General features: G+C 43.0%; 1 long non-coding RNA gene across 2 annotated transcripts; it reads right to left on the minus strand.

Annotated features, from left to right (window-relative positions):
• Positions 1-4521: 4521 nt before the first annotated feature.
• LOC127487323 (uncharacterized) lies at positions 4522-84387 on the minus strand. Of its 2 annotated transcripts, XR_016222446.1 has the most exons (4): positions 84183-84387; positions 6267-6456; positions 5620-5696; positions 4522-5034 (listed from the first exon to the last, which is right to left on the minus strand). It is a non-coding gene; the product is annotated as an uncharacterized LOC127487323 (long non-coding RNA). The 2 variants fall into 2 exon arrangements; XR_016222447.1 differs by lacking the exons at positions 4522-5034; positions 5620-5696; positions 6267-6456 and adding exons at positions 23639-23991; positions 63968-64015.
• Between the last annotated feature and the right edge of the window lie 59792 nt (positions 84388-144179).

The raw sequence follows: 144179 nt of genomic DNA on the forward strand, positions 1-144179 counted from the left end.
ATTTTCAAAAATGGATGAAAGAAATGTCCTGAGATGTTTAGATTTTAGTCTCCTAAAAAGTTGCATTTTGCTAATGAACTAATAAATAACTAACCAATGAGGACATTTTTCTGTTGGTTATCACAACACTATACAGTGTTCTCCCAAACTGTGTCTTTTAAATGCATTAACTCCCAGATATGGCATTGGCTGAAGTAATAAATGTAAATGCTGCTTATTAAAAAATAACGTCAGTATGTTGATTTTTGTACCAACATATAATGCTTAGTCCATGTTTTCCAAAATGGGGGAATGATAGTGAAATTTATTGGAGAGTAATTCTACCTACAATGGAACAATGTCCCACCAGCATTTTCCCTCAAACATGACATGAATTAACAGAGTTCTAAGTTTCATAAACAAATCCAATATATTTTCATCACCCGTTCCCCCAAATGTTTTTATTGGCTAATTAATGTATGCAGCTAACAAAATACACAAGAATTTAAGTCAGGTTGTTGAGATTTTATAGTGAGATAAAGCTAATTCAATTGTGGTGTTCATGGGTATAATACAGTTACAATTAGATACTCAGATGGAGAGGAGGTAGCTGTGTCTGAAGAACCAGTCTCCAAATAATCTGGATTCTGTTACTTCAATTTTTTCATTGTATGTCTACATTACTTTTAACGCTGACAGATTTATTGATTGATGAGGCAAAGCAACAAAAGTAGGTGAGTAGGGAAGAGTCAGAGGGGAGAGTGAGAAAGGGAGACAGAAATCTCCTCCATCCACTGATTCACTCCCAAATAGGCATTCCTGGGGCTGGGCCAGGCCAAAGGCAGGAGCCTGGAACTCAGTCCAAGTCTCCCAGGTGGGTGGCAGATACCCAAGCACCTGGGCCATCGTCTGCTGCCTTGTAGGTGCGTTAGTACTTCTATCAGAGAGGCTGATGCGACTTCGCTCTGCTGCTCCTGAGTCCCCTTCAGACCCATGGGTTGACAGCCGAGTGGGGCCTGAATTGGAAGCTGGATTGGAAGCAGGAAGTAGCCAGGACTCAAACCAAGCCATCCGATATGGAGATTACCTTGCTGTGCCCACAATGCCCTCCCCTATCATTTCCATTTACAAATCACAGGTCTAGTCAGTGGCCACTGTGGTTTACAGGTACCTATACCCATTTATTACTTTTAATAGCATTTTTGTGTATTTGGTTGGATTTTATACATAATTGGTCATATTATTGACAAATAAAGACAATTTTACTGCTTTTCCAATTAAAGTGCTCTTAGTTCATTTTGTTTTATTGAAATTGGGTAAGACCTTGTATGAGTGAGCCCTTCCTTGCTGTAGCGAAATACCTAGACAGGCTAACTTTACATAGCAAGGAGATTTATTTGCCTCAGTTTTGGGGGCTGAAAGTTCAAACAGCACTGCCCAAGCTCTTGTAAGGGCCCTGAGGCAGCTGACAGGAGCATGCGGAAGACGACAATCAAATCTCTAAACAGGAAGCTGGAGAGGGGCTGGGTGGGGCCAAGCTCAGGCTCTTACAACAGCGCTGTCTCAAGAACTCACTTGGGTCCTGTGAGAAATACTGCCCTTCAGAGGATGCCCCCAAATGACCTCAGAACTAGATCCCACCTCCTAAAGATTCCATACTCCCTCCCAATGCTGCTACCCTGAAGGCCAACCTTCCAGCACGTGGACCTTTGGGGTAGGCAGAGGGCAGGCAAACAAAAACAAAGCACAGCAGAGCTCAGTACAGTGTTGACTAGTTATGGTGAGACTTTGCTTCTGCCTTTCTTACCATAGAAGAAAACTGATGTTGGTTATCAGTTCCATAGCCACACGTAAGATGATGCTATGTGTGGCATCATCAAGACGTTTCATTCAAAACGCCGTGAGCTGTACATGTTTCACAGATGCTTTATTGGAGAGGTGATGTCCCCATCAATCCCTAGTTTTTATTTTTTTAAAAAAGTGTTACATTTAACCATATGTTGTTCTCTACACATATTGAGATGATCTTCTGGGTTCTTTTTCTACCTTTAGAAATTTGTGAATTTGACTGATTTGCAGATGTGAAACCAATTTTCATTTCAAAAATAAATTCAACTTGGTCATGGTGTATCACCCTATGTAGATGTATCTGAGTTGTTTGCTAAGAAGGTCTGTGCCTATTTTCATAAAGAATGTTCTGTAGTTTTCTAATATGTATTTGGTTGTGGCAGAAGGAGAATTCTGGCTTTCCTTATTTATCCTTTTTTATGTATATAGGAACTATAATGATTCTTCTTTATTTCTAATATTAATAGGTTTTATGTAAATAAGAGCAAAAGTCTATACCCATATTTTCTTTATCTCCCTAGAGATCTTTAATTAATTTATACTGGTCTTTTCAAAGCATATGACTTTGTTTCATTGATTGCAAATTTATTTTCATTTTCACCCTTTTACTTGGAGTTTAATTCATTCTTTTTAGCATTTGAAAGAGGGAGCTTAGAGAATATTTTACACTCCCTTCTATTACACATTTAAAACTATAAATTTCAGTCACTGCTTTAGTTGCATCTCACCAATTTTGCTATACTTATTTGCAGCCATTTTATTTAAAATATTTCCTAGCTCTACTAGTGATTATTTCATAGAGCTTCTGTAGTGTTAATCCCAAGTGTTAATCACCAAGTATCCGAAGATACTGCAAATATCTTTTGGCTGTTTTGCAATTTCATTTTTGTGATCAGAGAACAAATTATATGATTTCAATTCTCTTATGTTACAATATTTTAGAACTCAGTACAGAGACTATGTTGGTAATGTGATGTGTGTACTTGAAAAGTATGTATTTATCAATAGAAAAAACATGTGACAAAATGCAACACATATTCATGGAAGGAAAATAAACTCTTAATAAAAGTAGCAGTACAAAGGAATTCCATCAACTTGTTAAAAAAATTATCTGAGGGCAGACATTTGAGTTAGTAGTTAAACTGCCATACCACATCAGTGTCTGAGTTTGAGTCCCGGCTCAGCTCCCAGTTCCAGCTTCTGGTTAATGTGCACCCTGGGAGGCAGAAATAATGCTTCAAGGGACCAGGTTCCTGCCACCCACATGGGAGACGTGGATTGAGTCCCCAGCTCCTGGCTTTGGCTCTGGCAAAACCCTAACCATTGCAAGCAACTGGGCAGAGAACCAGCAGTCAGTACCAAGGAAGAAGAAAATACTTCAGTATAAATCAAAATCAAAATCAAAATCCCAGCAACTAATTTTGTAAATATTGACAAACGAATTTCAAAGTTTGTTCAGAGAGGTAAAAATCTCAGAATAGGCAACATAATATGGAAAGCTAAGAACAAAGTTGAAAGACTGATACTACCTGACTTTAAAGCTTACTGTAAACCTACAGTAATCAACACAGTAGTGGTGAAGGATAGACAAATAGATCAGTGAAATAAAATAGTGAGTCCCACTACAGATTCACATAAATATAGTCTGCTTGGGGCCAGTGTTGTGGTGTCACAGGTTAAGCCATAGCCTGCAATGCCAGCATTCCATATGGGTGCCATTTTGAGTCCCAGATATTCCACTTTCAATCTAACTCGCTGCTAATGTGCATAGGAAATCAGCAGAAGATGGCACAAGTGCTTGGGCTCCTGTACCCACATGGGAGACCAGCAAGAAGCTCCTGGCTCCTGACTTCAGCCTGGCTCATTCCCGGCTGTTGCAGCCATCTGAGGAGTGAATCAATAGATGGAAGATCTCTATATCTCCCTCTCTAACTCTGTCTTTCAAGTAAATAAATCATATATATGTAATATATACTATATAGTATATATATCATATATACTATATAATATATGACTATATCTGATATATGTATGACTATATCTGATATATATATATATGTATATATATATATATAAAATCTGCTGACCTTTGGCAATGGAGTAAATCGAATACAATGGAGAAATGAATCTTTTTCAAAAGATGTATTTATTTATTTGAAAGGCAGAGAGAGAGAGAGGTCTTTCATCAGCTGGTTCAATCTCCAGTTGGGCACAATGACTGGGGCTGGGCCAGGCCAAAACCAGGAGTGAAGAGTTTCATCTGGGTCTCCCCCACGGGTGGCAGGGGCCCAAGCAAGTGGGCCATCTTCTCTGCTTTCCCAGGCACTTAGCAAGAAGCTGGATTTGAAGTAGCAGCCAGGACTCGACTTGGCACCCATTGGGATGCTGGCATCACAGGCAGTAGCTTTACCCACTATGCCCCAAAGTAGTCTTTTCAAAAAATGCTATTTAGCACAACTAGATATCCACAGGCAACAACAATAACAACAAAAAAATGAATCTAACACATACCTTGTACCCTTCACAGAAACTGACTTTTAAAATGGACCATAGGCCTGAATGTTAAACAGAAAACTGTAAACCCCCTGGAAGATAACAGGAGAAAATCTATGATGGCCTGAGTTTGCTGTCACTTGAATATAACACCAAGCTCAACCTCATTAAAATTCAAATTCTCTGCTCTGTGAAAGAGTACGAATAGATGAAGAGACAAACCACAGGGTACAAGAAAATATTTTCAAAAGACATAGATGATGAAGGATTGCTATACAAAATACACCAAGAACTCCTAAAGCACTAAGAAAATAAACAACCTAATTAAAAGATGGAGCAAAGGTCTTTAGAAACATCTCACCAACGAAGATATACAAATGGCAAAGCAATGCAAAGTTGCCCCACATTGTACGTCATCGGGGAAATGCAACTCGAAACAGTGAGACATTACTACACACGTATTAGAATGGCCAAAAATCAGGATACTGACAACACTGAACGATAACAAGGAAGTGAAGCAACAGAAAATTTCATCCATTGCTGGAGGGAATGGATACTGGTAACCGATTTGGAAGCATCTGACCATTTCTTATAAAACTAAACATAGTCTCACCACACAACCCCACAGTTGCTCTCCTTCATACTTATTGAAGGAGTTAGGAACGTAGGAGCATCACAGGTACTGGTGGAAGCTTTATGCATACTTGTGAAAACCTGTAACCAACCAAGACATCTCTCGGTGAGTGAGCAGAGAACCAAACCAGGAGACTTCCAGACAATAGAACGTTAGGCAGCACTATAAGTAAATGAGCTTTCAAGCCACAAAAAAGACACATGGGACTCTTTAATGCATATCACCAAGTGAAAGAAGCAACCAAAGGCGGGGGAAACCCTTACAAAATTATTTTAAGAGGCCAGCACTGCCTTAATCCCAAAATCAGAGGTGCAACAAAAAAAGAGAACTATACACCAATATCTCTCTTGTATACAGATGCAAAAATCCTCAGCAAAATACTAGCAAATCGAATCCAACAACACATCAAAAAGATCATCCACCTGGACTAAGATTTATCCCAGGGATGCAGGGACGGCACAACATAAGCAAATCAATAAATGTCAAACATGGCATCAACAAACTGAAGAACAAACAAAAAAAAAGTATGATTATCTCAACAGATGCAGAGAAAGCAGATGTTGATAAAATACAACACTGTTTCATGGCCAAAAACCCTTTAAAAATTGACTATGGAAGGAAAAATCATAATCACCAAACCCTTGAGAAACCCAATTTTTCCATACCTTGTTTCTAATAACTTATTTCTTCTGCTTTCTACTGGATGACATTGACCAAGACCAAGAGAATTAAATAGAGATACCTGTCCAAGAAAAGATTGAAAGGAAAATTAAGAAAAAAAAAAAGGTAGCAGACTTAATCCAGAAAATCCATTTTTAACCATAAAACAATGAGTAGCTTATTTTTTACAAAGCTTTTCTTTATTCATAGTGACTATTCTGTATATATCAGAATAAGCACACTGCATTGAATATGCACAGTAACACTGGACATTTTCTGGCCCACCAGTCCCTCAAGTTTTGTGTGTGAGGAGACTGACACACAGATGGCTTGCTAATTTAGACAGCTGATTATAATTATTCACCACCATTAAACTTCTGCTCCAATGCTTTCCCACTGAAGTTGATGAGGCAGGATGTTGCTTGAGCGAAGCTTTTTCCAAGAAAATTGTTTTCTAATTCCTAATTGCCCTCAAGAATATTTAAGAAAAAGACTGCTATGATGTATGCATGGATTTACAGTAAATCTGTCATATGTCTTCTTCAAATGGGAGATGAAGTCAAAACACAAACCAAAATATAAATGAAGGCAATAGATGTTTCTTCCTGTTTCCCAAATGTCAGTTACGCAACAGCCCATTAGTTTGACTTACCAGTTCACCTCCAGATAATTCCCTGGGTCTTGCAAATATAAAAACCTTTCATGTTCTCTACAGATTGATAAGGCATGCTGAGGAAAAGTGAAGATCTTCATTTTTGTGGCTTCTGGATTCAGAATTCTGCTTTCACTCTTGCTCTCTCTCTTCTGTTCCAACCCAAGCTTGAAATCATCTTCTCTGATTTCTACAAAACAAATAAGCAAACACAGTTAAGACTCATAACAGAATAGGCTTTGTGAAATGATTCCTGGAATGGAGAGGGGGGAAAAAAAGGTTCACGTTGAAGACCTAACATGAACTTGAAACTGAGCAGCAAGAGCCACCCACCTGAGGATTTCCTCTGTGGACTTCCCTAAGGGGGACCGCACTGGTTTTCTCCTTCATGCAATCTGGGTACTCTTCAATCTGTAGGTTCCTCTTTCCAGCTTCATCCCATGTTTCCTCTCACTTCTCCTCTCCTCTGCAGAACTAACAGATCCTTTTCTGGTCTTTCTCTAACATCATCATTGTCTGCCTTTTTCTTGTGCACCAATACCATGTAACACCCAAGTCCTTGGGTTTGTGGGATCTAACCTCCTGCTTGCAGAGCCCCTTATATCTCATTTCCAATTCTACTTCTACAAGGAATTCTGGTGAGAGTTGCTCAAAATGTTGATTTTCAGGGGCCAGCACTGTGGCATAGCTCTCTGCTATGGCCTGGGAAGGCAGTAGAAGATGCCCAAGTCCTTTGACCCCTGCACCCATGTGGGATACCTGGAAGGGGCTCCTGGCTCCTGACTTCGAATCAGTGCAGTTCCGGCTGTTACGGCCAATTGGGGAATGAACCAGTGGATGGAAGATCTCTCTCTGCCTCTCCTCTCTCTCTCTGTGTAACTCTGACTTTCAAAAAATAAATAAATCTTTAAAAAACTTTAGAGTCCATGTCATTTGACCATATTCTCAGTCTAGTTATGGAATAGCCAAGACAGTGCTATCCAGCCCTGTTAAGCACCTACTATGCACAGATCAGGCACAGAGCACCGACCTGGGTACAACCATGAAGGCAGCTGAGTATGTCTAACAGTTTGGAACGTAATAAAAACATAATAAAATTTAAAATTAAAATCCAATAAAAATAACATGAAGCCCCTAACATATTGTTAAGTATGTTGGGACATAGCATTTTCCAAAAAAAAATGCCTTTTATCATAGATTCTGCAATATAACATAGTCAATCACTATGACTGATGTGAAATTACCTTGTTCATTCAGGAGATATAATACTACTGCATGCCAATGAAAGGAAACATTATAGTTTGTAAACCTAAAAGGTAATAAAATCTAAGGTCTAGCTTCAGCAGTCATGTCCATTGCAAACATGACATTTTCAAAAATACAACATGAAAAAACATTTTAAAAATTATTTTTCCTATAATACCCTTCATGTTAAAGGATCAAATTTTCCAGGCTTAAATAAGAAAGTTACACAGTAATTTCTCCTTTTGATATGCATGCATTTTCATTCACTTCTGCTTTATTTAAAAAATGACTGAAAGTAAAATATTATTCTATTTTTTCAATAAGCATTTATCAACAGTACTCTCTGCTAGACAATAAGAATTAGGTTTTAGCAAAGGCAAAGTTAGAGAAGTAGAAATAAACTTTAACCTCATGAGAATATTCATGTAATAGTAAGAAAACCTTCAAAGATTCACAAGAGCCTATTAACAATTTACTATACAACATACTATCAAGTACACAGGAATTGGGAAGACAGTAGCAGGGAGTATTCACTGTGGGTTGCGGTTAGACCTCTAGCTTAAGACTTAGTTAGAAAATGGAACTTAAAGGTATTTGTGTAACTGCTGTACTGAATTAGCACAATCTGTAGCTTAATTGAAAAATATTATTTTTATTCCCAGAATTATTCTCTAAACCTTATTGATTAGGAGCAATTTCCACCAGCAAATGAAAAACTCCAGGCTCACTATTAGATAATAAACAGAATTACAATCACTTTAAGGCAAACACAACCTCAATTCATATTTACCACATATAGTCTGAGATGGGAATAATTTTTTGTAAAATAGATTTAACACCAACTCTTCTCCCTCCACCAGTGTGGGTCAGTTTCCCCAAGTTTGCTGGCAAGGAAGGAGGACAGGTGAGGCAATGCCCTGTGGCCACCAGCCTTCGCAGTCTGCACCCACCTACAGATTCTTAAAGCTGACTCTGTTCCAAAAAAAGTACTTTTCTGGGTCTTCCAAAGAATCTCTGATTAGCTGCTCTAATTGCTGTCAATTTGCTGTGAAGGTGTGTGCTTTTAATCCAAGTGCTTGCCTATGAATTTTCCATCTTACTGAAGTAAGGATCCCCCTGCCATCGTTGCTGTATTCTCTCTTCCCTCCCCTGCCTCCCTCTCTCTCCAGTGGTGTGCTGCAGCCAGCCCCATGAGAGTGACCTTTGTGTGCTTGTTCCCAACTCCATGTTCAATGACGTCAAGTTGATAGCTTCTAATAGATCCTAAGAGCCACGTAGACATATTTCCACCACGAAAGCTGACTATTGCTACAAAGTAGTGGTGGGAGAAGACCTGTTTTTGTCATTTTGTTGTTTCATTTTTCTTGGTAGGATCCATCTTTCAGCATAACACTGACTAGGTCCATGATAACCTATAGAAATATATTAGGTCTCCAAAAGGTGAAAGGAAAATATGCATTATGAAAAAACTATGCATGGATAGAAGTCTTTTGGTAAACCCCAATGTTGTCTCTTCTACTGGACCCAAAACCAAGGCAACAACTTGCATTTTTTTTTTTTTGTCTTCTAAATATACTTGGTAAGAGCTGGATCACACAAAACCTCCTGTGGGAGTCATTAATTAAGCTTCCTACACACCCCTGGAAGCCTCTTCATCCTTGAGCTTGATGAAGAGGAGCAGGTACCTGGCATTCCAGGCATGGCTCACAGCAAAACCTTCTCCCAAGACATCCTCTGTCCCAAATCCACTCTTTGGCTTACTTCTGTCTTTGTAAATTCATGTGTATTTGGTGTCTTGGAGTCTTGCGCAGAACTCCATTTTAGCATCCTGTTTCAACAAGCGAACATAACTAATGTAAAAGAGGAGGGAATCTCTATCATGTATTTTGTTGGCAAGGATTACTAGATAGGAGACCCACTGAGAAACATGCCAATCCCATATTTTGTGGTTGTAGTTATTGGTGGGTTCTTTATGTTTTTATGTGAAGGGAGGCAGATTTCTGAGTTAAAACTTACCTAATTTAAAGGGTACAGCAGTTAAGATGATGCTCGGAGTGCCCACGTCCCATATCAGAGTTTCTGGGTTCCAGTTCTAGCTGTGCTCTATTCTAACTTCCTGCAAACATGCACCCAGAGAGGCAGCAGGTGCTAGCTCAAGTGGCTGGGTCCCTGCTGCCTACATGAGAGAGTCAGATTAAGCTCTGTGCTGCTGGCTTTGGCTAGCTAGTCCCGGCTGTGGGGGGAATTTAGAGAGTACACTAGCCTATGAAGATCCCCCTCCCCCTCCCCCTCCCCCTCCCCCTCCCTCTCCCCTCCTCCCCTTTGCCCCCTCCCAGCCTTTGAATTTAAAGAATGAAAATAAATTCTTTAAAAAGTCATTTGAAAGAAAAAAGACTGAATTAACTGAACATGATTCTGAACAAATTACTGTGTTAGACTGGGAAGTACTTTATATGTAATGTGCAAAGGAATCTTCCAGGACTCTTGTTAAAATGCGGACTCTAAGAAGTCTCCATGAAGCTGAGATTCAAGGTCATGCTCATGCTACTGATCTGGAACTATTTGCATACCAAAGTACTAGATAATACACACATGTATAACTATTCATATACATGTATGTAGAGACTCATAATTCTGTGACATGATTATTATCTCTATTTCATTAATAAAAAAGCTGAAGCTGAATGAGATCAGCTTGTACAACCACACAGGCAAGCAGCACAAGAGATTCAAAGTGCTTTTGTATTCTTTCACTCTTTACCTGGGGTGAGACAGCATCACTTAAGTTATTATTGTTTTTATTTCAGACTGTAAACTTTACTTTTTTTAAAAAAAAGTGTTAAATCTACTTTCTTCATATAACTAAATTTCCTATTTTTAATTTTACCATTTTTGAAATTTGTATTTGAAAAGTCTAACAAGAGAGAGACAGATCTTCCATCTACTAGTTCATTCCCCAAATGCCCACAGTAGTCAGGGCTGCCTCAGGCTGAAACCAGGAGCCAGGAACTCTATCCATGTCTCACTCATGAGTGGTAGGAACTTACGTACTTGAGCCATCACCTGCTGCCTTCCAGGGTACACATTAGTATGAAGTTAGAATCCGAAGCAGGGGCTGGTGCTGTGGTGTAGTAGGTAAAGCTGCCACCTACAGTGCCAGCCAGCATCCCCTTATGGGTGCCAGTTCAAGTCCAAGTTGCTCCACTTCTGATCCAGCTCTCTGCTATGGCCTGGGAAAGCAGTAGAAGATGGCCCAAGTCCTTCGGCCCCTGCACCTGCGTGGGAGATCTGGAAGAAGCTCCTGGCTCCTGGCTTCAGATCAGCACACCTCTGGCTGTTGCAGACATCTGGAGAGTGAATCAGTGGATGGAAGACCTCTCTGCCTCTGCCTCTCTGTAACTCTGCCTTTCAACTAAACAAACTAATCTTAAAAAAAAAAAAAAAAAGAAAAAGAAAAAGAAGCAGAGCCAGAGCCACATCCAATGTGGATGCAAGTGTCCCAAGAGACATCTTGACTGCTGTGTCAAATGCCAGCCTAATATTCCTTTTTTTAAAAGTAAGCATTGAGATTCTCATATTTCATAGCCCAGAACTATAATGGATTAAATCAAAATTATGTTCAATGCTAGTTATTCCTTTATTCATGTCTAGGGTACCCAGTGATTGTCTACTACTTGTTGGAGCATGTCTAAATGGTACAAATGTCTATATTAAAGACAGGTATTTTATAATCTATAAAGGTATAGCTCTGGATCCTTAGGTAATTCCAGCTTTGCTATCTAATAAGCAGCTGTCCCTTTGTCAACTGGAATAAGCAGATTTTCTAAAATGCTTCATTTCTGCTCACCTCATTTGCTAACATTGAATCTGTACAAAATGCTAACCAAAAGACGCAAATGCCAAGCCCCAAGAAAAACTGTGATTCAAGGCAACTTCCCTTCAAAAGGTGGTATTTTTTTTTCAATTTTTATTTAATAAATATAAATTTCCAAAGTACAACTTTTGGATTATAGTGGCTTTTCCCCCCCATAACCTCTCTCCCACCCACAACCATCCCATCTCCTACTCCCTCTCCCTCTCCTATCCTTCATCAAGATTCATTTTCAATTATCTTTATATACAGAAGATCAACTCTATACTAAGTAAAGATTTCAACAGTTTGCACCCACACAGATACACAAAGTATAAAGTACTGTTTGAGCAGTAGTTTTATCAAAAGGTGGTATTAATCCCCTTTTCCTACAAATGTCAGTCTAACAAGGTAATAGGCATTAAGTCCCTGACAGCTCCCAAATGCCTTGCTCACCTACAGCTCACTAGTACAAATGACAGAATTATTGGTGAAATAGTGATTCCTTCAATATATCAGTGTTTATATACTTCCTACTTAACTGTGGTCATTGCTTCCAGTACTCAACCCTTGGGTCTTTTCTCCTTTAAGCATGTTTAAAACTAAAAGGAAGGAAGACAGAAGGACGTGAGTCACATGCTAACAAGAACAACAACACACTGTTGGCCACAGATAATTTCCTGAAACCAGTATGAGAAGAAATCAGCTATGTGAAAGAAAAACATTTGCAAGTCATTTTGTGAAACAATAAAATTTAACAAATATAATTGAAAAGAGAAAAAAATCTTTCCAAACTAAATATCCATTTCTGAGCCTAAGGCAACAAATAAATAAATAAAGCGAAGGGAATGTACAACCTTAGTAACTGCTTAAGCTTGCTTTCTAGATCTACAATCTGAATCAGAAATTCTTTAATAAAAGCAAAAAGGTGAAATTCCCTTTTAAAATATGTTCTATTATGCTCTCGGTACAAGAGATTTAATGGAGTGTTACACATTCTGGAGTTCATTGAGTGTTCATGTTGAAAATATCTCCTTGGAAAATGGAATTTAATAGCTGGGACTCTTTTCATGTGAAATATTACATCAAAAAAACCAAAACAAACACAAAACATTTGATCATCTCAACAGCTGCTAATAATCATTTTGATAAAAGTCAGTCCAGTTCTTGGTTTTAAATATTTTTTAAAAAAACTAAAAAGGCATTCTATTTTTATGCAAAAATATCAACTTGTCTCAAGTCAGTAGCCATGTCCTTACTTAGAGAAACTATGAGGCACTCCCATGCATAAAATCTAGAAGTCTAGAACAGACAAAGGATATTCACAATCTCAGAATTTATCTAGGATTTTCAGCAAATTACATAAAATCTAAAGCAAAACATGGAGTTATCTACAATGAAAAAGAGGGATAAAAATTCTATCTAGAAAATCTAAGATAATAGGAAGGTTGCTAGTCAGAAAGGGGAGGGTTGCGGGTGGGAGGGACGTTATGGGGGGGAAGCCATTGTAATCCATAAGCTGTACTTTGGAAATTTATATTCATTAAATAAAAGTTAAAAAAAAAGAAAGTTCTGTAAATCAGACACTCACAAAACAGAAAAAAAATCAGTATCTGTCATGTCAGCAGTAGAGATTTAAAATAAAACACAAAATGTGTAGAAATAACATTTTAAACAAATACCCAAGAACCATGACTCTCTCCTCAGTTATTAAACAACTTGAATATATGCTAAAAATATTTCATGTTCATGGAAGAGGAAATGGAATATTATTGAAACGTTAGTCCTGTTAACATTTATAAATATAAAGCTATTACGTGAAAATTCAAGAGGTGCTTCTTTTGAAAGTAGACAAAAAATACTTCCATACTTAACAGATGAAAAAGAAAAGTTTGAAAAAGAAGAGTAATGGGTGTAAAAAGTCTGTATGCTACCAAATATTGAAACATGCTATGCTAACCTTTGTATGACCACATAAAGAGTAGAAAGGCCACTATGGAATGGGAGAAAATATTTGCAAATCATATATACGACAAATATATATGATCAATATTCAGAATATATTAGCAGCTTCTACAATTCAACAACAAAATAACCGAGCAGCCGAATTTAAAAATAGACAAAAGGGGGATGGCAGGTAAAGCTGCCTGTGGCACTGAAATCCCATGGGGTTGCCGGTTTGTGTCTAGGCTGCTCTACTTCTGATCCAGCTTCCTGCTGATGGCCTGGAAAGCAGCAGAAGATGGCTAAAGTGTCTAGGGCCCTGCACCCAACGTGGGAGACCCAGATAAAACCCCTGGCTTCAGCCTGGCCCAGTCCTGGTGGTTGCAATCATTTGAGGGGTGAATCAGTGGATGGAGGATCTTTCCCTCTGTCTCTGTCTTTCTCCCACTCTTGCTATGACTCTGACTTTCAAATAAATAATCTTTTAAAACCAATGGAAAAAAAAAAGAAACATGCTATTAAGATCTGATTATGTGAAGAGCAAGGTACTCTCAAATGCCTAAGAATTAAGTATGTAATAAATAAGGTCTTCTAAGAGAATGAACAGGGGACAATATTTGTCTGATGCATAGTTTAGAAACAATTCCAGAATCTTAAATATCATACACACCCAAAACACACATACATACCCCCAAAAAACCCTAATAAATTACATAATTAAAAAATAAGCAATACTAAATAGGCAAAATTGCCAATTATAGGAGAAAAAAGAATCCTAAACTCAAAAGCAAAGGAACAAATCTAAATTTTTTTAATTTGGTCAATACAAAGAAACAAATTGACTAAAAACTTTCCTGAGCAAAAAACACACTCAATAAAATATTTCCAAGATAAATCAACAAAGAATGTTAACAGAACCTGAAATACACACAGCCAAACACTGAAAACTTAGACTCACCCTTAATAATCAAAGGGGAAAAAACTTAAAGTAATGTGCTTTTCTTTCTTCAAACCAGAAATGTTAAACAACAGGAATGGGCACTGCTGCACACTTTGTCATCTGTTTTCTGCAGTCAGTTTGGAAGTTAACCATTGAATAAGAACTGATCAAGTCATGAGTATTTTGTACAAAATCCATCCACATTTACCAATGATTAAGCAGTCACCAAGAAATAAGCAGAATATACGATCTGTATGTATTTTCACTGAAATGCAGTTCTGTCAAGTCATCAGACCCCCTTCATGACACCTGTTACAACAGACTTCCAGAAGCAGGGCATAGTACAAGGGTCAGCTCTGGACAAACTGAAATCTTCCCAAACCAATCACTGGCCAGAAGGACCATGTAGGGGCTAAGGCTTGGGAACTATGTGAAGGAAAAAGTGTTTCTTATTCTACTTGCATGTAAGTCTGTAGAGTATGTCTGGCACGTTTTCAATGAAATCATTTTTCTTGAAAACTAATTTCATGAAGCAGCTGTGACTTCCATGTGTGAGTTCAAGTCCCAACTCCACTTCTGATTCCAGCTTCCTACTAATGCATGCCCATGCCGGTACCAAGTGCTTGTTCCTGGGTCCCTGCTACTCACTTAGGAGACCTGGATTATGTTTCTGGCTTCAACCTGTCCCAGCCTGCCCTGGCTGTTGCCGGCCTTTGGAGAATGAACCAGTAGATGGAAAAATCTGTGTTCATGTGTCTCTCTCTGCTTTCTAAATAAATGAAAATTAATAGTAAATTAATTAGTAAAATCTGTGAGCATTTTTTTTAAATGCTAACTTTTGATCATTGACATTCTAATTCCACCCTTTTGGCTGTCAATCAGTATATAACAAACAGAAACACTTGTTTAGCCATCTATGGACTTCCTGATCCAATCTCCAGCTGGCTGTCTCTGGACTTTTGCACTGTTGATTAACATCTGGGTTATAGCTTAACCTAAAGCAAACTGCACACTGTATATAAAGGGAATTATAGACATTTAGCAGCATGTATGTTTTCTCTCCTCTCTCTTGCATCTCCTACTCGTTCTGTATTCCTGTGGAGACTGGAAGTTCTACACTGTCTTGTCTGCATCCACAGTTGAGGTTACATTCATATTGGGTGCAGAAACACTAATTCTGGTAAATCATAGTACATATAAAATTCTCCCAGCCCAAAGGAAACCCACAGACTATAGAGTGTCAATTACTTCTCCTTATAAAAAAGGCTTGCCTACTCTAAGATTATCATACTCCTAGGTATCAGATGGTAGTCTAATGTTTTGCAATCTTGAACTTATTTCAGTAGCCTTACCTCATCACACTTGGCACCAAAGTTAGTATTTCATCTTTGGTGAGGCACTCTGCATTGGTTGCAATGCCATAGCTATTTAGCAATGATGCCAGGCCATCAACACCCCCTGCCCAACCTCTGGCGGCCTACATCTCTGCCAGAGGCCATCAGTGGGGAGAAGAACCAGTACTTCAAAGTTCTCCGTGCGGTTCATGAAAGATCAGGGAGAGTGACCCAAGCCAAGATGAAGACTCTCTGTTTAGCAGTTATGTTTGTATATGATGATGAGATAATCCATAGAAACTCAGGATTAACTCAGAGGAAGTCTGGATTTAATTGCCCCATAGCAGGCTAAAAATAAATGTAAAAGAAAACTGAAAAAATCCCTGGGGAAGCACTCAGACTGTCCCATTCATCATAGAATGAGAAGAAACAAGAGGCAAACAGTACCATTCCAGATTCAAAGAGTTGACCACAGATGACTAAAATGTTAAGTATCCAGAGGGAAAAAAACAAGGGAAACCAAATATTCTAAAGAAATCATCAATAAGGTGGTGAATAACTGAAGATTGGACGAGTTGCTAAATGCAGCCAGGTGAACGCAAGAGGTTCTTGTGTTCCACAGAAGAGCAGGGTAACTATAGTTCATGCCTGATGATGGAAATGGAAGGACTAATTGCCTGGTGTGATTGGTTTCGGCTGTGTGTATCTATGGGAAAACCACACTGTATCCTATAAAAATGTACAGGTATTTCATGTTAGCCCAAAATTTAAAATAGTCTGGAGTCCAGAAATGTATGAAAGCAGATTATGAAGGAGTAAAAAAGAAACCAGAATTTCAACGAAACTACAAAACAGAAACCAGCTGGAAGCTGATCATAAGTTTCCAGTCATTTTAAGGAAGAATGCAAAATTGAATATATAGTCAAAGAACAATTAAACATATAAAGTCCACTACCAATGCAACCTGGAAGCCCTTTTATACCTATATGAGAGGCCTTTTTGCACTTCCTAAATATCAAAGCGATTAACCCCCACTAACCCCTACCTGGCTGCACAGATGGAAAGCTGTTATTGGATTTCCGGGTTCTACCCATTCTGCCTCAAACACAATAATAAAGTGCCTTGTTTAAAAAAAAAAGTGAAGTAGAAACAGTGCAAGATAATATTGTAATAAAGTTGAAGAATTCAGGCAGAAAGAAAACAAGATAGAGCTTATGAAACAAAGCCAAGAATGAATGACACAAATCTTTTCAATAAAATATGGTGATGGTTCCCAGCCTTTTATCATGAGGTTGCATTTTCTTAAATTAGAAGTTATAGACCATCTTAAACTACAGTCTTCTGCAAACCAGGACAGTTACACTTGCACATAACTTGATGAAACATACAATGAGCTAGAACGAATTCAGTTTTGTGAAACTGCACTTCACAAATCAGAAGTGCATTAATGGGGCTGGGGCTGTGCGCAGTGGGCTAAGCCTCTGCCTGTGTAATGGCATCCCATACAGGCACTGGTTCTAGTCCTGGCTGCTTTTCTTCCAATCCAGCTCTCTGCTAATGTTCCTGGGAAAACAGAGGAAGATGGTCCAAGTGCTTGGGCCCTTGCACCTGCATGGGAGACCCCGAAGCAGCTCCTGGTTTTGGATCGGCCCAGTTCCAGCTGAAACAGCCAATTGGGGAGCAAACCAGCAGATAGAAGACCTTTCTCTTTGTTTCTCCCTCTCCCTGTAAATCTACCTCTCAAATAAATGAATAAAATCTTTATAAAAATTTAAAAGTACATTAATGTGAATAGTACTATTCCAATGTGTAAGTATTTTATATACTAATATTATACATGCACATAAACTGATGAGCCCTTATAAAAATCTAATGTCCTTAGGATATCTTTTTCTGAAGATCTTCGCATTCCATCTTCCCAAATACAAAAGAATTTCAAAAAGTTCACAGAAAAATGGAATTTAACATGCTTTCATGCAAAAAATTAATTCATCTATAGTGTATTATACTATATATTTCCCAAGCTTTTCAAAGACTACACATACCATGGAAGTTCTAATAGAAAACACAATACATGATAAAAGATGGCCATGTAGGCCTGTAGGAATTACTACCAAAATGTCTTCTCTTTGGGGTCTATCAGCAAAGCTCCCTGTAGTCCCCAGTTCACTGTCCCATTTTTCTTCACAAATATTCCCCTCCCTAAATCTATCCTAGCGATCACAGTGGGCTGAGTTCCCTTAGGTGCAGACATGCCTTTCCTTCAATGAGAGGTACATAGAAATGGAGTGAGCAGGGCAGCTGTTCTGTCCAGTGATCAAGACACTGGTTAAGACACCCAGGTTTCAGGTTGGACTGCTTGGCTTTGATATCTGCCTCCACTTCTGGTTCTAGCTCCCTGCTAATATGCACCTTGGCAGGAAGCAGTGATGGTTCAAGTGGGGCCCTGCCACTCATGTGGGACACCCAGATTGAATTTTCAGCTCCCAGCTTCACTCTTTGGTCTAGGGCCATCAGAAGCATTTGGGGAGTGAGCCAGAGAATGGAAGTCCTCATGCTCTCTCTGCCTCTTAAATAAAAATTTTAACAAGATAAGGAAATGGTATGAGCAATGTCCTTGAGAGAATGGCTGTGTACTTTGCTTCAACTTTCTCCTTCCTGCTGGGTAGAATGAAAGAAGGGCCGTGCGGTGGGGATAGCAAAGAAAAAAGCTGGGTGGATCCAGCCTCAATGAATTATAAGAAATTCTAGGGAACTCTGAACATGCAACTTCATTTGTCGAAGAGAATAAAGCTTATGTTTTTAAATCATTGGTTTTATTTGCTGTCATGTGCTTTGAAGCTCAGATCTAATCAATACATTGTCTTAGCCACCAACAATTTCCAGCTCTATCTTGTCTAATAAAAATCACATGTGAACATGTGATCTGAATGAACTTCAGCTCATTTACTACAATTATGCTAACTCATTTCTCGCCCTTGCCCTTAGTTGTTCTATTCTTCTCCTTTAACCCCAAATATTAACTCTGATACAGCCTTGCTGACCTATATTATGATTGTCCCACATTGTAATTTGAGCTACTAGCTTCCCAGATCTCCTCATTTGGACACTGAGGTTTATTCTTCTGCATTTCCCTCTGTGTCATCTTCTTCCTTGGTTTTTAGCTTCATTAAGCTGGAGTAAACCCCAAGTAACTTCTGTAGATATGTGCATAGGACAAATACAGTGTTTTGCTAAACTTAAATCTTTGTTAAACTAATTGGTGGGAATTATATGCCACTGTAGTTGAATGACTTTCACTACTTTAAGATTTCTATTTGTTTATATAAATGGAACAGATTTTTTATATTTTATATACAACTCTAAGCAATGCTGATACTTCCCTCCCCTCCCTTTTTTCTTTTAATTTTTGTGATGACATACTTTCAAACTACTTTATAAACAGAGGCTTGACCCTCCACCGAATAAAGGATTCAACAAGTAGAAAGACAACTGTTCCACAGAAGTATAGACAAGGGCTATAAACAATAATCACCAATGCCATCTCACTAGTCCAAGTGATCAATTTCAGTTCACAATTGATCACACTGATAGGTCTAAGAGTCAAAGGGATCACACAAATAAGACTAGTGTCTGCTAATACTAGCTGATAGAATCAAAAAGGGAGAGAACGATCCATCATGGGAAGCGGGATACACAGTAGACTCATAGAATGGCAGATGTCCTAAATAGCACTCTGGCCTCAGAATCAGCCCTTAAGGCATTCGGATATGGCTGAAGAGCCCATGAGAGTATTTCAGGCATGGAAAGCCAAGGCACCCTGAAAAAAAAAAAAGACCTAAATGGAAGATCTCTGTGAGTGAGATCCCAGTGGAAAGAACAGGTCATCAAAGAAGGAGGTACCTTTCTCTGAAGGGAGGAGAGAACTTCCACTTTGACTATGACCCTGTCAGAATAAGATCGAAGTTGGCAAACTCAAAAGGCTTCCATAGCCTTGGCAACTCATGACTAGAGCCTAGGGAGATTACTGACACCATGAACAAGAGTGTCAAATTGTTAAGTCAACAACGGGAGTCACTGTGTACTTACTTCTCATTTGGGATCTGTCCTTGGTGTGTTGTCCAATGTGAAGTAATGCTATAACTGGTACTGAAACAGTATTTTACACTTTGTGTTTCTGTGTGGGTGCAAACTGATGAAATCTTTACTTAATAAATACTGAATTGATCTTCTGTGTGTAAAGATAGTTGAAAATGAATCTTGATGTGAATGGAATGGGAGAGGGAGTGGGAGATGGGAGGGGTGTGAGTGGGAGGGAAATTATGTGGGGGGAAGCCATTGTAATCCATTAACTGTACTTTTAAAATTTATATTTACTAAATAAAAAATTTTTAAAAAATAATCAAATTTTAAGATGTTAATTTCACTCATCTGCATGAATTGTGTTATACTTGTTTTATATATTGTTTATAAAATATGCATATATTGTTTTAAAAGCTACCATAAATCAGAGAAAACATCATATTTGTCTTTTTGAGTCTGGCCTGTTTCACTAACCATAATTGTCTGCAGTTGTGTCCATTTTGTTATAAAAGAATTTCATTCTTTATGGTTGAGTAGTATTCTATCATGTATATACATTTTCTTTGGTCATAAGTTGATGGACATCTGAGTTGATTTTTTTTGACAGGCAGAGTTAGAAAGTGAGAGAGAGAGAGAGAGAGAGACAGAGAGAAAGGTCTTCCTTCTGTTGGTCCACCCCACAAATGGCCACTACGGCCAGTGGGCTGCACCAATCCGAAGCCAGGAGCCAGGCGCTTCCTCCTGGTCTTCCATGCAGGTGCAGGGCCCAAGCACTTGGGCCATCCTCCGCTGCCTTCCCAGGACACAGCAGAGAGCTGGACTGGAAGAGGAGCAACCGGGACAGAACCTGGTGCCCCTACTGAGACTAGAACCCGGGTGCCAGTGCCACATGTGGAGGATTAACCTAGTAAGCTGCGGTGCTGGCCATGATACCACATCTTAACCATTGTTAATTGAGCTGCTATAAACATGGGATTACAAGTAACTCTTTCATGTGCTGATTTCATTTCATTTGGGGACATTTCCAGGAGTGAAATGGCTGGGTCATATGGTAGATATTTTCAGATTTCTGAGTAATCTCCAGGCTGTTTTCCTTAATGCTTGTACTAGCTGACATGCTCATCAATAGTGTGTCAGGGTACCTTTCCCCTCACATCCTCACCAGCATTTGTTGTTTTGGTTTTGAACACTAGCCATTCTAACTAGAATGCAGTTTGAAACCTCACTGTGGTATTTGCATTTTATTTGCATTTCCATGCTGGATAGTGATCATTAGCATTTTCTCATGTGTCTGTTGGCCATGTATATTTCACTTTTTGAAAAATTCCTACTCATGTCCTTTGCCCATTTCTTTAATACTGTTTATTTGAAAGTAAGAGTTAGAGAAGGAGAGCCAGAGGTGGGGGCAAAGGTGGGGTGGAGAGAGAAAGAGATCTTATATCCTCTGGTTCATTCCCAAATTGCCATAATATCTAGGACTGGGCCAGGTCGAAACCAGGAGCCAGTAGCTTCTTCTGGGTCTCCCACGTGGGTGCAGGAGCCCAAGTACTTGGTCATCTTCTACTGCTGTCCCAGGCACATTAGTAGGGAGCTGCATCAGAAGTGGAACAGCCAGGAATTGAAGTGGCCCATATGGGATACCAATACTGCAAGCAGAAGCTTAACCTTTTATGCCACAATGCCAGCCCTCCTCATTTCTTAACTGGATTGTTTTGTTATTGTTGAGTTTGAGATCCTTCTCTATTTTAAGTATTAATCCTTTATCAGATGTACAGTTTGCAAATATTTTCTCCCATTCTGTCAGTTGCCTCTTCATTTTATCGAATGTTTCCTTTGTTGTGCAGAAGCATCTTAGCTTGATTTAATCCCACTCGTCTATTTTTACTTTTATTGCTTGTGCTTCTGGAGTCCTATCCAAGAAGTCTTTACCTTGGTCAATGTCTTGCAGTGTTGCCCCTATGTTTTCCTCTACTAATTTGATGCTTTCAGGTCTTGGGTTTAGGTCCTTGATCCATTCAGAGTTGATTTTTTGTGTAGGGTTTTAGGTAGGAGTCTTGTTTTATGTTTCTGCATGTGGAGATCCAGTTTTCCCAACACTGATTGTTGAAGAGACTGTCCTTTCTCCAGGAATGATTTTAGCTCATTTGTCAAAGATTAGTTAGTTGATTGTAGATGTGTGGGTTAATTTCTGGAGTCTCTAATCTGTTCCATTGGTCCACATGCCTGTTTCTGGACCAGTCCCAGGATGGTTTAATTATAACAGTGCTGTAATAGGTCTTAATCTGGTATTGCAATATCTCCAGCTTTCTTTTTTGTTGTTTAAGACTGCTTTAGTTAGTCAGGGTCTCATGTTTTCTTATGAATTTTAGGGTCATTTTTTTCTAGATCTGAGAAGAATATACTTGAAATTTTAATTGGGATTGCATTGAATCTGTAAATTTCTTTGGTTACTATGGACATTTTGATATTAATTCTTCCAATCCATGAACATGGAAGGCTGTTCCATTTTTGGTCTTTTCTTGTTCATAATTTTCACTGTAGAGATCTTTCACATCCTTGGTTAAATTTATCCCAAGATATTTAAATTTTTTGTAGCTATTGTGATTGGGACTGAAACAAGTTCTTTCACAGCCATGGCATTGTTTGTATATGCAAATGTTATTGATTTTTTGTAATTTTTTATCTTTATATTTTTATCATTTTTACAAATGATTCTGGCTAAAACTTCCAGTATGACATTGAATAATAATGCTGAGAGTGGGCATTCTTGTGTGGTTCCAGCTCTGAGTGGAAATGCTTCCAGCTTTTCCCTATTCAGTATTATGTTGTGGGTTTGTCATAAATTTTGATTGTGTTGAAGTATTTCCTTCTTTATCCACTTTATCCTGTCATGAAAGGATATTTTATAAATACTTTCTCTGCATATATTGAGATAATCATATGGTTTTTATTCTTCTATTTGTTAGTGTCATGTATCATGCTGGCAATGTGGTGTAGCAGGTTAACCCCTGCCCTGCAGCACCGGCATCCCATACAGGAGCCAGTTGGAGTGCCATCTGCTCCACTTCTGATCCAACTCCCTGCTAATGTTCCGGGGCAAGCAGTGGAGAATGGCTCAAGTCCTTGGGCCCTGCTACCTGTGTAGGAGACCCAGAAGAAGCTACTGGCTTCTGACTTCAGCTTAGCCCAGGCCTGGTTGTTGCTGCTATTTGGGGAGTGAACCAGAGGATCGAAAGATCTGTCCCTCCCCCTCACTTTGTAACTCAGCCTTTCAAATAAATCTTTTTTTTTAATAAATGTGATGTGTCATATTTACTGATTTACATATGTTGAATTACACCTCCCTGCCAGGCATGAATCCCATGGCCACATAAAAGGACTCTATCCAGAGCTGGAGGTGCTACAGTGAAATAGAAAAAAAAAAAAAACTGTCCCAGGTTTGTGAGAAAAGGCTTCAGAACATCATTCTGCAGCTTGAATCTCACGTTAGAGTTGGGAGCGTATTTTGGGCTCTGCTAGTTACAAACCTGCATCCGGTTTTAATAAACACACTTTATACTCAAAGCCATTGGAGTAAACCATGTAATGAAAGAATTGTCTTGATCTAAATGCGATTCCCTCATTGTCTGGAAGAGAAATGTGAGTGCTGAATCATTAGTTAACTTGATTTCTGCTAAAAGGTTATTGTACTCAAAAGCATTATACTCATAGTTTTAGAATGGAAGACTTTTAGACTATAATTGTACTATATACAGAAAGAATACAAACAAAAGCGCAAGGGTATTTAAATTGCTTTCCTGTATAAATTCTATGTGTGTACACACAAAACTCTGAAAATGTGTTATTTTAATTTTTTTAACTTTTATTTAATGAATATAAATTTCCAAAGTACAGAATATTCATTACAATGGCTTCCCCCCCCATAACGTCCCTCCAACCCACAACCCTCCCCTTATTCATTCCCTCTCCCCTTCCATTCACATCAAGATTCATTTTTGATTCTCTTTATATACAGAAGATCAGTTTAGCATACATTAAGTAAAGATTTCAACAGTTTGCTCCCACACAGAAACATAAAGTGAAAAATACTGTTTGAGTACTAGTTATAGCATTAAATCTCAATGTATAGCACACTAAGGACAAAGTGTTATTTTTTAAATGTAAGCTCATGGTCTATTTCAGAATTCTGCCAGTCCCCAAATTAAATGTGACTCATGTGCCTTGGGTTGTAACTTGTTTTTACGTACTGATAGTATGCCATGTTGAAAATGATCCTGAGAGCCACCAATAAAAGACTATATCCTCCTTCCATTCCAGAATAGGGGTACCCTAAAAAGTTCAAGAAAAATGACATTAAAGTATTAATTAGATGCAAAAAATTTTAGACCCATGCTTTTCATAATGTCCATTTTTCCATGAACTTAAACTTATTCATTCTTTATCCATGAACATTTTTAAATACTTTCAGATATTGCATGTCTTCCATTTTTCTCTACACCTGAAGAAAAACAGAGAGAAATGGAATCCTATGAATTATTTTATTATTGAATTCATCAAAAATAAACTTCCCCTTCCTGTAAACATTATTAAAGGAAATTCGCACTGAGTTCACCATGCCCCAATGAACCATCCATCTCCCTCTTTTGAGATACAATTCATGACTCATAAAATTTACCCTTCTCAAATGTACAATTCAGTGGGTTTCAGTATATTCACAAAACTATGCAGTCATCACCACTATCGAATTCCAGAACATTTCCATCACTTCACATCCACTGGCAGTCACCCCCTCATCTTCCTGGAAACTCAAGGGGCCTTTATGGTCTAAAGAATTCTGGTAATTTAACATTGAAAATTACACTCCATTCCTAGCAACCACTAATCTACTTTTTGTCTCTACTGACTTGGCTTAGGTTGATTTAATACGGATGGATAAATGTTGCTTTGAACATTTGTGCACAAGTTGTTGTGTGGACATATGTTTCATTTTCAATGGAGTGCAATTTCTAGTCTTTATGCTAATTCTGTTTAACTTTTTAAGAAACGTCTCTTTTTAGAATTCATTTATTTCACCGTATCTACAAAATAGAATAATTTTCCCTTTTTGGTAACATTACCAAGGAGACAAAAAACTGTTCTGACCATGAATATGTCTGATTAAGACAGAACTATACAAAAACAATACTCTTTGCTTGATATCAGAATCAGTGTCTGTGCTGTACAGATAGGATCCATTCTCTTCAAATATCTGCAGGTTATGATATCAGAAAAAGTTCTTTAGTAAATGCCTTTATAACAAAAAATTAGAAAATGCTTAGATCCTCAGAATCTGAGAATTTCTTATATTGAAATACGTAAGATGACATTTCCCATTTGCACATGTTTGCTCACCATAAAGAATGCAATAGAGTGCTCTCATCAACTTCCAAATCTTCCTTACTTGGAACATAAACTGATACTTATTCTACAATGACTACAATAAAGCTATCTGCTTGTCTGGATTTTTTTTTCCTTTGAAGTTCTGCTAATTCTCAGTATTTTATGTTTTCTTATCTTGAGTCATTTTTCAGTGATATAATTTTTCAGTGGCTTTATCCTCCACATCTATCTGGATTTCAACTTAGAGGCCAGAAGCTTGTAGAGAGGATTCTTTTTCTTATTGGGCCTAAACATTCCTGCCAACATCAAGGCTGTTCTCGCCTTTGCATGGCACTGAAGCTCTGTCAATACTTTCTTCAGATTCTTAGTGGGTTCGGTCTTGGCCATCCTGTGATGGGACATTTTAGACTCTTTTTTAAATTTTTTTAAAGATTTATTTATTTATTTCAAAGTCTGAGTTACACAGCAAGAGAAGGAGAGGCAGAGAGAGAGAGAGAGAGAGAGAGAGGGAGGGAGGGAGGGAGGGAGGTCTTTCATCCACTGGTTCACTTCCCAATTGGCTGCAATGGCTGGAGCTGTATCAATCTGAAGCCAGGAGCCAGGAGCTTCTTCTGGGTCTCCCACAGGGGTCAGGGGCCCAAGGACTTGGGGCATCTTCTACTGCTTTCCCAGACCATAGCAGAGAGCTGGATCGGAAGTGGAGCAGCCAGGACTAGAACCGGTGCCCATATGGGATGCTGGCACTGCTGGCAGCAGCTTTACCTGCTACGCCACAGTGCTAGCCCCATTTTAGCTTCTTGATGACAAGTGTAACATATAGAATGTGACCCAGCTGACCCTCCTCAGGTGTCACAGCTTCTGGAGTAACATCACTGAATGCCCCCTTGGCTCTGACAGCTCAAAAATGAAGTTCCTAGTTGATTATTTTCCACTGAGTTTCCGTTCCCTCTAGGGAGAGGTGAAAAGTTTTCTAGCCGACCAACGTTTGCAGGTCTCTACAACCACAGCAGAGAATAGATAACAAATTTCAATGCTTCTACAAATTCAATGCTCTCTCTACACGTTTTTAAATGTTTCTCAGTCTTCTAGCTCTTTTAGCTACCAATATCTGCATGATATTTTTCCTTCCACAAAGCATCAATAATCGCATCATTAGGACACCATCTCCAACTAACGATTGAGGTGAGGTAAAGGTGGATAAATGTGCTTCTGGTCCTGAAGGAGACAGGACTGCAAGGAAAGAGAAAGGGTTTTGTCTGCTTGGCCAAGAACTGCTGTTCTCTATTTGCATTACTTAAGTCTGGGCTATAGAACACAAGGAAAATCTGTAAACTTCCTGTGAGCTGTGTTGTTGCTACTTTCTGCTGGTGCGAATGTAACATGGATGGACTTCACCCAATTTCCTTTTTCATTTTTGGTGGATAGTGGTATTTGCTTCATTTACCAAATCGGGGTAAAAGAGTCATTTACTTTGGTGACATCTACAGGAACTTTCAGAGAAAAACATCCCCAGCTCCCCACTGTAACTTGAGCACTCTCAAGACCATGTCGGGAGTCCACTCACAGAGAAATGGTAGTTAGTGGCCTTCATCTTGGATTCAAGGAGTCTGAAAACACAGCAGTTGGCCTCCAAAGTGAATCTCCACCCAATGTTTCATTACCTTAACTTTTCCCTCATCTCACTCCACCATCTGTTTTTTTCCCAATGAAAACTTTTTATTTATCATTTGGGCTTCATACTGAACTCAGAACAGTGCAAAAGCTTTTGGCTGGTTTGTCCATGCCTCCTTGCATTCAGAGAAACTGTCCCTTTCATGAGATGTCAGTGGGTAAAGGGAGATTGTGGAGGTTCCTCTCCTATTTACACACACACACACACACACACACACACACACACCCTTTGCTGCCTGCATATGTCCTGAGCTCTAAGCTGCAACCAGTTGGTAGGGAGATAAACATACTTTCAATAATTTTATTTATTTTCACTTTATTTGAAAGGCAGAGAGAGAAAGAGACCAACAGAGATCTTCCATCCACTAGTTCACTCCCCAATCCACTAGTTCACTCCCCCAAAAGCCCACAACAGGCAACACTAGGCCAGGCTGAAGCCAAGAGCCAGGAATTCACGGAGTCTCCCACTTGGGTGGCAGGGACCCAGCACTTGAGCCATCAACTGCTGCCCTCAGGCTACATGTTTGTAGGAAGCTGGCAGAAGAAGTAGAGCAGGGACTCAAACCCAGGCACCTGGATATGGGATGTGCAGTCCCAGGCAGTGTCTCAACTGCTGAGCAAAACACCCACCTCGTGGTGGTATACTTCTGGAAGGTGGCCTCGATTATTAGTCATAAGATCACCAGGTTGAATAGCCTTGAAGGAACTTCACTTGCTATTACTTACATCCCTGAGTGACCCCAACGTAAGCCAAACTGTGGAGTGGCAGGTACCACTGCAGCAATGGCTTAGCCAGCAAGGGCAAGGGCAGCAGGTGAGAACAGGACAGGGTCAGACAGGGGCAAGAGGAGGGGTACCAATGATCCAGAAACCCTCAACCATGCCCTGTTAGAGAAAGGGCCAATCAGGAGCTTTCCATAGTGCAAAACTTTGACAACAGGCAAAACCTGCAGACAGTTCCAGCTAGGTAAGCAAGCCTACAGGATGGCAAGTCCCAGAAGTCATTAGCGAGGAGCAGACCTGGGACAGGCGCAAGGCAAAGGGAAGAGCATCAAACTGAGAACCATGACTTCTATCAGGCTGCACTTCCAATTCACAAAAAGTTAAACCAAAAGTGACAAAGGCATTTGCAGAAACAATGTGGGGAAACAGAGCTGTTCTCTAATTTTTTGCCCCTGAGGACAGCCAATGGAGTTGGTCCAGTTGGGCTTTTACTTTGCATTCTTTTTTTTTTTTAATTTGACAGGTAGAATTATAGACAGAAAGAGAGACAAAGAGAAAGGTCTTCCTTCTGTTGGTTCACTCCCCAAATGGCCGTTTCAGCCAGCACACTGCACTGATCAGAAGCCAGGAGCCAGGTGCTTCCTTCTGGTCTCTGATGCGGGTGCAGGGACCAAGCACTTGGGCCATCCTCCACTGCCCTCCCGGGCCACAGCAGAGAGCTGGACTCAAAGAAGAGCAACCAGAACTAGAACTCAGCGCCCATATGGGATGCCAGTGCCACAGGCGAAGGATTAACCAAGTGAGCCACGGTGACGGCCCCTATTTTTTTTTCTTTTTTTACTGACTAAATCAGCATGAGGGAGGGCTTGAGTGGGAAAAAAAATTCAGAGATATTTTTGTCTGTGATCACAATTCAGAAAATTTCTCAAAAGGCATATTTACATCAGGATATTTATTTTGCAAATCTGGAGCTGTAAATTTCTATAACTTATTTATGTATTATTAGCATAAAGGAAACAGATTCTATGTAGCTCATAGACACAATTCTAAGAATATAATGATGCTTCCCTCCCGCCTTCCCTCCTTCATTTCCTTTTAAATTTTTATTGGAACGATTTTTCATTTACTTTATCATCAGAGGCTTAATGTTCCACTAAATGAAGAGTTCAACAAGTAAGAAGTAGAAAGACCCCCATTCAGCAAAAATACAGATAAGTGCTATACACAATAATCCAATGCCAAGATGTCAGTTTCATTTAGAGACATCAACATCGGTGTGTGTACTGTTTATGTTAGCTTCTGCAAATCAGAGAAAACGTGTGATATTTGTCTTTTGGGGTCTTAAAGATGTAATTTTCATATAGAATTCTCTTCTACAGAATGTAGTATGTTGCCTTGGTTCAAAAAGAAAAGGAGGGGGGAAAAACACACACACAAGGACTTCGCCCCTAGATTTTGTCCTTTCTGCCAGACTTTGATGGATCTCTTCTCTCTCCTCTCTCTCCTTTCTCAAAACTGAAGCTTTATGTCTGATATTCAGAAAGCTGAGCAGTGCGTTCCTGTTCTCATTCATGTCTGTCTGCTCTGCAGGCGGATTCACTCCCCGGAGTTCCATGAACCCACGCACAAGTTCCCCCGGGGCCAGGCTGCAGCTCCTGTGTCTCCAAGTGGCTTTCCTAGGAGACGGGCTCCCCGGGGCTGCCTCGCTCTTATCAGACTGGAGGGTTTTGAAACTTCACAAATATTTATCGAAGGGATTTACAGATGCTTAGTTTTTATAGCTGCCTGTGGATGCGACTGCCCCATCAGCGGCCTTCAGACTCCAACGGTGACTCATGAGTCAGGAACCGGGCATGAGGAGACAAAGGCAGGGTTCATCCCGGGCAGGACAGACCACGTGGTGGAACCGGGGTGGGAGATCTTTCAAGAACCAACTTAACCATCGGCGGCAAGGACCCTGAAGCGGGGCTGTGGGCGGCACAAACACCCACTTCCTCACTCCCGGCCACACAGGAGCCCCGGTTGCATTCTCACCTCCACCTGGCTGCCCAGCTTGGATGGGTGCACGGAAGGATCAGAGGAGACTTCCTGGGGATCCTTTTCCCTCCCACCCACTGGTCAAGGCAAAACGCTGCCCTTTCCTTCACCACCAGGAGGTAGGAGAGCCGATTGGGGCATAGCTCTAGGCTGGCTTGGGGGTGGGGAATGAACGGACATAGTGAAGCACTTCAGCTCATCCCCGCCCCCATCCTCCCACTTGGTCCTCGGTCTCCTCCCCAAGGCTCTCCTAGAAAGAGAGGGGCCAACCAGCAGTCTCGCACGAGTCACGTGAACAATCTGGGACCAGCAATATAAGCATGAAAATCATGCTTGGTGCTTGCTAGAGGATGCAGCATTCATAAAGCGCAAACGAATCTGATAGGAAGCTTACAAGATGTCCTCAAAGAGGAAGAGGATCAAACCAGGGAAGGGGAAGAGGAAGTGATTGGTTTTTTTAAAACTTATGTTACTAAGCAAATCAGAGTTTGAAAGTATAGCTCAATAGATTGATTTACTATCATGCTATCTAAATAGCCCAAGAACTGGCAGATGAAGCCCAACTCAAAGAGGCTGTACCATATTCCTCACAGTACCGCTTGATCTTGTCTAAATAACCCTCTTGTCTGTTGCAACCCAATACAATCTCTTAGACAACCGTTTATTCAGCTCAGGAAAGTCATAGTCAAAACAGCTTCACCGAGGCCAGCACTGTGGTGTAGTGGTAAAGCCGCTGCCTGCAGTGCCGGCATCCCAGATGGGTGCTGGTTAAAGTCCCACTGCTCCAATTCTGATCCAGGTCTCTGCTGTAGCCTGGGAAAGCAGAAGATGGCACAAGTCCTTAGGACCCTGCACCCACAGCCATTGTGGCTACCTGGGGAGTGAACCAGCGAACGGAAAACCTCTCTCTCTGCATCTGTCTCTCTGTAACTCTGCCTTTCAAATAAATGAAATCTAATTTTTTTAAAAAATAGAGTTTCACCTGTGTTTCACACCACTACACTAAAAATAACACACTAGGACCCAGCACCTGTGTTCATAGGATCTTGTGCTATTGGCAGCTGCCTGGCTACATGTGTGTAGATACACTGTCAATCCTGGAGATCATCTTCAACCCAGGATGGTTTGGCCTCTGAAATTAATGACATTTCCACTTCCAGGAATAGAAATTACTGGAGATCAACACCCTGTACCCTTCCAACACTCCCCAGGAAATGATAGGCACATTACTAAATGAATAAAAATATTAACTACCTTGTCCTTGGGAACATAATTTAGGTTATTTGGAAAAAAGATCTTAGAGGGAGAAATCACTTATTAGTTGTTTTAAAATTATAAATACATTTAATATAGCTTGCCCCTTGTTTCTACATGTGCAGATTCAACCAACTACACTCAGAATATTCAGAAAACATTACATTTGTACAGACTTTTCTAGCCATTGTTCCTTAAGTAGTAGTAACAGCTATTTACTAAACATTTATATTGTATTAGCTGTTAAAAGGAAGCGGGTGGCTGTGTATTGCTTGTATACAAATGCTACTTCATTTTCTGTAGGAAACATGAGCATCTGTGGGTGTCTGAGAGCCCATGACTACTGAAAGGCCACTGTATATGACAGCACTGGCTTTCACAGTCGCTGGGTGTAGTCCCCAGGTCATAGATAATAAGAGCACCTTATACATGAAAATATTTTCCCCAGTAGAGTCCCTGCAATGTATTGGAAAAGTGCTGAGATGCCTGTCTGTGGAAGCAATGCGAAATGTGAATCTGACTCAGGCTTAATGTCATCCTACTGGCTTTTACCGTAAAATACAATTCACAGTGCATGTATAAAATACAGCTTTCCTTATGTGGGCAAGTGGATAGAAGAAGCCACTGAATCTTGCGTTTTTACCAGTTAAGCCTTTAAGATATGTGTATTTATATGTACATTTGAATGATTCGCACATTGTGGGAAGAGAAGAAAAGAAAGAAAGAAGGATCTAATCAGTTTGTGAGTTGAGTAACATCCAGGGACTAGAACCTCCCCTTGAACAAAGATGATTTCTTGATGACTTTGTTCATTACAACACTTCAGATAGAACAAGAAGATTGTTTTGATGTGTACACAGCTGTAAAATTTGCTTAAATCACTCAATTGTACCTTTTAAAAAATAATTAAGTGAAAAAAAAATAATTGAGCCCTGAAAGTAAGAGAAAATATACTACGGAAATATGAACAACAACAACAAAAAGAAAGCAAATGTAAAACAGCTTTTAAAATAAGACATGGCCAGAATTAGATCTGGCAACTATGTAATGATAAAAGGTTTAAATCACCAGGTAAATTAAAGTTCAAAACTTGTATACAACAAAATATAATTGAAACACACAAAGCAAGAATTTACAGAACTATGAAATATTAATAAATTCAGTATTATAGTGGGATAGCTAAAGAAAATTCTCATTAAGTAAATTAAGCTATCGATAAGTCTATGAAGATTTGAACAATATAATTATTTGTAGTTTACTAGACATATAAAACTGATTATACTTCATACATCTTTAACACACTGGGGAAAAACAAAGATTCTATTAACCCAAAACTTAAAAATCTTTGAAGGATTACTGTTACACAGACCACATTACCTAAATTCAACAGGATAGTGCAGAGATCATCAGAAAACTATTATCTACCGGGAAGGTGAGAACTACCTCTGGGACTACCATCTGGTTTAACCGTTACAGTGCCATTTAGGTGCCCATTAAGATGGCCACAACTCACATGTGATGCCTGGGTTCAAGTCCCATCCCCAGTTCCCAATTCCAGTTGCCTGCTAATGAGGACCCTGGAAGGCAGCAGGTGATGGCTCAGGTAGCTGCTGCCTTGCCTCCTCTCTAGGAAACACGGATTAGGTTCCCAGCTCCCAGCTATAGCCTGGCCCAGCCCTTGCCATTGAGAGCATTTGGGGAGCAAACCAAATAGGAGCGCGCTCTCTCTCTCTACTCCACCTACTCCCTGCCTCTCAAAAAAAAAAAAAAAAAAAAACTCAAAATACACAAGAAACAAAATCAAAATGAAATCGAAAATATGTAAAAAATGTAGATATATAACAAAATATAGTAGTATATATCAAAACTTGTAGAAAATCGCTAAAGCAGTATTTAAAAGAGGCATTTATATATAGCCTTAACAATTATGAAAACATAAACAAATCAACTTCTCATAATAACCACCCCACCCAAAAAGCAGCAAGAATAAACTAATGAGAACTAGCAAGCATAAGGACAGAAATTAATCTAAATTAAATATTTTTAAAAGGGATAATGGAGATATGGAGATAATCTTTAAAAAGATACTAAATAGAAAAACTGACAAAGGATCAAGAAACGTACAACTAAACACTTGAAATTAAATGTGGATGGAAGAAAGGTTAACAGGATCTTCTGGACAACCTTACATCACCAAATTTGAAACCTTAGCTAAAATGTATAAACTCTTAGAAAAAATATTTTAACAAACTCAATTTCGAGAAATTTTAAAAAATACTGAAACATTAATCAATAGTCTACAATCATTCCAAAGACCACACAACACTAACTTACTTGCCAGACATTGTTGACCAATTGTTTAAAGTCTGTATAATGTTAACACTGCAAACTTTAATCCAAAAAATATATAAAACTTAAGACCACCCCCGAACTCATTTTCTGAAACCAGTGTAAAAATTTTACCCCAAAACCAGTGAAAGGAAAGTTGGAGCCCAAAGCACTGTTTATACAGAGGCACCTAAATGAAATACTAACTAATAACATCCATCAATGATTATAAAATGCTGAACATTGTGACTACACTGGATTTATTCCAGAAATGGAAGGTTGGTATAATCTAAGAGAATCCAGGATTTAACATATTAGCAGATTATAGGAGATAAATAATACAATTATTCCAACAGATATAGAAAAAGCCTTAGCTGAAATTTAATAGTATTTATTCATGATAAAAAAAATTCTTAGCAAACCAAGAATAGAAAGGAATCCGATAAAGGGTATCTGCAGAAGTTTAGGGCAAACATGTTGCAGGATGGTAAATGTGAAAGTACTCCATTCGTAAGGGCAAGAACAAAATTGGCACACATGCCATTGCCCACAGAGCTAATAGCTGCACAGGGCTTATGCTGTACCAAGTGGGGTTCCTCACATGTAGGCCTTGGCTAGAGATTTTGGAGGTGTCCTAGACCCCAAATCTAATCCACCTTCTCTGAAATGCAAACAGGAACAGCCATTTTCTTACGGCATGTGGGTTATGGCTAGCATTTCTACAAGAGCTGCTTCAAGGAATGCTATCACCCACTCCCGAGAAAAGCTACAGTGCAAACTGAACCTGTGTTTGTCCAAGATTAGGTAACACAGTATTTCTGATGACATCATAGTTTGAGCTCTTGGGAATCCGGCTGGCTGCATTTTCTGAAAACAGCGATAGCCATTGCCTTCACAGCAAGAACATGAAACAATTCTCTGTGTGTGGTCAGCACTTCCCAGCCCTTTAAAGAGAAGCAGTCTCACAACTCTGCTGGTGAACTTCCTATTTAAGAGTACTGTTAAAAGTATCTTGGGAGGGGTTGTATGCAACCACGACTCATAAAGTTTACGACAGACAGGGGGTTGGTTATTCTGATTTGCTTACTATATCCCACTGCCAGCCTAGCCCCAGAGACACCAGGAATCCCAATGGAAAAGAGCAGAGGGAAGGAAGGTGGATCTGGTGAGCTAATAAAGAGAAAGGCAACAATTATTTTTCTTCATTTTGATTCAACTCTTTATAAAGTTTGATAGTACAGACCCTGGAGCATGTGCCACATTCTATTTGGCTCAATGGAGCATATGCTGTGTTGGGAAGAGCGGTAGGCTCTGGGTACAAAGATCAATGAGGCAGGGGAAACTCTCTTAAGGGATTTGACATGTAGGGGAAATAGGTAGCATGGGTGCACCTGCCTCCCAGCAACTAAAGAGGTGTTTTACAGACATCTGAGCTCAGATCAAGAGACTTTGGTCAAATCTTTAGGACACCAACAAACTGAGTATCATGACAATATCAAGGTTATCAACTTATGCCTGGTTCCTGCTGAAGAGAATGGTAGGAAAAAGGATCAGACTATAATACAAATAAAAGAGGTATGACTAATTTGAAGTACAAAACGTTCATATTATTTCTTAAATTAAAAAATTAAATATAGCACGTTGTCACAGGAGAATGGCTTTTCTACAAAAGTTGTTTTGTTTTATTCAACGTAATGCAAGCTGAGCTGTGCATGTTGAATTGGCCACTGGACCCCTGAGCTTAGCAATGCAGCTTCTGACCATGGAGAGCTGGCGTGCCTCAAGGATGTGTTCGGTGGGCAAGGACTTGTGTCCAGTGGTCATGGACATCATGAAGGTGTATCCATGCTGGGCTCACCCCAGGTCATAACAGGGAGGGGATTTTGCAAAGTTAGAGGATTTCTTTGTTCAGGTCTAAGGAGAGAATGACTCATGCCAGGCTCTATGCTAAGCACCTGACACCCAGCATTCCTTTTTCATCTCCTAGTTTGAACTGAAGACTGACAGAAAGCCTGGATGTAAATTCTGGTCATGCCACCTTCATTTCTGCCCATCAGCCATAGAAAAGTCTAGACACTCAATCCCTTTGGTCAGAAGGCAGTACAGGAATTCGTTAGTGTCACAAGTTGCTGCTTACCCCTTTTTCTGTTCCCCAAACTTTCTGTGAGTGGTTGGAGGAAAGCGAGGGCCCAGGGACACTACCTCACTTTGCCTTCCCTCTCTGATGGATCTTGTGTGAATTTGCAAAAGCTAAAATGTCCTTTCAAGTAAGTCTTTAGACATGCTCTAAGGGGTGGATTTAATAACAGAAGAGGAATCTCATCGCCGTGTGAATAGCAAGCCACCCATCCATCTAGAGAACTTGAAACATTGGTTAAAGTCTCAAAAAGTCAATTTTCCTTTGACCCTGAAACATTCCTGCTTCTTTTCTAGTTGTCTAATCATAAATATGCCATAAAATGTGTGTGACCAAGACTTTTCAACAGCTTATTTATGAGAGTAAGAAATATGGAAGTAATCAAAATTTCCCATAATTGAACAGATGATTCTATTTGAGTATAGAGTAAAAGGTAGCCATTTAAAAATAATACTATTTGAACAGGCAGTTAGCCTAGGAGTTAGGATACTGGTTAAGACACCCATATCCTATATCAGCACCTGGGTGTGATACCCAGCTCTGGCTCCTGGCTCTGGCTTCCTCACAATGCAGACCCTAAGAGGCAGCAGTAATAGCTCAAGTAATCCAATCCCCACCACCTATATGAAAGACCTGGATTGAGTCCCAGCTCCTGGGACCAGCACCGCCAAACGCTGCTGTTGTGGGCATTTGGGGAGTGAATCAGTAGACGCAGTCTCCCCCTCAAATAAGTAAGTATTATAAAGGAGAGGTTTTCTACCTTAGAATTACTGGATTTTTAGACTACATAATTCTTTGTCATGGAGGCTGCCCTGTGTACTTCAGGCTAGCTGTAGCCCTAGCTTCTATCTAATAGATGTCAAGTGCAAAAAAAAAAAATACATATATGTTTGCAGCTGTTACTGAATTCCTTTGGGGTGTCCAATTTGTCCCTGGTTGAGAATAAGTTATAAAGTATTTATTGTCATAGGCAAGTGTCCATAATGAGCCAAAAGATGAATGGAAGAAGCTACAAAGCACTATGCACTATGGAAAATATTCCTCCTGCTCTCTCACTATCTCTCACACCTTTCCCATATGTCCCTCCCTCTCTCTCACCCCTCTACACCTTTTCTAAAAACAGGAAGGAGGACAGGCATCTGGCATAGCAGTTAAGGTGATTCTTAGGATGCCCACATCTCATACTGGAGTGCCTGGGTTCAAGTTCGGGCTCACCTCTGATTCTGGCATCTTGCTAACACAGATGGTGGAAGCATAGCTCTGGTAGTCCGGTTCCTCCCACTCATGAGGGAGATGCAGACTGAACTCCCAGCTCTGGCTTCCATTTGGCCCAGCCCCAGCTATTGTGAGCATTTGGGGAGAAAACCAGAATATAGGAGTTGTCTGTCTGTCAAATAAATAAAAATTAAAATTTTTCAAAGGGCAGGAAAGTTATTTACCAAAATAAGCTCACATGGTTAACAATTCTTCGATATTCACCAAGTTTTCTGAGTTGAACTTGTGTTCCTTTTAATATAAGGAACAGAATGAATTGCCTTCAAGCATCACTAGAAAGCTTCCACATCAACACACCTGTGTATCTGCCTGCAAAGCCAAGGCCAGTCACTAAGGATTGCAATGTAACCATGGATTTGGCATTGGGGAGCTGCCCTTCCCCCACAGTACTCTGAGCTCTCAACTGCAGGGACTGAGCAACACTGGCAGGCATGGGGACTGTGTCTCCCCTCTGTGTTGTCCTGCTCCCCACACCAAGCCATGGGCCTCACTGCCCTGCGTTATTTGTAAACTCAAGATTCCAGGTGGCATGAGCCTCTAGTCAAGCTGAAACAAGTAAACAGAAAGCCAACAAACCTGTAGTGCTGTGCTTAACAAAAGTTACTCAACAGCGTAAGTCTCTGTGTGAAGAATGGAAATAAAATAAGCAGTAGTCCCCTGGAAACATTTGGGTCCAGAGACAAAACACACCCTTCCTTACCCCACATTTAAGCCTCCACTTTCTCTTTGCACGCACATGTTTGCATGCATGCATGCCAACACACACACAAGCTTCCAGAGAAATCTTTAGTTGGCAGTAAGATCAGCTGAAGAAGCAGGTGCGAATGAAGAAGGGCCCAGTCCTGACTTGGAGGAGATCCCGGGCCCCACAGTTAGACCCAATAGGATCCTGCTGTCAGTCACTTCTGCTGTGGCACTTCAATGTGAAACTCCTGGATTATTCAGGGAAAGGAGGATGTGCTACTCAGGAAGGGAAGCCAAAGGGGTGCATCAAGGAACAACCAGGGAGAAGGAATCTAGCCTCACAGTTAAGATGCAGGCATCCCAGCTCTGGCTCCTGACTCCAGCTTCCCGCTAACGCAGGCACTGGGAGGCAATGGTGCCGGCTGAAATAACTGAGTTCCTGCCATCCTCGTAGGAGACGTGGGTCAAGGTCCTGACCCTAGTTTATGCCCCCATCTAGCCCAGTCATCACAGGCATCCATGGAGACAGAAGCATATGGGAGAGCTATCTTGTTTGCTCACTCACTCTTCTCTTCCCCTATCCCTCCCAAATAAATAAATAAAACTTTAAAAAGAACAAATACACAGCTATGGACAAGCTCAAACTTTGCCTACATTCTGTTCTGCCCTGTTGGCCTGAACACTTACAAGGAGCCAGCATAGCTCTCAGCCCTCCTCCAACAGGTTCACTGCAATGATCCCGTGTCCAGAGACTCCATATAAACATAAAGCTTCCAAAATACTTTCCACATATGAAGCATTTTTACTCCAGAATATCCAAGTTTCTTCAGAAGTCAGCTGTATAAGCTGTGAAGTTACTTTCATGAGAAATTCTTAGACAACACAATTAAACATTGTCTAGTGTTTCTTCTTGCCTTTTTAAGGCAAAATTCCTCTGGATTTCTGATCACAGAAAATTGATGGGTTGTTTTTATTTTTGTTTTTAGTTATTATCTATCTCTCTGCCTTTTTTGAGTTATAACTTATGTTTCTGCTATTCTGATATATATAATGTACATACATTTTAGTTATAATCTATGTCTCTGCTGTTCTGATTTCTTCCTTCTTGCCTGGACAATGTGACTTTTTCCCTTGCAATAGGAAATCCCTCGTGAATTTAATGTGAACTTTTTGATGGGTCCAGGTACTGAGAAGGGGTTTAAAGGGAAGTCTTTTTTTTTTTTTTTTGTCCACTCTAAAGTAGACAGATCAACTGTCTAGAAGACAAGTTGGGGGTGGCCGAGAGAAGCCAAAGTGATAGGAGGCAGGAACTGCTTTCCAGAGTTCTCTGCTTCCTCTTAACTGGTTCAGAGCCTTGTCATTCCTTTGGCATGCTGAGAGGAGAATCTACAGGTACAGAAGACCTTGCATGACGGCACTTAGGAAAAATTTTTTAAAAAACTACATACTGCACACAGAGATAATCACACTCTAAGCAAGCAACAAAGAAAGCCATATAAATATCTAGGCCATTCAAGTCGCAAGATGGCTGACCACATCAAAACCAGTTATGGTCAGAGTCCTAAACAGGTCACCACTTCCCTCTCTGGGACGGTGGCCTCATGTTCCCCCACCACACCCAGGGATGTCTGCCATGTAGAAAAGATCTGACAGTGTGTCAAGTTGTTGCATGAGGAAAAAAAATCATGAGATTCATTAACAATCTGAGTCTGCAGATATCTTTAGCAACGTGAAACTCTCACAAAATTCCCATTTCTAAATGGATGTGTACATCCACCCATTGCCTCACAAATTCAACACTCTATAAAGCCAGTGGCCCAGAAACCAGGCCATCAAGTCTTAGCCACTTCAGGGTCTCCATCTATGACGGGCATAAATCTTCATACTAGCACATTGGTAACCAGGAACTCCCAGCTCATTCCCCTCCTCTGTAGAATGCCACATCCTTAAATTTATTTTTTAATTACTATCTTCTTTCTTCTGCTACAAATTAGTATTGATCTTTCTCTATTGTTTCTTTAGAAAGAAAACTTTTTATTTTTATTTTATTTTTAAAAGAAAACTTTTAATTCTGTGATGTAGAGACCTAAAGTTTAGTTTTTGAAAGGTTCTCCAAAAGCTAGTATCAAACATCACTTCTGGATTCTTGCTCTCAGAACCACACTTCCCACTCTACAAAAGCCACAGCCAGCTCTGACCATCAGTGCTGTCTCCATGAGCCTCTGCCTCCATAGTCACACACCAACTATGAGTCTAATTTGGTAACAAGAACTGGTATCAAGCAGGAAATGTGGAAGTTGTTTTTTGACTCACACTTTCATTTTCAAACTTGGGGTACACACTGGCTCATCAGCTCATCACTTGCGACACCCATATCAGAGTGCCTGAGTTTGAGTCCTGGCTCCACTCCTGATTCCAGCTTCCTGCTAATGTGCACCCTGGGAGGCAGCAGGTGATGGCTCAAGTTGCTGGATCCCTGGCACCCATATAGTAGGCCTGGATGGAGCTCCAAGATCCTGGGCATTTGGAGAATGAACCCACCAAGAATGAGGACTCTCCCTGTCACCCTGCAAATTAAAAAAGAAAAATAACAACCTTTTGCCCAGGGACAGAGATACTAGAACTGAAGCAGAAAAGTGCAATCTTCCTGGCTTGCACAGTCAAGGGGCAGAATTTGGGGATGTAAGAGAGGAAAGACCTCCAGAAATGACACCACTACAAAAAAAACCAGGGAGTCACCCCTAGATATACATTAAAAGTCCAATGCGCTATCCATTGCGTGACGGAGCCACCTCCCCTAGATATTCATTAAACACAATTTTCCTGCCACAGTGTGAAGTTACAGCAGTTATCTTTACTTAGTCTTCTCTCAGTGCTAAGGATCCAGCAAGAGTCTACAACTGGCAGATGCTGGGCTTTCAGAGTCGAACAGTCGCTAACTAGATTGCTTTCATGTCATTGAGAGAACTTCATGAGATGTCCAGGATCTGTAAGCCAGGACTGTAACCCAGTGGGATCTCAACATTGGTCATTTGACATTCACTCAGTACTGTGGCTGTGTCTAACTCTAATTCCTTTCCTACCTTCTCTCCTTAGAGGTAACCGCAGATCCATTTACAGACCTTGACTGTTATCTGGGTGAGGTGTGGGCTGCTGCCTACCTCATCCTCCATGGGATGTATTTTCTGTTATGGAATATTTTTCATGTTAGGCGTTGCTAGGCAGTTTTTTTTTTCTTGCCAGATTAATTTAGTTCTGGTATAAACAAAAATATTTTTATATGGTTTGGTCTTCACTAACGTTGCTTTTCTTCCAGAATAAATATACGTTCTAGTCTGGTGTCAAATGACTTGTGATGTGGCTCCAGAAATTCACAGAGTATGGGTGATCATAGATTTAAGAGTTGAAGAATTTCACCATTCACCATTAGTGTCAATACATGGAGAATGAACAACAGTAAGTGGTGAAATACTATTTTTTTTTTAATTCCAACTTAATTGGAAGGAAACATGCACGTTTCAAATGATAAGCAGACTACAGAAAGATGCAACTGCTTTCTGGAATTCTTTCTGCAGCTGAATATAAATAGTAAATGGAAAATGGGTAAGCCATAATGTGGGCATAAAATATTAGGTGATTAAATGAATCAGTTTCATGAATAATCTGAGGTTTGATATATTCATATTGTTTTAGATTAAAAGTTAGCAAAGCATGAATGCCTTAAATAACAGCAAAGCAGAGGGATATTAAAACTAAAAATGCTGGCTTGAGAGTGCTGACTTCCAAAGATCTTTAAATATTTTATTTTCAAAATGTTTTCTGGTTTCCTGATCCCTGTTAGCTAATTTATTTATACAGGCTACATGATGGTGCCAAGATCATTGCTTTTGGTTAAGAGAAAGAAAGAAGGGAGCCCTATGTGAAGTCATGAGAGTCGGAACAGTTTTCTTTTATCCAAGGCTCGTTTCTTGTGTAGCTCTCTGTGAGATCCTACCCTATTTTAGAGCCACATTAACACGTCAGCGGACTTTACGGATTGTCCAACGCTGCCAGGGCTACTTTTTCAAAGATCCACTCAACCCTCCCCCACCCCTAGCTGGGGAGAGAAGGGCCACAGCACTGGAGACTGCACAGCTTTTGTTACACACAGGAGTACAGATGAAGGGAATTCAAGGACCGTGGCTGACATCCAAGGCCACAGTGAGCTCAGAGCCTGGGCTGAAACTGTGGATTTCTGATCAATGGCTTGGAAGCAGCGAGGTTGGTGACTCTCACAGAAGAGTGTTTCAGATGCTTTTATTACACAAAAAGCTTTTGAATGAGGAAATGGCCCTTTAAATAGAAGGCCCCTCTCAGATATTCCACTCATTTCCAGTAAGCAGTCCTCAAAAATGGACAATGCTTCTAAGTGAACAATCACAGTATTTCAACACACCCAAGGCAAAGTGGGGAGGAGGGCTGAGTGATGAGGAAAGCCTGTGCCGTTACGACCTTTCCCATGACCGTAACTGATGGATGTGCCCTCTCTGCATGGCTGCGGATATATTTAGAAATGTGCCTGGGATTCATTAGGCCTGTGATTTGGCAGTAAACAGGGGCAGCGGCTCTGGAGGCCCACTCCCCGCCCACCACGGGGTCCTTTCATGTAGGATCACCTTGTGCACAGGTCACAGCTGTCTCATCTTTGGGATCTTACAGGCTGAGCCCAGAGACTCGTTGCGCCAAGCTCTATTTTTCTCTGATATAAATATCAAAATGGTTAAGATCAAAATGTTTCCACATCCATTCTGATATGAACAAAAGTGGAAATGCTAACAATCATGTACTTATGCCGACTTCTGGCTTCTAGCTGGTTGCACAAAGATGGAAAGAATGTCACTTTTATCCTATCAACCCTTTTCTAGGCCAGATGCACTGGAAATCTTGATTCGTCTTAGATCTGGAGAACCAGGGTTGCAGGATAGCTCAAAAACCTAAAGCCTAAGAAAAGACAGGTCACAGGGCCAGCACTGAGGCTCAGCGGGTTAAAGCCCTGGCCTGAAGTGCTGGCATCCCATATGTGCACGGTTCTAGTCCTGGCTGCTCCTCTTCCGATCCAGCTCTCTGCTATAGCCTGGGAAAGCAGTGGAAGATGGCCCAAATCCTTGGAATCCTGCACCCACGTGGGAGACCTGGAGGAAGCTCCTGGCTTCACCCATACAAAAAAAACTCTTCTCCCTCCTAGGGTAACAAGAACTAAATATCAAGACAGCTGACTACCATTGTGGTAGCAGCAGGAATGGAGTCAGACTCTCTCTGGTTGTGCAGAGAAGGTCCGATGATGAGGGCAGAGCAGTGAAATCCACCGGCAAACCAGGCTCCACCCTGAATATGTTAGCACTAAAGGAGTCTAAAGCCACAGACACAGCAAATGAACCCAAGGCAACAGCAAAGCACAGATCAAAATCTGTTTTTTTTTTTGGTTTTTTTTTTTTTTTTTTTAACAGGCAGAGTTAGTGAGAGAGAGACAGACAGAAAGAAAGGTCTTCCTTTTTCCATTGGTTCACCCCCTAAGTGGCCGCCACGGCCAGCGCATGCAGCTGGCGTGTTACGCCGATCCGAAGGCAGGAGCCAGGTGCTTCCTCCTGGTCTCCCATGTGGGTGCAGGGCCCAAGGACCTGGCCATCTTCCACTGCACTTCTGGGCCACAGCAGAGAGCTGGACTGGAAGAGGAGCAACTGGGACAGAATCCGGCATCCCAACCAGGACTAGAACCCCAGGGTGCCAGCACCACAGGCAGAGGATTAGCCTAGTGAGTCGCAGCACCAGCCAAGATCCACTTCTGAGTAAGATGATCTAACATCCTTCAGCAACATGCTGCCATAAGAAAAGTGTACCCATGAGGACCAGTGCTGCCGCATAGTGAGTTAATGCCCTGGCCTGAAGTGCCGGCATCCTGGGTGCCAATTCGAGACCCAGATGCTCTAGTTCTGATCCAGCTCTCTGCTATGCTATGGGAAAGTAGAAGATAGCCCAAGTCCTTGGGCCCCTGCATCTACGTGGGTGACCCAGAAGAAGCTCCTGGCTCCTGCCTTCGGATCGGCACGCTCTGACCATTGCGGCCAACTGGGGAGTGAACCATTGGATGAAGACCTCCCTCTGCCTCTCCCTCCCTGTCTAATTCTGCCTTTCAAATAAATAAATCTTAAAAAAAATAAAAGAAAAGAAAGGTGTACCCATTTCTAGGCATAAATACTGGCTGCTTCTCCCCTATTACTCTCCAGTTGATACAAGCATTCAGTGAAAGATTATAAGGAATTCAAAAAACCAGACCAAGGACAAAGCAACCCACTTACAAGAGAAAAAACAGGATCAGATGTGTTGAGCCACAACAGAGAATTTAAATCACTACCATCAGCAAGTAAGAGGCTGCAGCCCACAAAGTGTTCAATGTGCATGAATCCATGGTCAGTTTCAGCACAGGGCTGAAAATCTTGGGTCCAATCCAGATGGTAGAAGCAAGTACACACACAGAAAGAGATGGAGGATGCCCAAAACGGCTACGCCAGGAGACACAGTGCTGCAGGAGGAACAAATAAGTCAGATGTTGAGTGAGGTCCACAGAGACCACTCCAACGGAAACGGAGAAGAGCAAAGAAAACCAAGCACAGCACCCAAGAGTGCTGTGGCTTAAGGGCGTCCCCTCCAAACCTCAAGTGTTGAGGGTGTGACAATGTCTTATTGGTGAGGTCATGAGGGCTCCTTCTTTGGCAATGGGATTCCGTGTCCCTGCAGAAGGGCCTGAGGGCAGGAGTCTTATCTTTTCCTTCCACCTTCCTCACGGGAGTACCCAGCACCCAGCACCCAGCACCCCTGCCCCACGATGGATGCAGAAGCCTTGACCTTGCTCTTTCAGCCAGAGAAATAAATTCCTGTTTGGTAAGCATTACTCTGTGGGATTCTGTCACTGCAGTGAAAGACGACTACTATAGTATCAAATTGTCCCGCATATACCAATTGGAATACCAGAAGGAGATAAGAGAATATTTTAAGACTGGGTGGTCAAGAATTTTTTTTCAAGTATTGATGAACATCAAACCACATATCAGAGATGTACAAACAGAATAAATAATTTTTTAAAAAACAGAAACATCAGGGTCAGTGTTGTGGTGTAGCAGATAAAGAAGCCACCTGCATCCCACATGAGTATCAGTTCATGTCCAGGCTGCTCTATGTCCAATCCAGTTCCCCCTACTAATGGCCTAGGAGAAGCAGAAGATGGTACAGGTGTTCGGGCCCCTGTCACCCACATGGGAGAATTGGAAGAAGTTTCCAGCTTCAGCCTGGCCCAACCCGAGCTGCTGCAACCATCTGAGGGGTAATCAAAGGATGGAAGACTTCTCTCTCTCCCTCTTTTCTCTCCCTCTCTAACTCAGATTTTCAAATAAATGAATGAATCTTAAAAAAATTTAGAAATATCATATACAAGGTGGTGAGAAACAATGAAAGGATAAAAAAGAAAATCTTAAACACACCCAGAGAGGGGAAAAATGATCCATTTTATAAAGGTAAGTTTACAAAAAATAAAACTGACAGACTTAGAGCAAGGTGGTATGACAAAAAAGGAACCACAAAAAAGCTTAGAATTGAAAATTTCACATGCAGTGCAAAAAATACAAGTTAAAGAATTTTTCCAAGACTAGGAGACTCACTACCAACAGATGTGCAGAATAAATGTTAAAAAAAAAAGTTCTTCAGGCATGAGGAATACAACACAAGTCAGAAACTGAAATTTATACAGAGAATTAAAATCATTAAGTTGGTTAAAATTAAGATGAATGCAAAAATTTCTTATTTTAGATAACTCAAAATATTGACTGTCTAAAGCAACCAGAGTATGACATTATCTTGTGTTTCTAGAATAAGATACACTTTAAAAAGCTCTTGGGAAATTGAATTAAAAGATGTCTATTTTGGTGCAAAATGTTTTAAAATCTAAGCATAGTTGTTTTATAACAAATTTCTATAAGCTTTTTGTATGCCCCATATATGCATGGATTTTTTTTTAAAAATTCTGGGTTCTAAAATAAATATCTTTTAATTCCATTTTCCATAAACTTTTAGAAGTACCTTAATATATAAAAGATCTATAATGACACTATCTCATAAGCCAGGATGGTAGAATCTGAAGTAGATTGTTCTAAAGTTCTTATATATTCAAGAAGCATAATATTATATGAAGACAGACCTCAATTATATATATATATATGTGTGTGTGTGTGTGTGTAGACAATGCTAGAAAAATGAGGTTAAAACATTTTTAAAAATAATTATCTGATAATGGGAATAAAATGAACACTAAAAACACTCAATGCAAAAACAGAAAAAAAGCAAATGAAACAGAAAAAAGCAAACAAGGTGACATATTTTGATCTCACTTCATTGCTAATTATATTAAAGACGGTCAACATATGCTAATTGAAAAACTGAAATAACACATTAGAAAAGAAAAACAGCAAGAAGCAAATGTAAGAAGCTTCTTCAAGAAGCTTGTGAACAATACAAGTAACAGGTTGAACTTCAAAACATTTAATCCATGAATAGTATTTCCATGAGACAGATTTCCCATGATCTTTTTTTTAAGGACCCCCCCCCCCCCTTTACTGGACATCTAGAGACTCAAAACAAGCAAAAAGCAGAAGTAGGGTAAAGATATGCCATGTGAACATCAATCAAAATAAAGTTGTAGTGACTACCTTAGTGGGTTTCAGATTAAGGAACTGTTTTAGGTAAAACAAGTGACCAGTGACGTTAATGCACAAAGATGGCCTAATAATCCTAAACATGTAGGCAAGCCCTAACAACAGAGATGTGCAATGCAAATGTAAAAAACCTGATGGATCTATAAGCAAAAATGGACAAATCTAACACAACAGCTGGATACCTACATATTCTCTCTCAGTTATTACTAAAACGAGTAGGAAGAAAATCAGCAGGAATACAAAAATTGAGCAAAATCAACGATCAAAAAACCACCAACAGCGAAATACCCATTCTTTTCAAGTACAAAAGCACTTTCAACACAACAGACCACATTCTAAGCTATAAAACAAGCTTCAACCACAACCAATTTATAATAACTAGAATAACACAAGTAATGTTTTATGATGCTAGAAGAATCAATCTAGAAATCAACAATAAAAAGATAATGAAAATTCTCACACATTTAGAAATTAAGCATCAGGCTTGTAAATAGCTCAGGGGTCAAAAAGAGTCAAAAGGGAAATTAGAAAACATTTTTATTTGAGTTAAAGTAGAAACACACAGCAATTTTTGGAAGTCAGTAGGTGAAGAATTTACAGCATTAAATATCTATGTTAGAAAACAAAAGGCTCAAATCAATGAGCTAAACTCCTTCCACAACTAACTTGAAAAGGGAGAAAAATAAACCCAAAGCAAGTAGAAGAAAGTAAAAACAGAGAAGGAAAAATAAGTAAAATTACTAAAAAGATAAATGATGAAGAGACCCAATGAATCCAAATGCTGGGTTTTGGAAAGACCAATGGAAGTGAGAAACGTATATGCATACTGACAGACAAAAATGGGGGGAAGAGGGAAGAGAGAGAGGATGTAACCTGAAGTATCAATAACTCAACAGCTCAGATGGAATAAATTCTTCAAAAAACACTTAACTGCCAACGCTCATTCTAGAAGAAATATATAACTCAAATAATGTATCTCCTGAAGAAAATTAATTTATTTTTAAAACTTCCCAACGAGGAAAATTCCAGGGCCCAGAGGGATTCAGAGGCAAATGCTACCAAAAACTAAGTGAAGAGATAATATGAATTATCCACAGAATCTTCTAGAACCTGCAGGCAATTGAACATTTTCGAATTAATTTTGTGATGATAGTGTTACCCTGACACCAAAACCAGATACAGAAATTTCCATTGATAAAAAACTATAGATTCCTTATCAGCACAGAGGCAAAAATCCTCAACGAAACTTTAATAAATTGGATATTAGCAAGTGATACAAAAGATAATGCATCACAACCAGGCATGCTTTAAACTGGGAACAGAAAACGGATTCAGTATTGAAAAATCAACCAATGTAATAGATTATATGAACAGACTTAAGAAAAACCACAGGCCTTGACCTTCGCCAAGAAGCACCTGCAGATCTCCCAGGAGGTGAGCCACGCCCACCCCAGACCTGCAAGGCCCCCACCCCAGGCCTGCAAGGCCCCCGTGCCCCTGGGCTGCCCTCCTGCCCTACGGCCTGCCTGTTGCTCCTCCGTTGCAGTGGTAGCAGGGGGAGGGGGCGGGCGAGGGGCGTGTCTCCACCCCTAGTGCTGGTGTCCCTTGTGGGGGACACAGGGGCCCTCTCGCTGGGGACATAATGAGGGCCAGGGGTCAGACAGCAGCCAGGCCGCCCGGTGTGTCCGGGACAGCGTGCTGGGGGCTCCTTGTCTTCTCAGCAGCCTCCGGGAGCTCTCACCCCCTGCCAACCCAGCTGCCCTGTCGCCGCAGATCGGGGACCGAAACGGCAAGCTCACCGCCCGCATGAACGTGGCGCAGCTGCAGCTGGCCCTGGACCGCCTGGGCAGCCCGGCGGCCGCAGAGAAGCCTGACCTGGCGGGCTACGAGGCCCAGGGTGAGTGCCCGGTGCTGGGCTGGGGGCCGTTCTCGGGGCAGTCACGGCAAACAGACAGGCAGGGCCCCGGGGGAACAGGTGCAAGAGCAGCCCCAAGACGAGACAGCGGCACTGCCCAGGGAGGTGCGGGCTGGGCTTGGCCATGTCAGCCTCTGTGTGCTGGGCCGCGGGTCAGAGGAAAATGTGGAGAAAAATTTGACAGAATATACACTCATACGAAAAATTCACAGCCAGCTAAGAAAAGAGAATTTCTTCAATGTTCTAGGTTCTAGGTATGATTCAGCAGTTTGTTTTTAGTGAGCACAGGACTGCCCAAACCATTTTTTTTTTTTTTTTTTTTTTGACAGGCAGAGTGGACAGTGAGAGAGAGAGAGAGAAAGGTCTTCCTTTGCCGTTGGTTCACCCTCCAATGGCCGCTGCAGCCGGCCCACTGCGGCTGGCGCACCGCGCTGATCTGATGGCAGGAGCCAGGTGTTTCTCCTGGTCTCCCATGGGGTGCAGGGCTCAAGCACTTGGGCCATCCTCCACTGCACTCCCTGACCACAGCAGAGAGCTGGCCTGGAAGAGGGGCAACCAGGACAGAATCCAGCGCCCCGACCTGGACTAGAACCCGGTGTGCTGGCGCCACAAGGCAGAGGATTAGCCTAGTGAGCCATGGCGCCGGCCTGCCCAACCCATTCTACCCCCAACCCCAGGTGGCACAACCCAGAGACCATAATTCTCCAAAGAGGAGAAGGAAAGGGAGGCAGGTGCCAGGTCACTTCATAGGAACCCAGATCTGCTAGCCCCACAGTGAGGCCCAGAATCAGGGTGAATTCCATGGTACCTGACCACAGACCAGGGACTACGAATGAGACCTCTGGCCCCAGACAGAGGCCTGCAAGGATGGATGACCACTTTAGATGCTTTCCCAGTTTATTCTCAAGGGCACTCTGACTGCAGATTTGGCACTGATGTGTGATAAGGGTGCCCTCTAGAGCTTCATCATTCATAATGCGCCAATGGCAGGTTCATGGCAAACTTTGCCTTAGGGTGACATCTTGTGCTGAAATAGCCGTAAATTTTCATTGGTTTAGAGAAAGTAAGAGGAATGTTTAGCACTACTGGAAGGGCAGAACCAACAAGGCCAGATCACAAAGACTGGAAACGCTTCCTAACCCTTCATACACAAAGGATGTCATGGCCAAGAGCATTCGGGAAACATAACCTTACCTAACCAACAATACAAGATGTCAAAGACCAACCAGATGCCAAGTGCCATGTGCAAACCCCTGGATGCTGATGTTAAGGAAACTCAACAAGCAACAAGAAAACAGAGAATTGACTCAATGCATGAACAAAGAAACTTAACAAGCAGAAGGAAATTATGTTAGAAAGTCTGTGAACTGAAAAGTACAATAAGCAAAATTAAAAACAGGACAGAAGTCATCAATAGCAAAACAGATCCATCAGAAGAAACAAAGAAGGGGCAAAAATATAGGCTGTTTGAAAATATACAGGAGGGGGAAAAAGAGGAATGAAGAAAGCTGACATGAATTGTAAGACAGTTGTAAACAGCTGAGTTATTGGAGTTCAAGAGGGACTTCAAAAGGCCAAAGGAAGAGAAAGAATATTCTCAGAGATAACAACATACAACTTCCCAAACCTAAAGATACAACTATCCAGGTGCAGGAGGTCAGAGGACACCAGTCAGATTCAACCAACCAAACATACCTCAAGGCACATAATAAAGCTCTTCAAGCTTAAAGACCAAGAGGATTCCTGCTGACAGCAGATTTCACGATCCAAACCTTATAGGCCAAGGAAGAGTGGGATGAGACTTTCACGACACTGAAGGGAAAAGGAAAAACTGCCAAAGGGGGCTACAGTACCCAGCAGTGCTATCTAGAGATGTGGGGAGAGATAAAGACATTCCCAGACACACAAAAGTCAAGAGAATTTATCACCATCAGACTTGCCCTACAAGAAATGGGAAAGGACATCTTTCAAACTGAAACAGTGAAACACTAAAAGGACAAGAATGTCAGAGAGTAGAAAACTCACTGGTAAGGGTAACTACACCAATTCAGAACTTGTAATGATGTAATCGTGGCATAAGCCATTCCTATCTTAGTATGAAGATTGAAAGTGAGACAATTAAGATCAATAGCTACATTAATCTTTGAGAGGTAAGCAATACTGAAACATGTAAAAATTCAAAATGTGAGGGTGGCCAAGAAACTGCATCAACATCAGAAGACCCAGGCTTTGATTCCTGGCTCTGGCTGCTGAGTCCAGATGGGATGTAGCAGTAATGGCCCAAATAATTGGGTTTCTGTCTTCCACATGGGAGACCTGAATTCCATTCCCAAATCCCAGATCCCAGATCTAGCTCTGACCTAACCCCACCAGTTGTAAGCATTTGAGGAGCGAAATAACAAATGGGAACATGTGCACATATTCTTTCTCTATCAAATAAAAATATTCCCCAACAGATTTAAAATTGTTATGAGGAATAGGATACAATATACTACCAAAAATTCCACACTTGTAACTCTGTTTTCATGTCTTTATAATGAATATTAAGTTGCTATTATTTCAAAATTGTTCGCTTATAACCAAAATGTTTTTACAAGTCTCATGATAACCATAAAACAAAACTCATAGACAAACTAAAAGCATACACAATGAATCAAAGCACACTGCTAAAACACACACACACACACAAAATAAGATTGTAGGAGAGCAACAGCAAAAGGAATTACAATAAAGCTACAAGTAAGTGTATCAAAATGGCAGTATTAGATCTTACCTATCAATAATTATCTTAAATGTAAATGGAATAATTTCCCCAGTTAAAAAACATAAAATGACCACATGGGTATAAAAAATTCATGTACCCAGTTCTGAATATATGCTGCTTAGAAGAAATCCACTTTTCTAAGACACACATAGACATACATAGTAAAAAGGAAGAATAAGATATTCCATGCAAACAGAATCCAGAAAAGCAAGAGTAGCCATATTTGCATTAGATAAAATAGACTTCAAAGCAAAAGCAGCAAAGAGACAAAGAGAGTCATTGTACTCACATATTGATAAAGGGTACAATTCAGCCAGAGGAAACAACAACTGCAAATACACATATACGCAATACAGAAGCACCCAGATATGGGAAGCAAATAGTAGTAGGTCTAAAGGGACAGATGGATTCAAATATAGTAGTGAGACATTAACACTTCACTTTCAGCAATGGACTGATCACCCAGACAGAAAATCAAATAGCTGAGTTGTACTAAACCAATTATACCTAACAGACCTCTCCAGAACATTCTATCTAACACTTGTGGAATACACATTCTCCCCAATAACACATGAAACATTCTCCAGGAACAGATCATACAGTAGGTCAAAAAACATATCTCAACAAATTTTTAGAAACTGAAATCAGGCTGGCGCCATGGCTCACTAGGCTAATCCTCTGCCTGCTGTGCCGGCACCTCAGAGTTCTAGTCCCGGATGGGGCGCCGGATTCTGTCCCGGTTGCTCCTCTTCCAGTCCAGCTCTCTGCTGTGGCCCAGAAGTGCAGTGGAGGATGGCCCAAGTGCTTGGGCCCTGCACCCCATGGGAGACCAGGGGGAAGCACCTGGCTCCTAACTTCTGATCGGTGCAACACGCTGGCCTTAGTGGCCACTTGGGGGGTGAACCAACGGAAAAAGGAAGACCTTTCTCTCTCTCTCTCTCACTGTCTAACTCTGCCTGTCAAAAAAATTTTTAATTAAAAAAAAACTGAAATCATATCAAGTAACTCTTATGGCTACAATGCAATAAAACTAGTAATCAATAACAAGAAAAATTTTGGAAATGAAACATAAATGGAAATCAAAAAACTTACCCTTGAACAACCAGTGGATCAAAAAAGAAATTACAAGGAAATTTTTAAATTTCTTGAACAGAAACATAGCATGTCACAGCCTGTGGGTCTTGTCTGTGCTTTTTAAGCAAAAGCAATGCTACTAGGGAAGTATACTGCAATAACTGCCTCCATCAAAAACAGAATTCAAACAACTTTTCCCATGCCTCAAGAAACTATAAAGTCAGTTGCAAACAAAATTAGTGAAAAATTAGAGCAAAAATTAATGAAATTGAGACTAAACACACATACACACACACAATAAAAGCTGATTCTTCGGAAAGAAACAAAATTGACAAACTCTTACTAGACTAAGAAAAAATAAAGGTTCAAATAAAATAAGATCAAAGGGAAGACATTACAGTTGAGACCACAAGAATACAAAGTATCATTAGAGATTATTACAATTATATGGCAACAAATTTGATAACCTACAAAGAAAGGGACACATAGGAAATTTGAATCATGGAAGAAATAAAAGACCTAAATACACCAATAGGGAGTAACTAGATTCAATCAGTAATAAAAGGTATCCTATCAAAGAAAGCTCAAGATCATATGGTTTCACTACTTAGTTTTACAAAAATTTAAAGAGCTAATACCAATTTTCCCAAAATCATTCCAAATCAAACTAGACAAGAACACAATGAAAAAAAAAAAAAAGCTACAGGCCAGTAATCTTGTTAAAGACAGATGCAAAAACCCTCAACAAAATATTAGGAAATCAAATTCAACAGCACACTAAAAACATCATTCACTGTGGTCAAGTGGAAATCACTCCCAGGATGCAAGGAAGGTTCAACGTATGTCAGTCAGTGAACAAGATACATCACATTAGAAGAATAAAGAGCAAAACCATGTGACCATCTCATCAGATGCAGAAAAAAACATTCGATAACATTCATCACTATGTTATAAAACTTTGAACAAATTAGGTATAAAATAAATGTACCTCAACTTAATAAAAGCCATATAGGGGGCCGGTGCTGTGGCACATTGGGTTAAAGACCTGGCCTCCCATATGGGCACCAGTTCAAGTCCCAGCTGCTCCTCTTCCGATCCAGCTCTCTGTTGTGGCCTGGGAAAGCAGAAGATGGTCTAAGAGCTTGGGCCCCTGCACCCTTGTGGAAGACCAGGAAGAAGCTCCTGGCTCCTGACTTCAGATCAGCACAGCTCTGGCTGTTGCGGCCATCTGGGGAGTGAACCAGCAGATGGAAGACCTCTCTCTCTGTCTCTACCTCTCTGTAACTCTGTCTTTCAAATAAAATAAGTGAAAAATAAAATAAAAGCCATATATAACAATTCTGCAGCTAAATCATTTTCACCGCTTTCCTTCAACATAGTTCTGGAAGTCCTTGCCAGAGCAACTAGGCAAGAAAGGACATCCAGGTTGGAAAAGAGGAAGTCTAACTGTCACTGTTTGCAGGTGACATGATCTTCCACAGAGAAAACCCTAAAGACTCCATCTAAAAACTATTACTCCTGATAACAAATTCAGCAAAGTTGAGGGATACAAAATCAAAACGCAAAAGTCAGCATTGTTAGACACTATTAGTGTACCATCTGAAAAGAAATCAAGAAACCAATCCTGTTTCCAATACCACAAAAATTGAAAAAAAGAAAAAGATAGGAATAAATTGAACTGAAGTGGTGGAAGATTGATCTTGATTTGTCTTTCAAATAAATAAGTCTTTTTTAAAAAAGAAAAACTAGAATTTACCAAATATAAAACTCTAACCTTTTTTGAAATATACTGTTAAGAAAATAACTGACCAGGGTAAAAAAAATTTTAAGGGCTTACTTATTTGAAAGTCACAGTTGCAGAGAGAAGGAGAGACAGAGAGATATTCCACCTGCTGGTTCACTCCCCAGACAGCCACAACAGCCAAGGCTGGGCCAGGCTGAAGCAAAGAGCCAGGAGCTTCATCCAGGACTTATCTGTGGGTGGCAGGGAACCAAGGACTTTGGCCATCCTCTGCTGCTTTACCCAGGCCATGAACAGGGAGCCAGATTGGAAGTAGAGCAGCTAGGACACACACCCACACCCATATGGGATGCCAGTGCTGCAGGCAGAAGCTTAGCCGATTACGCCTCAGTGTCGGCCCCATGTAAAATATTTTTAAAAGACTTGCAGAGTGATGTTGGCCAAATGTCATCATCCCAGGCCTCATCTTCCTGGCTCCCCAGGACAACCACCCGTGCACAAGAAGTACCCTTGCAGCAGCTTCAGGACACAGGTAGGAGACTGTGTTAGCCCACAGCAACACAGGACACTGGCAAGCCACTTCGAGAAGGCAGGCGGCCACTCCAGCACCAGGTGCACCACTCCCTCCATCTACTTTCCACACAGTTGTAGGGGCAGTCACACCTGCCTCAACAGCAGGAGCCAGGCCCACCTACAGCCCTGGTGACAAACCTGCTGACTGTGGCATGGACTCAGCAGCATGGACGAACGCAGCCCCATGACCACTGTGACACAACAGACAGCCCAGAATTAAGTCCACGCAAGGGCAGAAAGTTTGTGATGCAAAACAAGGTCTGGAGAACTGTTTTCTAAAAGCACAGTAGGTGAAAAGCCTTTACCCAGAGCATGAAAAGAATTCTCAGAAGTTTTAAAATTAGGGGCTTGTGCTGTGGCGTAGTGGGTAAAGCCGCTGCCTGCAGTGCCGGTATCTCATATGAGTGCCGGTTCGAGTCCCAGTTGCTCTACTTCCGATCCAGCTCTCTGCTATGGCCTGGGAAGGCAGTGGAGGATGGCCCAAGTGCTTAGGCTCCTGCACCAGCATGGGAGACCTGGAAGAAGCTTCTGGCTCCTGGCTTCAGATGGGCCCAGCTCCGGCCATTGCGGCCATCTGGGGAGTGAACCAGTGGATGAAAGACCTCTCTTTGTCTCTGCCTCTGCATCTCTGTAACTCTGCTTTTCAAATAAAAAATCTTAAAAAAAAAATGCTTCCCATGTACTTAATGGGTGAGCACTTACTAAAAGAGAAAGCTTGACACCAGCCCTGGTGAGGATGATGACGGTCCCACATACGGCTGGTGGGGCATGCAAAGTAACAAGGCTATGTCATATTCATGTACTGGAATACAGGTAATTCACCAAGCACTAAAGGATGATTGATAGACATAGGAGAAGGATGGAATCCAGGCCATTGAGTTGCCACATGAAGAAGGCAAAATGACAGGGACCAAAGGATCAGTGGGTGCCAGGTGCTGAAGGTGCAAGTCAGGTGCTGACCACAAGCAGGAATGAATTGGGGAGGAGAAGAGCTTTTGGAATTGTTCCCAATCTTGATGCTGCATGTATGTATGCCTTTGTCAAAATGCTGTGAATAATATACTAAACGGGGTGAGCTGTATTATACACAGATTATACCTCAATAATACCGGCCAAGAAACCATGTAGAAATGACTCAAATGCTGGCCGGCGCCGCAGCTCAATAGGGCAATCCTCCGCCTACAGCACCAGCATCCCGGGGTTCTAGTCCTGGTCAGGGTGCTGGATTCTGTCCCGGTTGCCCCTCTTCCAGTCCAGCTCTCTGCTGTGGCCCAGAAGTGCAGCGGAGGATGGCCCAAGTGCTTGGGCCCTGCACCCCCTGGGAGACCAGGAGAAGCACCTGGCTCCTGGCTTTGGATCAGCGCGGTGCGCCAGCCGCAGTGGGCCGGCTGCAGCGGCCATTGGAGGGTGAACCAACGGCAAAGGAAGACCTTTCTCTCTGTCTCTCTCTCTCACTGTCCACTTTGCCTGTCCAAAAAAAAAAAAAAAAAAAAAAAAAAAAAAGAAAAGAAAGAAAGAAATGACTCAGATGCTAAGGTCTAAGACATAGGACCAACACTAACAGAACACATCTGATACAGATTATGCCTGAAGTGACAAGCCCTGATCCAGTCTGGTGACAATCAGGATAAATCCAAATGTTGGGATCTCCCACAGTCCCTGCCTCCAGGAAGGATGTGCTCATAAGATATTTTTATTCCTCTAAAATTCCCAGGGTTCCCATGGTCTCTCAGATGGTCGTCTGTCCCTTGCCTCCCTGGCCGGCTCTGATCTTTCCTACTCCTCTCTGTTCTCTGGAACTCCCAATCTGTCATTGGCAAAGTCCACAGGTTTCCTCGGGGACCTCTGTACATGCCCCCTTGCCCTTCTTGCTGTATTTGAAAACTGGGTTCCCTTGAGGGCACTGCTTCCTCTATAGCCTTCTCATGGGGTGGTTGCTGTTTTCTCTCAAGCCCATATGCCACCATATGCAATAGCTGTTCTCTCTGCCTCCTGATGCTACTTCTAGACCACTGTGCTTCCATCAACTTAAAACCTTCAGCAATTTCAGTCATACTTGGCATTATAGGAGCCAAGACCCCTCCTTGTTGCATTCATCTACAGAGATCCAGCTCTCCCTGGGCTGGTTAGCTCATGACTTATGCTCACCAGCTCCCTCCTCCATGGATTTTTTCATTTCTTGTAGTCTTCATATTCCCCCCAAAAAACCACCAGTTATCTCCATTCCTTCTACACCTCACCTGGAGTGGTCTTGCTCCTTCTGCCGCTCAGTCCACCATCATACTTCCAATAACCCTTCTCAGTGGAGCCTGATGGCCTGGCTACCAATTTCACTGAAGGTGAGAGCAGAAAGAAGAGAACTTTCTCATCCCCTACCCATTGGTCTACCACCTCTCTGTGCCTTTCCTGCAGACTCTGGCCTTCCTATTGTTCCTACAGTTGAACTAAACGCTATCTTTGCGTAATCCCAGCCCCTCCAGTTGTGAGCTATTTCTCAGTGTGGCTCAGGTGCCCTAGGGTGTCATTCCTGCAGTTGGCTGCTGTCGGCTACAGGAATAAATCAACATTCCAGGAACCATCTGGACATTATCAACTTTCAATTTCCTCTGCAAAGATTCCACACATTGTGCATTCCTCCTCTTCATCCAGGCCATCTCCCACAGTCTCCACTTTCCCACTGGCTTGCCAATGGGAAGTGATTTCAGCATTTCTTCAACAGAAATAGTTTGTACCCGGGAGAGGAGTATGTTAGCCTGGTGGTTAGGATGCTGGTTCACACACCCACGTCTCACATCTGAATGCCCTGATACCCAGCTTAGACTCCTGACTCTAGCTTCCTGCTAATGCGCATGCTGGGATGCAGCAGTAATGGCTCAGGTAGCTAGGTTCCCAGCACCCATATATGGGAGACATGGATTAAGTTCCTGTCTCCAGCCCAGCCTTAGTTGTTGGAAGCATTTGGGGAGTGAAACCAGCAAATGAGAGGTCAATCTCTGTCTCTCAAATAATAATTTTTTTGAATTATACCTATAGATATCTAACTTTCTGGCTGTAGGCTGAATGTAGGTAACTCCCTCCTAAAGGCTAAACAAAGTAGAATATAGATACATTCTGTGCTGGGATAATTCAGTCCCAGTTATCAAGCAGGCACTCATGGACTGTCTCATTTCTGAGACTCTGGATCTCAGACACCTTGGAGCTCACTTGGCTTTGCTGACTTCTCTGACTCGGTATGTTGCTGCTGTTCACTCTTGGCTGATGTCGGAGACAGGTCAGTGCTAACACTGACAGCAAAGTAGCCCGTGCTCATTTTTGCAAGCCGACCAAGAAGCACTGTGGCACGAGATAAAAATCGGAAAAGGACATATTCAACAAGAGAAAAGGAGGCATTGATGCATCTCTCCCCCTCCCAAGACCCTGCCCATCCAGCACATTGTTTCCCTGTTTTGTGATCAGCCACCAATCCTGGGTGGCAATAGAAAGCCATGTGCAGGAGGGCCTTGCAGTATCCTTTTCAATTCTGACTCAGGTCCACAAGCCTGACCCTAAAACTGCCCAACTCAGCATCACAGATGATTCTTGACACTGAGACTCTAAGCCCACTCTTCCTCAGAAACAATGGATTCTGTCCTACTCTAGGTGCTTCTGGCAGATAGGATCAAGATGACCCATTTCCTACCAACCAGTCACCCAGCAGCTGGGGAAAACAGCCCCATTCCAAGATACAATTGGCTCATTTAGCATCACACCCTTAAAACACTTTCCTGAATAACCCAGTCCACATGGGGCATAGCTGCCTGCATGCTATTTAGTCTCTCCTTTTTCTTTCTAAATCCTATTTCCTGATCCTACTCCCATTTCCTTTCTGATCTCTTTCCTGTTGCAATTTTCCTTTAATACTGTTTGTACATGTAAAATGGGAACTCCAAGAAAAAAAGTTGTTAGCTAGAATTTCCTGTGCATGCCAACTGACTTAATATTGGAGGTGTATTTATTTTTATGCTGTCAATCACAAATCTGAATTCAGGTAATACAGGTAGGTAGCCAAATGTCACCCAAGCAAAGGCAGGTACTCAGATATGAACTTGGGACTTTGACTTGAAAGCCCTGCTACTGTTCCTTTTTGTTTACAGAGGTGATGCAATAAGGAGCCAGGGTATGTCATGGTTTGTGAGGCCAAGGATACTAAGACAGTACAGAATTCTATGGCACATAGTAGGTGCTTGTGCAGATTCTGTGAGCTTCATCACATATATTGCTGTCATCTATAAATTCTGGCTTCCCCTCATGGTAACAATGGCCTGGTGTCAAACAGTGATCTTACTGCCAGTTTCTGGATTCCCTGGGCATTGACAGTCTAAGATTAGCCTGATGCTGTAAGGAGAATGAGGTGGTGAGCAGAGGGACACAGCAGGATTAGGACACAGGGGACAACTGCAATGTGCCTTTGACATTGGCAAGAGACGAGAAAGAGATCGATGCATCTGTTTATGAAACTTCTATAAACCCACTGAAAACTAAGTATAATGACAGCTGAAATCTAAAATTCCCTCAAAATTAAGTAGTTATACATAATTTCCTCACAGCTTAAGGGGTTCTATTGGTTTCACAGGAGAAAACTCTGCTTTTACTCTTTGTCACCCTACCTTTCAAGTAGATGAAAACAAAAAAAAAAAGGGGGTCCAGCACTGTGGCACAGTGGGTAAAGCTGCCACCTGCAGGGCTGGCATCCCACATGGGCACCTGTTTGAGTCCCAGCATCTCCACTTCAGATGCAGCTCTCTGCTGTGGCCCGGGAAAGCAGTAGAAGATGGCCCAAGTCCTTGGGCCCCTGCATCCATGTGGAAGACCTGGAAGAAGCTCCTGCCTCCTGGCTTTGGATCGGCCCAGCTCAGCTATTGTGGCCATGTGGGGAGTCAACCAGCAGATCAAAGATCGGATCGGTCGATCAATCTCTTTCTCTCTGCCTCTCCTTTCAGTAACTCTGCCTTTCAAATAAATATTTTTTAAAAATTTAAATAAATTTAATTATTAATTGAAAAGTATCAGAAGTTTTGCTTTTCTTCTAGAAAGCCAGGCAATATATTTTCTCAATTGGGAAACTTCTTTGAAGCCTTTCTCTAGTAGAATGAGTTAGCTGGTAGTCAGTTTTTTCTTCAGACCTCCAGTACTTCAGTTAAAAATATATGTAAGTATTTTTAGCATTGCTGATTCAAAGTAGTCACGAAAATAATATAATTGCAGATCTCATGGCAGGTCATTCATCCTGGTTCCCATATTTCGGCTTGGGTGGTTAAACTGGCAGTCTCTGGGGAGCGAAGCATTCAAGGTCAATTCAGTGCAGCCAGGGCACTCTCGCACTAGATCAGAGGCTGCCTCTGACAGACAGACTCCACTCCCTGCTCTGGCTTCCTGGACACACCTACCACCTAGACCTTAGCCCAACTGCAAGATCAGCCTCACTGGGTCAGCAGCCCTACGGGAGGGCACCGATTTCAGAGAGGAAGCCCAAGAGGCACAGGGGTGCTTCCCTGAATCCAGAAATGCCTGCAAGATCACGTATTCCTATATACATTTCAATTTGCTTTCCAGATGGAGCCTTTAAACAAAAGATGTTTATCCAGTTCAAATTCAGAGCCAAGTCGTGTGTCAAGAGGGTGTCTTAATTTCTCAAAACAGAACATGCTTAGGCCCATTGTGTGTTTTATGAGGCAATATATCAAATGTGACTAATGCATTTGCTTCAAGTAGGGAGCAAGCCATTTGGCATTACAAATCCTGGACTTTCAGGGGGAGGAGGGAAATCACTTTGATTTCTAAGCTCATTAATTAAGATAAATCAAAGTTGATGAATAAACTTTCAGCATTGCTTAATGCCTCCCAGATATCAGTATCAAGGCCTTGGCAAGGCAGGTCTAAGTATTTCTATAAACAAGAAGCAATTTAGAAGGACTATGGGATGAATTCTTAATTCCTATGGAAATCTCTCCTGTATCCTAATATCTTTCTTCTTCCTTTGCCTTACCCTTCTCTGTCAATTTTTTTTTAATACACCAAATAATGGCTTGCTACAAGTATCTGGTAAACGAAGTTAGGGGAAAAGACCCACAGGGTAGATCCTCTACTGCAGCCATGTAAATAGCATTGCCAAAGAGCCAACAATATATACTGCAGACCCACAAAGAGACGCCACGTCTTACTTCTCCTGGCACAACTCTTGCAGTGACTAAAATCTTGGGAACCTGGGCCCAGCCATATCTATTTTGGTACCACTGGCTAGATCCATCCTGTAAGCTTGAAGGGAATCGCCCTCTTTGTGTAAATGTTTGCTCTGTTGGAAATTCTCGAGCAGAAATTAATAGTGTACATGCTTCAGGAGGAGTATTAAATCAAGCCCAATAAACAACTCCTAGCAATGTTTAGACTGGCAAAAAGTCATCTGAAGAATTGTCCACAAAGACAGAAGACATTTGGCATCCATGGAGTAAGACTGTCTATAAAACAGAAAGCAAAGTAGGGACCCGCCAATCAACCAATTGCTCTGGTGAATAGGGTCTATCAGAAAGGGTAGGTAGTAAATGAATAACCAGACAAGGACCCGATCTTCCTTCTGTGCGGGGAGGGCATGGTTAATGAATCATGGATGTCTTTAGCTGCAGTTACAGAACACATTTGGAACTCGTCTGGAAGTTTGCTTTGATCTCTTGTTTGAAGTCATATGCCAATATTGTTGGGCCCTTGTGACATCAACTGTCACAACCTCCAGGCAGTGAAAGGGCTGAAACCAATCAGGTAGAACTGGTGCCAAGAGAAGTTTCAACACAACACAGTAGTGTGTTCAAGGAACTCAACTGCAGGCTTTCAGGATCTTAATAAAGTGCAAGTATTGTTTAAAAACCACACACACACACACACGATACAAACACACACATGGGTAGGTGAAGAGAGGCACGAAGACCTTTTCTTTGGTCCACACCAGGGTTAAAGAATTATTTGGGGGTCTTCTCAAGTAAGAGTTAGGTATTACTACTGCTCTACACTAGTCAGCAAATGCAACAGATCTACCAGGGGCTCTAGGAAAATGGGTCACTCTCCCAGACTGCTGACCCGGAAGCCGGAAGGACTTAGAGCAAGTCCAGGGGACAATAATCTTAATTTCAAGTCACTCCTTAACACTGACTTCGAGGCTGATTAAAAAAAATTGGCTTGGGAATGGGGAGAGGGGAGTCATTCCATTACTGTTGTCTGATTCACAAGTGTTGTTAAATATTTACAATAAATCTGACAGCAGTTTCTTAATATTTGTTAATCATAGATAATGTTATCCCATTAATTACTCAATAAACTTTTTTAAAGTCACACAGGGTAAACCTTCCTACTTTAACGCTGCTAACCCATCCTTGCAGAATAAATATTTGCTTTGAGTTTCTCCATGCCAAGTTTTATAGCATCATGAAACTGAGATCTCCCTTTGTAAATCAGGTGTGCCCACAGAAGACTGATAGAGTGGGACCTATAGTCCTGTCTGCTGCCTCTCCAAGGGTCCTTGAGCAAAGGGCTCCATGTCTCCAGACAGACAGACATGGGGCACTTCTGACCAGTCTCCCACAGAACAGCCTTTGAGAAGTATTTCCAAGACAGCTCAGCCTGGAAGTAAGCGGAGTTGGTTGATCTCTACCAGGGCATCAAATGGCAAAGGTCACATTTCCCATTCTCCTGATTGTTGATAGTTATTTGTAATAATTTTCATCAAAGCCCATCCTAATTCTTTTCCAAGAACACACATACTTAGATGCTCATATAGAACTTGACTTTCATCTTGAATCTTTCCCTGAACCACCCCAACAGAGCTCTGGTGACTCGGCATCTTGGGTGGTTATTAACTTGCACAAACACCTCACTGAAGGTGACTTTGGATATGTCTCCTTGTCCAGAGTAGGAAGCTGTCCGCATGGAGTGACTTTCCTATTCTGACCAGTCACACACAAAAATAACACTTTCCCCATTCACTGATATTATACTTCTGTAAAGAGAATGAACCATCCAACCAATAACTCACAGGAAACCTACTATGTAAGTATGAGTGAACATCACAAATGTCTATTATCATTATCTCATCTAACCTCCTACAGAATAACCTAGGATATCTATAGTTTATTTTGTGTAGATTCGTTTATTTTTTAGAAAGTCAGAGTTATAGAGAGAAAGGGAGATAGATCTTCCACCTGCTAGTTCACTCCACAGGTGGTCACAATGGCCAGTGCTGGGCCAGGTTGAAGTTAAGGGCTTCATCCAGGTCTCCCACATGGGTGGCAGGAGCCCAAACCCTTGGGCCATCTTCTGCTGCTTTCCCCAAGCCATTAGCAGGGAGCTGGATCAAAAGCACACGTGAACTGACACCCAAATGGGATACCAACATCACAGGAAGCAGCTTTACCGGCTATGTCACAATGCCAGCCCCTGGAATTTTTTTTTTTTTTTTGACAGGCAGAGTGGACAGTGAGAGAGACAGAGAGAAAGGTCTTCCTTTGCCGTTGGTTCACCCTCCAATGGCCACCGCGGCTGGCGCACCGCGCTGATCCGAAGGCAGGAGCCAGGTGCTTCTCCTGGTCTCCCATGGGGTGCAGGGCCCAAGCACTTGGGCCATCCTCCACTGCACTCCCTGGCCACAGCAGAGAGCTGGCCTGGAAGAGGGGCAACCGGGACAGAATCCGGAGCCTCGACCGGGACTAGAACCCAGTGTGCCGGCGCCGCAAGGCGGAGGATTAGCCTAGTGAGCCGCGGCGCTGGCCTGGAACTTATTTTTAATGGCAATTTCTCAGTTATGTAGAAATGTCTGCAATTACATTCTTCCTGAGAATATATTTTAAGTGAGGGAAAGGGAAGGAAAAGAAAATAACCATGATTGGTTTCAGATAAACTTTTAATAAGGAATAAAATGAAGATATTATTCCTTATTTTAATTTATTTGAGAGAAAAACAGACTGACAGTACCTATCTGCTGGCTCACTCACCAATTATCTGCAATAGCCAGGGCTAGGCCAAGCCAGGAACCAGAACTCAATCTGAATCTCCTGTGTGGGTATGGGAACCTGGGTATTTGAGCCTCACCTGCTGCCTCCCGAGGTGCACATTAGCAAGAAGCTAGAATCAGAGGCGAGCCTGGACTTGAGTATAGGCATGGATATGGGTATCCTGAGAAATGCCTTAACCAGGAAGCCGAACACCCAACCCCACTGTCTTCATTGTACAGATGAATCAAGTGTCAGAGGAGCTGAACAATTTGTGCAAAAGTTTGTAGCTGGTAAACAGTAACTCTGGGATTCAAGTAAGTTATTTTAGCAAAGCAATAGTGCTTGAGGCAGCCAAGTGGATTGGGATACACAAGTTGTTGAAAGCATACACACAGACACACCAAAACAAACTCAGAAGAGATTTGTGAGGAATGCTATCACAGAGCACAAAAAACAGCCTGTGTCTCCATGGTGGGGGCAAAGGACAGCCCTAGGATGACCACGAGAGGTGGTGGTCTGTATCCCACCTCAGAACATGTCTAACAACACTCTTCCATCCTTTTCCTTATTTTATCAGAAAGCAAGAAAATCTGACATTTGGATTGGATATGTGTGGTAAGATTAGGCTCCCAGATTCTTTAATACATTGAACTCATAAATCTTCACCCAGTTAGTATCAAAATGTTCCATTCAAGTGGATTCAGAATGAGAAAACGCAATACATGACTCAACTTTCACTTCCAGCATTTAAATCAGGAATAATTATATGAGCCAGTGTCAACACAGGTCCCCTCACCTCTATCTCCTTTTGTCAAGAAGCAGCTTTTAATGTATTTCAGGGAGGAATCCAGGGTGCGCTGGGTGTAAGAATTCATGTAAAACACTTCTTGAAGCATTACCAGAAATCACACCTTACATTACAAGATGATTTGCACTGCTGGAAATTTCCCGGCTGTGCCTGTGACCCCAAAAATCAAGGGGGCATTAAAACAAACCTGTGCAGGCCAAAGTTGTGACACACAACACTGCTCATCATGACTCAGCTGAAAATAAAAGAGAGAGAGAGAGAGAGAGAGAGAAAAGAATGAGTAGAAAAAGATGATGCTACCTAACAGCAACATTGCAAATAGGACAAGGAACTTCTTTGCCTCTGCTTTCGGGTCAGGAAATACACCACCACATCAATGGAATATTTGAGAGCCTACAGGCTGTGACTCATCCTGATTCAACAACACAATTAAACACAGGCTCCAGGCTACCGCACAATCAGAGCAGCTCAACACTTGAGCAAAAAAAGTATCTGAGAAGTCATTGTTTTTTTTTTGTTTTTTGTTTTTTTGTTTTTTTTTTTTTTTGAATAATACCAGTGTCTGCTCTCCAGTACTGCTGATTTAGTTTAACTGGAATAGGGCAGGTGGCAGGTACTGTATGTTTTCCAGTGTCTCCAGTTGATTTTAATATGAGCATGGCTTCAGTCCCACTGTTATGTGTGTGCAGTGGAGTTAGGAATGTGGTCCCCCAGGCCCTTCCGGTTGCCAGACCTGCCATCATGACTGTGGGCAGCATGATCAATAATCCTGGAGACCCAGTTTCTACTTTTTCAAAAGGAAGCTCTGAATACCTCCAGGCCCGTGCTTTGGCATGGGGAACAGACTGTTGGTTGAAAGTAAGTGTCTGTGAACACTTTATTCTCCTCTATTTGTTGATTCATACTTTTTTCTAGCATGGGCATTGGGTGTCACTTGTTTGTAAAAACAGCTTAAGTTCAAAGGCATATTTATTTTACATGCGTGACTCAATATGGCTTTGAAATGCCAAAATAATCAACTTGAAAGTAGGAAACCACTATCATCTATTTTTTTTTTTTTTACAAATTTATTTATTTTTGAAAGTGAGATTTAAAGAGAAAGAAAGAGATCTTCCATCTGCTGGTTTACTCCTCAGATGGCCCCAACAGCCAGCGCTGGGCCAGCCTGAAGCCAGGAGCTTCTTTCAGTCTGCCATGTGAGAGACAGCAGCCCAAAACCTTGAGTCATCCTTCTGCTGCTGTTCCAGGTGCAATAGCAGGGAGCTGGATCAGAAGTGGAGCAGCCAGGACATGAACCAATGCCCATATGGGACGCCAGCATCACAGGTGGTAGCTTCACCTGCTACACCACAATGCTGGCCCCCTAATATTTGTCTTTTAATCTCTGTATCCTCAAGTTGGAAAAACATGATTTTAGTGGGATGTTGGCTAATTTTATGTATTCTATGAAAACTGACTAGCCAACTCTATACTTACAGCCTCCTATGGGATATCAAAATTCTCAAGTTGCCAGTCTTAGTAACAAAAGAAAACTCTAAAATTTGCTCCTTTAGACAACATTTATATTTTTAATTATTTATTTACTTATTTATTTATTTGAAAGAGCAAGAGAGGCAGAGAGAAACAAACAACTGGGGAGAGAGTGCTCCCATGTGCTCAAGCACCACATTTAATAAAACATTAAGGGAAAGATAAGCTCCAGTACAGTATAGTAGGTGATTTAGATCATCCAAACCAAAAACAATCAACCAAGATTCAGAGGTAAACTACTCCACAGACCACACGGATCAAACAGAACTTGACAGAACATTCCAGTTAACAGCTGCAGAATACACATTCCTTTCATCAGCACTCTTAGGATAGCCTGCATTTTAGGCCAAAAAACAAGTCTCAGACTTAGAGTATCATGTATCTTTTCTGCCACAATGAAATAAAACTGTAAATTAACAACAAAAGAAACTCCAGAAATTAGACAAATACATGGATACTAAACAACATGCTGCAAATTAAATAACGGGTCACTGAAGGAATAAAAATTGAAATTAAAACATTCCCTGCAACAAATATAAAATAGACACAATATATAAAAACATACAATACAGCAAAAGCAGCACTAAGAGGGACGTTTATAGCTTTAAGTGCCTACATCAAGAAAATAGATAGCTCAACAACCAAATTATACATCTCAAGGACCTAGAAAAGCGAGTACACAATAAACTCAAAAGCAAAAGGAAATAAACATCAGAGTAGAAGTAAATAAAACAGAGACTTAAATAGCAATATAAAAGGCCAATGAAGAGCCTTTTAAAAAAAGATACATGAAATCTATAAAATTTTAGCTAGACAGAGGAGAGAGAGAGAGAAGTCTCAAAGTCAAGGCAGAAAAGGAGATATTACATATAACACCACAGAAATACATAGGGCCATTAGAGATTACTATGAATAACTACATAGCAACAAATTGGACAGCCTAGAAGAAATGGATGACTTTCTATATTCATGTAACATACCAGAATTAAAGCACCAAGGACAGAGAAAACCTGAATAGATAATAAATAAGTAATGAGGTTAAATCTGTTATGAAAAGTCTTCCAGCAAAGAATAGTCCAGGACCAAATAAATGAACTCTACCAAACTTTTAAGGAGGGAGGAATGCCAATTCCAATCAGACTACTTCAAAATCTTCAAAACGTTGGGAACCCTTTCAAATTCACTCATCTTTGAGGTCAGCACTACCTTAATCCCAAAAACCAGGCGATTACACAACAGCAAAAAACTATAGATCAATCTCCTTGATAAACATCGATGCAATCTGAATCCTACAACACATCAAGATGATAATACATCATAACGAAGTGACTTTTATTCCCAGGATGCAAGAATGGTTCAGCTTTGCAAATCAGTAAATATGGCAGATCACATCAACAGAATAAAACATACAAATCACATCATCTCATTAGATGCCAAAAAACATTCAATAAATCCAACATCTATTCACGATAAAAAAACTTCCAACAAAATGGATGTAGGAGGAATAGACATCAACATACAGGCTATCTATGGCAAACCCATAGCCAATTAATGGGGGAGAGCTAAAAGCATTTCTTCTAATATCTGGAACCAGACAAGGACATCTACTGTACTGCTGTTATTCAAATAGTACTGGAAGTTTTGACCAGAGCAATTAATCAAGAGAAAACATTACACATATAAATGGGGAAAGACGAAGTAATATTATTCTCGTTTGCAGATAACACAATTCTGTAAATAGAGAAACCTAAAGACTGTGTAAAGAGGCTATTAGAACTGAAAAAAAATCAGTCAAGTTGTAGGATACAAAATAAACATGAAAAATCAGTAGTATTTTCATACACCAAAAATGGACTGAGAAAAAAATAAGAGCAATCTTTTCACAATAGCTGCAAAAATGAAAATACTTTGGAGTAAATTTATCCAAGGTTGTGAAAGAACCCAACAATGAAAATTACAAAGCACTAGTGAAAAAAGTGAAATATGACATAAAAAATGGAAAGATGCCCCCATGTTCATGGGTTGGAAGAGTTATTAGTAAAATGTCCATACCACCCAAAGTGAATTACGGAATCAACACAATCTCCATGAAAATGACATTCTTCAAGAACCAAAAAAAAAAAAAAAAAAAACAATTGAGACGTGCATATGAAGGCACAAAAGCCCCCAACTAACTGAAACTATCTTAAAAAGGGCAAAGCTAGACATCATTACTGCAATACCAAATTGCAAGCCATACTACAGGGCTGTTGCTACCAAAACAGTATGATACTTGCATAAAACCAAGCACACATGTCAATGGAAAAGTGATTCTGGAACTTAATCTATGCATCTACAGCTGGCTGATTGCTGACAAAAGGCATCGAAACCACAGACTAAAGAAAGGACAGTCTTCAATAAACTGTGCTGAGAAAACTGGATATTCGTTTGCAGAATGAAGCTTGCTCACACCCCTCACCCCTATACAACAATCAACTCAAAATGGATCAAAGATCTAAAGACCTGCAGCTTTCTAGAAACTTCTAAATCAAAGACCTAAATGGAAGACCTGCAATTTTCTAGAAACTTCTAGGAAAAACACATAGGAGACACTTTAAGACACTAGCACAGGCAATGGTTTTTTGGATAAGACCCCAATAGCACAGACAATAAAATACAGACAAATGGGATTATATAAAACTCAAACTTCTGCCTTCAAAGGAAATCAACAGAGTGAACAAAAAGCTGACAGAATGGGAGAAAATATTTGCCAACTATTCAGTGACAAAGGAGTTAATGCCCAGAATATATAAGGAACTGAAAACACTCAACAACAAAACATCCAGTAAAGAAATGGGAAAAGGATCTGGATAAACATGTATCAAAAGAAGTAATACAAATGACCCACACACACATTAAAAAATGTTCACTATCATTAGCCATTAGGGAAATGCAAATGAAAACCACAATGAGATACCATCTCACTCCAGTTAACATGGCTGTATAAAAAAGACAGAAAATAACCAATGCTGGTGAGACTGTGCAGGAAAAAAAATCACACTTCTTCAAAAGACTAAAGCTAGATCTACCACATGACCCATGTATTCCATTCTGGGTACAGAACTAAAAGAAATTAATTCCGTATGTGAAAGACACACCTGCACTTCCATGTTTATTGCAGCACTATTCACTATAGTCAAGATATGAAATTAACCTAGCTGACCATGGGTGAATGAATGGATAAAAGAAAATGTTGTAGGGGTAAGCACTGTGGCACTGCAGGTTAAGCCACTACCTGCAACACCAGCATCCCGTATGGGAACTGATTTGAGTCCCAGCTGCTCCACTTCTGATTCAATTCCCTGCTAACACACCTTGGAGAGCAGCAGAGAATAATTCAAGTACTTGGGGTCCCGCTACCCACATCAGAGACCTGGATGAAGCTCTTGGCTCCTGGCTTCAATCTGGCCCAGCCCCAGCCTTTGCAACCATTTCAGGAAAGAACCAGTGGATGACTTTCTCTTTCTCCCCGCTCCTCTGTATAACTGCACCTTTCAAATAAACAAAGTTTTTACAAAGAGAAACATTGTCTATATAAACAATGGAATATTATTCGACTGTAAAAAATGAAATCCTGGTATTTCTAGCAAAGAAGGAAATGAATCAGATACAGAAAGACAAATACCATATGTTCTCTCTCACATTTTAAAGTTAAAGAAAAATAATAAATCGAACCTGCAATAGTTAGTGTCTGAGGCTGGGAAGAGGAAGAAAGATCTAGGCATTGGATAACAGGAACCAAAAAAAAAAAAATAAAGTTGATAAAAGTAACTGGTTCTAATGTTCCACACTATGATAGGGAACTATAGTTCACAATAATGTATTTTTTAAGAACAGTAATACTATTGTTCTCCTATTAACAAAGTCTTCTTTAAATCCTAAAAATACTCTTAGCAAACTTTTATCAAATTTAATTCAACTATATACAAAAAGTTATCACAGCCACATTAGTTTTACTCCATTAAAATAGTTGGTATTTAATCAATACAAGATTACTTAAAAAGTAATACTTAAAAAGTCAATATGATTCATTAATTCCAGTTCCTACAAAAGGAAAAGCCATATAATCAAACAGATACAGAAAACGCCCTCAATCAAATTCAACATCAAATTAGGATTAAAGCTCTTGGGAAACTGTGGTTAGAAGGGAACTTCTTTAAACAAGAAAAGCTATTTGTCACAAACCTACTCCTAACTTCCAACTTCGTGGTTAAAGACTGAGTGCTTTTCTCTAACCTCAGAAATAAGACAAGGGTATCCACTCTCACCATTTCCACACAACTTTGTTGTGCTGTCATATCTTACACAACAACAACAAATCAAGTGCATGAGGGAGACTGGGGGAAAAATCCACATCATTTTATTCCCAGAAAACATGACAACCTAGTTAGAAAAATTAGTGGAATCTACCCAGAAAAAAACTATGGTAATTACCGAATTTGGAAATGTTACAAGATAGAATCAGTATTCAAAACCCTACATGCTCCACAATGAAAAATTCAAAGTCAAAATTTAAAACAAAGTATTACCATCTAAATAATATTAATTGTAGAGGAACAAAGTATTTAGCAGACTTAAGTAGTAAAAATAAAACATCACCGAGAAAAACCAAAGACCTGAAAAAATACTAATGCATTATATATGTAAGCCAAAAGATTCAATATTGTGAAATTGATTTCTCCTCAAATAGACCTAAAGATTTAATGCAACCCAAATAAAATCCCCAGAAACCTTTTTTGTTGTGTGAATTATCAGATTCTCAAATTTCTATGGAAATACAAATCATCTAACATATTTCCAAAAAAAAAAAAAGGTTACAAAAAGAAAGTCAGGCTTGTACTACCTACGACTTTATTATAAATCTTCAGTAATCAAGATGGTGTGACTTAGAGGTTTACATACAAATGAATGGAAAATGGAATACATAAAAACCATCTTTGATTAACTTGTGTTTGATGAAAGGGCCAAAGAAATTTAATAGGAAAGAGAATCTTGTCAAAAAATGGTGCTAGAACAAGTCTACATCACTATGAAAAAAAAAAAAAAGAAAAAACTTCACACCACATATAAAAATTAACTCAAAGTGACTCATAAACCTAAATGTAGGAGCCAGTGCTATGGTACAGTGGGTAAAGCTGCTGCCTGTGGTGCGGGCATCCCATATTGGTGCCAGTTTGAGTCCCAGTTGCTCCTCTTCCAATCCAGCTCTCTGCTGTGGCCTGGGAAAAGCAGAAGAGGATGGCGCAAGTCCTTGAGCCCCTGCACCTGCATATGAGACCCAGAAGAAGCTCCAGGCTCCTGGCTTTGGATCAGCCCAGCTCTTGCTGTTATGGCCATTTGGGGAGTGAACCAGCAGTTGGAAGACACCTCTCTTATTCACTCACTCAACCTCTGCCTTTCTCTGTAACTCCGCCTTTCAAAAAATAAATCTTAAAAAAAAAAAAAAAAAACTAAATGTGACATTAAAACGTACAAAGCTTCTAAAAGAAAACAAAGGAAAAAAATTCCTCTGTCCTTGGGTTAGGCAAAGATTTATCATATGGCACAAGAAGAACTCTAATAGAGAAAAGAAATCGATAAATTAGATTTCATCAAATATTCATTAAATGTGCTGCTATTAAAACCCACAGTTCAGTGAATGAAAAAGTAGGCCACAGTCTGGGAGAAAGATTTTTGGAAAACATGTGTCTGTTAAGAGCTATGATAGGGCTGAAATTTCATACTAGCAGTCTGCCCCTTTAGCACCATAGTCGCATGCATTCTGGCAGAATGAAACTCCTGGGTCACAAAGACCTTACTACTCACTGCAGAGCGTGCACTCCTAGGGGTGAGGCGTGGCTCGCCCTGGTAAATGCTGTTCAGGCAGGAGATTCGTATCACAACTGTGCGAGCCCAAACTGATGTTAGCCCAGTCGTATTAAAGGATTGCAAGAGAACCTGCAAGAAGGTATCTTTATTATCTTGCCTGGCAAATGAATGCAAGTTTTTTGTACTACACAATTATCTTTTCACAGATAGTCTAATAGTTGTCAGTGCCTCTGCTCGCTCACATAACATGCAAAAACATGAGATCCTTGGAGAATTATCTCCCAATGGTATCCAATAAAGAACATGTGTCCAGAGTATATAAAGATCTCAAACTCTCAGAAACAAAACAAATACAATTTAAACCAAGAAGTTGAAAGAGATGTTGATGGGACAAAGCATGTGAAGGAGTATTCAGCATCACTGGTCACTGAAGGAATGTAAATTAAAGTCGCAAAGGCAAAGCTCCAACACAACTTCTAGAGTGACTAAAATTTCTAAAGACTGACCATACCAAGCACGGGGCATCAGGAAACCTCAAACATCACTGCGGCAACACAGAATGCGACAGTCACTTTGGGAAACAGTTTGGCACCGCCTTTATGAAGTCAAACACACCCTTACTATTTAACCCAGAAATTCCACTTTCAAGTATTTACTCAAGACAAATGAAAACATATGTCCACCAAAAGAAAAAAAATTGGATGCTAATGTTCAGAGCAGCTTTACTCATAATAAGCAAAACCTGGATGCTGGGAGTTTATTCTATGCATGACTTACAAGTGCAGGCACTTGATGGCCTTTGTTTTGGACTCTTTTCAAAGACATGCATGGAACGAATGGCCTTGGAAGGACAGGACAGGATTGTTTGGCTGTACAATAAAGATAATACCCTGCTCTGGATCAAAGTTCAAACAGGCTTACTGCTCATTCTAAAAGATTCCAGTTCCCTAAGCTCAAGATTCCTCTACAGTGATGCCACCTGCTCCCTATGCAAGCTCCAAATGGTCATCTTCATGTCACTGTGTGGGACCTGGGACTCAGGCTCTGCCTATATAATCAGTAATCCATTGCACTTGGTCTGTGACCTAGCAACCTCACTATCTGTCAACATCCATGAAGCTGGAGCAGGCTAACTGGTTAAATTGCAGGGAGTGGGAAGAAGGGTCATCTCCAACTATTCCTAATTCTTGACACTAGGCAAAAGCCCAAATGCCTACCAAAACACATTCTATCCATGGGATGGACTGAACTTCTGGTATACATACAAACATGGAGGAATCCAAAAGCCATGTGAAAGAAACCAGATTGATTAGACTAGGTACTGAATAGACATGTATTGATTAGACTATGTACTGTATTGTTCCATCCTGCTAGGCCAAGAACCAACCATTAAGAACCAAGTTTTCAATCCTGCAAATATTTGAACCACATAATATTTCAAAGTTACAGTAAGTGGTATGTTTGTTGCTCAATTTCAATCTCCACACATATCATATATATACATATATATATATGTATATATATATATGGACAAAGGAACATAATGGCTATACAGGGCCAAACTACAGGTATGCAGAGTAGATGAGAGGTTACCTAGAGAAAGGTGTATGTGGAAGTTCTTAGGGCAAGGTAAATGTAGCATATCATGACCACGGTTGTGGGTATGCAGCACTGTACACTTTGGTCAAAGCTCAAATTGTACTTAGGCTGATGGACATACTTGAATGCTAATTATACATCAATAAAGCTTCAAATGGTTTAACATTCAAACATTTGCCTGATACCTGTTCTTTTCCAAGCCCATTTTAAGAGAAAAAGACAACACTGAGCAAGTGAAGTCCCTGGTCTGAAAGAATTCTTGTGCGGATGAGGAGTGGGAGAGGGAGGGAGCAGACTACATTCTCAACCAAGAAAAGGTCAGACAGTGGTAAGTGCGGTAATAGAAATGTGGAGAGTGCCCAGGGAACAGCTCTCTGATGGGCTATGGGAAAACTTTCTCTGATCTGAGTCTGGACACTCAGGAACAGCAGTTCTTGAGAGAAAAGAGAAAGAGAGAGAGAGAAAAGGTTGGGGGAATGCTTAGCTTCTAAGTAGGATTAAAATCTTACAACCTTCCCAAGAGAGAGACTAGGAGTAAGGAAGGGCCCAAGGGAAAAACAGACCTACCTTCTGTTGTTCATCCCAGCATGTGGATATTTTACTGTGTATCTGGATTGTTTTATAGGCAAATTAAATGAAGAAAAGTGTGTCAAATGCTAACATTCTAGACAATGTTGTCTATCAGAATCCAAGGGGCTTGCCAAGCCATGTGGCTCAGAGTTCTAGAATCTTCACAAAGTATTACTGAGAAAAAAAAAAAAAAAGACTGCCTATGGCTCTTGTGCAGGTACAGTATTCTTCAGAGCCGGGCTCTGCACACTTCAGGTGGGAGGATTGTTTGGAGCAGTGGCACTAGGAAATAATCTTCACACAGCTTCCTGCTTCTGTGTGGATCAGTAACAAAAGCAGCAGAAAAACGTCTGCTTTTTCCAAACTCTCCAAAAGCTTCCTGCTGAGTACGTTCACTCTCCCTCGCAGAAGAAGCGTATTAATTTTTTTTAACAAAATGCTTCAGCCTGGTGTCTATGACTAATAAAACAAATAAAAACTTCTTGCATGATTGAAACAGGCATCCTTTGCATTTTAGAAAAACTGCGGTTACAAACTTATGTGGTGACATTTTTATTCAGATACAGAAACGTAACATCAAGAAATTTGCTACAACTTCCTTCCCTAAGCACAAGCAAAAATGTTCTAGTTTCTAAGGAAAATAAGACAAAAGAAATAAAACAAAACAACCTCTTTATTCACTTTTGAAGTATATATGATGTGCAATACGTGTACAAGTATACTGCTAGGTATTTTGTTTTGCTTAGTACATTATACCTGGGACTTCTAACTTAAAGAAACTATTTGAAAAAGCTATTCCCTGTAGAATCTGCAATAAAGCGACAGCATAGTTTGAGTGAACCGCTTATAAACCAGCAACACCACAGCAGAAACATTATCTTCATCACCAAGAACAAGGTCACTATTGTGTTCATTTCTAAGGTGAAAGAGTAATTTCAAGATCATTCATTTACTGGGGTTTGGGAGTCAAGGAAATGAACAGGTAAAATAGAGAGAACTTTTAGGAGAGGGAAATATTCTGTGTGATATTACAAAGGCAGGTCCATGTTATTCTCTTAGAGCAGACCCCAATGTAAACCACCGGCTCTGGGTGACAATGTGTCCCTGTGGGCACAGCAACTTTAACCAGTGGGCCACTTTGCTGGGGGACATTGACTGTGGGGGAGGCCACACATGGGGTGGGGAGGCAGGGACATGAATCCACTGCTGAAGATTTCAGTCCAAAGCTGGATTTGAATATTAACTGCATGCAAATAGGTAAGATAAATATCTAGGAAAATGAGAAATGCCAAACCTATGCAGATTCATTGGCTTATTTTGGAGGAAAGGAACTTGGAGATTTGGTTTTACCTTTAGTAATGAGGATATTGGGAGTCAGAGAAGTGGTATAATGGGTAAAGCTGCCACCTGCAGTGCAGGATCCCATATGGGCACCGGTTCAAGTCCCAGCTGCTCCATTTCCGATCCAGCTCTCTGCTATGGCCTGGGAAAGCAGGAGATGGCCCAAGTCCTTGGGCCCTCGCACTCATGTGGGAAGACCCGGAGGAAGTTGCTAGCTTCGGATCAGCACAGCTCCGGCTATTGCGGCCAGCTGGGGAATGAACCAGCAGATAGAAGACCTCTCTCTCTCTGCCTCTCCTTCTCTGCATAACTTTCAAATAAATAAATATTTAAAAAATAATGAGGATATTGAAGCATAGGAAGATACGAGACACCCTAATGTATTTTCTATTTAATAACTGCTTTAAAAGAACATTTTAAAAAATTAACCCATTTAATCTTCACAGCTACCCTGATGTAGGTGCCATTGTGATCCCTATTTACCCAAAAGGAAACAGAGAGCAGCTTAAAGATTTCCCATTAGCTTGCTAAGCCAGGATTGGTTCCCAGACTGGCAGACAAAGCCTCCACACACCTGAACAAGGCTTTGACTGCCTGTCCAAAGCAGACAGCGGTGTGGGCAGGGCTAATCCCCAGGTTTCCACTCTAAAATATGTTTCTATACAGCCATAATGTGTTCTCCTGATCCTTGGTGAGGCTTCTGGCTACCTCTGTATGGAAATGCTTCCTTTTCTCCTTACATTTTAGACTCCGTTATGTTTCTTTTCACAGATGGAATCTTTCTCTCTCTTTCCTTGGCTCCACCTATTTTACATTTCACCACAACCAAGCCATGACCCATGAAGCAATAAGAAAAAAAGCCTCTTTATTATGCATGCCTTCAACCAAAAAAAGAGGACAAAAAAAGCTTTAGAAAAAAAAAACAAACACACACATCTAGGATCTGCTTTTATTTGTCCTGGAAATGAAGGAAGCAAGCTGATTGCACACATCCATTCGACTCCTTGCTGCACAAAGACTTGCTGTGGTTGAACTTGATGTTCCTATCGGGTTCAGGGGCCACAGCTGAGGAAAGCAGAGAGCCCTCTGCTCCCTTTGTACACTAGAGCCTGTTGCACCTCCATCTCACCAGAGATCAAGGGGCATCTTTCCTAAGGGGCTGGTTAGGAACCACAGCTGGAAACAGGGAAGAAGTAACCTAACATCCAAGACAGAATGTCAACGCCAGCAGGTAGCACCCCTATACCTGTGGGGACTTGTAGAGGTGGCAAAACCAGGCTTTGCCATAACCATCTTCACCCCGACATCTACTCTACGGCCAGTGCTTCTCAAATTGGACTGCACATGGCCATCACCAGGCTTACAAATGTGTTGAAGCTTTGATGCCGCCTATGTTTCACTGATCTAAGGCACCAACCCTAGCGATAGGATTTATTGTTGTTGCTGCTGCTGGTATTTTTGCTTTAAGCTTTACTTATTTGAGAGGTGGAGCGACAAAGAGAGCTCTTCTGTTTGGTCATTTGACCCCCTACAAATATCCACAACAGCTGGGGCTGGGCCAGGCTGATGCCAGGAACCAGGTATCCCATCCTGGTCTCCCACATGAGTGGCAGGAACCCAGGCTCTCGGATCATCACCTGTTGCCTCCCAGGTGCATTAGCAGGAAGCTGGATTAGAAGCAGGGGTGGAACCTGATACCAGGCACTGCGATATGGGTTGCGGGTATCCCAAGAAGTAGTTTAACCTACTGTGCCACAACACCCACCGCCACAATAGGATCTTTAAAGCTCCCCTGGGTATTCTAATTGCAGACAAGATTGGAATGACTGTTAATACGAGAAAGGAGCAGAGGGTGGCTCTGAAGCCCATGTGAGAGGGGATTCCCTATGCCACATGGAAAGAACCTTTCTTCCCTAGAAGAACTTCCCTGGATAGCCCAGACAGTGGGAAGATGGCTGGGGACAATTTCACAACCATTTGTGGGTACGCACAGCCTTTATGTGCACAGGAAGAAACAGGACACAAAGAAGAGACTGAAGCAGAATAGGCAGCCAAGTTCCTGAAGGCCAAATGGACAAAGCAGAGTCTGTCCTGTGTTCCAGATTTGTCTGATGGTAGTTTTCCTGTTAGTAAAATGGTGCAGTCTTATCTGTGGCACCATCTTAGGCCCTGGCCCATTGCCACCTTGCGTAGTAGGCTTCTGTCCTAAGCCCCATGGCCCAACCACCTATGTCAGTTCCACCCCCATCCTAACGGGATTTGCTGCGCCTACTTCCCTGCCCACCCCTTGGGCAAAGGTCTAACAGGACTTGTTCTCCAGCACATGCTCTCTCTTAATGCTCTTACTCTCTCGCCCTGGCCCGTCGGGCTGCCCCCACCCAACAATAAACCTTTCCTCTCACTCTGGTGTTTGGTGTTTTGTGGCGACCTTATGTTGCCTGAGAAAGCTGCTTCCCAGGTGCTGCCCAAAGGCTGCAGTAGGCAGTAGGAGGCTGTGGATGGACAACTGCCGGTGGGCATTGTGAAGTCTGTGGTTCTGCTATGAGAGAGACGGGCCACGCAAAGCCCACGTTCCAGGCACATGGAGAAGGCTGATGTGGGGAGCAGGGCCCATCACCCGGGAGACAAATAAGTACTGAGACTATGGACAAATAAATACTGAGGACAAATACTGAGATTACCGAGACTAGACTAAACTACTGGAACTGCTAGGACTAGCTCTGTGCATCTGATCTCCCACCATATGGCGCTGAGAAAGAGTAAACAACTTCCAAACAGCTGCCTCACCAATTCGACTAACAAGCTGCAGGAGCTGATCCTGCCCCTGATTGGAGGAGAGCAGCATGCTCAGCACGTGGGGAGAGAACGCCAGCAGAGTTGGGATTGGTGGAAGAGGACTATAAAGGAGGAGAGAGACAACATGCAGGAGGAACATCTGAGGAACCCCTGAGGGAGCCGGCCGGCGGTGTGCCGCCCCTCCGTGAAGGCGGGCTGGGGGGGAGCGGCAGCAAACCCTGGAAGGGCCGGGGAAAGAGAACAGCGCAGGGTCCGGTGTCATTCCTCCGCGAGAGAGGGAGCGACAGGCTGAGACTCAGACGCTGCACAACAGAGACACAGAAGCTCAGCAGTTATCAGCAAACATCTGAAGAGGCTGAAACCAGGTCCAGAGGAATCGAGAGAGGGGCCTTGCACTCCCCATCCTTGCCCTGTTCTGAGCCAACAGGGTTGCCTGGGCCTGAAGTTGAAGAACTGTGATCTGTGGCTTGAAATTGTGAGCTGCTAGAGGGGAAACTGAGCAGAGTTCTAGAAATCATAATTGACCAGAAATATGCAGAATCCAGCAAAAGGATTGCCCAAAAGCAGAAAAGCAGTCTTCTCCAACAATGATAAAGGGGGGTGGGTGGAGAATTGGGGGGTGGAAGGGGTGGAGTCATGAACCCTTCTGGTGAGTTGAGGCTCCTGCGTTAGATTTCTAGAAGTTCTCTCATTTAGCCAGGGGCAGTTTATTTGTCTGGAAAGCAAGTAGGTGTGCTTAGCAAAGGGCACATCACTTGTTATCACTGGTGGACTCGCACAGGATCACTGCGTGCTCTTAGCAGCCTTGACGGGGAAGGAAGGAACACCACAGACAAGTGCTCTGCACTTGGCCTTGGTGCCAGGGGATAGTGGACTGAGTGCGTGCTGAGTTACAGATGAGACTTACGCCAGCAACACTTGCCTTGAACACTTTCTCAGTCCTTCAACCTGACGTTTCTCCTTTTCAGGTATACACTGTGCTTCCTGCCATGGCTGGCCCATAGCTACTCCATGAATCATAGGAATCAATCCTAGTGAATCACCTGTTTAAAAGTGCACTCAAGTACCAAGGGGAGTTTTTAATAAAAGGCTGTTTCACGGAGAGGGCACTGTACTGGGGGTCTTCCCACGCCTTTCCATCTTCCAGATTAACATGGGTGCACATTTTAAGCCCAGTCACAGGAATGACGGCTATCCATTCCCTGTGAGATACAGTAGAGCCCCATGTAGAAGCCATTTTGTTTGATGACTTGTAAGCCTTTTGGCTTAATGTGCCTGGCCCTTTTTAAAACAATCAACTCAAGAGAGAGAGGTTCAGAATGAGGGAATAAATTAACATATGTCAAAAACTATCAACTTGCTTTCTAGAAGGCACTTTGGAGCCAGATGGGTGACAGAGAAAGGATCCACAGGCCAAAGGCACACAAGGCAGGAATGATTAGGAGTAATTAAAGGTTATAGAGCTACAGGGAGCCTCAGAAGAAAAAAACAGATCCCACATTTCCTTTGAAGGGAAGTTAGAAACAGCTGGAACTAACTGAACTGACTTGGAGCCACGAAAAAGCATGATGCAAGTCTCATAATTGAGGGAAAACTAAAAAAAAAAATCTTCCTTTATAATAAAGAGAAAATTAAGTACTCAGATTTTCTAACAGTTAATGCATATATATATTTCCTATACTTAGGACTTTTACTTAACTGAAGTATTATAAGACCAAAGAAGCCCATCAGTGTTTTCTCAATATTTCAGAAAGTAAAATCAAGTATACCTTGTTTTCTCTCCAATTCTCATTATTGTTATTTGAGAAAAATCTATTCTTGAGCACCAAAATTTCCAAACTCCAAACCAATGGCTTTTAACCACTGATATTATTTGGGAGTTTTGGAAGGAGAAAAAAAAATACCACACCACATGCTTGGCTTCCAATTCCAACAATGTGAGTCAGAAACTCCTACAGTGGATGGGGTACACTAGCATGTGTTACATGCCCAGGGATGCTGATCTGCACCTCCCTTTATAATCACCAGCCATTACAATTCAACTGGTGGCAACTCTGCAAACTGTAGGCCTTATCTCCCAAGGAGCTGTCAATCTGATACACGTTTTGTCTCTTAATAAACCTGAGAGCCTGCCATCATTTCAGTTCATCTCTGACAAACCACCCTGGACAATCCTAACCTGTATCAGTTCAAAATATAGCCCACTGTTATCCTGAATCTGGTGAAATAAGGAATGGGTGGGAGGGGGGCACGGTTGCCCTATCAGTTGTAACACCAATTAAACCTAATAATTTCAATCCACTCTGTAATCACAGGCTTAATGCACCACTAACCATAATATCCAACAAGTAAAAAAGTAGAAAGACCACAGTTGCACAGAAGAATAAACAAAGCCTAAAAATCTTTTTAGAGCTGTACTTAGGAAATACATGCAATCTGTTTTCCTTATATGAATAAAAATCTTTAAAAACACACCAGTTAAGATACGTGCATGCCACATCAGAGTACCTATGTTTGATTCCTGGCTCTGCTACTGATCCCAGCTTCCTGCTATGCACACCCTGGGAGGTGGAGATACCAGCTCATTAGTCTCACTAGTCACAATGCCTGTCCCAGCCCCAGGCATTGCCAAGATTTAGGGAGTGAACCAGCTGATAAGAACACACTTGTGTATTCTCCATGTCCTGCCATCTTTCTGCCTCTAAAATGAAAGTGTTTCAGATACAGATTTGTCCAATGATGATGTACTGCAAATTAGGACTCAACTATGGTCCTGAGGTTAAGGCTTCTCCCCCTGTGGCCTATTTTCCCTGTACCTCTGGGAGGATCAGAGATGACAAAACTGACATCTTTCTTCTAGCCTACTCCTCCTCCCATGAGGATTGGTCAATCAATAACCAGCAGCTGGGGCCAGCGCTGTGGCACAGCAGGTTAAAGCCACCGCCTGCAGTGTCAGCATCCCATATGGTTGCTACTTTGAGTCCTGGCTGCTCCACTTCCAATCCAGCTCTCTGCTATGGCCTGGGAAAGCAGTAGAAGATGGCCCAAGTCCTTGGGCCCCTGCACCCACATGGGAGGCCTGGAAGAAGCTTCTGGCTCCTGGCTTTGGATCAGCACAGCTCCAGTTGTTGTGGCCATCTGGGGAGGGAACCAGCAGAATAAAGACCTCTCTGTCTCTAACTTTCTCTATAACTTTCTTTCAAATAAATAAAATAAATCTTTAAAAAAAAAATAGGGCCGGTGCCACAGCTCACTAGGCTAATCCTCCACCTGTGGTGCCTGTACCCCGGATTCTAGTCCTGGTTGGGGCGCCGGATTCTGTCCCGGTTGCTCCTTGTCCAGTCCAGCTCTCTGCTGTGGCCCGGGAGTGCAGTGGAGGATGGCCCAAGTCCTTGGGCCCTGTACCCGCATGGGAGACCAGAGGAAGCCCCTGGCTCCTGGCTTTGGATCAGTGCAGCACGCCGGCCATAGCAACCATTTGGGGGGTGAACCAATGGAAGGAAGACCTTTGTCTCTCTCTCTCTCTCTCTCTAACTCTGCCTGTCAAAAATAAATAAAAATAAAAAAAAAACACAGGATCTGAGCACCTGCTGTTACCAGGGTACTCTTCAGGAGCTATGAAAGATGCTTTGCGTTCAATATGGTCTGTATTTTAAAGAAAATTCAGATGAATTTTGGGGGAAAATCAACCCATGAGAATATGACCAACAGGAACAAAAAGCTAGGTCAGAGTTTGAAGGCAAATGATGGGACAAACAGTAAATGTTATCAGGTGAAGGAGGAAAGCTATTTGGCTGAGTTCAGAGAAGAATCAGAGGAGTATGCCTGAGCTTGATCCTAGGATACAGCAACAATGAGGCGTGGAGATAATATTAAGAGAGTATTCAAACTCCATCTTCAGGTCAAGAAATGTTCATTGGTGGTCTGTTACATAATTAATGCTGGAGTAATAAATGTGGTGAAAACAAAGGTGACTGGAAGCAAAGGTTCCTGTTCCTGGAAGTCCCACACTAGTTTCCTGCTGCAGTACGGAGATGATTCATCCGCATGTGTGGCTGGCTGGGAAAACAAGGCTGGCTTCACAGAGGTGGGGGCTTGTGACCGGCCTTACCTACCAGGCCTATTCACAGGCAGGAATTCAACAGGAAGAACCTGAGGAAAATGACTTCCCAGGATGAGAAAGCAGGCTGCATCTAGGGCAAATCAAGTCAGATAATTAACTGATTATAAAACAACTAAAACATCTCAGCAGACATCTTTAAAAGTAGAAGTCAGCTCAGAGAATTCTAGATGTTGATTTGAAACATTTTCTGTTTAATCTGATAGCATGGAGTTACATACTCAGAATCCTAATTTAGAAGGAACATTCTGGAAGCATGTTGCAGGCTAACTGGGAACAAGGAGAGCAGGTGCAGGACAATCAGAAGCCTCATACAGGTGCCCAGGAGAGAAAGAGGCCTAAGCCAGGCAGCACTTGGAGATGGTCCTTGGGAGTGGGACATGTGTCACCAGCATGTCTCTAGTTAGTAATAAAAAGAAACTCTTTCCCAAGAGCAATCAATGTAAAACTCATGTCTACTGAATTACTACCCTAATAAGTCCCAGGAGTGGGGACAGCAGTATAGTGCAGTGGGTTAAGCTACCACCTGTGCTCCCAGCATCCTATATAAGCACCAGTTCAAGTTCTAAGTGCTCCACTTCTGATCCAGATTATGACCAAAGCATCTTGGCCCCTGACACCCACATAGGAGATCTGTGTGGAGTTCCAGGCTCCTGGGTTCTGTCTGGCCCAGCCCCATTCATTGCAACCACTTGGGAAATGAACCAGTGAATGGATGTTCATATTTCACTCTGTCTCACTTGTGCTGTCTTCCAAATGAATATATCTTAAAAAAAAAAAAAACTTCCAGTGGAAGCTAGATCATTAATGCATCTCATTTGTTCTCAGTTATTCATGGAAAATAACTCATGAAACTAATTCATGTTCTAAATAATTCATGGAAAAATGGAATTCTAAGTTTAGTTTGGTACAAAATATTTTAGAAACCCATGCAATTCAACAATGTGAATATTCCCCATACTTTTTGAAGACTCCTCCAGTTTACATATTAAATACATGGCACCTGCACCTATTTCCTAATCTGCTTATCAAACACACAGCTCTGTAAAGGAAAATATTCCAATTTACGATGATCTACGCAGGGAAAGGAACAATGCCTTCCTGAGGGCTCACATCACCCCTGCTTCCTCCTGTGTTTCCAAGGAGAGACAAAAACACTGAAAACGGATCACTGGCTTCCCTTTGCTTCTGACTCAAACATATGCAATTAGCACCAAAAATTCTGTGTTCACCGAATTGACCTGCAAAACGTGCCCTCAGGAAAGCATACAAGAAAGGCTTCAGGGAGTGTTTAGGACGTGAGACCCCCCATTAGCTTATAAAATGAGGATTACACAGCAGAGGCAGGGGTCATCTCAGTACCAAGTCTGCCATCCCCGCTGAGGAAAAATGTTGGATGCACAGCGCATATCACAGTGTCAGTGCTTACTGACCTGTGTCCCATCTTCCCAAGTTTTTTTTCTTTTTTTTCTTTTACAAAGTTTTATCCTCTTTATTCAGGGAAAACCATCAGATAGATGAGAAGATGAAGGCGAGGAGTGGCCATCATCTCACAACTAGCTAAACCGGAACTGGGGCTTCGATTTCCCGTTAGCAGCTTCTTCCATGAACTGTAATTGGCTCGTCCTTCAACACTCCTGTTCTCCATTAACTGGGTGCCAGGTTCACTTGTCTTCACCTTTGAGTCAGCCGCCTTTGATGCTGTGCCTAATGTCTTCTAAGGTCGAAAAGCTTAGAGTGTACGAAAGAAATACCCAGGGGGTGGAGAGTTGATGGATAATAAGATGCTCTTATAAAATAACTTGATATGAGTTCACTGTGAATTAATGAAAAACATATGCGTCCTAATGTGTCGAATAAAACTCAAAGAAGTGAAGCAAATCTGCTAGGCAGGAAACACTCGGCCAACTCTCAGATATTCATGTGATCCATCACCACAGGGGGAACCAACACTTTTTCTGGGTGGGTCCATCCCTGTGCCATTCAGGGGGCATTTCTGGGAGGCCTCAACAACTGGTTGACGGTGCGTTCTACTGCCGTTATTGCTGCAAAGCAGCATGGGGAATGGCAAACTTCTAGGGGAACAGACACCCGACGCAACTGCTGAACACAATTCAAGGACAGTGAACTCCAGCATTTATTAGATTCATCCCCTCTCTGGCTTACAGCAGTCTGAAGTCGGGAAGAAGCCCTGAATGGTTTCCATTTCTCTTTAAGTCCCGACCCTGTGACCCCCCCCCCAAAAAAAAAGGCTTGAGATTTTTCTCTAAATTATTTAGAACTCTGAAAATCTCAAAGTGCATTGTTAACACTTTTTTTTTTTAGCTTTGAAATTAAGCCCCAAAATATAGACTCACTACAGCAGGGAACAGTACAACAGAAGTTTTTATGAGAAGAATATTCAGGAAGGAATAGGTGTAAAAGATTTCTAGCAATCGTTTGCCAGCTGCTACGATGGCTGGACACAGTTTGGAAGAATACCTGGGTTAGGATCCAAGCGAACGCCAAGTGGCCAAGAGCCAACTCCAACTAAAGCCAAAGAGGAAGTAGTGTTTTCTGGGGTGGGCCCAGTGCTGCAAGGGAACCACAGGACTCCTACCTCCTGGATTCTCTCCCTCCATTCACCTCTCGGAGCTGCTCACGGCTGCTTCTCTGTCTGCATTGGCTTCACTCTCTTTTCTTCAAAGTGGGCCTTCTCCACGGATGGGCTGCCTGGCTGCTAGGACTCCCAGCCTCGCGCCATCCCATCAACCACAGAGGAGAAGCTCATTGGTTCTGCTTGTGTTGCATGCTCAGCTTCAATCATGGTCAGGCCTGGGGAGGGTCAGGGTAGCATAAGAGGCCACACCTGTCTCCCATGCACAGCTGGAGATGGGTTTGCTAAGCACTCGAATCACAGGAGAAAGGTGGCCTCCACAGTCTTACAGTCCTCTGCAGTGGTCTAACCTACTGTGCAGGTGTTTTAGGCAAGTGCCTGTTTTAGGGGACAACTGTGGAAACAGCCTCCTCTTGTCATCAGTGCTCCAAGAAGCACCGCCCCCCAATGCCAAATTCATAGATCACTCCCTCCCATGATCCAATCACTTCACCTCTCCACTTCCCCAAATTGCTCAAGAATTCCGAGTCTGGGACCATGCATTTGGCTTTGCAGTTATGATGTCAGTTAAGATATCCACAACTCACATCAGAGTGAAGTACTTGGGTCGCTGTCACCCATAAGAGACCCAAATTGAGTTTCTGTCTCCTGGCTCCTGCCCCAGTCCCAGCTCAGCCCTGCCCCAGCTGTTGTATCTGGGGTGTGAACCAGTGGAAAGGTGCTCGAAGTCTCTCTCTCTCTCTGCCTCTTGAATAATAATTTTTAAAATATTTTTATTTATTTATTTATTTGAGAGGTAGAGTTACAGACAGTGGGAGGGAGAGACAGAGAGAGAGGTCTTCTATCTGCTGGTTCACTCCCCAAATGGCTACAATGGCCGGAGCTGTGCCGATCCAAGGCCAAGAGCCAGGCACTTCCTCCAGGTCTCCCACATGGGTGCAGGGCCCAAGCATTTGGCTGTCTTCTACTGCTTTCTAGGCCATAGCAGAGAGCTGGATTGGAAGAGGTGCAGCCGGGACTAGAACCGGCGCCCATATGGGATGCCGGCGCCGCAGGTGGAGGATTAACCTACTGCACCATGGAGCCAGCCCCTTGAATAATAATTTTTAAAAGTTATCAGTAGGAAAAGAAAAGTCCTAGTCTGTTTCAAATCATTTAGTACACATATGGTTTTATGTACTGATTTTTACTAGTATTCCTATCATTTACTTATAAAATTTATTTATAAACCAAATTAAATATAGAATTTTATTTCTATAAATATGATAGGTGTTCATTTTATCTTCAAATCTATAATAAGTTTTTCAGCTCTCTTAGGTTGCTTCTAAAATAGAAGTAGTTAAATCTTTTTTTTTTTTTTTTACAGGTAGAGTTAGTGAGAGAGAGACAGAGAGAAAGGTCTTCCTTCTGTTGGTTCACCCCCCCACAAATGGCCGCTACCACTGGCGCACCGCGCTGATCCGAAGCCAGGAGCCAGGTGCTTCTCCTGGTCTCCCATGCAAGTGCAGGGGCCCCAGCACTTGGGCCATCCTCCACTGCCTACCCAGGCCACAGCAGAGAGCTGGACTGGAAGAGGAGCAACCGGGACAGAATCTGGTGCCCCGACCGGGACTAGAACCCGGTGTGCCAGCGCCACAGGTGGAGGATTAGCCTAGTGAGCTGCAGCACCGGCCGAAGTAGTTAAATCTTAAAAAAAAATCTAAAAGTAGTTGCCTGATTATATTTAAACATATATGAGGGGCCCTAGAAACATTCATTCAAAATTAAAAGATGATGCAGATTTTCTGTGAACTTTTTGAAGCCACCTCCTACTGTTAGGGAAATGTTCCCTATAGAGCAATTCCATGATTTCTTTTAAAATTTTTTTAAGATTTATTTAAGGGCCAGCACTGTGGTGTAGTGGGTGGGGACATTGCCTGCCGGGCCGGTGTCCCATGTGGGTGCCAGTTCGAGACCCGGCTTCTCCACTTCTGATCCAGCTCTCTGCTATGGCCTGGGAAAACAGTGAAGGATGGCCTAATTCCTTGGGCTCCTGCACCTGCATGGGAGACCTGGAGGAGGCTCTTGGCTCCTGGCTCCGAACTGGTGCAGCTCCAGCCATTGCAGCCAGTTTTTTTTTTTTTTTTTTTTGGGGGGGGGGGCGAAACAGCCGATGAAGGACCTCTCTCTCTCTCTCTCTCTCTCTCTGCCTCTCCTTTTCTCTCTGTGTAGCTCTGACTTTCAAATAAATAAAATAAATCTTTACCAAAAAATGTATTTATTTATTTGAAAAGCAGAGTTACAGAGAGGCAGAAGCAGAGAGAGAGAGAGAGAGAGAGAGAGAGAGAGAATCTTCCATCCAATGGTTCATTCCTCAAATAGCCACAACAGCTGAAGCTGTGCTGATCTGAAGCCAGGAGCCAGGAACTTCTTCTGGGTTTCCCATGCGGATGCAGGGGCCCAAGGATTTGGGCCATCCTCCACTGCTTTCCCAGGCCATAGCAGAGAGCTGGATCAGAAGTGGAGCAGCCGGAATTCAAACCAGCAGCCATATGGGATGCCGGTACTGTAGCACTGGCCCACCCATGATTGCTTTTTTTTTTTTTTCCCCACAGGCAGAGTGGACAGTGAGAGAGAGAGAGACAGAGAGAAAGGTCTTCCTTTGTCGTTGGTTCACCCTCCAATGGCCACCGTGGCCGGCGCACTGCGGCCGGTGCACCGCACTGATCCGATGGCAGGAGCCAGGTGCTTATCCTGGTCTCCCATTGGGTGCAGGGCCCAAGGATTTGGGCCATCCTCCACTGCACTCCCTGGCCACAGCAGAGAGCTGGCCTGGAAGAGGGGCAACTGGGACAGAATCCGGCGCCCCGACTGGGACTAGAACCCAGTGTGCCAGCGCCACAAGGTGGAGGATTAGCCTAGTGAGCCATGGCGCCGGCCCCCATGATTGCTTTTATAAAGGGAATTATGGCCCTAGAGATGCTGTAGATTTGAAGCAACCTAGGGGTTTGCATAGTGAAGAGAACAAAGAAGCGTGGGGATGACTCACTCCACACTGATTTCTGACTCCACAACAAGGCTGGGTTGATTTGAGCTGATCTTCTTGCACACATCCTGGTTCAATGTGATTGGCCATGGGTGTGCAGATTAAACCTCATTTCTGGGTGTGTCGCGTGGGTGTTTCGGGATAAGATCAGTGTTTGGATCAATGGACTCAGCATTTACACCATGCACTCCCCTGATTCTCAGGCCTCCTACCCCAGCCTGGAATTTCCGCCTGCTGCCACCAGCTTTGCTGGGCCTCCAGCTCACAGACAGATCGTGGGACCTCTTAGCTCTGTGATCTGGGAGGCAATCCTTGCTGATATAAAGTCTGAAAAAGCTCCTGAAGGGGTGGGTGTTGTGACACAGCAGGTGTCTGCTTGCAGCACCAGCATCCTGTATCCAAGTGCCAGTGGAAATCCTGGTTTCTCATGCAGATCTATGCTGATATGCCTGAGAAGGAAGCCAGTGGTGACCCAAGTGCTTGGGTCTCTGTCGCTCCCCCACTCGTGGAGGAACGACACCGGACCCTGCGCTGTTCTCTTTCCCCGGCCCTTCCTGGGTTTGCTGCCGTTCCCCCGGAATTGGCTGCTGCCCGCCCCCCCACCGCCTCCGCGGAGGGGCGGCACACCGCCAGCCGGCCGGCTCTCTCAGGGGTTCCTCAGGGGTTCCTCAGATATTCCTGGTGCATGTTGTCTCTCTCCTCCTTTATAGTCCTCTTCCACCAATCCCAACTCTGATGCCCACACACTGAGCACGCTGCTCTCCTCCAATCAGGGGCAGGATCAGCTCCTGCAGCTTGTTAGTCAAATTGGTAAGGCAGCTGTGTGGAAGTTACTTATTCTCTCTCAGCGCCATATGGTGGGAGATCAGATGCATAGAATTAGTCCTAGCAGTTCCAGTAATTTAGTCTAGTCTCGGTTGCTCCCCACAGGCCTCTGCCACCCACATGGCAAACCTTGGTGGAGTTCCTGCTCCTGGCTTCAGCCTGGCCCAGCCCTGGCTGTTTCTTGCATTTAGGGAATGAACCAGTGGATGCACAATCTCTCTCCCTCTCTCTCTCTCTCTCTCTGCCTTTCAAACAAACAAATAAATATTTTAAAAAAAGGTTTGTGGAAAATATATATTATAAAAAGCCTATGCCAGATTCTGATTTTCTTTTTGTTGGCACCCAAATAAACTTTTTTTTTTTAATTTGAGTTAGAGAGAGAGGTGGAGACAAAGAGGTTTTCCAAGCACTGGTACACTCCCCAAATGGCCACAACAACCAGGACTGGGCCAAGCTGAAGCCAGGAGCCAGGAGCTTCTTCCTGGTCTCTCACATGGGTGCAGGGGCCCAAGGACTTGGGCCATCTTCTACTGTTTCCCCAGGCCATAGCAGAGAGCTGGACCAGAAGTGGAGCAGCTAGGACTCGAACCTGTACCCATATGGGATGCTGGTGTTTCAGGCTGGAGCTTTAACTTGCTGCACCACAGCACCAGCCTCTAAACTTATCTTTTAGTTCAATTTTTTCCCACAAACTTTTGGGAGTACCCTCACATAGAGAATCTTGGTTTTGTTTCTCTTGGGAATGCTGACAACTATATCATGTAATGAATGAGTTTTGCAAATGAGGATGGCAGACTTGTTACATTGTTACATCACTTCCTCTTTGACTTAAAGGCTTCTCTTCTATTAGGGCAGTCCCAGCAAGTACAGAGAACCAGTTTCATCACCCAGGGTCTCTGGGTCCCACACAGAACAAAGGCAGGGCAGTATTTGCTTTGGGAGTGTTTTACAGTGACTTTACATCATCGGTGAGCTAAAAATAGCACGCTGATTTATTTACAATACTCAAAAGATACAATAGTTTATATGGAACCATATCCCAAAGACCCATCCAGCAAATACAAATTATGGTTACTGCGATGGTCATAAAACTGAGGCAGAAAATCTCCTCCCCATAGCTTTTTACCAAAGAAAACTAAACGGAAGACTGGGCCTACTGACATGAAGACTGCTGAGGCAATGGACATTCAAGCAACTGTGCTTGAAAAGTGAAAGGGATTAAAAAGGTGAGGCGTCCACTATCCCAGAAAACCAGTTACTGTGTGCTGCATTTTTCCTGCTACAACAAAAGCATGTTTACTTTGACCTACACGAATCTGAAATGCCCGAGCCATTGACACGCTTAGCACAGCTCTCCTCTTCCTGTGTATGTGAACATGGCAGGGGCTCACACACTCACAGAAACAGACACACTGGCCACCCTTCGGTCTTGCCTCGATTTTTATGTACAGTTGGGGGGAGGGGCTACTTTCCCTTTTCCAGCCAAGCTCAGTGGAGTAGGAAAATTATGTACTACACCTGACACTAAAACTCCAAAATACACAGATTTTTCCCCCTTGAATATATATTTGTTTTTATTTCCTGATTAAAACAGCCCCAGATGGATACTATTTTTCTTCCTTTTTTTTTTCTTGTATTTATTCAAAAAACAATGAAAGAGAGCTCCCATCCTCTAGTGCAATTCTCAAATGCTCCCTATGACCAAGGCTGGGAGAGGCCAGAGGCAGGAGCCAGGAGCTCAGCCCATGTTTCCTATGTGGGTGTCAGGGATCCCAGGGTGTGCACTGGCAGGTGGCTATCTTAACTGTCAGGCCAGATGTCACCCCATTAAAATCACTATTTTATTAGTTTATGTATTTGAGAGGCAGACACAGAGTGTTTCCATGAGCTGGTGTACTTCCCAAATGCCTGCAACAGCGAAGGGGCTGAAGCCAGGAGACGGAACCTCAATCCAGGTCTTCTCCACATGTGGCAGGAACCCAACCACTGAGCCATGATCTGCCACCTCCCAGGGTGCTTATTTGCAGGAAGCTAGAACCCCTGGTAGTCCAGTGCGGGATGAGGCTACTCTAACCAGCAGCTTCACTGCTAGCCACAGGGCCACCCTAGCTCCTGCTTTTTTATTGGGCCCAATCATAGTAAGAGCTGTTTTATAACTATGTACTCTCTTGGGAGAAACTAGAAGTCTCCAGTACATTGTTAATGAATTTCAGTCCATTAAAACCACACCATTTCTTTAAAATATAACCTTGCAGCCACTTCTAAGCCTTTTTACCCCAATGTTAAAAATAAAACACTAATGAACGTTTACCCTTCCTTAGACAATGATCCCTGGACACTTGGCGTGCTTTCTTGCTCTCTCTCTCTCTCCCTCTCTCCCTCTCTCCCTCTCTGTCTCTCTCTCTCTCTCTACCTGCGCTCTGAGATCTCAGCCTCTCTCCCCATCTCTGCATCAAGAGTTCACTCAGGAAGCACCTTGGTGCCAAAATGTATTCCTTACTTCTCATTCATTCCCCAAACGCCCCTTCCACCAAAAAGTACCCCCTTGTCCTACTATATTTGGTGGGGAAAATGAATTCACCCTCAGGTAGTGAAAAATAGGTCAGCGGCTCACTGTGCCAGGCACTCAGCAAGATTTGTGCCACACACTCAGATTTCAGCTCCTGAGATGCAGGGGAGCTGCAGGCACACACCTGAGTTGGAAGAAGTCTCTAAAGTCCCCGTGGGTCCTGGCAATGACACCCAGCTGCAAGGTCACCGCCCCACACACTGGTCTCACACAAGTTGACACTCACCTCTCTTCACCCACACAGCAAATATTTGCCGAATATCTCCGCTGCCCCTGGCCAGGGTTAATCCTGTGTCTGCTTTTTCATCATTGCAACAAACGTTTGAAAGAAGAAAAGAAAGAAAGAGCTGGCAAAGGAAGGAAGGGGTTGGTGTTGTGGCACAGAAAGAGAAGCCACTGCTGGCAATGCCAGCGTCCCATATCAGAGTGCCAGTTGGAGTCCCGGCTACTCCGCTTCTGATCCAGCTTCTTGCTAGTGCACCTGGGAAAGCAGCAGAAGATGGACGAATGCCCAAGTACGTAGATCCCTGCCATCCATGTGGGAGACCCAGATGGAGTTTCAGCCTCCTGTCCTTGGCTTTGCCCAGACCTGGTTTTTGCAGGCATTTGGGGAATGAAAATGGATGTAAGATATCTCTCGCTCTCTCTCTCTCTCTCAGTCTCCCTTTCAAATAAATAAGCCAACCTTTAAAAATGAAAGGAGGAGGAATGGAAGGAGAACAGAGAACAAAGTGAAGATCCATTTACTTTCCCAATATTGGGTCTTTTGCTGCCTTCTGAAGTCCTAATGTTGCTCCTCCCTGTCATTTGCTCCCAGCCCAAAATCAGTGTGCTTTTTCGCATTCTCTATTTAGACGGTTTTATTTTTTGATCACCTCAGCTGGAAGAGGCTAAGGAGCAGGAAGAATTAAATGCCATGGTGAAGACACTCGGATACTCAGTCCACGCTGGCTGTGAAGACACTGTATGATATTCACCCTTTTGCTACAGGCTGACCGACCCTGCTCTTCGTTAACCTGGAAATACCTGGATCTCACATCCCAGGAAATCTACTCTGTGGACTCTCTCAAAGAATTATCGTGGCGTTTCACTTATACCTCATAAACAAATGGGACAGGTGTGGTTAAATTAATCATAAAACACACACCTCTTCCTTGTCCTATATGAATATAGTAGGGCATTGGTTTGCGATGGCATAGATGACTTTCTGACTTAGAACAAGATAGAATCGAAATAAATCCTTGGATTTCTGACCTGAGGTAAACCACTCCTCCGTAAGCAAGATTCTTCTCTATTTCACCTGTCTTTTGATTAAAAAAAAAAAAAGTAGAGGGCTGGTGCTGTGATATGGAAGGTTGATTCTCTACCTGCTGTACTGGCATTCCACATGGGCACAGGTTCAAGTCCTGGCTGCTCCACATCTGATCCAGCTCCTTGCTAATGGCTTAGCAAAGCAGCAGAGGATGGCCCAAGTCCTTGGGCCCCTGCTACCCACTGTGGGAGACCTGGAGGAAGTTCTCAGCTCCTAGCTTTGGCCTGGCCAATCTCCAGCCATTGAAGCCACCTGGGGAGTGAACCAGTGGATAGAAGATCAATCTCTCTCTCACTCTAAAGCTCTCCCTTTCACATAAATAAATAAATCTTTTTTTTAAAAAAAAGTGGAAAAACATTAATGAGAAAGCAACTGGCTGTCACTACCACCGTGACTTGGAAATGGGAATTCTTTGGATCCACCAAGGCCTTCTAGAGACCATGAGGGAGGGAGGGCTGGCAAGTGTGTGTGCACAGCACCCTGGGAGCCATGGCTCTACTGGGTGTAGCACCGGCATCAGCAAGTCAAATCAGTGTGCAACATGTGAGAAAATTCCCTATATCCAAAACCAAGGAGGAGTGGTGTGTCCAAAGAGCAATGAAACATCTCATTCCTCAGGGAATTCTCAAAATGGTTGCCAGACAATTGGATGTTTTGAGGATGGGACCCAAGTTAGGAAATGAGGTAAAGAAGGTTCATAAACCAAAGACCATGCCTACCCCAATTCTGGTATTTTCTTACCGACTTGAGAGTATGGTTCATGAAATCAGTTCAGTTCCATGGATCAGAAAGGAAGAGGCACAGGGAGAGAAGAGAAGAGGACAGAGAACAAGAAGGAAAGAAGAGGAGATTGGGGTGAGATCGTGGGTGAGGGAAGCTTGGATACGGCTGTGCTTGGGTTGGCTTGTGCACTGGGTTGCCAAGTGATTCAGGAGTTAAGTGGCAGAAGTAATTATCCTAGGGAATACTTAAGAAGAAATGGGGAGATCTGCCAAATGCGAGCAGAAGCAAGGTGAGCTGTAAGTAACAACACAAGGCAAGTATAATGATACAACAAAATCTCAAGAAAAGAACAGAACAGAAAGTGACATGGATGCTACAACCTGAAACTCAACCTGAAACTTCCTGCTCACATGAATATAATAAACGATGTGGTTGGCTTAGACAAGAAATCGATTTTAGGGAAAAAATGTAACAGAGACATGTGGAAAACACAAAAGAAGAGCACTAGGAGTTCCCGCTACTTTTTAATCACTAGAGTCAAATAATAAGATGTTACTTGGAATGGAGCAGCACCAGGAAAAATATGTAAATGTGCAGAATGTGAACGATTATGAAAATGTCAAGTACAAAAGGCTAAGTCTTGTAAACAATAAATAATTGGTGAAGTATTCATTTGTTCAGCACCCAAGGGGAAAATAAATAGAAATGGAAGAAATAAAAAGGAACTTGCTCAAAAGTGGCTTGATAGTCTGAAGAACAGCTGGATTTAATTCAGCTTTCCTAAGAAAAGAGAAGGAAGATTTGGAGCTAACCCAACTTGACTTTCCAGATTAACTCAGATTTCATAATTCATTCATTCATCAGCGAACCTCCACCAAGGGACTAGATGACACCAAGCAGACCTGATGCAAGTCCCTGGGAAGGCACGTCCTCGTTCCTCTCCGGGACCTCTCACCTCTTCCCCTTCTTCTCATTCTGACACAGTAACTCATCAATAGGGAGTAGGTGTATAGCCACATCCCACAGTATTCCATTGTTAGAGCACCTGGAATAATCTGAAGAAGTTGCACCCAAAAGTACAATTTTTGACATCAGTAGGAATGAAATTCTATTTCCCAATCAATCAAAGAATAACTCCTAAGAGATTACATTTAACTCTGACCTAGTTCTAGAGCAAGGACTAAGATACTAAAATGGAAATAAGGCATCACATTGCCTACCATTGAAGTGCTCCTTGTCCACAACTTCAGCAATTTAGAGCACAATTCAAGATCATTTACAATGAATAAAAAATAGTAACCTTGCACAAGGAATATTAGAAGGGAGAAACACAAAATTCATACGTGTCTACCCATCTTTTCTAGCTAGTTTGACACCATTAAAGACTAAAGGAGAAAGTGCCAAGACACACATGGGCTATCAGTGCCACACATCAAAAGCAACTGTTGGTGACTATTACTGTTCTTTAGTATTTGTGTAATCTCCAGCAGGATGTTGGGCACATCTGAGTCAGGTATCACCTTTCGATGCAATAGGATTGGGACATCTATGTATCTGGGTCTTTCAAATATATCAGCATTACAGGAATGGAGTCTTGATAAATTTACAGCATCCTGACCATTTTCTTAGGAAGCTACTTTCATCCCAACAGATTCAGAGTATTAAGGAAAGCTGTACCCAATGATGCTTCAGACACTACCTCACTGTCTTGCTCTACTCATAGTTAACTTTCAACATAAACGTAACCACATCTGGGTGGAGACCCAGCTTGGTTCAAGGCTGTGTATGGCAGCCAATGAATTCCTGGTGCTTCTGATTTTAAAATATGTCTTTGGTAGGTCTTTTTTCCAAGGAAGCTGTAAAAGAAAAGAAAACAAAATCCCTCTTCTCATGTAAAAGTACACCTAGCCTACTCATCTCTCAAAAGGACTTGACAAGCCGTATAATGATAGAGCTATGAACAGAAAATCACATGGTGATCTAAAAGAATGTGTAATGAGAGCCAAATCTTGAAGCAATCAGATGCAGTCAGCCTCAGATTAATTCAGATTCCAGGGAGAAGCCTGATTGCTTATGTTTGGGAAGCCCTCATCCTGCACTCCACTATGAAATCAAAATGACTTACCTGATTCTAGATGAGACATCCACACAGTGGGCAGAGATTTTGCAGATTTAATATTCTAAGACCATAAAAACTTGATTATTAAGAACTGGAGGGGGGCCAGCGCTGTGGCGTAGCCAGTAAAGCTGCCACCTGCAGTTCCAGCATCCCATATGGACACCGGTTTGAGTCCCAGCTGCTCCACTTCCCATCCAGCTCTCTGCTATGGCCCGGGAAAGCAGTAGAAGATGGTCCAAGTGCTTGGGCCCCTGCACAAGCATGGGGGACCAGGAAGAATCTCCTGGCTCCTGGATTCAGATAGGCGCAGCTCTGGACATTGCAGCCATTTGGGGAGTGAACCAGTGGATGGAAGACCTCTCTCTCTGCTTCTCCTCTCTCTGTGTAACTCTGACTTTCAAATAAATTGATAAATCTTAAAAAAAAAGAGATGGAGGGACTTAAGAGTTTATAGATTATAATATTCTATTGCACATATCCATTCTATTTACAACATACTAGAAAAATGGTCTTTGTCTGAACTTTGAACTTTGTCTGAACAAGGATTATCTCACAACACAATGTCTATGTGACAGTAAAATCACCAGGTGCCTAAAATAATATGTACCCCCTTGTTTTTTCCATAACACTAATGGTTCCATGATAACCGCTTGGAAAATGGATGTAGATGATGCTATGCCCCACGTGCCAAGAATGTTAATGCTTTTTTGTTTTTGGTCCCCTACCTTTTGCCGGATTATATGAGCCAATAAACCTTTTCGCTTGCTCAAAACACCCTGTAAGGAAGAGAGTTTATATAAGGAAAAGCATATCTGGGCCGGCGCCATGGCTCACTAGGCTAATCCTCCGCCTTGCGGCGCCGGCACACCGGGTTCTAGTCCTGGTCGGGGGGCCAGATTCTGTCCCAGTTGCCCCTCTTCCAGGCCAGCTCTCTGCTATGGCCAGGGAGTGCAGTGGATGATGGCCCAAGTCCTTGGGCCCTGCACCCCATGGGAGACCAGGAGAAGTACCTGGCTCCTGCCATCGGATCAGCACGGTGCGCCGGCCGCAGCGTGCCGGCCGCGGCGGCCATTGGAGGGTGAACCAACGGCAAAAGGAAGACCTTTCTCTCTGTCTCTCTCTCTCACTGTTCACTCTGCCTGTCAAAAAAAAAAAAAAAAAGCATATCTGAAGTCTCAGATCCGTTCCCACTTTCCAGCTCAAAAGCAACCAAATGGCCCATCATCGTCAAGTGAGAACCACACATATTTGTGATATGTTGTCCTGTAGGCTGTTCTTCTCCATCCCTGTCTCCACGGAGAAATGATTCTCAGGATCACCAAACATAGGTGATTGAGCAGCCTAAAGATTACTGAGAGGCCATCTGGGAGAAAAATCTTAGAAAAAATGCTTTGGAAGGGAGAAACGGGAAGTAAAGATAATTGTGTCAGACAAATCTTGGGCCTATAGAAATGTGAGTCTAGGAAACTGGGCGGTTCTTTATTTGTAAGTCAGCCACCCCAAATGAAAGGACAGGATGGAGACCAGCTGAGTCGGCATCAAATGCCGCATGGCATCCTGAGTACCTCACCGGTATTTGCTCAGTTCACCCTCTCCACAACTCTTGAGGACAGGTTCCAAAAACTATCTAATGTTACAGATGGAAAACAGCTATGAGAAACAGAACTACGAAATCTATGTGCTCCAGCGTGATCCCCGAGATCCTACATCAGATACATGTAAAACAGGCACAGAGCACAGACTTGATTGGTTACATCACTTACAGTTCACCTTGCTTCTGCTCGCATTTGGCAGATCTCCCCATTTCTTCTTAAGTATTCCCTAGGATAATTACTTCTGCCACTTAACTCCTGAATCACTTGGCAACCCAGTGCACAAGCCAACCCAAGCACAGCCGTATCCAAGCTTCCCTCACCCACGATCTCACCCCAATCTCCTCTTCTTTCCTTCTTGTTCTCTGTCCTCTTCTCTTCTCTCCCTGTGCCTCTTCCTTTCTGATCCATGGAACTGAACTGATTTCATGAACCATACTCTCAAGTCGGTAAGAAAATACCAGAATTGGGGTAGGCATGGTCTTTGGTTTATGAACCTTCTTTACCTCATTTCCTAACTTGGGTCCCATCCTCAAAACATCCAATTGTCTGGCAACCATTTTGAGAATTCCCTGAGGAATGAGATGTTTCTTGGGACACACCACTCCTCCTTGGTTTTGGATATAGGGAATTTTCTCACATGTTGCACACTGATTTGACTTGCTGATGCCGGTGCTACACCCAGTAGAGCCATGGCTCCCAGGGTGCTGTGTACACACATTGCCAGGCCCGCCCTCCCTCACAGTCTCTAGTAGTCCAACAAATTAAATAGGCTATTTCTTCAAACATAACAAATGTCTGACAGCAAACTTCATAGAGGTTAAATCATGCAGGGCCTTGTTACAAATTAAACTGAAAATGTCTCATGGCCAGCATCATGGTACAGGGGGTTAAGCCACCACATGCAACGCCAGCATCCCATATCAGAGTTCCTGGCTCCTGACTTCTGCCTGGCCCAGCGCTGGGTGTTGTGAGCCATTTAGGAAGGGAGCCAGTGGATGGAAGGTCTCTATCCATCTCTCTCTCTCTCTATCTCTGTGAGTCTAACTTTCCAATAAATAAATAAATTTTTTAAAAGCAATAGATGAAGGTAACAGTGCTTTCTAAAGGTCTGCTCTGACTTAGGCTCAGCTGTATCTGTGATAATTCCCATTTTCCTTACCTGCTAGCTGGCACAGAGTACCTTTCTCCCCTCCTCAGCCCTGCCCACACACCTCCACATCCTACAGGCATTCGTGTTTCTACAACCCTGATGGTTGTTCATTCTCAAATATTTATTGAGTCTCTACTATGTGGCTCTAATGCACAAGTCAGCCTTTAGCAACTGACAGCAACTGCTCACGTGGTCTCCTCTTCTCTGCCACTCTCCTGGAAAATGTTCTCCCATCAAAGCCCAGTCTCCCAAACGTGTGTTCTAAATTCCTTCCCCTCTCGTCCCTGAGAAACTGCTCCATCCACCAGGCCAACTCCACCTGGACCTTCAGGCTCTTCTCTGCGGGGTCATTGCCCGCAGTCAAACACTGATCTCAAAAAAGTCCTCTCGGTATACCCATCTTCTAGCTACTGACATATCTCTCATCTCCCAGCCCTAACCAGGATTATTTCTATTATTTATTTTCATTCCATTTTGAAAAGCAGAGAGAGGGGATAAAAATGGAAGAGAGAGAGAGAGATCTGTCTTCTGGTTCACTTCACATTTGCTTGCAACAGCCCAGGAGCCTGGGCCAGGCCAAAGCCAGGCCTGCTACCCAGTCTTGGTTTCTCACACAGGTGGCAGGGACCCACATTCCTGCCCCATTGAAAGCTGAGCATCAGCAGGAAACTGGAATCAGGAACAGAGTCCAGACTTGAAATCAGACACGCCAGCATGGGATGCAGGTGTTCCAAGCAGTATCTTAACCACTGCGCCAAACATTTGCCCTTACTCAAGCTTCTTAAAAAGGTATACACATGGGGCTGGTGCTGTGTAGTAGTAGGTGAAGCCTCCACCTGTAGGGCCGGCATCCCATATGGGCACCAGTTTGAGTCCTGGCCGATTTAGCTCCTTGCTAATGGCCTGGGAAGGCAGAGGAAGATGGCCCAAGTCCTTGGGCTCCTGCACCCATGTGGGAGACACAGAAGAAGCCCCTGGCTCCTAGCTTCAAATCAGCCCAGCTCCAGCTGTTGCAGCCATTTGGGGAGTGAACCAGCAGATGGAAGACCTCTCTGTCTATGTCTCTCTGCCTCTGTAACTCTGCCTCTCAAATAATTAAATAAATCTAAAAATGGTATATGTACATGCCTCCTTTGCTTTCTTCTTACCCAATCTTTTTTTAAAAGATTTATTTATTTTATTTGAAAGGCAGAGTCATAGAGAGACAGAGGCAGAGAGAGAGGTCTTCCTTCTGCTGGTTCACTCCCCAGATAGCCACCAACAGCCAGAGATCAGCCGATCCAAAGCTAGGAGCCAGGAGCTTCTTCTGGGTCTCCCACATGGATACAGGGGCCCAAGGATTTGGGCCATCTTCCACTGCTTTCCCAGGCCATAGCAGAGAGCTGGATCAGAAGAGGAGCAGCCAGGACTCAACCCAGTGCCCATCAGGGATGCTGGCACTACAGGCGGCAGCTTTACTCACTATGCCACAGTGCCGGCCCCCTTATCCAATCTTGAACTCAGAACTAAATTATTCTTGATCAGATCACCAATTGTGGTTGTTTTCTAAAGATGGCCTCAAACCAACCTGCTAGTTCTTGTATAAGCAGGCTGCCTCTCTAATCAAAAGAGTTTATTACCGCTTCCCTTGATCTGGGCCTCTGACTGCTTTGGTTAATAATACAGCAGAAGACACAGATAACACAGAGCTGTTGTGAACCTTGACTCAGCAGCTTCTGCTTTTCTTTCAGTGGTCTTCCTATTTCAGTGGTCTATTTGAGTGGTCAGTCTATTTCAGAAACCAGCCATCAGGTCATGAGAATTCCAAGCCACGTGCAGAGGCCACATACAGGTGCTCTCCTGTCTCAGGGTGTGTGTGTCACTCTTCACTGTTCTCAGAGGGTCCATCTATCTCCCTGCTCTACCCCTGGCTAATCCCACTCATCTGTCAACTCTGAAACTAAAATGTATTTCCTAAGAGACACCCCCTCCTGAAATATCCCAGTTCAAGTCAGTTACCATTCAGACATTGTATTTCCAATTCATAATGCTTATTAAAATCAGTTGTTGCTATTTTACTCTCAAATTATCTTTAATGTCTATCTTTCTCCCACAAAACATTTAATCTTGTTCGTATTGTTCACTAGCGTGGTGGGCAGCCTTTTACAAGGCTCCCAATCGTCCTTGACTCCTGGTATTCATATTCTGATGAAATGCCCTACCTTGCATTGTGGGATGGGCTGAATGACTCACTGCTAATGAAGAAATATGACAAAAAGATGGAATATGATTTCTGTAACTGAGTTGTACAGCCTGTGACTTGCATCTTGCTAGCCAACTCTACTGACTTCTCAAATTGCACCCTTTGACAAAGCAATCTGCCATACTGTGAAGACCCAAATGGCAAGGAATTAAAAGGCAAACACTGGCCAACTGTCATCAACAAAGTAAATCTTTCCAAAAAACTTGTGTCTGAATATGGAAGCAGACTTCTCCTTGGTGGAGCTTTGAGCTGACCACACAGGCCAGTGGATGCCCTGACTGCAGCCTGTGAGGTAGTGAGCCCAGCTAAGCCCTGCTCAGATGTCAGGCCCCTGGGAACTATGAGATAATAAATGAGTGTTGTTTAAAGCCGCTATGTTTTAGTGTAATTTGGTATGTAACAATACAATAATTATGCCTCCACAAAAAATAACCAACTAGGTCTTTCAAATGCCTTCATTCAGTGATCACAACAACCTTGATAGACAAAAAGTATTACTTTCCTAATTTTACATGCAAGGAAACTGAGAAAGAAAGCTTACTTAGCTGCCAAAGGTCAATCAGTAAGTGTTAGAGTTAATGCTTGGTTAGATATGCTAAATACTCATTAAGTGAATGTTTTTATTACTCTGAAAACCAATAAAATAAATATTAGGATATAATGAAACATTTTTTAATGCTTTAACAAACTCAATGGAATTACTCAATGAACAAGTGATAGACACTGTGTGCCTTTCATCCCTGTGGTTGACATAAAATAGCCACTCCCTTCTATCTGATGTACACTACAGATTTCACAGATATGTTAATCCATTTACAGACCAGTTAATGGGATCATACAGAAGAGTCTGATCAATGGTGGTGATTCATAGCATAAGATTTATGGCAGAGATAGGTGAATCTGACCTTATTGTTAGACCTGAATTACTAGAAGCAAGCCATTGTCCACTTAAATAATTAACAGGCAATTTTATGGTTCCCCCTTTATATGCTGCACCATATAATGCCCACTCCTTCCAGCTCCACAGCTGCAAGCAGGGTCATGTGATTGACATCGGATGATTTCTTTGTTTTGACTTAGGTGTGGTTTCCAAACAGTTCCAGAATATGGCTTGACTCCAAAGACTGAGACTTGACTGGTCACACATCCTCACCATATCCTTTATTGGAAGCAAACATGAAATCCCAGCAGTGATCATTTCAGATATTTGATCTGAACAAAAGAGAAATGGGTGGGGCTAAATTCTTCAAAATTAAGTTGCTCTACCTCCCAGGATTCTGTGGGTGTTTGCGCAATCATGAAACAACACATTGAATGCTGGTCTGTGTCTACAAGGAATGTGACATGACCATGAGTCATACCCATCTCTCTAAGGCTGTTATGTAGCTGGCAGGAAGTAGTGTATATCCCTAGGGCAGAAAATTACCCCCAGCGTAGGTGGGGTCTATGAAAATACTGAGGTAATAGAAGCTTTGTATTTCTTTACTATTTACAAGGTCACTCCTACCCTACATTAAAGGTCAAATCTGCCTCTAAGAGGTTCTCTGCGGATTTCTATGACATTCCTTGGGGCACAGCACTTGTATGGTTCAGCTCATTTCTGAAGGATGTGAGAAAGAAAGCAGAAAGTCATCAAAAGAGCATTCTTCTTGGAATTCATCCATGGGACTTCCATTCAAGTTAGTCTGCTAGGCTGTAGCTTACTCAAAAACAGGGAGGAACCCAGCTTGACTTTTCTTCTAGAATGTAGTCCCTTTTCCCATAGCTTGGTTGAATTCTCAGTGGCAAAAGAACCACTTTATTCTCAGTGTCCTTCAGGGGTGGTATCACTCTCAGAGACACCATCACTGCCCCCAGTTTGCTCAGAGACTGTTGATGACCATGCCTCCTCGCCATGGACAGCCTGGCAACTTTTTGGAAAATAGTAAGTCGCACCTCCTCTCCAAAGCTGTGAGAACCACTGCCCAGGATAAGATAGCACAGGGTGAAAGGAAAGGCAATTCTTCAAGCAGAATCGCTTAACCCAGCCCCAACCCTACACCACACCTAAGAGAAGAGTTCTATTCTTGCTAACAGTAAGAATGGCCCAAACGAAGGAAATAAGTTAATATGATTAAATTATTAGACATTAATTTCATCCTCACCATAAACCCAGAATGTGGGGAGCAACCCGGACTGGACTGAGTTACTGGAATTAAGACTTATTCTATGCATCTGCTCTCCCACAATATGGCGCTGGGAGAGGAGGCAACAGCTTCTACCCAGCTGCCTCTCACCAACAGCTTCTACCCAGCCTCTACCAAGCTGCAGGACCTGCTCCTGATTGAAGGAGAGCAGCGTACTCGGCGTGTGGGCAGCCGAGTTGGGATTGGCGGAGGAGGACTATAAAGGAGGAGAGAGACAGCATACACCAGGAATATCTAAGGGGAACATCTAGCTGAAGGAACACCTGTGCAGCCCCCGAGAGAGCCGGCAGGCGGTGTGCCGCTCCCCTGCGGAAGTGGGGAATGTGGCCAGGGGGAACTGCCCTTCCACGGAGGTGGAAGGGATAGTAGCCAACCCGGGAAGAACCAGCAGCAAACCCGGGGAGGGCCGAGCAGACGAAAGAACAGCGCAGGGTCCTGTGTCGTTCCTCCACGAAGAGGGGGAGCGACACCAGAAGTTACCCCATTTTTCAGATGGAGGTTCTCCAACACACAAAATAATTTCTTCTAGGGCTACATGTCTTGGATTAATTGGGTGTTTGAACCATGGCTCCCTAATGCTCAGAATCAGCCACACCTGATTCTAACTCAAGGATATCGCTTCTTATTCTTTAGCCCACTAGTCCAGGTCAGGGCTGACGGGATAAAGAGCACATCAGGTCCTCAGCTTCGTTTTTCAGCACATTTTTCCCATCTCAGGCATCCAGTCCCCTTCCCACACTCCATTAAATCCACTGAGCCAGACCAGTTAGCAACCAGGAAATGTGTACTTCAATTGCTACTTTGCCTCCCTAGGAGATATTTACATTTAAAACACTTTGCTCTGGTTTTCAACCATACACTTTCTCAGAAACTAGCCATTAAAAGAATTTTAAACACCAATGAGCAGATGTAGGAGGAAGAATGGCCAGAAATGTGTAGGCAGGATAAAGGGTTTTTCTTAATGCCTCCTAAAGCACACTACAAGAAGCTGTCAACTCCACGCACGACTCCTTGTCCTGAGGTACCTGTTTCACTGCTGAAAGAGGAATGGAAATTTCATTCAAGACTATCCAGTTCAGGGGCCGGTGACATGGCTCACTTGGTTAACCCTCCACCTGCGGTGCTGCCATCCCATAGGGGCACCGGGTTCTAGTCCCAATTGCTTCTCTTCCAGTCCAGCTCTCTGTTGTGGCCCAGAAAGGCAGTGGAGGATGGCCCAAGTGCCTGGGCCCTGCACCCACATGGGAGACCAGGAGGAAGCCCCTGGCTCCTAGCTTCGGATCGGCGTAGTTCCAGCCATAGTGGCCATTTGGGGGGTGAACCAATGGAAGGAAGACCTTTCTCTTTCTCTCTCTCTCACTGTCTGTCAAAAAAAAAAAAAAAAACAAAAAAAAAAAAAAAAAAAAAAACCTTATCAACACGGGACTGGTAAGCTATAGCACACTCAGAAGAAAAGGCTGAGGGCCCTGGGGACTTCACCATCTCCCTGGGTGACACAGCACACGTGTGGCGGCACACAGCAGCTGCAGGACACCAGCAAGGCTCTTCAACAGCATGGCATGCCCAAGTCATTCACTGAGGTAGTATCTGTTCTTGAAGACCCAGAGGCTGAAAAAAAGATCAATCAAGGCCGTGGAATCTGGAAAGGTTGCCAGTAACAGGGATGACTTGGCATACATCTGGGGAGGAAAATATGAGCACTAAATAGAGAAGAACTGAAAAAAAAATGCAGAAGTGTACGGAGGGGGGATTTTCCATCCCCTTCTTCATTCCCCAAATGAACACAATGGCTCAGGTGAGCCAGGCAAAGTCAAGAACCTGGAACTCCATCCATGTCTTCCACATGAGTGCAGGTGCCCAAGTACTTGGGCCATCATCCACTGCCTTCCCAGGTGCATTAGCAGGGAGATGGATCCGAAGCAGAGTATCTGGGACTCAAACTCAAACTGTGATATGGGATGCCAGAGTCACAAGTGGTGATCCAACCCTCTGCACCAAACATGGGCTCCCCCAAAAAAGTTTACACCCTGGTGGAAGAGACGGAATTACAAACACAGACAGTAAGAACATAAATTCCAATCGGAAGAAACACTAAGGTGACAAAAACGGTACCATGGGGCAGTTACTGAGGGAGAATGTTAGGGCTGAACTGTGTGCCCCACAAATGTGTAGGCTGAAGTTCTGATCCCCAGTACTTCCAAGTGTGACTGTATATGGAGACAAGATCTTTAAGGTGGGAATTAAGTTATAATGATGTCATTAAGGTGGAAACTTCTGTCATGTAGGCAGGGGAAGCCAGACACAGACATGCAGAGAAGACCACGTGAAGGCACAGGAAAACACCAACATCTCCAGTGGAGAAAAGATTAAGTTCAAGAAACCTGAGATAGACATTTGAAAAAAATACAAGTCTGAGGGGCTGGCACTGTGGCATAGCAGGTAAAGCTGCTGCCTGCAGTGCAAGCATCCCATATGGGCACTGGTTCCAGACCTGGCTGCCCCACTTCTGATCCAGCTCTCTGCTATGGCCTGGGCAGGCAGTGGCAGATGGCCTAAGTGTTGGGCCACTGCACCCACATGGGAGACCCAGAGGAAGCTCCTGGCTCCTGGCTTCAGATTAGCACAGCTCTGGCCATTGCAGCCATCTGGTAAGTAAACCAGCAGATAGAGGACCTCTTTCTCTTATACAGGATCTCTCTCTCCCTCTCTCTCTCTCTCTCCCTCTCTCTGTAACTCTGCCTTTGAAATAAAATAAATAAATCCTTGAAAAAAATATAGGTGTCTGAGACATCTGTGGCTCCATGACCTGGGGTGGGGGGTGGTAACAAACAGTCTCTCCTGGGTGGCACAGTAATGTTCCCTCCTGCTTTACAGGGCTGCTGGACAAGCACGAGCAATGGGATGTGGTGGGAAGAACTTGGCGAAGAGCTGAAGGCCATTTTCCTACATTAAAAGGAGGGAAGGTAGGGTATGTGTCAAGTCCAGGTCAGTCTTCAGTATTTTCTTTAAAAGAAACAAAGTATGAGGCAAAGCCATCTGCTGAGGAGGTTACAAGAGGAAAAAAAAAAAACATGTCTTCAGTTGGCAAGAGGGTGAATATACAGGAGAAGGAAACAGGACTGACCATCCATGAGGGGTGTCCATTTGAGATGTGTGGTTACAAACTGGGAGAGAGAAACACAGCTGATCTGTTTTCTCTCGCGATACTCCGCTGTTAGATCAGGGTTCAGAGCCGACAGACAGTGGAATTGTAATGTTGCACATGAGCATAGCTAGGGACAAGAGAAGAAAGAAGGTTTCTTTTTTTTTTTTAATTTTTTGACAGGCAGAGTGGACAGCGAGAGAGAGAGAGAGACAGAGAGAAAGGTCTTCCTTTGTCATTGGTTCACCCTCCAATGGCCACCGTGGCTGGTGCGCTGCGGCCAGGGCATCGCGCTGATCCGAAGCCAGGAGCCAGGAGCCAGGTGCTTCTCCTGGTATCCCATGGGGCACAGGGCCCGAGCACTTGGGCCATCCTCCACTGCCTACCCAGGCCACAGCAGAGAGCTGGCCTGGAAGAGGGGCAACCTGGACAGAATTCGGCCCCCCAACTGGGACTAGAACCCGGTGTGCCAGCACCGCAGGCGGAAGATTAGCCTATTGAGCCGCAGCGCCGGCTCTATTTTTTTTTTTTTTTTTAGATTTATTTATTTATTTGAAAGTCAGAGTTACACAGAGAGGAAAGGAGAGGAAGAAAGAGAGAGAGGTCTTCCATCCACTGGTTCACTCCCCAATTGGCCACAATGGCCAGAGCTGCGCCGATCCAAAGCCAGGAGCCAGGAGCCAGGAGCCAGGAGCTTCTTCCAGGTCTCCCACACAGGTTCCGGGGCCCAATGATATGAGCCATTATCTCTGCTTTCCCAGGCCAGAGCTGGATTGGAAGTAGAGCAGCTGGAACTCGAACCAGCACCCATATGGGATGCCGGCACTGCAGGTGGCAGCTTTACCTACTAAGCCACAGTGCTGTCCCCAGAAACGAGGTTTCCAAGACACTTGGTTATCATATCCCATCAAGAAAGGCATGGTTCTCCTTCCCTTCCTCCTTGATGAACCCACAAATCTACAGGGCAGTACATTACCTACCAAGAGCACCCATGGTTGGGTAGAATAAGGTCACGTGACAAAGAGTTGTCAATGCCCAGGCTGAAAGTTAGACTTGACCTTGGAGAAAAGGAGTAGTTATCCACCGTATTTTAAATAAGGAAGTGGTAAAAGTTTTAAAAACCTAAAAGCATTTAGAAAAAAATGGAGAAACTAGAAGAGAAGAAGCTTTCCTCTTCTTTCCTGGGACATCAGGATCTTGGAGTTCATATGCACCTTGAGCTAACACCATAGAATAGCAATGCAAGAGCATCTGAACAAGGCAGTTATACCCACTGTGCACAACCTAAACAAGAGAAATTTGTGAAATATGATTCCCATGTTATAGGGACTTTTATTATAAGCATGATGGCCAACACTGAATGAATATTCACAGAAATGTTCAAATTCAAGTACCCTTCCATTGTCCCAAATGATATCCTGATACTTGTTAAACCATGTGCCTTCATTGTTGTCTTTGAAAAACATGATCGCCATAACAACGAGGTCAAACACACCAACATTAAGAGAACCAAAACAGAGTGAAGATTAAAACCTTGTGTAGCAAAGGCCCCAGAATACAAGCATAATCGGTGTACTTGTTAAAAAAAAATTCCAGTTTGAAAATCCGAAGCTCCTTCATAAAAAGGAGAGTGGCCTTTGTGTGTGCAGATCAACAGCTGCACCAAGAATGACTGTATCCAAAAAGCTAAGGAGAAAGGGTCATTCTTCAACCATTCAGGCTACATCTGGGGAAGACTCAGAGTAACCAAGCTTGGTTTCAGGATACTGGTTGGGTTGAAGGGAAACAGCAATTCTAATTGTGTACATTAGATCACTTTCTATCTGGGGTGTGGGCCAAGATGATATAGCCAAAAGCTCCCCATGTACAAGCAGCTTGGACAAACTGCAGGTGGATTTTTCTCAGATACCAGTCTAGAAGGAGCCACTGTGTTCTAAGAGCTCACTCCATGGTACAGGCTGATTTTATCCATGACTGAAGGCAGGGGTTCTTAAATGTGTTAGCCTTGGGACCCATTCACACTTAAAAATTACTGAGAGGACAAACCAAGATGGTGGCTGAGTAGGACACTCCAGGGACCACCTCCCCACAGAGGCACCAATTTGAACAGCTATCCCTACACCAGGTCACCTTCAGAAGAGCTATGGAAGCTGGACGAGTGCCTCATTATATTGTAATAAGAATAAAAGCCACACTGAAGAAGGCAGGAATTGGAGGAGTTGCCTACATCATCCCTTCTCCAAGTGGCTGAGCATGTAGAAGGTCAGCACCAGCTTTGGTGGGACAGGGGGAATTTCAGCCCAGCCCCCACATGTGAATCCCAGTTCCAAGTCCACTGCAGTAAAACTCAGCCAAACAGGGCCCTGTGGCCCCTACCCCCAGGCCTGTACCTGTAGACTGAGTATCTGGGCCCTCTCTAGCCTGATAACCTCAGCCACCCTTCCAGAGCAAGACTCCAGGCACTGCAGAACAGGGCAGGAGGGGGTGCTTAGAACCTTGCCTCAGAGCTTAGGGCTGGGTCCACTGCCCTGAGACCCAGCGTCTGATCAGCACAATAGCCCCTATCCAGTGCTTGTACACAGAGCCTCTAGACTTGCATGGCACTAGGCAAAGTCCTGCATTCTGCTGTGTGCAACAACCTCATTTCAGTAGGCCTGGCATGTACCCCCAATACTTCATGGGGCCCAGTGACTGTTAGACTCCAGAGTGACTCAGCCTAGTGCCAGTCTGGGTCACCCAGGGGCTGCCTTTATCACCCTTCCTCCAGAGTTGAGTAGAGATCAAGGAATTGACAGCAGGCAGATCCTTTCTCTGAACTTGCCCCACTATCGGAGACCTGCACCATGGGAGGATGGATTTGATTCCCGTATATTACCACCAGCCTCCCCTGGGCCTGGCATGCTCCTCCAAGATTACTAACGACTATGAGACTCTCCTAGAGCCTTCCTGGGCAGATTAGGGGTTCTCTCTATCATCTTTCTTCCAACAGAGAGCAGAGACTACAGTGGGACTCAGTGCCAGGATGGTACAACTCACCATTAGGAAGATGTGGCCCCTACCACCAAGCCAGTACCTGCAGACAGAGCCCTGGACCTGCTTTGGTACCAAGTAGAGTTTGATTACCCGATGATCAGGCTTATTCCCCAGCTAGCATTATCAAGGGCTGGTAAGAGTGGTATCAGGCAGTGAGGCCTCTTCAGCACCCAATACACCAGAGCAGGCTTCAGTCCTACCCACGTGGTCTAGTATGGAGGTATTGGTGGCCATAGCAATAGGCACCTGGGCCTGTCCCACACCCACAAAGACTCTTGTTGGGATGAGTTACACTTCTTTAGATACTTCTGCAGTTCATTCCGAACAACGCAACCACTACATTTGGGACAAAATGAGCCTAGAGAGTACTTTAGGACAGAAACAATGAAAACACACCAACAACGGACCTGTAGAAAACTTTGATTTAGGGCATCATCTAGTGCTGAAGTAGCAGAAGTGTCCACAGACTCAGAGAAAACAGAGCACTTAGAATTTCTGAAGGGACAACCACAAATGAAGTCAGATTGCTATAATCCTTCAATGTAAAGATGATATTGTAGGCCAGTGAGCCTAAGAACTTCTCATAATCCAAGACATCACATAACAAATAAAATAAGGTGCCAAAACCCAACTGTCTAGGAATCAAAAACCTCGAATGCTTGGATAAAGATTGCAAAACAGATATCTTAAGGAAACACAGCAAAATCCAAGAGAATGCAGAGAAATGATTCCGTGCTCTAACATGGAGACTTGATGGAGAGACAGAAAGAATTTCAAAAATCAAGCAGAAACTGTTCAAGTGATCACAATTAAAAACATGATAGAAGCCACCAGTAGCAAAATAGATCAAACAGAAGAATTAGTGAACTCAATGACAAGTTATTTGAAAATCTACAACTAGCGCAGATGAAAGAATCAAGATAAATGAAGAAAGCTTTTGAGTACATTGGGACAGCAAGGGAAGATAGCCTAGTTAATGGGATTCAAGAGGGACTTGAGAATGCCATGGGGTGTCTGTCTGTCTCTCTGTCTCCTTCCTCATATCTGAAGGATAGTTTTGCTGGTTATAATGGTTTTGGCTGCCAATATTTTTTTTTTCCTTCAGTGCTTCATACAACCTTGTGGCCTGTGAGGTTTCTACTGAGAATCCACAGCCAGGCAAACTTGGGACCCCTTTTTGCATTATTTGCTTCTTTTCTCTTACAGTTTTGAGAATCCTCTGTTTCTTTAACCTTGAAGAGCCTGGTCATAATATGTCTCTGGGTAAACTTGGTTGGGTTGACTCTGACTGGTGACCTTTAATCTTCCTGCACCTGGATAGCTGTATATTTCTCTAAGTTTGGGGATTTTTCTACCCCATAGTATTCTCTTACTCAGTTGCCCTCTTGGTTTGCATCTATTAATTTGTTTCTTAAAACTATGTTGTGGGGCAATTTGGCACTTGGGATGCCTACATCTCATGTCAGAGTGCCCAGGTTCAAGTCCCAGGGATGCTGCTACTGATCCAGCTCCCTGCTAAAGTGTACCCTGGGAGGCAGCAGGTGATAAATGAATTACTGGGGTCCCTGCAATTTAGGAGTCCTAGACAGAATTCTAGGCTCCTGACTTTAGCCTGGTCCAACCCTGGCTGTTGTGGACATTTGGGAAGTAAAGCAGCAGATTGAAAATATCTCTACCTATCTATTTGTCTTTCCATCTCTCTATCATCTATCTTTCTCTGTGTCTCTACCTTTCAAATAAAAATGAATTTTAAAAAATAAAATAAAAAATAAAATTATGATAAATTCATTTTAACTATCATAAATTCACATTTGTTATCATAAATTATTTTATTAATTGTTTAGCATAGCTCTTAAGTCTCTATTTCTTTAGGATCAGTTACTGGTACTTTATTTTGTTCTTTCATTGGAGTCATATTTCCATGATTGTTCATGTTCCAAGTGTTTTTTTTTTGAAATTATTTGTTCATATTTGAAATTATTAGTTGACTTATGCAGAACCCCAAAATGCTGACACATTTCATTACACAGTTTCAGAAGTCACATTTGTTAAACGTACCACTTATCTAATCAGAAGTGTTTTTAAATACTGAAATGCTACCAAGTTTATGGCGGCCAATTCGTCTTTTCAATAATTCAAATTTTCACTTGGAAACTCAAATTTTATTATTGGTAAAAAATGTTACCAGTTTTCGTCCTTGCAGCAACAGGCTCATTTTCAAAGAAATGTGTGCCAAATGTTTAAATAATCGGGTTGTCAATCATTCTTTCAAGTAAAAATGGTGTTGTGTGAGAAAAGTGAATACCCACAACTCAATCACAAAAGTGTTTTTCCTGGAGACAGCATATTTTGTATCAGATTTATGCATCTTCTCTATCTTGTTACAGAGAATATTTTTCTTTTTTAAGTCTTTAATTTTCCTTTTTTAAACTTTTATCTATTTATTTGAGAGACACACCAGAGACAAAGACAGGGACAGACAGGTGGAGAGAGAGAGAGAGACAGAATTCCTACTCACTGGTTCACTCCCCCAACACCCACAGTGGCTTCAGCCATGCTGGGACACAAGCCAGAAGTCAGGAATACAATCTAGATCCCCGATGTGAGTGGCAGGAACTCAATTACTTGGGTCTGCATTAGTAGGAAGCTGGAGTCAGGAGCCGGAGCCTGGGACATGAGCATCTTAACAGCTAGGCTACGTGCCTGCTCCTTAGGACATTTTTGAAAGTATAGTCAACAGCAGTGATTGAATTAAATCAGTGCTTTGGGCTCTTCTTCAAAAACATTCCCAACTGCATCTGGCACTTTACTTCTTTTTGCTTTCTTTTCATGCAAATGCAAGGCTGTGAAGAATAAAGAACTCCAAGACCCTTGGTGTACCTGGTACCACTGCCCCGATTCCTGCTTAGACTCCAGCAGGCTTAGCCACCGTTGCTTCTGCACCAACAACACAAACGCAAAACAGCAAACAAGGCAAACAACATCCAAATGTCACCAAGATTTGCCAGACTCCCTGAAAGGGCCTCAGGAATCTGGTGCCTGCAGAATACACTTGAGAACTGCTACACTGTGGTGCTCTCCTTATCCTTGTGGCTGAAGATGTGCAGAGGAAAGAGGAAAGATAACATCCAGGCAAACACCTCCCTTTTGAGTTACTGAACACAAATTTAAACCCTTCTATTCCATTAAGGAGAGCTTAGTTACATGGCCTTAATTGGTACTGGGTAGACCAATAGACTAGGAAAGGTAGTCTCCAATTGCAGCTATATCACGTAGAATAATAGGAGAACAGACTTGGGTGTATAATCCGCAGTCCGCCATTCCGACCCCATTAATTGACTAGCAGGTCGAATGAAAGGAGAGCCATGACTGAGGGTCTAAATGAGGGAGCCTGGGATGAGAAGCAGGCCGACTATTCCATCCCCCTGCTCCTTGCCAGAACGTACACACTAAACAAAGCAGGATAGAAGTACATTGTAACAAGTGTTTGCCAACAGACAATAAGATTTAGGTTTTGGAGGCCAGCTCTGTAGCATAGAAGGCTAAGCCTTCATCTGCTGTGCCAGCATCCTATATGGGCACCAGTTTGAGTCCTGGCTGTTCCACTTTTTATCCAGCTGCCTGATAATGTGCCTGTGAAGGCAGTGGAAGATGGCCCAAGTGCCCGGCCCCCTGCACCTATGCAGGAGACCCGGATGAAGCTCCTGGCTCTTGGCTTTGGTCTGGTTCAGCTCTGGCTATTGTGGCCAGTTGGGGACTAAACCAGCAGATGGAAGACGGATCTCTTTCTCTCTCTCTCCCTTTCTTTCTCTGCCTTTCCAAATAAATAAATAATCTTTTTTTAAAAAGAAGATTTGGGTTTTGACAAAAGCAGGTTAGAAAACATTCCATTAAGACTACCCCTGCCTTCTCAATAGCTAATGTATAATCACTACATTTGTTCTTTGGAGATGATGTGTTAATGACATACAAATACACCCGGGTGTGACACTTCTTGGTCTCTCTCTATGAGCCCCTCCATTTGCTCGGAGCTTCTCTGTTTCCTACTCAAATAAAATTCTATTTCTTTTCACCATTGTGTCCAGTCTTTAAATTGTCTTCGACACCAGGACACCAACCTGGACTCATCTCACCAGTTTTCCTGCCACATAAACAGTGGGACATAGGTACGTGTGCCTTTGTGTCTGGTAACAAGTGTGATGCTGGTCAGAGGGAGCCTGGTTACATAATGGGTGGAGGAGTGGCTACAACTATGACGCCATCCCTCTGCCAAGGGGGATGGGGCATCAGGATGAGTGCCCTCAACAGTAGACACAAGCTCTATAGTCATTTGAGAAACACAGAAACACAGACAAGGAAGGGACTGTAGAGAGAATACTGGGACTCCCCACAAAGTAGAAAAAGAGGTCATTTGTGAACATTGGTGAACACAACTCAGGGCACACAACTTCAACTGGAAAAATCCTGGGGTTGCAGCAACATCACCAAACACAGCTGCTCTGTGATTGTGACCTCAACCATGTGTCCCAGATAGGTGGACTGGGATCAATCTGTCTTTTCTTTTCTTTTTGTAATATTTTTATAGCTCTACTTGGTCAAAACATATTCTTACTTGAGGGTTGAGTGCAACTTTTATTGGTATCCTCCTCTTAATTAGCAACAAAAGCAGAAAAGAGGAGTCACGTCTGTGGAAAACATAACATTCTGCAGAAAATCTATGTGACCTTGGCACCCAGAGGAAAAGAAAACAGAGGAAAGGTAGTTGTGGGCACAGAGAATGAATTCCCGATCACACCAGGCACTGGCCGTCAAGGCTGAACAGACCTTGCAAATCTAGATAAGCGGGAAATATGGGACCAAAAGGCTCTTAAGTGCTGTGCTTTATCTGATATGCCGGCAATGTACACACTCACTAATGGAAAGGGCTGGAGGACATGCATTTTGAGGTCAGAACCAGACCAACTGAGAGGTTAGAGGTTTCTGGGTTTCCTTCTTCCAGCAGCAAACAGAAAGCCTATGATTACCAGCTACCAGACATTTGTGATGGAAGTCGTCCAGAGGTCACCCGTGTTCACAATTCCCCCATCACCTGCCTCTGTGCTTCTATTTTTCCCCCACGCTGGAACTCTTTGCCCTACAAAGAAGGGCACCTTTTATCCTATTATTTTGGTGTATTGGCCTGCGTAAGAGGACACAGAGACAGTGAAATAATAGAAATTCCTGTCATCTCAGAATCAAGGAAATGGTAAAGAGATGCATTTGCCAGCATCAAGCATGCTATAGCACATTGCCTGTATTGGACACAAATTTGGTATTAAAGTAAACATGGATATTGACATAGCTATTATTGTAATAAGGGAGAAAAAAATCTTTGTTGACATTGAGTTATGTCCCTTAAAGGGACTCATTGAGCTACAAAAAGGACTCCCTCCTCAATGCAAATTCATGTTCACTTAACCCTAGGCCTATGGTTTGTGTTACTTGACCTTGTGCAGATTTTTCAAGAACTCACAGGAGGGTAACAAATTCCATATAGAATGACTTTAGAATTACTCCAAGTGAACTCGACCTCATACAAATTTAACCTGGCAATGGTGGTAGTGGGGTGGGGGCAGGGGAGGACCCATGCTACCCTGGAATCTGGCCAGAAAAATGCTGCCTCCAAATGAACCAAAGAGCCCAGTCTGGGCACCACCACCAGCATCTGTGACAAGCATTTAGTTTGAACTTATGTAGCCTTGTGACTCTACCAACATTCACTGTGAAATCTAGAACATGTCACTCCACCTCCTGATATTGCAATGCTCTTATTTTTAAATGAATAAATAAGACTGCTACCATTTATGGGGACTCCACTCCACGTAATGGACTAGTTAATGTATGCTTTTGCTGAGTAATGTAGAAGTTCCATGAGGGCAAGGAGAAGGTTTGGTTTGCTCTCCATTGCATTTCTACAGTCCAGCATGGATCTGGCACATCATAGAGTTCATATGTTTTTCTTTTTAACTCTTTAAAATGTTCATTGTCAATAAATCCCGGGAGCAAGCAAAACACTTGTTCATTATTTCTGTAGGCTGAAGAAAATGAGACGTGGAGGGTTTACATGACTTGCAGAAGCTCACATTGCTGATAAGTGGCATGGCACGGATTCAAGCCTCATCTATAAAGTCCCTGAACTAGAACCAGTTCCACAAGTCTGCGGTCATGGAAACACAGGGCACACTCTGTGTCTCCTCCCAGCTCCATAAAGGGATTGTCCCTACAGCTGACGGATGGCCAAGGCTCCTTGGTCTATGAGTTTCTTCAACAGCTTTCAGCACCTCATGCCTCCAGAGATGAGGTTCTGGCAGCTGTAGGCCTGTGTGGGAGCTGCAGTAATCAGGGTGATGATCACCTTGGTGGGGTCTCCATTTATCCAGGAAGCCTCTGATTGGCCTCACCCACTTCCTGCTGCTACCTTAGAGGTCCTACCTAGTCATCCTTATCCAATGCTAAAAGAAGCAGTCAAGATGAGCATCACTTCCATGCAAAGCACTCAAGTCTGGAGATCTGCATAATAAAATAGACACCTGTCAACTGAACAGTGATCAGAGGAGTGGGCTATGGCACTGTGACCTTTTAGTTCACAGTGGTCTCATTTTCAAATTCAAGTTCAAGTGAAGCCGGCGCCGTGGCTCAATAGGCTAATCCTCCACCTTGCGGCGCCGGCACACCGGGTTCTAGTCCCGGTTGGGGCGCCGGATTCTGTCCCGGTTGCCCCTCTTCCAGGCCAGCTCTCTGCTATGGCCAGGGAGTGCAGTGGAGGATGGCCCAGGTGCTTGGGCCCTGCACCCCATGGGAGACCAGGAAAAGCACCTGGCTCCTGGCTCCTGCCAGGATCAGCGCGGTGCGCCAGCTGCAGCGGCGGCCATTGGAGGGTGAACCAACGGCAAAGGAAGACCTTTCTCTCTCTGTCTCTCTCTCTCACTGTCCACTCTGCCTGTCAAAAAAAAAAAAAAAAGTAAAAAAAAAAAAGTTCAAGTGAAATGTTCAACTTCACTTTAAAACCTTCTTGCATTGCATGTGCTCTTACTGCTGTAATTCTGTCAGCCCACCTGTTGTTTATGAAACAGAAACCCCCTTCTTAAACATCCTTCTTATACCTCCTGAGGATTAGCACAAAAGATACAACAAACCTCACAAGGGTGAGTAGGAATGAGACACTTGTTTCACTTCATTCTTTTTTTGTACATGCTTATTTATTTTCATCTACATGAAAGTACCAAGGGTTATTGGTAGTCTCCTCTTGATTAGCAACAAGAGCCAAGTCCACAGAAAACATACCCTTCTGCACAAATCTATGTGAACTTGGTGCACAAAGGTAAAGAAAACATGAGAGAGATAAGATAGAGAGATAGATAGAGAGATGGGGAGAGAGGGGGGGAGAGAGAGAGAGAGAGAGAGAGAAAGAAAGAGAGAGATCTTCCATCTGCTGGTTCATTCCCCAAATGGTGGCAACAGCCAAAGGCAGGAGACAGGAATTCCATCCAGGTCTCCTTTATGGGTAGCCAGGGCCCAAACACTTCACTCATCATCTGCTACCTCCCAGGATATGTTAGCAGGAAGCTGAAATGGAAGCTGAGTAGCTGAGACTCAAACTGACACTGATATAGGATTGATACAGGATATGGGCATCCCAGGCTGCAGCTTAACCAGCTGCACCCATAATGACAGCTCCTTAATTTATTCTTGTCAAGAAAATTTTTTAAAAGATTTATTAATTTGAAAGGCAGAGTTACAGAGAGGCAGAGGCAGAGAGAGGTCTTCCATCCATTGGTCCACTCCCCAGATGGCTGCAATGCCGAAGCTGCCCTGATCTGAAGCCAGGAGTCAGAAGCTTCCTCCAGGTCTCCCACGTGGATGCAGGGGCCCAAAGAGTTGGGCAATCTTCTATACTTGGGCCATAGCAGAGAGCTGGACTGGAAGTGAAGCAGCCAGGACGCGAATCAGCGCCCATATGGGATGCCAGCACTGCAGGCGGCGTCTTAATCTGCTATGCCACAGCACCGGCCCCATCAAGTAAAATTTGACAGCTGTTCTTTCATCAATGCAGCACTGGGATGTAGAAATCAGGCGAGGTTCAGGACCTTGGAGACTTAAGGCAATATCAGGGTACCAAGGTTCCTTGTTTCTCTTGAAACCCTCTTTGGGATTGATTCATTCACAAACATTTGACAGACAACATCCCCCTGCTGCTGTGGGGGACAATAAGTAGGAAGGCAGAAGAGAGGTGCTCAGTGGGGTGGGGCTTTGGTGCAGGGAGTTCAGACTCCACTTAGAACACCAATTGGGGAGTGAACCAACAAATGGAAGACCTCTCTTTCTCGCTCACTTGCTCGTGCTCTCTCTCTGTCTCTCCTTCTCTCTGTGTAATTCTTTCAAATAAATAAATAAATAAATCTTTAAAAAAATTCTATATGTATTGCTTTTTTTTGACAGGTAGAGTTAGACAGTGAGAAAGAGGGAGACAGAGAGAAAGGTCTTCCTTCCATTGGTTCACCCCCCCACAAATGGTCACTACGGCTGGAGCTACGCCAATCCGAAGCCAGGAGCCAGGGACTTCTTCCTGGTCTCCCATGTGGGTGCAGGGCTCAAGCACTTGGGCCATCCTCCACTGCCTTCCTGGGCCACAGCAGAGAGCTGGACTGGAAGAGGAGCAACTGGAACAGAATCCGGTGCCCCAATCAGGACTAGAACCCAGGGTACCAGCGGCACAGGTAGAGGATTAGCCAAGTGAGCCGTGGTGCCGGCCTAAATATATTGCTTTTAAGTATAACCTATTCAAATAATCCCTTTCCTTCCCTGACATCTCCTGTTATTTTGGTATAAATTACCCTGATCTTATGAACTGTTCACTGCCAATCCAAATGGTAAATTATAATTATTTCCTACATGTACAACTTTCATTTCACTTTTCCAGAAAGTAACATTTCTCTGGTTAGTTTTCTAAGTAATGATAACCAATCCTTCCCCCACTTTCAAACAAACAATGCAAACCCTAGGAAGCAACCATGATGGCTCAAGTAGTTGGGTCCTATGACTTGCATTGAGTTTTCAGCTCTTAGCTCTGGCCCAGACCAGCCCTACAACTGTAGGCATTTGGGGAATGAACTATTGGATAGGAGCTCATTCATATTCATTCTCTCTCTCTCTCCCTCTATCCCTCTCTCCCTCCCTCCCTCCCTTTCAAATAAATGAAAATACATAAATTTTTCTTTAAAAGAAGATCAGTGATCAATGCTCAGGATAAGTGATTCAGGAAAAAGGAACACCCATGGCGAGGTGGGAGACCACGGAAGTCGCCTGCAGCAGAGGAGGCCTCATAAGAAGGCCACATTTGAAAAAAGAAGACAGAAACATCAGCTTTGTTCATGCTTGGGCAATTCTATAACACTGTGCTTTTCTTCTCTTTTCTGCTTTTATATAAAAGAAAAATGGGTTATCAGAATATAAACTCTTCGCATCACGACGACTAGGGTGTTCCTATCTCTGTATGCCAAGTGTGACAGAACCAAATGTCTTTACAAGAAAAGCCAACATGTCTTAAGTTTGAGTATCTTGTCCCAAGGAAGAAGGACCAATGGGTAGCAGTATTGGCCTGTATTTCCTCCTGCTGATGTTATATAATTCAACATAGGGGACTTTGGAGCATGACAGGAAAAGCAGAAGACATTTCAAGATATTATTAATTTTATTAATTATGAATTATATTATAATTGTATATTAATTATGAAATATATTATAGATTATAATATAGTAAATTATATTATAAATTATAATATATAAATATAATAACATAGTGTTATAAATTACAATTATAAAATAAATTATCAGGAAAACCCTTGAATCACCTGACTTACACTTGATTTCTTTTTTTTTTTTTTTTTTTTTTTCTTTTTTTTTTTTTCTTTTTTTTTCTTTTTTTATTTACGTTTCCAAAGTACGAATAATGGATTACTATGGCTTCCCCCCCATACCGTCCCTCCCACCCACAACCCTCCCCTTTCCCACTCCCACTCCCCTTCCATTCACATCAAGATTCATTTTCGATTATCTTAATATACAGAAGATCAGCTTAGTATACATTAAGTAAGGATTTCAACAGTTTGCTCCCACACAGAAACATAAAGTGAAAAATAATAGATGATTTTTTTTTAATGATGATGAAATCAGATCAGACCTATTGTCATGTTTAATCCCAGTGAGAGTCAAGTTGGGAGTTGATAGTTTCTTTTTTTTTTTTTTTTTTTTTTTTTTTTTTTTTTTTACAGAGGATCAGTTTAGTATGCATTAAGTAAAGATTTCAACAGTTTGCACCCCCATAGAAACACAAAGTGCAATATATTATTTGAGTACTCGTTATAGCATTAAATCTCAATGCACAGCACATTAAGGACAGAGATCCTACATGAGGAGTAAGTGCACAGTGACTCCTGTTGTTGACTTTACCAATTGACACTCCTGTCTATGGCATCAGTAATCTCCCTATGCTCCAGTCATGAGTTTCCAAGGCTATGGAAGCCCCTTGAGTTCTCCGACTCTTATCTTGTTTAGACAAGGTCATAGTCAAAGTGGAGGTTCTCTCCTCCCTTCAGAGAAAGGTACCTCCTTCTTTGAAGACCTGTTCTTTCCACTGAGATCTCACTCACAGAGATCTTTTGCCAGAGTGTCTTGGCTTTCCATGCCTGAAATACTCTCATGGGCTTTTCAGCCAGATCCGAGTGCCTTTAGGGCTGATTCTGAGGCCAGAGTGCTATTTAGGGCATCTGCCATTCTATGAGTCTGCTGAGTATCTCACTTCCCATGTTGGATCACTCTCCCCTTTATTTATTCTATCGGTTAGTGTTAGCAGGTACTAGACTTGCTTATGTGCTCCCTTTGACTCTTAGTCCTTTCATTATGATCAATTGTGAACTGAAATTGATCACTTGGACTAGTGAGATGGCATTGGTACATGCCACCTTGATGGGATTAAATTGGAGTCCCCTGGTATGTTTCTAACTCTACCATTTGGGGCAAGTCAGCTTGAGCATATTCAAATGTTAGGAGGGCTTTGCTTGAAATTGAGGACTGGTGACACATTTGTATACTTTGTCCCCTCTTGCAATAAAAACCAGAAACATGACAGCAAGCATCCACCAGGGTCCTTGGACAGACTGCAAAAAAGCACTAAATCTGATGGACTGTGTGTGGTTTGGTTTCATGACTGACTCCAGAGGCTTAAGAGAACAGGCTGAGCAGGCAAGGCTTGCAACCCCAGCAAAAACATCCAATGAACACGTTATAGAGGCACCCCAAAGGAGGGCCTGAAACAGAGCGAACAGCAATTCGTGTGTATTTGTGTATGTGCATCTTGACACAATAAGCCCTAAAATAAAATCTTTCACATACAAAGACAGTTGAAGCAGTTAATTAAAAGAGCTGATGCAGAAAACCTCTCAAAATCTTGGCTCAGAAGTGCTGCCAAAGGACACTGTCCATGGTGTTGCCTTCCCATTGGGCGCCAACGTCGGAAGGGAGCTTGCACCTGCCATTAGAGGAAAAGAGAAGGGGATGGAATGGGACTCTTTGGGAGCCCACTCTGGAGAGCTCCTTGTGCACACCTCTCCTCAACTCAGCACCCACTGGTGGCAGGGTGGCAGCCTGAAACAGGGCACAGGGCAATATCCACACTCTGTGGATCAGCAAGTGCTGCCCATGAGGCCAGGGTGTTGTTTTGAGTTTTTGTTGTTGTTGTTGTTGTTGTTGTTTTTGCCCTTGAGAGTTGAGTGTTAAACATTTCCCAACGCAACACTCCGTAAGGGGGAGGCCATTCAGGATGAAGGCAGCAATTTGCATTAGAGGTCAAAGGCAGGACTGGAGGGAAGGCAGAGCATTCCACTGACGAAGAGGGGAGTCCACAAATCTATCATGCCAGGAGTATCAAGCCTTCATCAAAGGAGGACTCAGTTGAGTTATATAAGATTGGAAATTCTGGGGCGTGGTTTTCAAAAGCTCTGGGGAGGCCAAAACAAGTGATTGGCTCACTCCAAGATTTACTTCATAAAGTCAAGGTCGATTTTTATTGCAAAATTTATTTCTTTAAATACAACTTTAATCCCTAAATGCAGAAGTGGGAAAAAAAATGTACCTATGAAACAAAGTTCATCTCACAGTTTAGCCATAAACATATCACTGTCCAAACCACCAGTAAAATCCACAAACATTCCCTAATTATCCTCATTATTCTCTCTAATTAAAGATCAAAGTTTTCATCAAAACTGAAGGCATTAAGCTGAGCAGGGTGGAGCAAGAGTACAAAGAACCACAAGAAAACAAATGTCATAAAATCTCCAGGTTCCTAGCTTAGAAATCTACAAGCTGACTCAACTTGTGGTTAAGTCCTGAGGACACAGCAAATTTGACATCATTCCAACTGAAATTATAAACTTTCCATCAAATAACTTGGAACAAGAGGGGACATTTGGCTTATTTAATCTCATTTGCACAAATCCCAGACTGTGTTTTTCCAGACTTCTTGTGACTTCCTGAAACAGGAATGTCAACTGATACCAAGCAGGGAACACAAGAGTGATTTCTTAAAATGGGGATTTTGTTTTGATATCTGCATTGTTTTTATGAACATGGACATCTTTGAGTTTTTAGATAGTCAAGATCCACTATCACAATATAACATGATAGTTAATCTGCGACTTGTTATTAGTGTGGCTTTGGACAAGTTACTTTGCTGAGGCTTTGTTTTGTTTTGTTTCATTTTTCTAAGTGGGGTTGACAATACCCAACCCTATAGTTAAAGAGTAGACAACAGCCTGCAACAAACACAGGGCCTCGCCAAACATAAGCCCTCCAGAAAGGTTGGTCATTACAGTTCTCCATCAACCTCCTGTTCATCAAGTCCCTAGACTAGCAGATGTACATGGAGGCCCAGGAGCACTTACACTCCTTTTTTTTTTTTAAGATTTATTTATTTATTTTAAAGTCAGAGTTACACAGAGAGAGAAGGAGATGCAGAGAGAGAGAGAGTGAGAGGTCTTCCATCTGCTGGTTCACTCCCCAATTGGCCACAACGGCTGGAGCTGCACTAATCCCAAGCCAGGAGCCCAGAGCTTCTTCCAAGTCTCCCATGTGGGTGCAGGGGCCCAAGCACTTGGGCCATCTTCTGCTTTTCCCGACCATAGCAGAGAGCTGGATTGGAAGTGGAGCAGCTGGTCTTGAACTAGCACCCATATGGGATGCTAGCATTGCAGGCGGCAGCTTTACCCGCCACGCCACAGCACACTTACACTCGTACAACCATCTACAATGCTCTCACCCACTTCCACACTCCTGACTGCAGGGCTGTCCCTTGTGCTTGAAGGTACAAATTCCAATCAGACATATGCTTTTACTTACATATAAGCAGGTAGTTCATGTAAGCCAGTGACACCACAAAAGCTAAAATGGATCACTGTCAATGATCTTTGTAAATATTCATAAACACAGGCCACTGGGAAAACTGCAAAGAATCAAGATATGGGCGACTTGACTGGAAATACTGGGGAATTTCTTAACTCTTTAAGGACATATAAAGAAAACTGCATCAGAAGTGTCATTAAATTAGCCCCCTGATTTTAAAAATAGACTGGAAATAAGAAAGGCTGGAGGGAGATTGAGAGTTAAATAAATGGATCAGATGGAATGATTGGATTGATGCTGGGGGCAGGACCTGTGAGCAAAAGGGAGTATCTGGTATGCCCTCTCTTCCACGTCCAGCTCTCTGTCACCAGGAAGTTATAGAGCCGCAGTCCTTAAGTGATGTATAGAAAAGCCCTGAAGGCATGGGTTTGAATCAGAATCTTTTAGTGCCTTTTCCAACTCTTAATTATTATCAGTTTGCATAGGAAGTATTGATGCATACAAAAGAAGTTTCCTGTCCTAAGCAAAGGAAATACCCACTGACCAGCACATAAACATTCAGAAGAGGCTCCTTAATTTGCTGATGTGAATGTGACTAACAGCCCCAGCACAATGCCTTCTTGAGCTGGGAAGGAGTGGGACAAATCGAGGCCTAATCTAAGCCTGCAAACATGCCATGGGTACAGTCCAGCTTCATTTTCTTACCCTTTCTGTACTATTCCGGCAAGTTTAGACAGCCCACAGAGCTCCAGAATTTTGATTCTGATCTAATTGACTTTAACATACTTAGATGCTGTTGGTGTTCAGCAAAAGCATCTAGATTCTTTATGTGAGTCCACACATCTCAGATGCAATGCTTGGCAGATTTCACCTTCTTGGGGTAGCTGATAAATTAAAATTCACATTTTGTGAAAATCACTCTAAGGGTTTTCCATAGAGGGCTGCCTCTTTCTGTCTTTGCCTCACTATGTAACGCACAGAAAGGAGAGATGGCTTTTCAAATGCTAGATTATTGCCCTTGGTGGAGATTATCATCTCATGCTATTAATTGGAGACTCGGGCACTGGGCAAATTGCCCACAAAATGAAATGAGAAGCATTAAGATCAATTTGTTAATTTCTAATGAGGCTTCAAAAGGCCCTGGTAAATTACTTAATCATTTTAAGAGTGTGTTGCTGCTTCTTCACTATCCCTAACATCTGTACATGAGAAAGCTAATTTAGTTTCAACCATTTCCATTTCTCCTTCCATGCCTCTGAAGGCTACACTAATTCTCAACTATCACCACCATAAACGAAAACAGCCCATTTAATTGAAGAGCAAATGTAATGAAAGAGCATGAAATGGCAGGATGAGATGTTCAAAGTAATCAGATTATTTGACTCCATCTACAAAATAATAATAATTTATGGTTTTACCATAAGGAGTTGCAATGTTGTAGGTCTTTCTCTTTAGAAGAGATGGGTTAAATCGTGTGAGATGTTGCACTTTACCATGCTTTCCATGAGTTAGAATACACAAGGGTATTTCGCAAAGTTTATAGGAAAAGGTGGAATTTAAAGATGGATTTACTCTGGTGCATAAAAACTTTGAAAGCTATACCCAGTATTTTCATGATACACATTTTCCATGATCTTTTTGAAGACCTCTTGTACACATGGATTTCAAAATATTTTTCACCAAACTTTTCTTTTAATTCCATCTCCCATAAACTTTTCAGACTTCATTCTAGTTTATCACTTTCCTAATTAATTGTTAGGGTGAAGTTTAACAAAATGAAAGGCAAAATATGTCAAAAAGGACTGGTAGCAACATGGTCTGAACCCATTGGGATATAGGTCATTTGTACTATGGCCATTCAGTAGCCTATGATTTTGCACAGTTCCAAAGACAAAAGAGAGGATCAAGAAATATGTTTCTTTAAGTATATATTCCTTCTCTTTTTTACTTTTTTAAGATTTTTAAAAAATTTTATTTATTTGACAGGTAGAGTTACAGACAGTGAGAGAGAGAGAAAAAAGCCTTCCTTCCGTTGGTTCACCCCCCAAATGGCCGCAACGGATGGAGCTGCGCCAATCTGAAGCCAGGAGCCAAGTGCTTCTTCCATGCAGGTACAGGCCATCTTCCACGGCTTTCCCTGGCCATAGCAGAGAGCTGGACTGGAAGAGGAGCAACTGGGACTAGAACCCGGTGCCCATATGAAATGCCGGCGCCACAGCGGAGGATTAACCAAGTGAGCCACAGCGCCAGCCCATCTTTTTAAATCTTTAAGTATACAAACTTGATGTGTGTCCTATATACAAATTTAGGAACACAGTGATTCTTCCCACCCTACTCTCGCTCCCACCCACACTCTCACCTTTTTTCCTCCTCCCTCTCCTATTTGCATTCTTATTTTTACTAAGATCTATTTTCAATTAACTTTATACACATAAGATTAACTCTATACTAAGTAAAGAATTCAACAAAAAGTATAAAAAAAAAAAAAGTGTTCCTCAACAGTCCAGACAAGGGCTGTTCAAAGTCATTGAATCTCACAGTGTCAATTTCACTTCTAGGGGCCAGCACTGTGGTGCAGCAGGTTGAAGTTCCAGCCTGTGGTGTGGGCATTCCATATGGACACCAGTTCAAGTCCTGCTGCTCCATTTCCAATCCAGCTCTCTGCTATGGCCTGGGAAAGCTGTGGAAGATGGCACAAGTGCTTGGGCATATGCACCCAAGTGGAAGACCTGGGAGAAGCTCTTGGCTCCTGGCTTCGGATCAGCCTAGCTCTGGCCACTGCAGCCATTTAGGAAAGGAACCAGTGGATGGAAAACTCTCTCTCTCTCTCTCTCTCTCTCTCTCTCTCTCTCTCTCTTCCTCTGCCTCTCTAACTCTTTCAAATAAATAAAAAATATTTACTTCTATAGATAACCTTTTAGGTACCCTGTTAGTTATCAAAGATCAGGGAGAACACATGGTATTTCTCCTTTTAGGACTGGCTTATTTCAGCAAGTATAATGTTTTCCAGTTGCAACAATTTTGTTGCAAACCACAGCATTTCTTTTTTTTTTTTTTTTACACCACGTACATGGTGTACGTATCCCATATTTCTTTATCCAGTCTTAAACTGACAGACACTTGGGTTGATTCCACATCTTAGCTATTGTGAACAGAGCTGCAATAAACATGTAGATTTCATTTCCCTTGGGTAAACTCCCAGGAGTGGGATGGCTGGGTCATATGGTAGGTCTATATTCAGATTTCTGTGGTATCTCCATACTGTCTTCCACAGTGGCTGCACCAGTTTACATTCCCACCAACAGTGGATTAGGGCACCTTTTTCCGTATATCCTCGCCAGCATGTGTTGTGTGTTACTTTCTGTATGAAAGGCATTCTAACTGGGGGGTCTGTGGTTTTGATTTGCATTTCCCTGATAGCTAGTGATCCTGAACATTTTTTCATGTGTCTGTTGGCCATTTGAATTTCCTCTTTTGAAAAAATGCCTGTTTGAGGCCTTTGCCCATTTCTTAACTGGGTTGTTTGTTTTGTCATTGTTAAGTTTCTTAAGCACTTTATATATTCTGGTTATTAATCCTTTATCATTTGCATATTTGCAAATAATTTCTCCCATTCTATCAGTTGCCTCTTCACTTGCTGAGTGTTTCTTCTGCAGTGCAGAATTTCAGGTAATCCCATTGATCAATTTTTGCTTTGATTGCCTATGACTCTGGGGTCTTTTACAAGAACTCTTTGCCTATGCCAATGTCTTGCAGAACTTCCCCAATGTTCTTTAATAATTTGATGGCATTGGGTTATAGATTTAGGTCTTTGATCCATTTTGAGTGGATTTTTTGTGTAAGGTGTAAAGTAAGGGTCTGGCTTCTGCATGTGGAGATCCAGTTTTCCCAGCACCATTTGTTGAAGAGACTGTCCTTGCTCCGGGGATTGATTTTAGCTCCTATGTCATGGTTGTAGACATGTGTATTGATTTATGGAGTTTCTATTCTGTTCCATTTGTCTTTGTTTTTGTGCCAGTACCAGGCTCTTTTGATAATAACTGCCCGGTAGTACGTCTGGGAGACCAGGATAAGTACCTGGCTCCTGCCATCAGATCAGCGCGGTGCGCCGGCCGTGGCAGCCATTGGAGGGTGAACCAATAGCAAAGGAAGACCTTTCTCTCTGTCTCTCTCTCTCACTGTCCACTCTGCCTGTCAAAAAACAAACAAACAAACAAACAAACAAACAAAAAAAGAAATGAGAAATCTGGTATTGTGATGCCTCAGGCTTTGTTTTTGTTGTTTAAGATAGCCTTATCTATTTGAGGTCTCCTATGTTTCCATATGGATTTCAACACAATTTTTTCTATATCTGAGAAAATGTCCTTGGAATGTTGATTGGTATCACATTGAATCTGTACATTGCTTTCAGTAGTATGGACATTTTGATATTGCTTCTTTCAATTCATGAACATGGAAGACTTATCCATTTTTTGTCTTCTTTTATTTCTTTCTTTAATGTTTTGCAATTCTCATTGCAGACATCATTGATGTCTTTGGTTAAGTTTATTTCAAGGTATTCATTTTTTTGTAGCAATTGTGAATGGGATTGATCTTAGAAGTTCTTTCTCAGCCATGGCATTGTCTGTGTATACTAAGGCTATTGATTTTTGGGTATTGATTTTACATCCTGCTACTTTATCAAACTCTTTTGTGAGTTCCAAGAATCTCTTAGTGGAGTCTTTTAGAACCCTTATATATAGCATCATGTAATCTGCAAATAGGGATAAGTAGACTTCCTCCTTCCCAATTTGTATCCTTTGGTTATTTTTCTTGCCTAATGGCTCTGGCTAAAACTTCTAGAACTATATTGAATAGCAATGGTAAGAGTGGGCATCCTTTTCTGGTTCCAGATCGTAGTGCGAATGCTTTTAACTTTTCCCCATTCAATAGGAAGTGGCTGTGGGTTTGTCATAAACTGCCTTGATGTTCTTTATATATCAGTGTACTTAAAGTTTTCATAATGAAAGGACGTTGTATTTTATTAAATGCTTTCTCCGCCATCTATTGAGATAATCATATCAATTGATTGATTTGTGAATGTTGAACCATCCCTGCATACCAGGAATGAATCCCACTTGGTCCAGGTGATTGATATTTCTGATGTGCTGCTTGATTCAACTGGCTGGTATTTTGTTGAGGCTTTTTGCATCTATGTTCATCAGGGAAATTGGTCTGTAGTTCTCTTTCTCTGTTGTGTCTTTTTCAGGTTTAGAAATTAAGGTGATGATGACTTCATAGAAAGAATTTAGGAGGATTCCCTCCCCCTTTCAATTGTTTTGAATAACTTGAGAAGTATTGGAGTTATTTCTTTAAAAGTCTGGTACAATTCAGCAGGGAAGCCGTCCAGTCCTGGGCTTTTCTTTTTTGGGAAGGTCTTTATTACTGATTCAATCTCCATCTTGGTTATTGGTCTGTTTAGGTTTTCTATGTTCTCATGGCTCAATTTAGGTAGGTATATGTGTCCAGGAATCTATCCATTTCTTCTAGGTTTCCTGATTTGTTGGCATACAGCACTTTCTAGTAATTTCTTTTCTTTCTTTCTTTCTTTTTTTTTTTTTTTTTGACAGGCAGAGTGGACAGTGAGAGAGAGACAGAGAGAAAGGTCTTCCTTTCCCGTTGGTTCACCCTCCAATGGCCGCCGCGGCTGGTGCGCTGCAGCCGGCTCACCGCGCTGATCTGATGGCAGGAGCCAGGTACTTCTCCTGGTCTCCCATGGGGTGCAGGGCCCAAATACTTGGGCCATCCTCCACTGCACTCTCTGGCCACAGCAGAGAGCTGGCCTGGAAGAGGGGCAACCGGGACAGAATCCGGCACCCCGACCAGGACTAGAACCCAGTGTGCCAGCACCGCCAGGTGGAGGATTAGCCTAGTGAGCTGCGGCGCCGGCCTAGTAATTTCTGATCGGTCTTCTTTGTGGTAAATGTTGTTATATTTCCTTTTTTATATCTAATTTTATTGATTTTGATCTTCTTCCTCTTTTTTTAGTTAGTTGGGCCAATGTTGTGTCAATTTTGTTTATTTTTTCAAAAAACCAGCTCTTATTTTTGTATCAATTTTATTTCTTCTCCAATTCTTTTTTCTACTAATTTTGGGTTTGGTTTCCCGTTGCTTTTCTCAGTCCTTGGCATGCATTGATAACTCAATTACTTGAGGCTTTTCCAATTTCTTGAAGTAGGCACCAATTGCTATAAACTTTCCTTTTAACACTGCTTTTGCTGTATCATAAATTTTGAATGCTGTATTGTTGTCTTCATTCATTTCCAGAATTTTTTTTATTTCTCTTTTGATTTCTTCTATGACCCACTGTTCATTCAAGAGCATATTGTTCAGTCTCCATGTGTTTGCATATGTTATAGAGATTCTTGTCATGTTGATTTCCAGCTTCATTCCATTGTGGTCAGAGAAGATGCATGGTATGATTTCAAACTTTTTGAATTTGCTGAGACTTGCTTTATGGCCTTGCACGTGGTCTATCCTAGAGAACATTCCATGCACTGATGAGAAGAATGTGTATTCTGCAACTGTAGGATGAAAATGTCTGTAAGTATCTGTTAGGCCTTTTTGGGTCATTTGATAGTATCCTATAGATTCCCAACAGTGTTTTTAGTTTCCTAAGTTCTTCTGTTTGGTCTGACTGTATAATTTCCTGTATTTTGTCTTCTAAGTCAAATATTCTTTCTTCTGCCTTACCAATTCTGTTGTTAAGACTTTGTTTTGCATTTTTTATTTGATCTATTGAATTTTTCATTTCTAATTTCATTTGGATTTCTCTTTAAAAATCTCAATTTCATGGTAAAAATTTTCATTCATGGATTTGCTCCTTATTACTTCTAAGTAATCCTATGATCAATTTTTTGAATTCCATTTCTGACATTTCTCCTATCTTTTCATCTTCACATTCTAGTACTGAAGTGCTGTTATGTTTCTTTGGGGGCCTTCCATGGTGCCTGCCTTATTCTTGTTTTCTTGTTTCTTGAATTTCTGCATTTATTTTTAGGTATTTGTGGAGACATTCATTGGTCCCCTCCACCCATGGCTTTTATCTTCGGAATATTCCTCTGTGGCTTAGTGGACTGTCTGCTCTTTCAGTGAAAATCTGGAGGTGTGTGCTGGGTGTGACCAAGGAGTTCTGTTCAGTTCTCTAAGGTGAGGGGAGTGTCCAAGGTGATGCCCAAGTTGGGCGTGGTAAATCTTTTTTTTAATCAAAAGGGAGGTTTGATCAGATTTGTTGGCACAGTCTCATGCTCACCTCCTTTCCTCCAAGGAGACCAATGTCTGGACACTAACCCCAGCAGGTGTAATTTTCATCCATACTGCCATAAGAACCACACAAAGGTCCATGCAGTCCTCAGTGTAAGCACAGATCCCACAGCAATGACTTTTACCAGAGAATCAGGGATCTCTGAGTGTGGGGAGCTGCCCACAGTGACTGCCCAAAGACCCAGCCACACCCTGCATCTTCACATGCAGCCACAGTGTTTTCACAGTCCCAGCACACAAAGCTCCCACAGTCATGAGCACCCAGCCGTCAGTCAATTCTCCCAGACAATAGACTCAGGTGTCTCCTCTCAGCTGGTTGCTGGGCATGGGACACAAGCTGGCGCCGCTGTTACATATGTCCAAAATGGCGTCTGCCCTCTCTCAGACAGTTTCAGGACGCTGATGTTGGGTGGTTGGAGAGAAACATGCCTCCTTTTCTTTCCCTCTAGGTTGGCAGGTTCATGTCCCCTATGGGGCTCTAAGCTGGACACACACCAGGCTCTTCCCACAGCTTGATCGCCAGTGGCTTGGGCTGCTGCAGTCTGGTCTCACCTCACTTTCCATAGCTGGTGCTGAGGCTCTTGGCTGCTGGGGTCCTGTGTTGTACATGTCCATATCCTCCACTGAGATCCACAGTGTCCCTCTAACTTGAGTAGAGTTTCCTCTGCCATTTTCTCCCTCTTCCCTGAGATTGCACTCTCTCCACTTTTTTTTTAAACTATCTTCTCCTAGACTAGAGCAGTTAAGTTCCCTCCCTATTATGCCATCTTGGAATCTCTCTTTAAGGAGACTCAATGCTTTCCCAACAGGAAATGGCTCAGAAGGTATATGGGAAATATTAACAGCACAAGTTGCAGGTAGTACCAAAACCATAACCGTTGGAAATGAAACCAGGACAGAATGAGACAGAAACCACAGGTTGTCTGCCCAGCTGATCAGAGTGCTTCTAAGCTACAAATCAGTCAGTCCTGCAGCACAACCCAGACAAGCAGGCCCAGTGTGTTCCTACCGGACAGGTCTGTAACTGCAACATGAGATGGGCTGCAAGGGAACTGGCAGAAGACAAAGAAACTGCCTGGGAATTTCTTTCTTCTCACCCTAAGGCTATCATTTTAATGTTACTGAATGCTCCAAAGCTGGAGAAATCATCGGACATCTTTGATTCTGCTTCATTTCAGCTGCTTGTGGGAGACAACACATGACAAAAATTGTGTGCTTCTCGGCGCAGATTTGTGAATGAATGTTTAGTACTGCATTCTAAATAAAAATATACATTCTCATTTAAAGTGCAGATGAAACACTTTCATGGCTACTGAATGTTAAACATGTGGACGATACAATATCTCTGAGTCCTACCTCCCCACAGAAAATCAGAATCCAATATTCTATTAATTCTGTGGTAGTAAATTAGGGCTTTACAAAAAGTCTTTTTAGCCAAAGGAGCCACTTTGGGGAGCCACGGAGGGCATGTGAATGTATCAGACGCAGTTCCTCCTCTTAGGATACAAGCTCCCCAGAGCAGCAGTCCGCCTTTGTCTGTACACCTGCTTCACTGATGACTAAGAGGGAGCAGACATGCACTAGAACTCAAGGCAACAGACCCAGCTTCACATCCTGGCTCCACCTCTCACTGGAGTGTTTAATTTAAGTCTTGACGGAGACTCAGTTTCCTCTGCTGCAAGAAGAGAATGCCTCCTTCACCTGTTGTGATGGTTCAGGCCCAGGAATCTGCATGTCACACCAGCAGTGACTGATTCCCACACAGGCTGTCTACACAGACATTATGAGAAATGCTCTTTGGGGTCTGTGCTGTGGCATGGTGGCCTAAGCCTCCGCCTGCTGTGCAGACATCCCATATGGGTGCTGGCTGGAGTCGCTGCTGCTCCTCTTCCAATCCAGCTCTATGTTTTGGCCTGAGAATGCCACTGCACCCATGTGGGAAACCCAGAAGAAGCTCTTGGCTTCGGATCAGCTTGGCTCTAGCTGTTGCAGCCATTTGGGGAGTGAACCAGCAGATGGAAGACCTCTCTATCTCTCCTTCTCTCTCTGTACCTCTGGCTTTCAAATAAATAAATCTATATTTTTCAAAAAGAAGTAAAGGTTCTTTATCCCAAGTTCCTTGCTGTCCAAATGAGGAACATCTGCCCCAGGTAGGGTTAAATGATTTGCTAAAGGATCTTTGAGGAAAGAGGGTTTAGAACGGAGACTGCCAATGATGCCACAAGCAGAAAGGTTCTTTTGCCTGCTCTGAATCCTGCAGCTATCTCATCTTAGAGCTGACACACCACTGACTAACCCAGATGTGCGATGTTTAACAAATTTCTAGCCACAGAAGTGCTTTGTTGAAGGATTTTGAGACATGTTTATCAAAATTGTCTGTTTCAAGGCTTGTGCCAAGTTACACTCCTACCAGACAACTACAAGAGGAAAGGGATCCACCACAACATCCCACAGAACAGTGGCTCAGGAAGCAACAGAGTGCCACCCGCAGCTCCAGCTACACCTGCTGGGATTCTGCTGCGTCCCCTGTGGAATGCTATCTTCCAGGCCCAGTATTTCACTTTTGACACAGACTTGCAAAGTCATCTCAGGCTTACAAATTATATTTTGGTTAGTCTATCGCATTTTGAATCCTCACTGCTGCTCTGGAATGAAACTAGGTTACCTGGCAAGAATGGTGGGTTTCAGGGGCCAGCATTGTGGTGCAGTGGATTAAGCCACTACCAGCAATGCCAGCATCCCATATCCAAGCAGAAGTTCAAGTCCTAGCTGCTCCATTTCTGAAGCAGCTCTCTGCTAATACACCTGGGAAAGCAGCAGAAGATGCCCAAGTACTTGGGTCCCTGCCACCATGTGAGAGACCCAGATAAAGATCCTGACTCCTGGGTTTCTGCCATTTGGGAAGTGAACCATGGATGGAAAACCTGTCACTATGTCTTTAAAATAAAATATAATTTTTTAAAAATGTGGTTGTCATATGAAATAAAATTACAAAACTTGCCCCCTGGAGAAGCAAATTTAAAATGCTGATTCAGATGATGAGTTTCATTGCCATGAGCCAGAACAGAACCTACACCCAATGACATAAGGCAACAGAAATGGGAAAATAACCAGTTCTCCAGGCTAAAAATGAGTAAGTCAAAAGCTTTATTCACGTGTTTATACCCATCACGTGCCACAGAGGGAATTAACTCTGTTTTGTGATTTGATTGCTTGTTGCTGTTTGTCCACAAACAAAACCCAGAATCCAGCATTGAAGGATTTCCTGCAATTGCCAGTTCTATGAGTGTGTGTAGAATAATCAAGTTTAGTGCTTGGCAGCTCTGATGTGTATGAGTAACGATGTGGACAGGCAGGTAGCAAGCCAGGAGAGGCTGAGGTCGCCAGCGCATCCCCGCAGGCCTGACTTGGCTGCAGCCCCCTGCTTGTACCACACAAAACCACCCCAGCTTTCTGTGCAGCAGAAATCCCCAGCTTCTGAGGTTTTGCCCCTTACAGCTGGTGCTGGCTAAAAATATCTAACATGGTCGCCAACTGCATACCCACAAGAACCTTCAGCTCATTCTAAGATCACTATAATAAAATTACCATGGGTGCCACTCCCACTTCTATCTTGCACCTGATACCATAACATATCCCAGATTTCCAAAACAGGGCAAGGAAATGGGCAGAGCTCCAGCCCCACCCCAAATTCCACCCCCTTTGAATATTCAGTGAAGCCCCACTCCAGACACCATTCCCTATGCCCTCAGCTCCAACAGAAGTATGGCCCCAAGCCTCTCAGGGTGTAATTGTTTCTTCAGCAAGTCCACACTCCTTGCTTCTCTGCTGACTCTCACCTCCATCCTGTCCTTGAATTCTTTCCTAGCATCAGAGACAAGAAAGAACCTGTACCCAGCCACCCCACTACAGTTGGAGGTGGTTCAAAGGCAAACACTGACTCAGCAGATGGGTGCTGAGCCTGGCGTTTTGCATTTCGAACAAGTTCTCAGGTCACACTGATGCTGCTGGTTTCTGGATCACACTTTGAAAATCAAAACTCTGCAAGCTATGGACTGAGGGTGTACAGCAGGGCACCCACTGTCCACTCAGTGGTTGACAACAGTGGTTTCACAGCACACTGACAGGACTACCTCCAAGAGAAGGAACGTGATGAAATTAGAACTAGCACCCAAGTCCCAAGTAAGTCACCATTTAAATGGATTGGGGAGACTGAGGACACTTTAATAAGACCCTTCCATCTATTGATGTTTCTACGGGTTATACAGGGTCTCTAATATGGTCAGAAAGTAGCAATTTCCTACCCCCCAAAAGGCTGATAAACATGCAGAGAACCATTTCCAATGATCCTGGAAGTAATACAATATTCCCCCAAACAATTAATTTTTGGCATAGGCTGCAGTGTTCCGCGGCATGAAGTGCACCCTGCACAGCATCACAGTGTGACCACCTGGAAGGCTGGTGTGTGTGCAAAGGTGCCGTGGGTAAAGATCTGGCTCATTGCTCATAGTCTGGTCTAAACACATCCACAGGATTCCAGAGCTGGGTTTCAGGGGAATCTCCTGGAACTGCAATGTTGGATGTGCTTCTACCAGGAAAGAGAACTTTGTGTTCTCATCAGGCTTTCAAAACGTTCATAATCCACAGCACAGCACGTTGGGGAGGTACACGGGTACGTGTGGTCACGCTGCCCGTGTACTTGAGCAGATTAAACTCTGTCAACTCTCTAAACCGCAGTCTCTCTCTCTTTCCCTCTCTAAGAGGGTGACAGTGATGCTCCTCATGAAGACTGCCATGAAAATTAAATGAAAGGCAATGCCTGGCACAAGGTAATAGCTCCATGAATGCAAATCTTATTGACACATAATTCTCCATCATTAATGTGATTTACTGTCTGAAGCATCCTGTTCACTGAAAAAAATGGCCTTGACTCTGCTTAGTGTCATCTCGTCCCTCCAGGCTCAGGGGAGGGGGTCTCTCCACCTGTGCCTTCACCTTCCCCCAGCCCCTTCCATGTCCATCCTTCCACTGTTTCCTTATCTCCATGATCCCCCCCCACCACCATTTTTCATAAACTCTTTGCTTGTTCATGCTACACTTCTCTCCCTAAGTTTATACCTCCTTATTGGGCAACTTGCATACTCCACTACATTGCTAGGCAAACAGGGTGACAAAGATGACTGAGGCACTGTCTGTGTACTAGAAGAGACAAATCTGAAGATGAACAATATTGTAAGAATAGCAGTTGTACTAGCTAAGCCCTGCCTGTTTCCTGTGTGCAGGGCACCATGCTACATGGTTTGCAGGGGTGTTTTATTTATCTACCTGCAGTAACACTCTGGGTAGGCACAGTTAAGGGGAACCAAGGCTTTGGAGATGCTGAGTGCCTTACTCCAGCCCTGCCTGAAGTTAGCAAAGGCTTCAAAGCCAAGTCTCTCTCACCTGGGATGCATGCTCTAAACCAGCACATTTTCTTGTGTCCAAAACACAAAGGAAATAGACAGGACGAACACCTCAGGGTGGAGAGAGGGTGCTGTTTTTACTCCACCGCCAGTGTTGGATTCACAGAGAAAAGAGAAGCAGTTGGAGCAGGCACATGATCAATGTCCCTCTAATCATGTTCCACAGCCTGAAGCTGTGAGGGGCCCTTTAAGACGTGTAGGAGGCAGCACGAGGATGCTGTCCATCAGCGAGCCCAACTGTGTTCTACAGTCTGGCGAGGAGACTTGATGCCTACTGGAGCTGACAGGTGAAGAGCTGCATCCTTTAGTCATGGGTGGGCCGATTCCAAAAAAGGGTGACTCGCTCTGTCTCCTCCGTGGCTTAATTACTCATCTGCCAAATGGCTCCTTCCAGTGCTTTCCAACTTCATTATTTTGATTTGCCAAACCCAAAGCACGTCAACTTTACAAAGCAGAGGCTTTTAGCAGCTTACCGTCAGGAAGTGCTGGGAGAATCTGATGAAAACCTTGGGCCTGCTCCCTAGAAAACACATGTGTGCCAGCGTGCATGCTGCACAGGCACGCACACACATGCTCACACACACACACACACACACACACCTTCAGAAAACATCTGAATTCAGTTTCAGAAAATGAATCTCTGCTAGGCAAAAAGGTAGCAAAACTAATACTGAAAAATAAGACACAGTGAAATATCGAGCAGTTACTCCTGCCTTAAATAATGAGAACAGAATGGGCCACGTTCAAGAAAAAATATCACACCCAGAGGGTTTCTCATTGCAAGTGAACTGGGTGAGGTTAAGGCTGCCCTTTGCTAGAAGGGTCAGTGATAATCATCTCAATAGCAATAAAACCCAAACAAACCCAAATCCTAATGAAACTAAAGAAGCTAACACTCAAACTATTTAAATAATATTCCTTATAAAAGTATAAGTCTCCCTTTATTACATCCAAAGAACATAATTAAGACTTTAACAAACATGCTAAGGGGTGGCATAGTGGTCCAGTGGGTTAAACCACTGCCTGCAATGCTGGCATCCCAAATGAACAACAGTTCAAGTCCTGGCTGCTCCACTTCTGATCCAGCTCCCTGATAATGTGCCTGGGAAAGCAGCATATAATGGCCCAAGTGCTCGGGCTACTGCCACCAATATGGGAGACCCAGATGGAGTTCCAAGCTTCCAGCTTCAGCTTATGCCGACCCTGGCCATTGTGGCCATTTGGGGAGTGAGTCAGTGGATGGAAGCTATCTCTCTCTCTCTCCCTCTCAAATAAATAAATAATAAAAAAAAGAAATAAAGATGTTTAGAACAGTGCAGAGTATATCAAAGAGAGAAGTTTGGGAGGGAAATCCTAAGGAGGGAGAAGACCATCAACAGATGATGTGGTATAGCTGACCGTGTGGGAGATGCTTTGAGAGGCCATTTCTAGTGAGGGAAAGGTCAGCTCTAGTTCCATAGACAACCAGGCAAAGAACACTGATGACTGTGTTACTTTCTGGAAAGATAAAACAGGAGTTGTATCTGTAGGAAATAATTACAGTTTACCACTTGGCTTGGCAGGAAACAGTTCATAGGATCATGGTAATTGAAACCAAAATAAGTGTGTTGGCAGGGAAGGAAATGGATTATTGTCTTTTATAATAAGAGTTGGACAGATTATACTTGAAGCTGTATTTATATATTTGAAAGGCAGAGCAAGAGAGAGTGAGAGAGTGTGTGTGCAAGAGAGATATTTTCATCTGCTGGTTGACTCCCAGATGTCTGCCACAGCTGGGGCTTAGGCCAAAGTCAGGCACCCAGAACTCAATCTAGGTCTCCCACGTGGGCAGGCAGGAATCCAAGTACTTGAACCATTGTCCACTGCCTCCCAGGATGTGCACTAGCAGGAATCTGGATGAGAAGCAGGGGCAGGACCCCATCCCAGGCACTCTGATATTGGGATGGGGGTGGCCTAATTGGTGGCTTAACCTGCCATGCCACAACACCTGCCCCTAAAAATGATGTGTTAAGAGACATCAGCATAAGCATAATTTTTAGGAATGTAAATATCTGGAAAAATATAAGGCATTACAAATGTGTACACTAGGGGTTGAAATTAGAGACTCAGAAGTGTCAGACAGGGGGGGTGGAAGGTTTTTTACACAACTTTAAAAAATATTTATCTATTTGAAAGGCAGAGAGAAGGAGAGGAGAGGAGAGGGAAGGGGAGGGGAGGGGAGGGGAGAGGAGAGGGAAGGGGAGGGGAGGGGAGGGGAGGGGAGAGGAGAGGAGAGGGGAGGGGAGGGGAGAGGGGAGGGGAGGGGAGGAGAGGGGAGGGGAGGGGAGGAGAGGGGAGGGGAGGGGAGGGGAGAGTACAGGGGAGGGGAGGGGAGGGGAGAGGATAGGGGAGGGGAGGGGAGGGGGGAGGGGAGGGGAGGGGAGGGGGGAGGGGAGGGGAGAGGAGAGGGGAGGGGAGAGGGGAGGGGAGGGGAGAGGGTAGGGGAGGGGAGGGGAGGGGAGGAGAGGAGAGGGGAGGGGAGGGGAGGGGAGAGGATAGGGGAGGGGAGGGGAGGGGAGGGGAGAGGGGAGGGGAGGGGAGGGGAGAGGGGAGGGGAGGGGAGGGGGGAGGGGAGGGGAGAGGAGAGGGGAGGGGAGAGGGGAGGGGAGGGGAGAGGGGAGGGGAGGGGAGGGGGGAGGGGAGGGGAGAGGAGAGGGGAGGGGAGAGGGGAGGGGAGGGGAGAGGGGAGGGGAGGGGAGAGGGTAGGGGAGGGTAGGGGAGGGGAGGAGAGGAGAGGGGAGGAGAGGAGAGGAGAGGAGAGGAGAGGCGAGGAGAGGCGAGGCGAGGAGAGGCGAGGCGAGGCTCCCCTCTGGAGCCTTGCCTGTGTGTGTCCACGTTCCTGCTTCCACTGTTTCCAGTTTGGCCGAGGTGTAATGGACAAAAGCACCCATGGATAAGGAAGCCATGTACAGCCTGATGTTCTGACGTTCGTACAGTGCACAGCAGTGACCACAATGAAACCAACTCACATACCCATGCACTCACCTCATTCCCTGCTCTTTGTTGTGGTGGTGAGAACAACATATGTGTTGAGATGCCCCCTCATAGCACATTTCGCGTGCACAATACAGTATTGTTAACTGCACTCATTCTGACTGTCAGTTACATCCCTGGGGCTCATTCCTCCTATATAACTGAACCTTGGTATTGACCCGCATCTGCCCATTTCTCATCCCCTCCATTCGTCCTGCCTCTGGCAACCAGCATTCTATTCTCTGCCTCTACAAGGATGACTCTTGGGAACTCTGTTAGGATTAAACCAGAATGATGTATGCGGGGAGCTGAGCTTGGATCCCAGCACCTGTGAGTGTCTGCTTGTATCTGTGGTGACCAAGGCTGTCACTGCACCTGCTGCTGCTGCAGTCTAGACTGTCTTCCTTTTTCAGCTGATTGCAGCTGGCCATGTGCTATGGAAAATAGCACCAAAGCATCCTGTGCCCTGAAGGTCAAAAAGAAATCATGGGTTCAACTTGACCTTCTTTGCACTTTGGCCTGAGAATCTACTGTGAGTTCTACTGCTTGCTCCTTTGTTAAAATAATACTTTAAGTTAAAAAAAATATATTTATAAGACTTGGATGGGAGTTAGAGCAGTTTGGCCATTCATAGTCTCACATATGTGGCCTCTGCTAGTTTTTTTCAACTTCAATAAACCCACCAGCTAAAGTTCTACCTAACCTAACAGAGAATCTCTTAGGAGGAGATTAGGAAGTAACAGAAGCAAACCTTCAACCACTTGGGGATCGTTTACCACCATAAGTGAAATTCATGGTCTAGAAGGGTAGCCAGACCTTATCCCCACTTTCTTCATTAACCAAGAGATTACAAGTGTACACATAAGAATTAGAGTACTCAAAATGTTAACATATAAGCCAGGGTCTTCTTAAGAGAGCGAGCTCTCATTTCTCTGTTCATGGCCCACATGCCCACAAGAAGCAGAGCGGCCGAAGCCGAGAGCTGGGAAGGCAATCCAGGTCTCCCAGCTGGATGGCAGCGACCCTAGAATTTGAGCCAGCACTGCTGCCTCCAAACATCAGAATTAGCAGCTGCACTCAGGAACCAGAGCTGGGTATGAAACCCAGAAACTCCAATATGGAATGCAGACATCCAAATGGTGCCTTACCCAGCAGGCTACATCCCTGCCCATAGAATATGCATTTTGATAGCATTCTACTCATACGTTTCCCCCAAAACAAACTTCAAAAACCCTGAAGAGACTTCTTGGGAAAGAAAATGCCAACTAAGGTGCAATTTTTCCCCCATGGATTTTAAAATCCAGCCCATGAAGAGAGGCCTTAAATGGAAGCATCAAGGCCAAGGTCATCCAATCCAAGAAAACTAGGGCCAAGACCAAAACCTCCAACACTCAACCCAGCACGTCAAGCCACCCAACTGTTGGCCTTAAGTCTGTAAATGCCAGCACTCTCTGTCCCCACCCCAGGCTGTCTAAGGCCATTATGTCTTAAGAGTCTAACAAAGTCCAAAAAACCAATACTTCAGCTCCAGCTACTCCCCCGATGCAGAAAGTCAGGGCCAGAGACAATCTTTCCCTGACAGGGAGCAGTGAGAACCTTGACATGAGCCTGCACAGCTCCAACATCTACCCCATTTTCAGGAGTCCCTTGAGTTGCATGGGGAATTCTGCTCAGAGGCTTAAATTCAGCAATGGAAAGTCTTCACGGTACGTAGGAGGAACCACTCATGTATCCTTGTAGAAACTGTTGCTCTCTTTGAAATGTGAATGACATGCATCCACTGTCATTAAATTTCTCTGATGGGGAATGAAAGGCAACTCAAATCTGGGTTTGCACTTGCTCTGTTTACCACCGGATATGCTCATTCGGATAAAATATTTCTTCAAACTGCCATTTTCAAGCCATTGAACCGTTTTCCTTCACAAACCAGATTCCTGGGGTGGAAAGTTTTAACTGAAAATTCCCAGCAGGGCTCTGCACGGATCCAGACTCCGAATGATCGGTGCTTGTTATTCCGTTTCATTTAACTGGTAATGCAAACAAGCAAATGGCTTCCCACCAGAGCCCCCAGAAAAGCTGGGTACGGTGGACTGGATTCCAGCAATTGCGTTTCCCCTTGAGGACAGCTATCTGCTCCTTGCCTTCACTGTCCTCTTTCCATCTTCTTTGCTCCACTCCTGATCCATCTCCACCCATCATCTCCTTGAAGCCTGAAAAGGAGATCAAGCCCTGTGAAACACAGACCCCCCTACCTCAACTCCAGAGTCCTTTCAAATGTGGAGAACCCTGGAGTTAGACCTCAGAGGTGCAAATCATTCGCTGATAGATTCTTTTGCCATCGCTACCAACTCTGCTGTCATTATTTTGCTAATGTGTGAGTCTAGAAGTATACACAATAAAGTCAGAATTATCCGTGGCTTGAACCTTTTTTTTTTTAATATTGTCACTGATTTGGACAATGGGATTCAAGTAAATGCTATAAAACATGGCCCGGTCAAGTGGATCTACCCCGGTCAGAGTACATATATGCTCCTCTCCTGCATTCCAGATCAGAATGTCCTGGACCATGGACCCAAGGATTGGCCACCAGCTTCATTCTCCTTTGTTTTAGTCATTTCTCACAGCCACCACCCTAGAATCAGCCTGGCAAGGACCCTGGCATGGCATCAAGAGCTGAGCAAGACAGCATGACTGCTGACGCAATTAGTCAAGTTGTTTTATAATCACATTCCATAAAACAAAACTTGACATCATCAAATAATGTAAAAGTACTCTGAACCAAGAACTGTTTCATCAGTTTAATCACCTAATTAGTTTATAAAATCAGTTTTTAAATAAAGAGCAAAACATACACCCTTTAAAAACTGAGATTGTCTCAAGAGGACTGCTTGGATCACAGCACACATTCTAGGGAGCCTGTATTCTCAAATCACTGCCTGCAATTGAAAAATGATTTTAAATACGCACAGTAGAAATGCTACCTTGTGAGACCAGGGTGACCAGTTGGTCAGTTAGTCAGAAAAAGAAGGATAATATTTAATTTCTTAAAACATGGGAATAGACACCCATTCATAATCTTTGAACAGAGAGAATCTCCTATTTGAGAGCACAGTATCTGATCAGAAATGTATATCTTGCCTGCATAAGCCAGATCCACAAGCTGCTCGCCAATTACCTTGGCTGTAGTTTGAGTTTGGTTTGTCCCCTCCAAAACTCCTGCCAACACCGGTGTTGGGAGCTGAGGCCCCCAGGAGAGGATTATTAGGTCTCTCAGAGGGACTGATGCCTTTCTGGAGGGCCCCCATCAGTTCCCCACTGAATAGGTTTTTTTTTTTTTTTTGACAGAGTGGACAGTGAGAGAGAGAAACAGAGAGAAAGGTCTTCCTTTGCCATTGGTTCACCCTCCAATGGCTGCTGCAGCCAGTGCACCACGCTGATCCGAAGCCAGGAGCCAGGTGCTTCTCCTGGTCTCCCATGCGGGTGCAGGGCCCAAGCACTTGGGCCATCCTCCACTGCACTCCCTGGCCACAGCAGAGAACTGACCTGGAAGAGGGGCAACCAGGACAGAATCCGGTGCCCCGACCGGAACTAGAACCCCGTGTGCTGGTGCCGAAGGCGGAGGATTAGCCTATTGAGCCACAGCGCCAGCCCTGAATAGGTTTTTAGGGAGCATCTGGCCAGGTTTGTGCCTCTCTTCCCCAAGTGCCCCCCACTACTGCTCCTGTCTTCACCGTGGGTAGAAGCAGCCAGAACCCTTGCCAACACTGTGCTCTGCAATTTCCCAGCCTCCAGAACCATGCACCAAAATCAGCTTCTCTTAGAAGTTACCCATTCTCAGGCATTTTTTGTTATATCCACAGAAAATTGATTAAGACACCAGCTTCGCTTTAAGTAGAGCAAGAACTCGGAGACACCTTAGTAGAAATCTGGGAGGTCTGGGAGTCTTCAAGGCTGTCAATCCCTCATCCACACTATTCCACTTATTTCATCTGCATTCCAGTTTGGTAGGAATTCTGGTAAGTTCTCTTCATTGAGTGTTTTCAAAATATTGCCATTAGTTCCCACAAAAATAAACATTGCCTTTTACACAGAGGTCCTATTTCACTGGTCTGCACAACAGTGTAGTTACCACCTTAACTCCGTGGCAAGTGCAGGTGGTAGGAGCAGGATGGGGACAAGGATGCCTGCCTCCTAGCAAGCACGGAGCCTTGCACGGGGAGTGGGGGTGGGGGGTGGAGGTTCCTGCAGTGTAACTTTAGGATGACAGAGTACATTTTTCAGGAAAAAAAAATGGTTAATCTGGTGGAATTCAGTGGAGGTAGTCGGCTGGTGTAGCCAATGCCACATCTAAGTCTATATCTTTATCTGTTTCCTCGCCATCTGTTATTCTATTTTCCTAATGCCTGGTCACTTTTGACACAGTGCGCCTCTTGTGCCTAATGCCAGAACTTTTATCAAACAGTTGATCTCTTGATATATCTTACTAAAACTGACAAGCAATTAATCTTATTAATGCTATATTGCGCCGGTGCCGCGGCTCACTAGGCTAATCCTCCGCCTTGCGGTGTTGGCACACTGGGTTCTAGTCCCGGTCGGGACGCCAGATTCTGTCCCAGTTGCCCCTCGTCCAGGCCAGCTCTCTGCTGTGGCCAGGGAGTGCAGTGGAGGATGGCCCAAGTACTTGGACCCTGCACCCCATGGGAGACCAGGAGAAGTACCTGGCTCCTGCCATAGGATCAGCGCGGTGCGCCGGCCACAGCGCGCTGGCCGTGGCGGCCATTGGAGGGCGAACCAACAGCAAAGGAAGACCTTTCTCTCTGTCTCTCTCTCTCTCACTGTCCACTCTGCCTGTCAAAAAATAAAAAAAAAATTTAAAAATGCTATATTGCATAAGGGTACTTCTAAAAGGTTATGGAAAATGAAAGTAAAAGATGTTGTTTTAGTGTTAAAAAATTAAAATCCGTGAACAATTTTTTTCATAATCTGTATTTTCCATGAAGTTTTTTGAAGTATCCTCCTACAAGGGATAGTTCTGACATTTTTAAAAGTAACTGCCTTCTGGGGCTGGCGCCGTGGTGCAGTAGGTTAATCCTCTGCCTGTGGCGCTGGCATCCCATATGGGCACCGGTTCTAGTCCTGGCTGCTCCTCTTCTGATCCAGCTCTCTGCTATGGCCTGGGAAAGCATTAGAAGATGGCCCAAGTCCTTGGGCCCCTGTACCCATGTGGGAGACCAGGAAGAAGCTCCTGGCTCCTGGCTTTGGATCAGCGCAGCTCCGGCCGTTGCAGCCACTTGGGGAGTGAACCAATGGAAGGAAGACCTCTTTCTCTATCGGTCCCTCTGTCTGAAACTCTACTTGTCAAATAAATAAAATCTTAAAAAAAAAAGTAACTGTCTCCTAAAAGTATTTTTTTCTCAAACTAAAATCCAATTAAGCCACTCAAATAAATAAATTTTTTTAAATATTTATTTATTTATTTGAAAGGCAGAGTTACAGAGAGGCAGAGGCAGAGAGAGAGCGAGAAAGAGAAATTTTCTATCTGCTGGTTCACCCTGAGATGGCCACAATGGCCGGAGCTGTGCCGATCTGAAGCCAGGAGCCAGGAGCTTCTTCCAGGTCTTCTACATGGGTATAGGAGCCCAAGGACTTGGGCCATCTTCTACTGCTTTCTCAGGCCATAAACAGAGAGCTAAATTGGAAATGGAGCAGCTGGGACTTAAACCACCATCCATATGGGATGCTGGCACCACAGGTGGCATCTTTACCTGCTATAACACAGTGTCAGCCCCAAAATAAATCTTTTTTTAAAAAAATAATGAGGGCCGGCACCGCGGCTCACCAGGCTAATCCTCCGCCTTGCGGCGCCGGCACACTGGGTTCTAGTCCCGGTTGGGGCACCGGATTCTGTCCCGGTTGCCCCTCTTCCAGGCCAGCTCTCTGCTGTGGCCAGGGAGTGCAGTGGAGGATGGCCCAGGTGCTTGGGCCCTGCACCCCATGGGAGACCAGGAAAAGCACCTGGCTCCTGGCTCCTGCCATCGGATCAGCGCGGTGCGCCGGCTGCAGCGCGCCGGCCGCGGCGGCCATTGGAGGGTGAACCAACGGCAAAGGAAGACCTTTCTCTCTGTCTCTCTCTCTCTCTCACTGTCTGCTCTGCCTGTCAAAAAAAAAATTAAAAAAAAATAATGAGGAGTTAGATGAACTTTTCTTTACATCGATAGTAAATAAGTAAATGCCTCCTGGCCTCTCCTGGGAAAAGCCATCTTTCCACCTGAACTGATATCTAGGAAACAGGTTGGGCAGTTCCACCATCACACTCTCCTCCTCTTTCAGGGAAGAACCAGCCATGCATTCTATTGGGCACAGTGAGGACATGTGCTTTTACAGCCATTTGTGTTGGCCCGTTAGTACTAAGGAGATGGGGTTCAGAAGCAGCCCCCTCCCTACCTACCTGATTCCTCCCCTACTGCTCTGCTGTCCTCCACAGAGCACTGCTAGGCCTGCGCTGAGCTGGGCAGCCCCAGGAGTGGCTGGGCAATGCACGGGTGCCAGGCTTTGGCTCTTGATTCTCTAATTTATACTGGATGAAAATCACGCTCCCAATCTAGGGGAGAGCAGGCAAGAATCCCAAGAGTCACTTCACATCTGTCTAACAACCCCCACGCTGGTGAGACCAGAACGTATGATATCCAGTGCCCGATACGTACATCACTATTCTATGCACCCATTCTATCTGCTCTTCTAGACAAGCTTGCTAAACAAACCTGCCTTACAATGACATCTGCTGGGAGTTTCTGGCACTGGAAGGCGGACAAAAGCCAACTATCTAATGTTTCAATTCCTGCCCTGGGAGAAGGGGACTCAAGAGTATC

Source organism: Oryctolagus cuniculus, chromosome 16 (assembly GCF_051225735.1).
Source record: "Oryctolagus cuniculus isolate XC-2025 breed Fujian yellow rabbit chromosome 16, ASM5122573v1, whole genome shotgun sequence".
NCBI lineage: Eukaryota > Metazoa > Chordata > Mammalia > Lagomorpha > Leporidae > Oryctolagus > Oryctolagus cuniculus.